General features: G+C 34.5%; 12 protein-coding genes, 1 long non-coding RNA gene, 1 other non-coding gene and 4 pseudogenes across 16 annotated transcripts; 7 read left to right on the forward strand and 11 right to left on the reverse strand.

The window, feature by feature from the left end:
• Positions 1-5,906: 5,906 nt before the first annotated feature.
• On the reverse strand, positions 5,907-16,529 carry LOC129870076 (uncharacterized). Its single transcript, XM_055944659.1, has 18 exons — positions 16,187-16,529; positions 15,376-15,445; positions 14,448-15,077; positions 14,156-14,347; positions 13,902-14,015; positions 11,881-11,939; positions 11,579-11,645; positions 11,368-11,419; positions 11,169-11,261; positions 10,907-10,990; positions 10,347-10,771; positions 9,095-9,156; positions 8,208-8,277; positions 7,558-7,638; positions 7,364-7,465; positions 7,032-7,156; positions 6,704-6,824; positions 5,907-6,189 (listed from the first exon to the last, which is right to left on the reverse strand). The coding sequence occupies exons 1-18, from the start codon at positions 16,249-16,251 to the stop codon at positions 6,091-6,093; spliced, it is 2,511 nt and encodes an 836-aa protein (XP_055800634.1). The 5' UTR covers positions 16,252-16,529; the 3' UTR covers positions 5,907-6,090.
• A 3,914-nt stretch (positions 16,530-20,443) lies between these two features.
• LOC129870897 (uncharacterized) lies at positions 20,444-22,317 on the reverse strand. Of its 2 annotated transcripts, none has more exons than XR_008762157.1 (3): positions 22,232-22,317; positions 21,450-21,487; positions 20,444-20,568 (listed from the first exon to the last, which is right to left on the reverse strand). It is a non-coding gene; the product is annotated as an uncharacterized LOC129870897 (long non-coding RNA). The 2 variants fall into 2 exon arrangements; XR_008762158.1 differs by lacking the exon at positions 20,444-20,568 and adding an exon at positions 20,596-20,639.
• Positions 22,318-23,299: 982 nt separating this feature from the next.
• On the forward strand, positions 23,300-27,060 carry LOC129870664 (CDP-diacylglycerol--glycerol-3-phosphate 3-phosphatidyltransferase 2-like). Its single transcript, XM_055945500.1, has 7 exons — positions 23,300-23,734; positions 24,592-24,689; positions 24,782-24,832; positions 24,997-25,110; positions 26,214-26,270; positions 26,355-26,440; positions 26,547-27,060. Exons 1-7 carry the CDS (start codon positions 23,332-23,334, stop codon positions 26,665-26,667), a joined length of 930 nt encoding a protein of 309 aa, XP_055801475.1. The 5' UTR covers positions 23,300-23,331; the 3' UTR covers positions 26,668-27,060.
• An 11,137-nt stretch (positions 27,061-38,197) lies between these two features.
• On the forward strand, positions 38,198-42,951 carry LOC129871374 (uncharacterized). Of its 2 annotated transcripts, none has more exons than XM_055946275.1 (3): positions 38,198-38,355; positions 40,066-41,078; positions 41,873-42,951. In XM_055946275.1, the coding sequence occupies exons 2-3, from the start codon at positions 40,086-40,088 to the stop codon at positions 42,410-42,412; spliced, it is 1,533 nt and encodes a 510-aa protein (XP_055802250.1). In that variant the 5' UTR covers positions 38,198-38,355; positions 40,066-40,085; the 3' UTR covers positions 42,413-42,951. The 2 variants fall into 2 exon arrangements, with proteins under 2 accessions (XP_055802250.1, XP_055802251.1); XM_055946276.1 differs by lacking the exon at positions 38,198-38,355 and adding an exon at positions 38,471-38,575.
• A 1,969-nt stretch (positions 42,952-44,920) lies between these two features.
• On the reverse strand, positions 44,921-46,760 carry LOC129870559 (uncharacterized). Its single transcript, XM_055945380.1, has one exon. It carries the CDS (start codon positions 46,198-46,200, stop codon positions 45,616-45,618), a length of 585 nt encoding a protein of 194 aa, XP_055801355.1. The 5' UTR covers positions 46,201-46,760; the 3' UTR covers positions 44,921-45,615.
• A 189-nt stretch (positions 46,761-46,949) lies between these two features.
• LOC129870122 (chorismate synthase 2, chloroplastic) lies at positions 46,950-62,333 on the reverse strand. Its single transcript, XM_055944732.1, has 13 exons — positions 62,065-62,333; positions 60,923-61,073; positions 60,606-60,682; positions 60,457-60,515; positions 59,713-59,796; positions 59,499-59,591; positions 58,675-58,755; positions 49,822-49,953; positions 49,607-49,709; positions 48,277-48,371; positions 48,115-48,180; positions 47,946-48,030; positions 46,950-47,667 (listed from the first exon to the last, which is right to left on the reverse strand). The coding sequence occupies exons 1-13, from the start codon at positions 62,195-62,197 to the stop codon at positions 47,519-47,521; spliced, it is 1,308 nt and encodes a 435-aa protein (XP_055800707.1). The 5' UTR covers positions 62,198-62,333; the 3' UTR covers positions 46,950-47,518.
• Positions 51,530-57,948, forward strand: LOC129870121 (SNF2 domain-containing protein CLASSY 4-like; annotated as a pseudogene).
• Positions 62,334-64,135: 1,802 nt separating the features above from the next.
• LOC129870163 (alpha-glucosidase) lies at positions 64,136-70,711 on the forward strand. The gene is made up of 5 exons (XM_055944801.1): positions 64,136-64,402; positions 65,491-66,200; positions 66,823-67,053; positions 67,699-68,345; positions 69,687-70,711. Exons 1-5 carry the CDS (start codon positions 64,155-64,157, stop codon positions 70,542-70,544), a joined length of 2,694 nt encoding a protein of 897 aa, XP_055800776.1. The 5' UTR covers positions 64,136-64,154; the 3' UTR covers positions 70,545-70,711.
• A 377-nt stretch (positions 70,712-71,088) lies between these two features.
• Positions 71,089-73,461, reverse strand: LOC129871256 (receptor kinase-like protein Xa21). The gene is made up of 2 exons (XM_055946162.1): positions 71,725-73,461; positions 71,089-71,603 (listed from the first exon to the last, which is right to left on the reverse strand). The coding sequence occupies exons 1-2, from the start codon at positions 73,316-73,318 to the stop codon at positions 71,257-71,259; spliced, it is 1,941 nt and encodes a 646-aa protein (XP_055802137.1). The 5' UTR covers positions 73,319-73,461; the 3' UTR covers positions 71,089-71,256.
• Positions 73,365-74,755, reverse strand: LOC129869925 (LRR receptor-like serine/threonine-protein kinase EFR). The gene is made up of 2 exons (XM_055944492.1): positions 73,485-74,755; positions 73,365-73,404 (listed from the first exon to the last, which is right to left on the reverse strand). The coding sequence occupies exons 1-2, from the start codon at positions 74,753-74,755 to the stop codon at positions 73,365-73,367; spliced, it is 1,311 nt and encodes a 436-aa protein (XP_055800467.1).
• Positions 74,756-77,630: 2,875 nt separating this feature from the next.
• Positions 77,631-79,655, reverse strand: LOC129871629 (diphosphomevalonate decarboxylase 1-like; annotated as a pseudogene).
• On the reverse strand, positions 79,368-84,664 carry LOC129871630 (diphosphomevalonate decarboxylase 2-like; annotated as a pseudogene).
• A 2,416-nt stretch (positions 84,665-87,080) lies between these two features.
• On the forward strand, positions 87,081-93,048 carry LOC129871205 (uncharacterized). The gene is made up of 2 exons (XM_055946088.1): positions 87,081-87,977; positions 92,631-93,048. Exons 1-2 carry the CDS (start codon positions 87,431-87,433, stop codon positions 92,849-92,851), a joined length of 768 nt encoding a protein of 255 aa, XP_055802063.1. The 5' UTR covers positions 87,081-87,430; the 3' UTR covers positions 92,852-93,048.
• Positions 93,049-96,125: 3,077 nt separating this feature from the next.
• On the forward strand, positions 96,126-105,200 carry LOC129870124 (pentatricopeptide repeat-containing protein At5g04810, chloroplastic-like). Its single transcript, XM_055944734.1, has 10 exons — positions 96,126-96,905; positions 98,482-98,609; positions 98,982-99,122; positions 100,309-100,395; positions 100,699-100,852; positions 101,613-101,672; positions 101,805-102,233; positions 103,221-103,516; positions 103,774-103,903; positions 104,471-105,200. Exons 1-10 carry the CDS (start codon positions 96,195-96,197, stop codon positions 104,990-104,992), a joined length of 2,658 nt encoding a protein of 885 aa, XP_055800709.1. The 5' UTR covers positions 96,126-96,194; the 3' UTR covers positions 104,993-105,200.
• Positions 105,201-105,376: 176 nt separating this feature from the next.
• On the reverse strand, positions 105,377-105,449 carry TRNAE-CUC (transfer RNA glutamic acid (anticodon CUC)). Its single transcript has one exon. It is a non-coding gene; the product is annotated as a tRNA-Glu (tRNA).
• Positions 105,450-106,543: 1,094 nt separating this feature from the next.
• On the reverse strand, positions 106,544-115,448 carry LOC129870552 (exocyst complex component EXO70A1-like). Its single transcript, XM_055945371.1, has 12 exons — positions 115,155-115,448; positions 113,924-114,019; positions 112,811-113,016; positions 112,034-112,282; positions 110,693-110,831; positions 110,409-110,621; positions 109,019-109,224; positions 108,418-108,618; positions 108,227-108,326; positions 107,626-107,735; positions 107,385-107,531; positions 106,544-107,005 (listed from the first exon to the last, which is right to left on the reverse strand). The coding sequence occupies exons 1-12, from the start codon at positions 115,341-115,343 to the stop codon at positions 106,888-106,890; spliced, it is 1,974 nt and encodes a 657-aa protein (XP_055801346.1). The 5' UTR covers positions 115,344-115,448; the 3' UTR covers positions 106,544-106,887.
• A 3,887-nt stretch (positions 115,449-119,335) lies between these two features.
• LOC129904952 (glycosyltransferase BC10-like) lies at positions 119,336-120,370 on the reverse strand. Its single transcript, XM_055980360.1, has one exon. It carries the CDS (start codon positions 120,368-120,370, stop codon positions 119,336-119,338), a length of 1,035 nt encoding a protein of 344 aa, XP_055836335.1.
• A 3,344-nt stretch (positions 120,371-123,714) lies between these two features.
• On the forward strand, positions 123,715-125,457 carry LOC129869926 (protein IQ-DOMAIN 12-like; annotated as a pseudogene).
• The last annotated feature ends 3,251 nt before the right edge of the window (positions 125,458-128,708 follow it).

Genomic DNA, 128,708 nt, shown 5'->3' on the forward strand with positions numbered 1-128,708 from the left:
ATGGACACACAAAAAATAAAAAAAATCATCTAATTCTACTTGTGCAGCTCTTAAATGCAATGAATATGTAATGGATAATGTCGAGGCTACACGTACTACTCCTCAGATATTTACAGAGGGTCCATAAAGATTTCAAAAAAAATTAAATCAAAATTCATATCATTAAAATATTCATGCGGTCCCTAAATGCAATACTTATGTCGTGGATCGTGCGAGTAGGGCTGTGCAAAAATTGAACCGATCGATAAATCGAATTGAAAAAAGTGTTATTAGTTTATTGCTCTTGATTTGTTGGATTAACGGTTATTTAATAATTTTATAAAAAATAATTATTGGGTTATCGGTTCGGTATTGGTTTTATAATATTGGGTAAACCGATAACCCATTAAGACTATAATAGTTTACTAATTTAATTTTTAATTTTTAATTTTTTACTCATACACAAATACAAAACAAAAAATATTAATATAAATATATAATCAATTAATCACTATATCATACTATTTAGTATTTACCCTTTAAGATTTGCCGCTTTAGGTTCAGCGGCAAGTGTTTGCAAGTTGCTACGATGGTGTCTCCAGAAATCATATATTTATTTTTAAAGTATTTTCTTGTTGGTTAAATCGAAAACTGAACCATTAAAGACCAAACACCGATAACAAATATCATATTGGTTCGGTTATCGGTTTAGCGTATTTAGAAACCAAAAATCAATAAACAGAACCGATAATACTTAAAATCAAATCGAACAGATAGATATACATCCCTAGTGCTGAGGCTACACATACTGCTCCCTCGGGTACTTACGGAGGGTACCATAAAGGTTTCGTAAAAAAATTGACTGAAAGACATATCACAAAAATATTGATGGATTAACACATATGAAAAATGTGAAAATTGTCTAATTCCACCTTTGCGGTCCCTAAATACTATGATTATGTCGTGGATCATGCCGAGGCTACACATACTGCTCCCTCGGGTATTTACGGATGGTACCATAAAGGTTTCGTAAAAAATTTGACCAAAATTCATAGCACTAAAATATACATGGGCTAACACACAAAAATGAGAAAATCACTTAATATCTCTTGTGATGCTCCTAAATGTTATGAATACGCCATGGATCTATCGAGTCTACACATAATGTTCCCCCGAGTACTTACGGAGGGTCCCATAAATGTTTCGAAAAAAAATTAAACGAAAGTCATATCTCCAAAATATTAATGGGCTAACACATATGAAGAATGAGAAAAAATTGTCTAATTCCACTTGTGCGGCCTCTAAATGCTATGAATATGCCGTGGATCGCGCCGAGACTACACATAGTTCTCTCCCGAGTACTTATGGAGAGTCTCATAAAGATTTTGAAAAAATATTCACCAAAAGGCATATCACCAAAATAAAATATTCATGGGTTAACACACACAAAAAATAAAAAAATCATCTAATTCTGCTTGTACGGTCCCTAAATGTTATGATTATGTCGTGGATCATGTCGAGGCTATATGTACTGCTCCCTTGAGTACTTACGGAGGGTTCCATAATGACTTCGTAAAAAAATTGATCAGAAGTCATATCACCTAAATATTCATGGGCTAACATACACGAAAAAAGAGAAAATCGCTTAATTTTGCTTGAGCGGCCCCTAATGCTATGAATATGTTGTGGATCGTGCAGAGGCTAAATGTACTTCTCCATCGAGTACTTAAAGAGGGTCACATAAAAGTTTTGGGAAAAATTGACCGAAAGTAATATCACTAAAATATTAATGGGCTAACACACATAAAATATGAGAAAGTTATCTAATTCTGCTTGTGCGGCCCCCAAATATTATGAATATGAAGTGGATCGTGTCGAGACTACATGTACTACTCCCCCAAGGTTCTTATAGAGAGTGCTATAAAGGTTTCAAAAAAAATTGACAGAAAGTCATATCACCAAAATATGCATGGGCTAACACACAGTAAGAGTGAGAAAACTGTCTAATCCCGCTTGTGCTACCCATAAATGTTATGAATACGCCGTGGATTGTGCCAAGGCTACACATAATTCTACCCCGGGTACTTACAGAGGGTCTCATAAAGTTTTCGAAAACAAATTAACCGAAATTCATATCACCAAACTATCAATGATTTAACATACATAAAAATGAGAAAATCGTGTAATTTTGCATGTACGGCCCCTAAATGCTATCTTCATGTGTGGCTTTCTTCGTCGTCTAACAGCATGATCCACGAGGAGCGGCTCAGATTCTCGGATTCACTAAACATAGTAGGCATGGAGTCTTCATCGCCTCCTATTAGCCCAAAATGATGCTCCATGTGAATGACAGTCGTGCTCGTCTTGGTCCCGGGCGTGCCCTTTCAAGAAGGACGAGCTATGTGATGTCAATGTCATTAATGAGTTCTACCATGTTTATCCTACCAGTAGTCATATGCTTGTCACAAAGATTAAGCCATGCATGCGTAAGTGTTAACAAAATCAAACTGTAAAACTGCGAATGACTCATTAAATCAGTTATAGTTTGTTTGTAGGTGTCTATTACTCAGATAATAGTAATTCTAAAGCCAATACATGCAACAAACCTCGACTTCTAGAAGGGCTGCATTTATTATATGAAAAGTCGATATAGACTATGTCCGTTGCTGCGATGATTCATGATAACTTGACGAATCCCACGGCCATCATGTCGGCGATACATCATTCAAATTTCTACAAACTCGATGCACCCTGGCACCCACGCACTTGGTGCATCCTGGCATCGTACATTGTCGCACTCCGACATCATGCACTGGCGCACCCAGGCGCCATGCATCATGCACGACTACTTCACGCGCAATGTACCAATACACATGTTGTGAAGTTGCCAACATGCGGATGCTCATGCCGTGCAAAAATCCAAATAGCGTAAACACGAGGCCATGCTTCATGCATAACAATGTCACATGCCTTTTGTTTGGCCACATCTCTTTGAGGTCAAAAAGTAGTAAAATGGATGGAGCTAAACCAACAAGCCAAATTGTCATGCCAGTATATAATGAACACTATTTATTATTTATATTGTTCACTAATGCTATGTACCTCGTTTTCTGCAATTGGTTATCCAATATTAAAACTGACATTCACATCCGCATTACTAAGGTATTTCGAACTCGAAAATCATTTTATTTCATCATATTTTCACTAAAAATGAATAAAAATCCTCTGCCAAATTGGGAAAAATTGGAATTGAATAGGATAAAGGAAGTTTTCCAAAAAATTGGCTGGACCAAAGAACCTTGCGGCAGTTTGTCGAGTTAGATCTCGATAAAATACACAAAATCAAAAAAATCACAACATGCGAGGCAAAAGGTTATGAATGTTTTAAGTTTCACCAATTTAAAACTAGTTTTCTAGTTCCACTCTTTAATTCGGTTTGCCTTTTTATCTTATTCAATTTTTATTTATATAGAATAGAGAAAAAAGACATAAACACACCATTGAAGTTGTCCCATTTTTTCAAAAAGAGATCTTAACTTTGCGGGCGTTCTATTACCCCACAAAACTATTGAAAACCTTTGTAAATGGACCATTTTAACCCATTTTGGCATCTGTAGAGACTATCCTTGAAATCTGCCAATAATTTTTAGGAGGGAATACACAATATTTTATACTAATCTTTCTCTTTTATGCGGAATATAGAATTTCCCTATTTTCTATTTTTAAAAAATTGATTTTCTTTATGAAATTTCATCTAATTTATTTTTTTTGTTATTATTAAGTTCACTTTTAATGAACGATTACTTGTAGTTATATTTTGAGGTGACTTCAAAACCTAAACACAAAATATATTTTGATTTCTCAAATTTAAAAGAAATTAAGAAAAAATTATACCTTTTCAGACAATAAATTACTTTTCAGACAATAAATTAAATCAAATTCTTGCCTTTTGAGCTGATTTCATTAGAGAGAGTACAAAAATGGCCTCATCGGCTCTTTTTAGAATTTGGGAAAGAAGAAGGTGTATTTAATAAACAAAAGGAATGAAATGTGGTGCTTTTTTATTGGTTTTGGGAAGAAAAAAAGAGAGCCTCGCGCGCGTTAGCCATGTGTTGACAGATGCCGGGCCAAAATGGGTCAAAATAGTTCATTTACAAAGGTTTTAAATAGTTTGTGGGGTAATAGGACGCCCGCAAAGTTAAGGTATCTTTTTGAAAAAAATGGGATAACTTCAGTGGTGTGTTTATGTCTTTTCTCTATAGAATAATAACGTCAAAGCTTCCATTATTTAGTTAATGCTTCAATTTTTTAAAAAAAAATCATCAATACTCAATAATGAATTTAAAATTTGGATATATTTTTCTATTTATATAAATAATAAAGATTGCATATATCTTATTAATAGTCGCATATTACAAGTTTAAATTCATATATAATTTGATATTTGAGCCGAGAGTAAAGTAGAGTTGGAAATATTTGATTGAAAGCCTCCACGAGTAAGTATACTTGTCAATTTATCCGTGTCTTCTAAAAAAAGTAAATTATGTAAAATATCAGCCTATAATTTGGGACTATTTAAAGGAGATTTTGAATTGATCGGGATTAAATAGACAGTGTATACTTTATGTATAGTTAAACTATATTTAGTTTTTTAAGTGTATCATAATGATAGTTAGTGTATAACTCATGTAGATATAGATGAGTGCTTTTAGTTCGAAGTATTGTAGGAATTTAACACTTAAATTAGGAGATGCTTTTAATTGAAGGTATTATAGAAATTTAACATTTAAGTTAGGAAGTTCATACTTTTAAGGTAAAATAGATGTAGATATTCACTTATTATATACGACTATACATATATTATAAATAAAGAGTGCGCTTGGAATTAAGAAAAAAAAATCATGTCAAGAGCATTTATATGTAATCTAGTAAAACAATATGAATTTTCGTAGATATAATGTTATATAATATTATATATTGAGATATGTAACGTAACATTATGTTGGACTGTATTTCTTTGAAAATTACCAATTTTGTTCATAAATCGCGTTCAGTGGATGCATTTTATGCCTTCTCATATATCTCTTCATTTTTGCTTCCTTTTTTTTTATACTTGAGCCGAGAGTAAAGTAGAGTTGGGAAAATTGGGTCAAAAACTTCCACTAGTAAACTTACTTGTCAATTTATCCGTGTCTTTTAAAAAAAGTAAATTATGCAAATTATGATCCTATAATTTGAGACTGTTTAGAGGAGATTTTGAATTGGTCGGAATACAATAGTCAGTGTATACTTCATGTATAGTTAAACTATATTTAGCTTTTCGAGTGTATCATAATGTATAGTCAGTGTATAGCTCATGTAGATATAGACGAGTGGTTTTAGGTTGGAGTATTATAGTAATTTAACATTTAAGTTAGAGAATGTTTTTAAATGAAGTTATTATAGTAATTTAACATTTAAATTAAAAGTTCATGCTTTTAAGATAAAATAGATGTAGACATTCACTTATTATATATGACTATATACATATTATACATAAAGAAAGAGCTTGGAATGAAGAAAAAAAATCATGTCAAGAGAATTTATATGTAATCTAGTAAAACAATATGAATTTTCGTAAATATAATGTTATATAATATCATATATTAAGATACATAACGTAATATTTATGTTGGACTGTATATCTTAAAAACTACAAATTTTGTTCATAAATCGTTTTCAATGAATGCTTTTTATGCCTTCTCATACATCTCTTATCATAGTGTATACAGAGGTCAAACCAGAAGGTTTCAACCTTTAAAAAAAAAATTGGATTTGACTTATTATATTTTTATAAATATGGATTCAGATTTAATATGTTTTGCAAATTGTGTGTGGGGGGGGGGGGGCGTCAAGAAATGCTTGGGCAGCTTGGGCAGCCAACAAAATATACATTTGAAGCTAGAATACATAAGATTGAGAATGGTTTTACAAATACAATAACGAAAAGCCCTTTTTTGCTTTACACCATTTTTACTGATCATGGTCTTACTTTAATGAATAAGCAACTGAATACAAAAATTATCACTTATATGATAGTTACCAATATTGTCATCATATGAATCTGCATCTTCAGGTCTCTTGTATTTTCTTTTCAAACTGTTGGCCATTCATTTCCTTATGCTCCTCATTCACAGTTTTGTTATCATTAACCTCCTCGGCCGGTTTACCCTGTTTCACTCAATTATTTTTATACCGGATATTAGAACCAACCGTAGTTTAGCTGTTAAGGAACAAAGAAACGAGAAGGCTTACGTATTTTTCAGACAGAAGCCATACTACATATTGTCTCATTGCTTTGTAGACTGTTATTTTATTGTCATATTATTATTGCAAGTATGGTTTGTTGAAACTTAGGGATAAGGTTTTCGTACATCATGCCCTCCCCAGACCCCACTTGTGGGATTACACTTGGTATGCTATTGTACAAAAGCCATACTACTACAACTTCAACCACCTATGAGAAATCTGTAGTTAAACTATCAAATGCTAATTCTTTAAAAGGGATAATTGCATCCCAATCTTTTGCACTTTGGAATTTTACATATATAGGAAAATATATGACGATTTCATTAGTATTTAGTTATTTATGTTACAAGTGCACATGTGATGTCTACAACTGCTAGAAAGGTGATACCCAATCAACTAGATTTCATCCCTAAATTGGAGAAATTTTAGGACATACCTTGCTGCTGTCACGCCAGCCAAGTCCAAACGGTCTGGAGAGCAAACTGATCTTTCTAGCAGGTATCTCTAGTGCTGATTCTTGGTTGCCCCCTACAGGAGATGAAACTTGCTGCGTAGATCTATAAAAGAACATATTCTTCCATGTTAGAGAAAATACAAGATATGCATTAATGAAGGTAGTATGTTTTTCTTATTACTACATAGTACATAGGCATGTATTGTCCTTTGGCAACCAATGAAGCAGTTGGAGTTAAGAACACCACAATCACCAGGGCATAGTGTTTAATAACGCGAAAAAATTAGAACATTTAAGCATGGGTATATACCTTGGAGAAGGTAGTACTTTATCTTGCCCAGATTGGTACTGCAAGGTAGCCTCCAACATCGATTCTGCCATAACCACCCTCTTTTCCATCTCAGCGAGGGAAGCAATGGATTCTTCATACTTTTCCTGCAAGTTGTTGCAATGACACGCAAGATGTTCAACATATCAACCAACAAACGTCATATTTGCAATTTAAATTCCACCATCACGCATGAAATAATGAACTAGATAAGTTTGAGTAGAAAATCACAAAGAATCCAGCTGAGTAAGAATTCCCAGATAAAGAACTAGAAATCAAAATGTTTCACCATGAAATTCGATCAAAGAAGAAACCTGTAGCAATTCAGAGGCATGTCTTTGAGCTTCTGCATCTTGTTCAGCAAATATACGAGCATCTTCTGTTACCCTCTGTTCTTGCTCCACCCTCATCAAAAGCTACAATAAATAGATAAACCCAAAATTGAAAGAAAGGGTGATTAGGAGATAATGTTACAATGCATCATCAAACAAGTGACTAAAATTGTCACCTGAAGCATGGCATTCTCTTGTTCTTGCTTAGCAACAAGGGCCTCTCGAAGCTCAGCAACATGTCTTTCTAATTGCTCAACCTGAGTCCAACAGAATTGTGATAAATTCATTTTTTTCAAGGAAAGGAGGGCGATATATGCCAAAAAGCAATCAACATATTATAGAGCAGAATATGAGGAAAAAAGACTATAAAGGAAATAAATATAAAAGCTCTAAATCCAAATATACAGCAGGTAATGGTGATGCAGTCTATTGTGCTAACGATCTAGAAATTCCTCTAGTCTTCTATCCATACTGAAAAGATGTATGGAAGCACATAGTTACACTCGAAGTAAGCCAAAAGGATTCATGGAACATTGTGTTATTTATCGATGAATGTGGTTCAGGTGTATATTCAGGAATGAAAGTTGTATTTACTGTCAAGAATCAAGTTCAATCTGGGATATCAATGTAAGCAGGAGCAAATTATAAATGTTAGACCAGCTCTATAACAGGAAAGGCACATAAAATGCAAGCTTGAGGAAATGGACTGGAAGCTGGGTTATTCTTTTTCCTTTGTTTTGGGGGGTTGGGAGGAGATGAGCTGGGGATATGACTTCCTACTCTGAAGAAAGAACATAATTCATTTATAAAGTAGCTTCTTAAGTACCCTTGCGCTCAACTGCCGCCTGTTATCCTGCTTGACCATCTCCATCAATGCAGTTTCCAACTCCTCAGATCTGTGGACATGGGAAAAAATGAAGAAAAGGATATCAGTCCCCTATCAATATGGGATCTAGTTCCCTTAGCTTCGTCTACACACAAAAAGGTAAAAGATTTCATCATTCTGAAAGCTCTCAAATTAGATTTGCAGCAGAAGTTGAGAAATATTCAACTTTAAAAAAACCTCCTACAGTTTAACAGGTTCCATAAATGGACAATTGAACTGCCACTCTGCAAACATCATGATTGTGGATAAGAGTTTTTGCGACTTTTTCAGTGAGCTTGAGGCTGGCAGGGATGAGATCAACTTGCCCTTTCAGAAGCTTCACTCGCCCTTAAGACAATTATAGCTGAACCTAATTACATTTTGAATATAAATTGCACCACCTTCCCATGTTATAATCTGGTCTCACTGCCCCAAACCTGAATATTGATGGTGCTGCGGGAAGAACAAGAATAAGGAGAAACGGTAGTAGAAAATCACAAGAGGCAGGATTTGGATGAGCAGAAAGGGGAGAGACATGGCCTCAGTTCTTTTTTCACCTCTGCCTTTCTCTTAAATTATGAAAAAGGGGGGTCACTGTCGATGCAGCCAAAGTACAACATTTGGCTTCAGATATAGGTTACAGCTTCATAGTAGCATAGATCATAAATTTTTGAAATTTTACCCAAAGGTATATTACTTAGCTGTTTCAAAATCAGCACATTCACAAGGAACACAAAGGAAAGAAGCTAACATGGAACTCCAACTCTCCCAGGACTAGTTTTGAGAAAAGTCAACCTGCACAATATTGCCTCACTAGATAAAGCAGCATGAATACACGAAATATGCACCTGAGTTCAGCAGATTTTTTCTCCTCCAGCAACTTGGACAACTCAACCTTCAGCCAGACCACCTGATAAAGGTCATGTAGTAATGTATGGAAAATAGATGGAAATCAGAATTGTGGATGACCAACTCAAACAATAGGTTATGATATTCAGATATTGGGGATATTACTTTGCGGATTTCCAGAACAACTGATCACTTACTTACACACACGTCTATAAACTCAGAATGAAATGATACAAAAAAGGATATTACGGAAAAAAATAGAGTTGGAAGTAGGAATATGAAGGATAACAAAGAAAGGGAGTGGAGGGAAATGAAAAAATTAAAAAAAGAAAGTAGGAGAAAACTGGTGCATGCTTTACCATTAGAAATTCAATCAACATTCATTTTCTTGGTGCAGCAAGCTACTTACACATTAGCAAGCTAGATCACTTTTAAGTAAAAAGGTCGCATATGTCCCCATCACTAAAACTCTATCAGTTATGAACCCCAATTTATCTGCTTTCTTTTTCAATTTCTTCCTATATCCCAACCTTAGGTACATATTGATTTGTAAATAAGCTTAAATCAATTTGATGTAAAGAAAAACTAAAGACCCTGCTTCAAGGACAGTCCTTAGTCCTTCTAATAAAAGTTCCTAACAGTAGAAGTTCACTTCAAAATGAGGCATCAAGCTCACTGCCCAGTCAAGTTCTGCTTTATCAGGCGATTCCTTCCAAGTTGCCCATTTAAAACAGTATTTACTTAAACAGAGTAGTATCTTGCTCCAAAATCTTACTTTGTTAATGACCATCCAAATTTCACCTATGAGCACATTTTCTATATGAATAGTTCGATAGTGCTAGAGCCCCCAGGGCCTAGCTCAAGTGGCAAAAGGTGGAGGATTTGTGGCTTAGGTCACAGGTTCAAGCCCCACACCATGCAAAGCAAAGCCTGATATTTAAGTGGAGAAGGGTATAGGGGCCGTCCCATCATCCACCGAGTTTAGAAGGCTATGGTTGGTCCAAAGGGAGGGCCACAGACGGATTTCTCAGTTATTAAAAAAAAAAATCTATAGTGCTGGAAAGAAGAACTAATTTCAGTGCATTCTACCATTCCAGATAATTGTATGAAACAAATTCTGAAGTCCCCATTTAAGCAACAAGAAGACAAAGCAGGTAAACCAGGAATTATAAAAGACGATCAGGGAAAGAGGTGCAAGTTGAAAAGACAGACTTAATTGGAGTATGTATGGGAAAATAGGAAGAAAGTCACCTGTTCTTGGAGATCTGGAGCAGAATGTATTTCCACATTACCATTAAGGTTCATGTGAAGTTCATCCACATTAGCAGATGCAGTATCTGGTCCAGACGCATCATCATTCATCACTTCATCAGTTTTTTTATCTGTTTCAGTGGTTCCAACAATTACAGATCCAGGATCATGCTCAAAACTGGAGAGTTTAGAAGCTAAACCCTGACAGTCCCTCCAAACTCGAAGTCCTTTGAACCTCTCTTCAACAGCAGCCTTCACAGCCGGTCGATGCTTATTTCTTAGTTCTTCTAATCGAGCTTCATTAACATTTTGATAGCCCATGCAGGCTGTCAGCACCAGTTGACTGCTATCGAATGTGGAGCCAGCAAGAGACTGCAACAGGGTCACTGCATCCCCTGCATCTTTTGTGGTAACTAATGCAGGTCCTGAATAACGAATATGTACATCACTTTTGAGCTCCACAAACAAGAGAATAGAACAACAATGGCAAAGAAGAAAAGAAGCTTGCTATAACACAATGTTTAGAAACTTTTTAAGTCTCATGAATTAAAAAAAATTACCATAAAGCTCCATCAAAGCAAGTGCGGTATGGAATAACATCACTCGGTTTCCTTCAAACAGAAGTACATCCCAGACTCTAAGGACTAAGACCAAAAAAGAAACATGAGAAAGGGTAAATAACCAGTAAGACAATTCAAGAGCCAAGAAGAAGGTTCAGGCAATTGACCTCAAACTGAATATCTCATCAACTTAAAACCTATAAATATGTAATATCAGCCACACTATGGATCAGAATTTTCAAGACAAGATAAACCAACTGACCACTTTCCCATGGAAGCATGTTCATAAATATGGAGAGGAACCATGGTCCAGTAACCCATGCTACCTGAACTCCCAGGTAATCAAGATGATTAACTGCACAGTTGCATCAATTGGGAAGTCAAAACATATGGCAATCAATATAATCAACAGAAATTTGGAAAAGGAGCTTGAATTAAGAAAGTGAGAACAAGAGACATACCCAATTTTGGAAATTTCTCCCGCACCAACACATCAAGAACAAGTTGGTCAACCTGATGAGAGACAGTGTAGCAAATAAAATTGTGATCTTTACATTTCGCACAATGCAATTTATGTGTTCAACAAATTGGGGGGGGGGGGGGAGTTGGGGAGTAATTGTATGCAGAAGAAATAGTGAACTGCAGCAAGTAGAAGCAAAACTTGTTTGTCACCTGACACTCTATCATCTCTTCTGAGTAATAGCCATCAAAATAATCATCTAGAATCCCCACTAGAGTCCTGTAAGTTTATCAACATTTTTATTCCACAGGAGTGAAACACATTTTGCACTTCAGACCAAATAAAACTCTTAAAGTGCAAGGTATTAAAGAACACAAAAGTTGCTCCAACTCTGAATTGCAATTATAACCTCTTGCTTTTGGAAGCGGAAAACTACTGAGAAGCACCTTTGTAGAACATAATTGAAGACATATCCATCTAGGAGAACAAGATGTAGATGAAGTTCAAAACATACCAAAATGCATTTTCCTCAGGCATTAGAAGCAATAGAAGACCAGCAAGAAAATTCATGGCCTGCATTATCAGAAGAGCAAAACTGAGCAATACCGAAGGGAAATGATGCGATCCTGAGAAAATCTAATCCACTTAGAAGAAGAACAGCTTGTGTAATGCCCAGACAGGTGAACCACAAGTTGAAAGAATCGGACCTTCATATGGAACTGGAAATGTATCATCATGTTTACGATCATGATATAAAGTTTCCCCCTTTATATCTTTTCATTCTATCTTACTCATAAGAAAATTTTCAAAAAAAGGTTCTCCCCTAGATCTTCTTTTACGATCTTTTGGTTCCCTGTTAGGTATTAGTGATAGGCATTCAAAAGAATGTGCAAAGCATTTCATTCAGGCTACAATTATTACTAACTCCCAGTAGCTCGAATTCGGGGTGGCTATCATTTGAAATTTTATCTGGTAACACTATTAAAAAAAAAACATTTATGTGGTGCTTGCCAAAACACATCTTAATTCTGCTTAAGTGAGTGCAAGAAGATTTCAAAGAAGAATATAAACGACACCATAAGACATAAATTTCGAACAGAAACTGGAAGTTGTGATGTAGCAACTGAAGATAAAGGATGCTTTGGGCAGTATTACAAACTTCAACAACAACAACAACAACAACCCACTGAAATCCCACAACATGGGGTCTGGGGAAGGTAAAGTGTACGCAAACCTTACTCCTACCAAGGTAGAACGGTTGTTTCCGAAAGACCCTCGGCTCAATAAAAGCATAAAAAGAGGTTAGATAAGGCTAAGAAGTTCAAAGCGATATGGGAAAGCAAATAACGAGAGCGAAACAGATAAAATAGAGTAATCAAAGTACAGAAAGTAATAGATAATAACAAAAATCAGAGCACAAGAAATTATATTGCGCTAATGCACCTACTAATAAGGGAGAATAACGAGACTATGTACTAGCCTTCTACCCTAATGTGGGTCCTCCACACCCTCCTATCTAAGGTCATGTCCTCGGTTAGTTGTAGCTGCGCCATGTCATGTCTAATCACCTCTCCCCAATATTTCTTCGGCCTAACCCTACCTCATCTGAAACCATCATGGTCAACCTCTCACACCTCCGCACTGGGGCATCTGTGTCTCTACTCTTCACATGCCCAAACTATCTCAGTCGCATTTCCCGCATCTTGTCTTCCACCTAGGCCACTCCTACCTTGTCCCGAATAGCCTCGTTTCTAATCATGTCGCTCCTGGTATGCCCACACATCTATCTCAACATTCTTATCTCGACAACTTTCATCTTTTGAACGTGAGAGACCTTAACTGGCCAACACTCCCCATATAACATAGGCGGTCTAACCACCACTTTGTCGAACTTGCCCTTAAGTTGTGGTGGCACCTTCTTGTCACATAGCACACAGGAAGCGAGCCTCCATTTCATCCACCCTGCCTCAATACGGTGTATGACATCATCGTCAATCTCCCCACTGCCTTGCATGATAGACCCAAGGTACTTGAAACTACTTTTCTTTTGGATGGCCTGGTCACCAAGCCTAACTTCCGCGCCAACCTCCTGAGGTGTCTCACTGAACTTGCACTCTAAGTACTCTGTCTTGATCCTACTCAGCTTAAACCCTTTAGACTCCAAGGTATGTTTCCAATCCTCCAGCTTAGCGTTAACTCCACTACGAGTCTCATCGATCAGACTATGTCATCCGCGAAAAGCATACACCATGGCACCTCACCTTGAATTTGTCGCGTCAATCCATCCATCACCAAGGCAAATAACTGTCGCACCAGTTATCAATCAAGAAAGAAAAATGTGGCACTAGTTATTTCTAGCTCTCCAATAAAGTGATAAATAAATACCAAAACTCAATCGATAACCAGTTTGTGATGTTTGATTTGCCAAGTCTTACGCCACATGGTCCATCCAAATGTCAAACATCAAAGCAAACATAATTAGTCCCCTACCACCACCCACAAAAAAGTGTAAGAGACCACTAGCAATAGAATTACCTGACAGTAGCCAACACAGGGATTATGCCGAGCATAGGCAGTAAGTAAACGCCTTAAAGCATTTCTTCCATCCTCGTCTAGAGCTGGATGTCCAGGAAATGTTCGGGGTAGATCCTGCATCAAAAAAGCAAGGCGAGATTGAAGCCAAAATGGATACTGACCCAACAGCTACATAAAATGTTGTGGTTACTGGAAAAGGGGGTCAATAAGTAGCATATTGGAAAGATAAAAAAAAGAGTAACATGTTCAGTGACCTTCTCAATTTGCCCTCTCCAATTTTCAGGAAGACATGCAGTATCTATGCTTGGGTCCACACAACTTCCATTACCCTTTGATACAGTGCTTTTATCCTCTGCATTATTACCAGATTTAGTGCCTAAAGCAAGCAAATCCTGGTAATAGGTCTCCACCCTGCGTGCCTTTACACCCACAAAGGCTTGCCAAAGCTGTGATGCAAGTATCAAAATTATACAAATAAAGCTGATGCATGAACTCAGATAACTCAAGGAGAAGCAGCATAAGAAGATTTTGAGCATTATATCTAACCTCTCCCCTGAGAGCCATGGGTACTCCACCTTGAACAAGACACTCCAGTTCTTCTTTCCAAGATGGTAAAGACTCGTGACATTTAGGAGCCAAATGACTAATATTTTCATTTAGATAAACATCTTGCATGGAACCCACTTCTAATTTGTCCATAGATTCTGATCTTTCTAAATCATAAAACTCATCTTCTGAGTCTTCTTCAGATTCACCTTTTGTGGCATTAGCCTCTTCAACTGCAAGAAGATGTTCCTGCAGACCACGTTCTTGCTCATTTTTGGCCAAATTTACCTTTTTTTTTACACGAATGCTCATCATATCCTCAATGGCATGTAGAGTTGGTCTGATCTCTGACCATATTTGGGCCTGCTGAGTTTTCCTCTCAACTGAGGTTGTTGTATCATCCTTCTCTATTGTACCTTCAAGATGACCCTCAGAACCACGCTTTTCAACAGTTTGATCATGGTCTTCATCTCCATTCTGTGAAAAGGAGCTTGCCTTCTGCAACAATGATCCAGTATCAGGTTTGCTGGAGTTGCCGTCTGCAGACACCCCATTTATGATCAATTGAGCAGGCTCTGCCTGCCGTTCCAAAAAGTCATTCCACCTATCTGACCTCTCTTCCTCTTCTTCCTAAAAAGAACGCAAATGGATTATGACAATCAGAAGAAGACTTTTTTCTTAAATCAAAGATCATCAAAGAAAGGTTTTTCATGGTTGCTGAGAACTGTGGTAGAAGTACAATGGACAGAAGCTTCTCCACATCATTCAGCTGGGGGTTTTATGCCTTCTTATGTAGCTAACTAGTTGGATGAAAATTCTTTTAGTTGAATCTTCTTCTTTCTTCTGTCCCTTCTCTCTTCTTTTCACAAACTGTCTCACCAATAAGCAGGACATTAAATAGTAAACCTGTAATCATGACAGATAGTACCTTGTAGATATTAGCATATTCACGATATCTTTGTACATGCTGAGGCCGTACAGAGAATCCATAAGCATCCCTGTTCATATTGATAGTCATTGGTCAAAAACTTCTAAGGAGAAAACTTTATTATAACAAAAATCTTGATGAGCAGAAGTTCCCAAAAATCACATTAAATTAGATATTTCTTCATGATTGAGCATTATTTTTTAAAAGGAATTTGTTATTTCAGAAGGTTCATGACAGCATTACAAAATTCAAAATATGACAATGCAAGCTAATTAAACACAATAATGTCCAAACAGCGCTCAGTAAATTAGCATCCACTGCTTCACCAAACACTCTAAGAACTGCTATTCAACACTTTCAAATCTCAGTCGGACTAATCAATACTCAATTTGAACTCATATATCAAAACAAAATTATAATAATCAAAAGGCATAATACATAAACATGTACTCAAACTAGCCTCAGCTAGCAAGTAAGCACTTCAACTTTGAATATACATATCTAGAGACCTCAACTAACAACTAAACACTCCAACTCGTGCCTCCTATATCTCGTGGACACACAATGCTCATAAATTTTAGAGGTATCTAAATGATCAATTTTGTAAGTTGGAGTGGCCAAGGCCAAATTTGAGCCTCTATTTATATATTATACCTAATCTAATAAGTTCATCTAAACACTAGAGCTACATATCATCACTTTTTTTTTCTTTATCCAGCAGCTTCAACCAATAGATCAAAACAGAGAGAAAACAATATACAAACAGAAATACAATGTAAAAAAAGGTAGAAAACGAACTGATTGTACATACCTATTGTGATCGAAAGAAATGATGCAAGGATTTAACAAAGATGTTTCTGCATTCTTCTTCATCATCAAACAAACAACAATTCTCCAAATCTTCACCGATAACTCTGATTCAAACTTCCTTCGCCCTTAAAATTCTCCGTAGAATTCGAAAAATGAGTCTATTTCTACTGAATTTCAAGGATTTTTTGCTAGCATTCTACTCAGATCCCTTCATATTCACATGGAAATAGCGAGTTTAGCGTCACGTTATTCTGACGGTATGTGCTGTGTGATTCCTTAGCACGGAGTTCAGAGTGAGAGTGAGGAAAAAGGGGAGAGATTTTCTGAGAGAGAGATCTCCGGGGTGTTGGATCAGGCTTATAAGGCCCCATTGGCTGGCCCATGACTTTTGTCCAAACTCAAAAAAAAAAAAAAAAAAAAAAATTGGTGGATACTTTTTAACAAAATAATTACTGATTTTAGGGATATTTTTTATTTATTACTATTTATAGTACTCTCTCCATTTCATATTAAATGAATTTATAAAGTAATGCACACATATTAAGAAAAAAATTCAAGGATATAATTTGAATCATAATTTTCACTATTGTCCTTTGTAAAATCATAAATATAACTTTGCAAGTATTGTGAGTTATCTCCTAAAAAATATAAAATTTTAATAAATGAAACGACAAATATGAAAAAAGTTTCAAACATTTATCTTGAACTTTGAACAATATAATTATTTTGAACAATGAAAAATCCCTCAAAAATTCACTTAATATGAAATAGAGGGAGTAATACATAGCAAAATTATGATGAATATGTTATGTATTAAAAGAAAATTATACTTGCAATATAAAATGTATTATAATCCATCCGTCCATACTTATCCAACATACTAAAAATAGATGTCTAACAATATTTGTCCAATTTATGAAATTAAGAGATAATTTACACTTAGTTCCTAATTTACCGTTATCATTAATTAGTAGTCATTTTTCTATTACATTTTTTAAGATATTGTATTTATTATATTCAAAGAGTGATATAATAAAACTACCCTTCTATTTATAGTTTCTTGAAAAATATTGTGCAAAGCCAATAATAAACAAGTAAAGATGGACGGAAGGAGTAAGTGTTTTAAAATATATTATGCTTGTTTGGTAAGAAATTGACACAATGTATTATAAGTGTATTAAAGTGTGCGATAAATGTATTATTTATAAATAAAATTCATATTATATGTGTTTTATAATTGTTATCTATGATATGTATTAAAATTGTATTATCAGAGTTCGATAAAAAATAAAAATGTTATTGTTATAGATAGTAAGCATTTTCTTAATATAGTATATCTATGTAAATTTCAAAAATAAGTGGGGGTTTTAGTTTGGATGCATGTATTCTTTAAAAAAAATATTTATTAAAATAAAGTTAATAGTGTTTTTTTTAATTTATCCATAATTAAATAAAAATTACTGCTTTATTTACTTTACTTATTTATTATTTTAAAATAGATTTTTATTTTTATTTATCTTTTTTAATATATCAAAAAAAGATAAATTTATTTTTCTTATTTTACTCTCAATATTAATTACTTATTCTTAAAATTATTTTTCAAGACATAAGCTTATATATCCATTAATATAGTTATTGTAATAAAATACTTATTAATCAATATTTTATAAGAAACGTGCAAACTTTAAAGTAAACAAATAAAAGTAACACATGGGAGTAATTAATGATTCTTGGTTATATAAACAAGAATAATGATTAATTTCTTCTTAAAATGTTTATTACCATTTGGAGAAGTAGTAGAGACCTTTCAACCGAAAGTACTTTTAGATCTAACTATTCCTTTTTCTCCTCCTTTTTTCTTTTAATCTTTTTAACTCTCTTTATTTTATGAAGAAAATTCGTGTTGATTTTACCGGATAGTCAATTTTGGGTAGACTTTTACAAACTTAGTTTTTAGTTTATATATTTATTTTATTATAAAAAACAATTATTTTTACAAGTAAAAGATCTAAAAATTACGATAGTTAATATTAATTGATCAGTGACGGCATGCCAAAAAAAACAAAAGGTCAAATTTTGACATGTCTAAATCATTTACAATAATCATGTACACTAATCAACATGCTCATTAATGTACCATGCTTTTGCTCATCTTAGGTGGCTAGTTGCTTCGATAGTAAATGTTCAATACTTTAAAAATAGATTTTTAATTTTATTTATCATTTTTAATATATAAAAAGATGTGTTTTATTATTAATATTAATTATTTATTCTTCAAATTATTTATTAAAATCTAAAATTATACGCCAATTAATATAGATATTGTGGTAAAAATATTCATATTAATCGTTATTTTTTTAGAGAAACGCAAAATTCAAAATGAAAAGAAAAAGTTTACTATAACTAAGAACCAACTTAAAGCCCCTTTTTAGCTTTTAGACATGTTTGCCTAATGTTAATTTTAAGCCATAAAGTTCTTAAAGCCAGTCAAAAATGAAAAGTTAGGATTTCTAACTTTTTTTTCCCAAGTGTTTAAAGTCATTTTGTTTGACCATGGAAATTATTTTTATATCCCTTATATTTTAACTAAATTCTCAAACTACCCTTTTTATTCTTTTAACCCTAAAATTCAAACACTTATTTTCAACATAAGCACTTTTATCCAAACACTCAACTGTTTATTTATAAAAATAACTTTCAGCACTTCAAAGTTCTAAAAACACTTTATACATAAAAAATAATTTTTTTAAGCCCATCCAAACGGGCTCTAACTTTGTGGGTGTAAACTTGCTCACATTACCGGTCCAAGCTTGAATAAAAGGAAAATTATGGTAAGCTGGCAGCCATGTGTTTCCTTTGTTCATTAACAAACAATATAGTTGCTAGTGAGCGGTGACAGACTTGTAACCATGGGGCTGCTTGACGTTCTTCTCCTTTTGGGTGAATTGAATTACACCGGCTCGAATGCCTTTGATCAAATAGACCAAAGAATCTGAGAGATTATGGTCATTACAAGAAGGTTCAGTTCAGGACAATTAGTATTTTGAAAGCTCCATAGTGACACAGTTTGTGAAAATAGCTCATTTTGCACAATACCAAAACTGGCAAAAGTATATTTAAAAGGATACATACACCAAAATGTTTATCATGTCATATACCACAAAGTGGCAACTAGTTAAGGGGCTAAAGAAACACTATAGTATATAGGGAGCCTAAATTAGTCATATGTTATGGAACAAAATTCGGAATGGAAGGTGGGATATTGCGCGGCGTCTGATGAGCATTTCAACAGATGAGTCAAATCTAATGCTTGTCGATGTCCTTCTGAGATATCTCCTTTGGCTTTGCTTTCTCCATTCCCCTACAAGATATCAATGGCATGTCATGTCCATCTCATACACAAATAAAGTGACGATTGGAACTAATAACCAAACAAGTAAAGGTGAAAAGCGTCAAGAATAAAATTCATAAAACAATTTTCTAGGGGTCTTAGGGCTTCTAACTATTAGAGTAAAACATATTGTTTCATGTTATTTATGCATTGAATTTAGCTATGATATTGCCAAACTTTTGTGGATAAAATATACAAGCTTCATGGTATGCCAGAAAACATCATCAGTGATAGAGATCCAATATTTACTAGCAAAATGTGGCAAGAACTTTTCTCTATGCTTGGAAACTAATTGGCCAGTTGTCGAGTCATACTAACAATAGCAAATGGGGCTTGATACTAATTGTACAAGTCGAATGACCAACTAGACCGAACCATTTTGAGACCTTTTGGCAGGTCTAATGTTGAAGAAGAAGATAAAACATTATGTTCCTCTCTTTCCTCCCTCTAATTTCCTTTCTTCTCTTCAACAAGGTACCTTTCTTTCTCCCCAACAGTATAATACATGAAAGACCAATAGCAGCATCAACAATAACAACATACCCAGTGAAATCTACTAAGTGGGGTTTGGGGAGGGTAGAGTGTACATAGACCTTACCACTACCTCGTGGAGGTAGTGAGGTTGTTTCTGAAAGAAAGACCGATAGCAGATGTGGCAAATTTTGAGTTATGGAGGAAATTAACAGGAAGAAAAGAACCAAAAACATTCTTAAAAGTAGACATATCTCTTACCATTCATCAACAGATAACTTTTGATGACTAAATACAAACTATAAGCTGAAGAATACTAACTACAACAAGATAACAAAATGAACAGACCAAATACTTGATTAGAAACAGGAAAGGGAAAGACGAGTAGATGACATACTTAGCAGCAGAAGCAGACTCTTCCTCGAGCCAGTGGCGAATTTGACGAACACTGCGCTTGAAGATGGAGGCAGACTGTTTAACGTCGCTCCTCATCAGTAAAACCACGGTGCTCACTCCCACAACTGTCAGTATAAAATTTGTGAATGTCATTCTGGAGATCAATCTGTTTCTTTGATTGTGAAATTGGTCGAACCTAGCGATTAATCAAGGGAAGATGAATATATGATTATAGTTTGCTTCAAAAGCATTACCCGAAAAAAAGAAAGAACACCATGATACAAATTACCATATCTGATTCCTAACATCATTTTGTTTACCAGATAAGCTACCATTGAATATCCATATTGATTAATTCAAGTCCCAATTTTTACTAGAGCTTCTCCATGGTAAAACTATTCTCTTTATTGGTTCCTTTAATCTTCCCATTTGAAAACACAAAATCGATATTAAGTTTACCTTTTTCTTGCAATGAACAAAAAGGTTTAGCCTTCTCTTTCCTAGATGTAATTTGACGAACAATGTTGCAGTCTTGAAAAATGCAACCAAGAGATCAAAGGGGATAAAAGCATAAGACAACTACACAGAAATAGCTGCATAAAGTTGCAAACCATGACATGAGACGACGACGACAACAACATATCTAGTGTAATCCCACGAGTGAGGTCAGGGAAGGGTAGAGTGTACACAGACCTTACCCTACCTCGTGGAGGTAGAGAGGATGTTTTCAAAGGACCCTCATGTCGAGACTGCAAATCAAAGTAGGTATGAAAAAGGAAAAACAACAATGAAGAAAGCATAACAACTATTAAGGAAACAGTAACAACAACAAAATATTGCGATAACTAAAACATAATAAACAACAAATGATGATAGAAATCAAAAGCAAGACACTATAAGAATAAGTTTAACATTACGACTAGCACCACCAAGCCTGAACATAATATATGATGTGAATTCGGCGGGTCGTCCTACAAATTCTGTCAAGTAGACATAAATATTGTACCTTTTGGATGGCTTATGCTGTCGGACAACTACAGAGACCTGTAAAAACGAACGAACAAACAAACATGCTAGTGTTCAGTTGTGAAGCATATGGTCAAGCACTTTGGCTGCATCGAAGTTCTCCTCTTTCTATCTCAACACAACCTCTGTTTAGATACAACTCAGAATGACCAGTGGAACTATACATTATACAATATTATACATAATGTGTCAACCTTGTATAAAGGTGCACAACTATTAAAGGTGCTTATACACAAATATGGGCTAAACAGGATATAATGTTTTTTTTTTCCACCGTTTGGAGCCGAAGCCCAACTAAATCCGGATCGCGCATGCAAGGCCCATTCAGGAGTAATATCCCAACAGAATTTTTTCGTTACTCAGGATTCGTCAGATTTGAAACCTCTGGTTAAGTGTGAGACTAACCCACCTTCCCAATACAACTTCTTTCTACTTCTGAATCTCGTAATAAAGGAAGAAAAGAAGAGTTTGATCTGCTCGACAACTCATGTCGGTAAAAACGAATTTAATGGTGTACTCCCTTTATGCCAATTATGTGACACAATTTATTTTTATGTTGCTCCTAAAAAAAAAGACATAGTAACAATTTAATTTTAAAATACACATTTAAAATTTATACGCAATACAAACATACTTATTTTAGATCAGACATCAAGTTAAACTATATCATAAATTGAATAGGAATTATGACATTTATTAAAGAATCTTAACATGACTTGTCCAATCAAGTTAAGAAATCACAAAAATAAAAGAAGAGATTACCGTGATTTAATGGGTAGCAGTTGAGATGAACGCCGTGAGTGAGAGAAGAGAACCGAGGTGTAATAGTTAGGGGTGTTTATCCTTTGGGTTGGTATTTGGTTAAAATGAAAATTAAATTAATTTATTGGTTTTTTAATTATTAATATTTAATTAATTAAATATAATTCATATTCATTAATTAATATAATTCGTAGTGGGATTTTACCTTATGTTGTTATTGTATAAATTAAATTACATTTTTGCAATGTTGAACTCCAGAAAAATACATTTGATTGTAAAATTTTTAAAAAAAAATCAAAAATAACTTTAATTTATATTGATGATCAAGTATAAGTCTAATTTTTAAATATCAATTTTTACTTTAAAAGCAAAAATTACTTATTTCAAGTTCTCATAATTTTCAGGGACAAACGTAGTAAAAAAAACATATCTCTTATAAAAAATATAAATTTTATTTTTTTAAAATGGTAAATTATCTATAAAATCATAACTTTATAAAATAAAAGACAAAGGCATAATAAAAATATGCATTTTAACTTGATTTCAGCTAAAATTTATTAACTCCAACTTTGTATACAACTATTTAAACTTGTCTAAAGTCAAATAATTAGACCTACATATTTTATGTGGCATAATACACATAAAACTCTCACGTAAAATGTCGCATCAGACATTAATTGTCATATAAAACACATGCAAAATTGAAAGGGCATATAGATCAAATTAAAAAACACATCAAATACATGCAAGCGCACACTTAAATTTATATAAAGTCAAATAATCAAACGCGCATGTATTATGTGGCATAATACATATAGAACCCTCAAGTAAAATACGGACATAAATTACCACTACAAAATTGAAAGACATAAAAAGGCAATCCGGTGCACTAAATCTCCCGCTATGTGCACGGTTTGGGGAAGGGCTCGATCACAAGGATCTATTATACGCAGTTTTACCTTATATTTCTGCCAAAGACTGTTTTTAAGGCTTGAACCCGTGACCACAGACTTGAAAGACATAAATATTAAATTAAAAAAATGCATTTATATTATCTGGGCTAACCTAAGCCTCGATGCGTATGATTACAAAATTTGACGATGCTCGTGGGGCTCAAACTCAAAGCTGTGGCCTCTATTTATGGCCACATGCCCTACAATTTGTATCGCACTTTCTCCTCCACCGTCGCCGCCGCGCCAACGATAAATTTTCCGGTGGTGTCGACACACATCTACCGTTGCCGGAGGATCTCAACTCCGGCCCCGTCGTCCGTGAAGGTCTCAGTTTTATTCTGTCAGGAAAAGGAGTATGCCCCTTTTTCAGTGAGGAATATTTCTACCACTGGCATGGGCTATACACCTGGTAACAAGGAGGATCACCATCGGGAGAAGACAGTGAGGTCGTCTTCGTCGTCATCAGCTCCATCAAAGTCTGCTAAACTGCTCACATTGCCTACAATTTTGACAATCGGACGTGTAGCCGCTATTCCGGTTCTGGTTACCAGTAAGTTTTTAGGGAATAATATTAGTTTTGTTTAACCCTAGCTTGATTGAGAGTGTGCAATGCGGTAAAGGTAGTTGTGATATCTGAAATTGGAGTGTAATTGGAGCTGATTTTCTCATTTTTGGTGAGTTTCAATGTTTGTTAAGTTGATTAGTAGAATTGATTGATGTATTTACTCTTCAAGAAAGTATCTATTCGTCTTGCATTGAAGTTACTCAATTTGACTAAAAAGTTACTCAATTTGGTGTGAGATGATGGTTACTAGAGTCTGGTCCTTGGTTTCGTAACTTATTTAGTGGTAGAGAGGACAGAGGCACTGATTTCCAGCCAAAATACCCCGAACTACGAAAAACTAGCGTGAAATAATTGTTTTGGAACTGGAATTAGGAAAAAAAGACTCTGCTTTTCATTTAGCTTTCCTTTGTTGAACTGCTAAATTGAGGAACATGGTGCATACTGATTAGAGACAAGAGACAGATGATACATTATGAGGAAATTGTCCTGGATCCTGATCTAAAGGCTCTATAGAACTTCTGAATATTTGAATAAAGGGAGTAAGTGTGTCAGACATCTGACCATTTAACATAGTTGTCTTGTTATTAGTCTATTGTATGCTTTTATATAAGCTTTTCTATGAGTGGCATATGAGTTTGCTGATCTATTTTATTTCTTAATCACAGAAATTCCTGGATTTTAGTTTCACTTGTTACACTTTACACAGCCATTACGACAAATCAGGATGGAAAGCAGAAGTTTATCAGAATTTCATAACATTCTCTGTTTTTTGGTTACATCATAATTTGTTTTCAGATGATACTCTGTAAAAGAAAACTGATTTTGTAGCCTTTTTAATATAGCATTCTATGTTGATAGCTGGTGGGGACCAACCGCTACAACAGGTATATTTATTGCCGCAGCAATAACTGATTGGCTTGATGGATATCTTGCTCGCAAGGTACATGCTTCTGCTGTTTAATAGAATCATTTCTTCTTGAATTATAATTGCTTATATCTCAACTTACAATTTGACTGGTTTGACACGTCCAGATGAACTTAGGAACTGCCTTTGGTGCATTTTTAGATCCAGTGGCTGATAAGGTATGTTTTCTCTTTATTCTTCAATTCACATGGATATTGCCTGGAATTATGACCAGTTTTCTAGCAAAATTGCTTCCATTATCCATAATGTTTGAGACGCTTGAGCATAATTGCTTGTAAGGAAGGAGCAGACATTTTTGATATAACTCTTTTGACTGCAACAGCTAATGGTCGCTGCCACCTTGATCTTGTTGTGCACCAAACCTTTGGAGGCTAGTGTGTTTGGACAATTGCCATGGCTACTAACTGTACCTTCAATTGCTATAATTGGCAGGGAGGTGAGTGATTTACTGTACTTCTGTTCATAATTGCATTTCCTTTCACATCGGCTGTGTTCCAAAGCGCCATAATGACATGCTTTGGAGCGTTATGGTTGCCAATCAGGATATTGTGGCATAACAAACTTCCTTGGATGACATTCTGAATAGCGAGGGAGGATTTAGTGAAGGAATAATGCTGCTTTATACTACTCCAATAAAGATTGAATCATAGCCCGCTGCACATTTCAGTTTTGATTTTACTTGTTTTTTCTGTTGATGGGGGGAGGTTGGGGCGGAGTTGCAGGGGTCTGGACGAACAAGAGGTAGTTTAGATAAAAAGTTCAAGGCAGATAGTAATTGGATCCATCATACATGTCAAATTTGATTAGCAATTTGAGCCTCTAGTATATTAGTAAGAAACTACAAATCTGTGTTATAAGGGAAAGGAAAATGATATTTATCTTGAGGCAAATTGTGTTATGCAGTTAATAGTACTTTTGTGAATTTGACTGAATTATTATCTTAATTCTCATGCGTAGATTTTCCACATATAAGTTTTTAGTTGTTTAAAAGATAATATCTTTGCTATAGTTTCCCACATAGTTTGGGATCACAATAGCAGTACTTTTTCTAGAGTTCCCTGAAGCTATTATTTATATTCTTCTGCTGAAATGAAATTTTAGTTGGAACTGTTCCTCTTCGAAGTATGAATATCTCAAGTAATGCCGGGAGTGATAAACTTCTCTGAAACACACAAGCACTGATCTGCTTAGATTGAAAAGAAAGAGGCATTTGAGAGCTCTTGAGGACATGGATTGGAACTGTGGGTACTCTTGATAAACCTTATTGTTAACTGGATGTTATTAAGTTTTGCATAGCATGCGATCTTTTTGATACTCTTTGAGATATCTTAGTCCATATCTAGCCTGGGAGTCGCTTTTGCTCAAGGTGCAATATCTGTTTTTCCAACATGATATTTATCATATGATGCTTTTTTATTGCCTTTTTAAAATGTACATCATATGATGCTCCTCCATGTTCCTTGAAAATCTTTACTGCATCTTTGGTTATTTTTTCATTGTGGATGAGTGATGAACATTGTTTTTTGTTTCTTTTTGTAGATAACAATGTCTGCAGTTAGAGAATGGGCGGCTTCTCAGGGTGGTAAACTTTCAGAGGTTCACAATCAACCTATATTATTTACTCTAGAGTAATCCACTTCATTATTTAGTTATCACAGTATTAAGTGATGAATTTTCCAGGCCGTTGCCGTGAATAACTTGGGGAAATGGAAAACAGCCACTCAGATGACTGCATTGACCATCCTTCTCCTCACCAGAGATAGCAGGTAACTCTTCTGTTATAAACTCATGCTAGTATTTGAAGGAAAAAGGGATGTTGATTGAGGATTCATGTGATTGTTTCTTTGACCTCTGTAACTATCCTCTCTGCAGTTTATCAGGGGCTGTAACTTTTGTAGCTTCTGGTGTGATCTTGCTATATGTTTCAGCATGGCTAGCTGTATGGTCTCTTCTCGTGTATATGAGAAAGATATCGAAAGTATTGTTGATGTAGAAATCGTGGCCAATGATCGCATTTTGGCTCATGCTACTAGCTGTTGAGAAGCAGGTTGTACACAAGCTGATCCATGATTCTGCAAACGGAAGCTGCCTTTTGCAGTTGCATCTCGACTATGAGTGAAGTTGCTAACTTAACTCTGACATCCCTCGCCCCATATTTATCCGGTGCACTTTGGTTGCGACAGAAAGAGAAACGAAAATGTTGGCTGTGTTCAACGTTTGCTTTTCCACTTCATTCTTTAACCATATTCTTTAACGAAACTGGAGGCTCAACAGGAATTATATCATCATACATGGAATTTGCTATATCTATTGTAATTGATTCTGACAAGAAAAATTTATAAGTCAAATATTATTCCGGTTGAACCGGACTGATTTATGGCTCCTTCGGATCAATATTGCTGATGTCGTAAAGCACGTTACACATGCAGTAACTGTATATCCTGCAATAGATTAAGGTGCATGGAGTCGTTTGAATTTTGATACCTCTCTCTGTTTAAGGTCGTTATTTGTTTTATCAGAGATGAAACATACGTGAAGAATTATCCGTCTGAGGTGAGCACCTGTTACAGTCTATGTTGCTAAAATCCTCTAAATAATGCACTAGGATCGTTTCACAGATTCATCAACATTTTTGAAGAATTTGAGCAAGGTTGAATGTCAACAAATCAGTGAGGGAAATGAATTGAAATGATAAAAAGCAACAACAACAATAACATATAACTGAAATCTAGAGAGACAGATGAAGTATATGTAGGCATTATCCTTATATCTTTTGCGGAGTTGTTTTCTATGGATTTGAGCTTTTTTTAAAAAAAGTAATTTTACAGAAGGAAAAAAAAAAAGAAGCAAGAACAAAAAGAGAGATGATGAAAATAGGAGTCATTGGTAGTTGGTTAGAATTATGTAGGTATTGGTGATGGGTATTAGAGATGCATGTATTAGTTATTCGAGCATTAGTTATTTCATCTTTTACATACAACAACAACAACCCAGTAAAATCTCACAACGTGGGGTCTGGGGAGGGTAAAGTGTACGCAGACCTGACTCCTACCAAGATAGGACGGTTGTTTCCGAAAGACCCTCGGCTCAGTAAAATCATAAAAAGAAGTTAGATAAGGATAAGAAGTACAAAGCGATATGGCAAAGTAAATAACGAAAGCAACCCAGATAAAATAGAGCAAATCAAAGTACATAAAGTAATAGATAATAACAGAAATCAGACCACAAGGAATTATAGTGCGCTAATACGCCTACTAAAAATGAAGAATAACGAGACTATGAACTAGCCTTCTACCCTAATGTGGGTCCTCCACACCCTCCTATCTAAGGTCATGTCCTCGGTAAGTTGTAACTACGTCATGTCCTATCTAATCACCTCTCCCCAATATTTCTTCGGCCTACCCCTACCTCTTCTGAAACCATCCATGGCCAACCTCTCACACCTCCGCACTAGGGCATCTGTGTCTCTCCTCTTCACGTGCCCAAACCATCTCAGTCGCATTTCCCGCATCTTGTCTTCCACCGAGACCATTCCTACCTTGTCCCGAATAGCCTAATTTCTAATCCTGTCGCTCCTGAAATGCCCACACATCCATCTCAACATTCTCATTTCAGCAACTTTCATCTTTTGAACGTGAGATACCTTAACTGGCCAACACTCCGCCCCATATAACATAGCCGGTCTAACCACCACTTTGTAGAACTTGTCCTTAAGTTGTGGTGGCACCTTCTTGTCACATAGAACAACGGAAGCGAGCCTCCATTTCATCCACCCTGCCCCAATACGATGTGTAATATCATCGTCAATCTCCCCGCTGCTTTGCACAATAGACCCAAGATACTTGAAACTACTTTTCTTTAGGATGGTCTGGTCACCAAGCCTAACTTCCGTGCCAACCTCCTGAGGTGTCTCACTGAGCTTGCACTCTAAGTATTTTGTCTTGGTCCTACTCAGCTTAAACCCTTTAGACTCTAAGGCCTGTCTCCAATCCTCCAGCTTAGCGTTAACTTCGCTACGAGTCTCATCGATCAAGAATATGTCGTCCGCAAAAAGCATACATTATGTCACCTCACCTTGAATTTATCGCGTCAATCCATCCATCACCAAGGCAAATAAAAACGGACTAAGAGTTGATTCTTGATGCAACCCCATCACAATTGGAAATTGCTCTAAGTCGCCTCCGACTGTCCTTACCCTGGTTTTGGCACCCTCATACATGTCCTTGATCACCCTAATGTATGCCACAAATACACCTTTAGCCTCCAAACATCTCCGTAGTATCTCTTGTGACACTTTATCGTAGGCCTTTTCTAGGTCAATGAATACCATATGCAAGTCTATCTTCCTCTCCCTATACTGTTCCACCAGTCTCCTCATAAGATGGATGGCTTCTGTAGTTGAGCGTCCCGGCACAAATCCGAACTGATTCTCTGAAATAAACACGCCTCTTCTTACCCTCATCTCCACCACTCTTTCCCACACTTTTATAGTATGGCTTAGAAGCTTGATACCTCTATAATTATTGCAACTCTGGATATCTCCCTTATTTTTGTATAGAGGGATCATTACGCTCGACCTCCATTCTTCGGGCATCGTTGTCGTCTTAAAGATGACATTAAATAACTTAATCAGTCATTCCAAACCTACCGAGATCGCGCTCTTCCAAAATTCCACAGGAACTTCGTCAGGTTCGTTCGCTCTTCCCTAGCACATCCTACGAATAACACCCGCAACACCCAAAATCGTGACGCCTCCCTGTATGTTCCAAATCTCCCAACACAATCTCTCTGTCCCCTTCTTCATTCAAGAGTTTATAAAAGTAGGACTGCCATCTCTGTTTAATAAGGGTTTCGTCTACTAATAGTTTTCATGCTCTTATTTCATCTTTTACATCATATAAAATAATATACTAATTTTTTCATAATTTATATCTAACCAACTCCTAAATATTGTAGACCTTATAAAAAAATTAATAAATAAATATGTTGTTTCTTTACTAGCTACCAAACGACCCGAGTAGGTACTGACATTGCATTGATAAAAAGGACAGGTAATAACAGAAAACTATATTTAGTCGCCGAGCCACCTAATAGTTAGGGGTTTATCCGAATTCTTTTCGATGGAAAATTATTACTATTTATATATAATTAAAATAATTTCTTATGTATATATATATAGTGAATGTCGAATCCCTTTTGGCAAATTCATGTTTCTACTTATTTAAATTTTGAACCCGTTTAGTTAAAATTTTGACTCCTCTATTGATAATTATGATGTGTCGTTTTATAGAGGAGAATTGCCAAGTAGCGAGCTGGTCGGTCCTTATGGGTTCTACCCGACAGCACGGCATATATTGTAGGGCACACATGATATGGGTATGATATTAAAAATTTTGCTTAGATAATTTTGATTTTTGATTTCTAAAATATATTATTATATTAAATTATGAGCTCTTCATATGAGATTTGTCTATTGCAGTTTATATCTTCTGTGTAGTTTGCAAGTTATTGCATAATAAGTAAGTTACTACAAAGTTCTCACTCGAATGACAGAGATTGTGGATTGTTCTGGGTTCCAAAAAATAAATAAATAAAATTAATATGGTTCGTATTCTTAAGTTTAGAGAATTATTTTTCACTTTTTCATGAAACTTTAATATAAATAATTTTCTTTGTTAATATATTACACAAAATATAATAATTAGTTTTGTACTATTATACTAGTTTATAAATTTATTAGTTATTTAATTATATTTCGATATGATGTTCAACATTTTGACATATATTGTTGTTATAAATATTGAATATCGTACCATTTTCACTTTTTTATAAAGTAAAAAAGAGAGTGGAATTTTGAGAAAGAGTTACAACAAAGATAGGAAATCAAATCTTTTTATCATCTTCACTTTTTATTTTTCAGGCATACTACTTTTCTATGAAAATAATGAGAATCTACTAAAATTATCAGCTGTTAGGAATATGGTACCAAACTTGGAGAGACAAGGAATATGATTCCCTTGCACTAAATCACTTATATTATAAGGTAAAATACACAAATAACTATATTTTTTAGACTATGTAATTGAAAATAGTTACTGGATAAAATTTCAAATTTCACATATGACATCCTACGATAATTTATGTTGCTTGTTTTTTTTTTAATATTGATTGGTGCTTGTCGGATTCTCCAAAAATAGCATATTTATAAAGGATTTGAAATATAGAGGTAACAATATTTTTGAAAAGTTCAAACAACATAGATGACAATAGTTTATTTTTTCTTCAAAAATAGATTAAAAAGTGAAAAGTGAAATCTTGAGGAAGTCTTATATTTGTCAATCTTCATAGACAATTTCATTTATATTAGCTATTCTATGAAATTCGAACTTAGACTTTATTTTCTATTTATAATACAATTGATTATTTGTATTAATTGGCTCTTTTTATTCACTTTTATTTCATTTCAGTATATTAGTTTATGTGTCAATTTTAAAAGGTATAATACATAAATATGTTTTTTAATTTAATTTTAGCTGACATCTATACCCTCAAATTTTGGATGTGCACAAATATACATTTAAACTTGTATAAAATTAAACAAGTAGACACACGCACCATATGTGGCATAATACACACCACGTAGGACGCAAATTAGCCATGTATGACGCCACATGCACATAGGACACATATGTTTATTTGTTCAACTTTATACAAGTTTAAGTGTCTAATTATGCAAACCCAAAGTTAAAGACTATAGATGCAAGTTAAAGTCAAATTAAGTGATATATTTATCTATTATGCCTTTTAAAAATATTCTCATTTATATATAGGTCGAGATCTACACCTATAAATTAAAAGGTCGTGAATTATCAATATATAAAATTATAATTATTACTACAAAGAAAATTAGTTTGAATTTTTCTCGTTAAAAAAGAAATAGGATTCATCATTTAGACCTTAATTTAATAATATAAAAAAGGGCAGTCCGGTGCACTAAAGCTCCCGCTATGCGCAGGATCCGGGGAAGGGCCCGACCACAAGGGTCTATTGTACGCAGCCTTACCTTACATTTCTGCCAGAGGCTGTTTCCAGGCTTGAACCCGTGACCTCCTGGTCACGTGGCAGCAACCTTAATTTAATAATATATACCGGTATATTAGTATTCCAACTTCTTGGAAAGTATCAATTAAGATCTCCAAGAACAAAAAAAATGAAATACATGTAAAAGAATTTAAATTTTATGCATTGATGATACAAAAACTATTTACTTAGTTATATTAAACAACTTTATTTAATAATTATTTTATTTTAATTTATGTGACATAATTTTTAAAACTGTTTTTAAAAATTGCCACACTTTTTAAATTTATAAATAATAACTTTATGCCTCGCATTTTACCATAAACTTATATAATTGTACAAATATTATAACTTATCTTAAATTACAATTTTCAAAATTATTAAATTTTATACCGATTTGAATTATATCACATAGCCTCGAATCTCCAATATAATAATAATATCTCACCAACAACCCAAAGATCTTGTTTGATTTCCGGGTCAGAATCGTCCATGCACGCACTCTTGTCTAGATTTTGTCTCCATTTGCAATTTTTTTTTAATTTCCTATTTGGTGTGTTCGAAAATCAAATTTCTAATTAAATTCGAATTGCGCATTGTATTTATACTTAATTAATCTAATTATATGTTGGAGTTTTTGTTAAGAATTTAAATTATATTTGTAATTAGTTTTTTTTTTCTTTTATAACTATTAAGTACTATATTTTTAACCTATAGTAGAGTAGGGGTTAGTTGAAGGGGAGTTTTAGAGTAACTGGTAAAGTTGCTGCCATGTGACAAGAATGTCACGGATTCAAACTTTAGAAAATAGGTTATGAATTAATTTTTACGAAAATATTGAAATTTTTTAAGAGTGCGGTGACTCAATCTCTTAGCTATAAGAAATATGTTGAAAAATTACACTATATAAATAAATAAAAAAATAGCTTTTTTTATTTAGAAAAAAATCGTGGATAAGTAAATATATACTAGTTAATTTATACATATAATATACAATATTTATTTGTATATCTGGCCTCTTTTGTACATATACAATTCGCTTCTCTCCACTCTCCGCCCTCTCTCCTCCCTCTCTCGTCTCGCTTGCCAAATTATCAAATACAAATTATACATATACAAATACAATATGTATTTAATTTGTATATCTGACCTCTTTTATACATATACAATTCGATATATCTAGCCTCTTTTATACATATACAATTCAACTTTCTCCACTCTCTGCCTCTTTTGCTCACCTCTCTCCTCCCCTCTCGATCTCGCTCGCATCTCTCCTCCCCTTTTTCAATCTCTCTCGCTAGATATACAAATATATATATGTATATCAATTACCATTATACAATTTTTTGACAAATATACATATACAATTCACCTCTCTCCACTCTCTGTCCTCTCTTGCTCGCCTCAATCTCCTCCCTCTCTCGATCTCGCTCGCCTCTCTCATCCCTCTAACATGTAGCTCCGAGTCGTAATTTAGCAAACTATAGCTATGAAACATAATTAAGATATTTTTAAATTGCTATATGTGAAAATTTCCCTTTTATTTATATATGTAAGCCGTTGAATCTTTTTGGCTTGACATAAGGTAAGATTTTAGTCAATTCTAGCAAAGAGGGTCCAAATATTATCTTAAGTCATAAACAATACATTATAACAAATATTTTTTTTTACGATAATAACATAATAGAGCAACAAAATTATAATATAAATATTTATAACCAACACTTAATTCGCTTACTTCAACAACTCTTGTTCGTACTCATTTTTTCATTATTCAATTTAAATTTTTAACACAGTATACGACATCTAAAACTAATGAATTTCGAATCCACTAAATTTAAACATTTCATTAATTAATGGTGAATTTGGCCCTTAATCACGTGATTCCTCCTTGAAACACTAAAGCTTAGTCAGTCAGTGTTGGTGAGCTGAGCTGTTAGCCACTAAAGAGTGTGCATGCTTTGGTAAATATCTAATTATTATATTAAAACTTTTGATACCACAATTTTAACGGACATGCGATTTCATCATGTGATTTAAAATTATGAGATGAAATTAACATTCGATCGCATGTTATAATTTTAAATCATTAGATGAAATTTTAAATTCTCCAAGAAGTTTGATTTGAGATTTTACCAATCAAATTTATAGTTGATATTATTACTTTTACCAATCTTTAAACTATTTATATCAGATATAATCATTACTCTCACCAATCAAATTTATAGTTAATATTATTACTATTATCAATGTTTAAATTATTTATATCGAGAAATGCACGGTCAACATGAAGAGATTGTCTATACAATATAAAATAATTATATTAAAAAATAGTACACTACAACTCATATTCTTTTTATTATTATTATTGAACTAAAGTTCGATTAATAAATAATCTTATTTACTATACCGTAATCGAGGACAGTAAAATTATGTAACTGATACTGCCATTTCTCTATTTATATATAGTGATATTGCCATTAGTCTTAAAGAATCACATATCACAAGTGTGAAAAAAAAATAACATAAGAAAAAATGGAGAGGAAAATTTCTGGTCTTTTGTTTCTCTTTCTCATTTTGTTCACTTCACGTAAGTTCTTTTTTGCCCTTTATATTTATGTGAATTAACATTTAGAATATATTTTTAGGTAAAATGGTCATATCTTTAACATTAAAATTTGTTCATTACAATTTTATTACTTATATTAGAATCAATTAATGTTATCTATTTGTTATTGATTCCCATAAAAGGAGTATTGATTATATATTTGTGGTACATTAAATCAGACAATTTGTTTTCTTTACTTGGCCCCTGGTGTGTTCGTTTCATACGAAGAAAAATATTTTCTTGAAAAAATATTTTTAAAAAATAAGTGCATTTTTTGTGTTTGATAAAAATATTTGTATATGATTGTTAAATTATGTCCTTGTCTAATTCACACCTCAAAAATAACTTAAAAGGCGAAGATTTGATAATAATTAATCTAGATAAATAATATGAGAGCTGGAGGTACGAGAATGAATATGAAGATGAAGCGTGTGCGCTGAAGGATGATGAGAACACAATCAAATACAGATTGTTGTTACTTGTGAAACTTGTTTTTCTTTTTTTTAAAAAAAAAAACTTCTTTTTTCGAGAAATATTTTTTTTTCTCCTAAAATTATGACCAGGTGAACATAAAAAATTTAGCGTCATTGCTAATAAGGAGTGGACCACTACGATGGTAGAGGCAGACCACAACTTTAATTTGGTATCAAACGTACACGTATAATAGTAGTATATATCTATACACAAGTTACATTATTTTTTTAATTTTCGAGTTCTAGTTATATGCACCGTAAACAACTTATATAAGTAATCATACTTATTAACGTTACAATTTTAATATCTTTATATATAATAACATGTTATAACCGATTAAATTAAAATTTTGGATGCAGAAATATCGATCCGAGGGGCGGAGGGAAGAGTGTGCATCTCACAAAGCCATGGGTACAAGGGTCCATGCGTGCGTGACCACAACTGCGCTCTCGTCTGCCGTAACGAATATTTCTCCGGTGGAGACTGCATTGGCTTTGGCTTTAATAGAAAGTGTTATTGCACTAAGACTTGTTAATCAATAGTTAATTAATTAATTAGTGTCATGAAAATGACATTTAATTAATTAATTAATTACTTCCTTAAATCTTTCTCTAGCTAGTTTTGTTTTAGGGAATAAAATGTAGTTGTTGTATTTATTTAAAGGGCATCACATCCTTTGGTTGCGGTCTTTTCACGGATGGATTCTGCGTGAATACGAGATGCTATGTGCACCGATTGAGCTGCGGTATTGTTAATGTATTTATGATGCTTGTAGTGTTTTTCATTTAGTAATTTCAAGGGTTCTTTTTTCTTCTTTGTTGCACTAATTGGTACTTGGTACATTCTCTACTTTCAAACAATCAAACAAATAATTAATAATTTTAGTTATTTTAAGTATATTTAATATTTTTCGTATAATATGTCGAATATGGAAATGTTATACAAAAAAGATTGATAAAAGAAAAGAAATTTGTGATGGATTTGCGATTGATATTTTTTTGTAGCTAAAATTAACATATAAATAAAATATTGCGACTTTCTTTCTTGGTCAACAACCAAGCACATTTTCAACCAGTGGCAGACCCAGGATGTGTTCAAGGGGTTCATCCGAACCCTCTTCGACAAAAAATTATACTATTTATACATAGTTAAAATATTTTTTTATATATAAATAGTAGATGTCGAACCTCCTTCGGCTAGTTCGTGTGTCTACTTTTTCAGATTTTGAATCCCCTTATTAAAAATTCTGATTCCGTCAAACAAGTCTTTCTTCTTTTTTTGAACTTGCTACAAATGATATTTATCACCCAAAATCAAGGCAGAAAAATGACTCAAAAAGAATTTCAACAAATTAGTGACAAAATATTTTGTTAGGAATTAAATCACCAACGAAATAATTTATGTATTTAGCATGAAGAAAGCTAGTCGTTAAATTTGACAACAAATTGCATTAAAGTTGTGCATCTCTTTTTTTTTTTCTTTCCATAGGGTTCGTACATAAGATAGATAAAAATATTTTATGAATTGAATATTCTATTATCAAATATAAACTAAAATAAATCCATAAAATATCGTAAAATTATTATCCTGATTTCATCGATCAGCAATTTCTTAATAAATTAATCAAATGACCCCTAATAATCGTTTGATACGCAAACAAAATTATAAGTTGAATAATAAAAAAACATGATTCCAAAATGTGCAATAAGTACCTCTTCCTAGCTTAACAATTCTGAACATGGATAGAACAGTTCAGACGATTTGATTTATGAATTTTGCTAAGATTTATGTATTTATATTAGAAAATTTATTAAATGACTATTCAATAGTTACGGTAATAAATAGCATACGTAATAACTATTAAAATCTAGTTATAAATTTAACCTAAATTTATATAAATCTCACTAGGTTTACGAGCTAATTATTTAGATTCAAGTCTAGTTTATTATATTACGTATCTTACCATATTTTGATGCGTCTAAATGTGTTAAGATACGTCCAAATATATTTATCTCAAGATACATGAGGTCAAAACTAAGTGTAACAAACTGGATTCGCATGTATCTGTGATATATAACAAATCTCGCTCACTTCCCTCGTCTCTCTCCAATCTCACTGGCCACTCTTTGATGTATTTGGTATCCCAAATACATGTGAATCACATCAGATACGTACAAATATATGTATCTAGTGTGTATGTAGTGTGATTCGCATATATCTGGAATACATAACAAATATAGCCCGCCTCTCTCGTTATTTTAGTGTATCCGATAACAAAAATACATGTATCTAAATGTAGGGGTGTATATAGGTCGGTTTGGTTTGTTTTTTCATTAAAAAATAACTAAACCAATTATGCTGGTTTATTAAACATGTAAACCAAATTAAACCAACCTAACGTTGATTTCGATTTTAGTAGGTTCTTTCAATTTTTTGATTTTTTTTACAATTACACCGTGATTATAAAATAGATCAAATTAAAGAAGTTGTTCCCTTGATCGTGTGATGTGATTCAGTTCTTAATGTCGCACTTGCAGTTCTTAATTGAAAGTTGTTCCCTTGATCGTGCAATATATTGCTTAATGACATCTTAAAGACACTTGAATAAATAAAATCGAAAAAATAAGATATACAATGACATCTTCAAGACATTATCTTAGAAAAACATATAAAAAAAACTCACAAAAAGACACAACACATGTCAATTTTTTTAGTCATATTACAAGCCCAAATATGAAATAATATATGTAAACATTGAAAGTTATAAACTAATTTAAAAAAATACTGACAAATAATATTATAATAAATATTTTTTTGTGTATAAAAGAATTAAAATTATGTATGTATTATGTTAGTTTGGTTCGGATTGGGTTTGGCTTTTTTTTTCTTCTTTTAATCTCAAACCAAACCAATAATGATCGATTTATTTTTTTCAATGCCAAACCAATCACATCAAACCAAACCACAAGTCGAATTGACTTGGTTCATGATTCATTTGACTTGTACACCCTTATCTAAATGTATCTTTTTCAATATATGATAGAAAACTCTAATTTTATTAATTAGTAATAACTTACATAATATTTTAAAAATATAAATAATAATAATATATATGATAGTGAAGTATCTCTAATTACATAGTTATAAGTTTTAAAAAAAATAAGTGCAGCCTAACTTATTTTTTTTTTGATTTATAATCCATTTTCAATTTATAAGCTCCTTAAAATAAGTCTATCTAAACAAACTCAATTATTTATTGAAACTTATTTTAACCACAAAATAACTTTAAATTATTCAATCAAACACTAAAAAATAATAATCTGAAAATAAGTAATTTTAAGCCAATGCAAATGCGCTCTTAGTCCAATTTCAATATGAATATCCAACAAAACAGGAAAATTTGTCTTTTGACGGTCAAAATTGCTTGTAATATACAACTCACACCTGAGATTATGGAGCTTTTCACCTTTTTCCGACCAAATTGGGCGGAGACAAAATAGGAACCCACAAGATTTGGAGGTATTCAGTTTTTATTCCTAAAATTTGTTCTTTTTTATTTCATACATTTCTGTCTGCATTTTAGCTTTTGATTCTCTTGCTATATATAAAGCTCATTTATCAAAGTAGTTTGTAGTTCATTTTTGGAATCTGGATTTTGATTATTTATACCTTTGATTTTGATTTGATGGGTTCCCAGATTTTCACTTTTTAGTACAATCTTAGTAACGAGAAGCTAGAGGTGATCTCTCTCTCTCTCTCTCTCTCTCTCTCTCTCTCTCTCTCTCTCTCTTCCTTAATTGTTCTTTGTTGATTTGACTTGATGTGTATGGGTTAGCAGAGGCGGATCCGAGATATGAAGCTTTCATTTGATCATAGATTTGAAATTTGAAACTTAAAAATATATGAATTTTTGAAGTTGGGTTTGAAATTTCGGGCTCACATACCCATTTTTGAGAACTTGAAAATATTTGAAAATGAGATTTTCAAAATCTGATTAAATTTCATGTCGAATTGGACAGTTAGAAGATAAAGTTTTGAAATTTAATTCAAAATCTATATGACTGAATGCTACCGAAGTTTATGGTTCTATCGGTTTCTTGCTTGCAACCAAACCCACAACTTGGCTTACAATGCCATTGCTAGAAGCCTGGATATGGGTTTGGCCGAATTCAGTAATTTTTGTTCAAATGGTGTAAATTTAGAATCCATTTATTATCGAATGAAGTGGTCATTTTAAAATCTAGAAACCGTAAAGATGCATTACTAGCTCTGCCTGTGTATGATGTTTGGTTCAAGGGATTATGTGGGTTTATTTCGGTATAAATTTTGGGATTAAATCTATCTCGTGTTTGGTTGGAGTTATTAGCTAAACTAGTATTATTTTTATACCAAATCTTGGTTTAACTCATCCCATATAAAAAAAGTGGATTGATTATCGACAAAATATATAATCCTAATTATAATCCCAGGATTATATCATCACATCTTAAAGATGTTGCAATTTATCTGATCTGATTTTTAAGGAAAAAATGGTTAAAGGGGAACACAAAAGCATTGACTTTGTAATGCCATTACTAGGCGTGGTAATCTTGCATTTTGTTTAAATCCCCTTGTCAGGATTTTTGGTTCCGGCACTGGGTTGGAGCCATATAAAAAGTGATTTGAGTTGTTCACACAAACACAAGAATCATGTTGTTTTAATTATGTTAGAGTTTAAAAATGATAATATTTTCTTTTGATTAGTATGTTTTATCTAGGAAATGACTTATGGTTCGTTACTCTTAGTTGCTTCTGTATTTGTTGTTTGGTGTCATATCTACCTCCACAAGGTAGGGGTAAGACACACTACCCTCCCCAAAACCCACTTGTAGGATTACGTTGGGTATGTTGTTCTTGCTGTATCGTATCTATATTATTGTTTTTATTTCTTTGGCGACAAAACAGCAGGAAAACCATGTTTCATCTTCTATCAAAAGTATGAAGCTAACCAAAGTGGAGGCAGTCATGGAAGTATTAGGCTGATGTAGCATTGGCACCAGTGCGGAGAAGAATATTTGCCGAGGATATTTTAACCTAAATTAGTTAAATGAATGAATCTGGAATTTTCTTTACTCCAGTGATATTCGTGTTTCTTTGCCAGTCATATTTACTGATGGTTATTTATTTTCTTTACTCCAGTGATATTCATTTTCATTATCGGCGGTACTAAACATAATATATCGTTTGCAGTTTTTGTTATCTCTTTGGACATGTCGGAAGCTACTTTGAACATGGGCCCCCCTACAGCTGAAGAGAAAATCAAAACAGCAGAACTTGAAGACGTGCAATTAGAGGAAGTGAAGGAAACTAAACCAGCAGCAATTGAGGAAGTTGAAGAGGACGATGCCCTCTTCCGCTGTGATCTATTTGATGCAGAAATGGTTCAAAAGGTAGCGGATGAATTCCTCCCAGGATTAGCCTCTGCCTGTATTGACAATACAACTGGTGGTTTGTTGAATAGCCCCGCTTCTGTGGCTGTTGATATTAGAAGAGAAATGGTGGACTATCTTGTCCAGAGAAGTGAGATGTTTGTTGCAGAATCTGTTGTCTTAGAAGGTGACTTGGTTATTGAAGTGTCAGACAATCCTCATGATGTTATATCGGATTTTATTGATGATTTTGCACAGTCTAAGAGGAACTTTTTCTGCAAAGTATCAGCATGGATGCTAAGTGAAAGGAGAGAGGAAAGGATAGATGATTTCGTACAAGAAATGGAAATGAATGGCTTTTGGTTGATGGCGAGGAGGGTAGCAGTAGCACAAACAACGATAAGAAATATCGACTTCAAGAACATATATCACTGCAGTATGAAGTTTAAATCTGAAGAAGAGCTTTCGAAACATGTCACCTCGTGTAGTTTCAGGGAACTGCACTGTGAAAATGAGGGATGTAATGCTCGATTTAGTGCAGCTCAGCTGGAACTGCATGATTCAACATGTCTATTCAAAATACTCCAATGCGAGCAGAAATGCCCAGAAACACTCATGAGGCGCGAAATGGACAGGCACTGTATAACTGTATGTCCAATGAAGCTTGCCAATTGCCCCTTCTATCCAGTAGGCTGTGTATCTACTATTCCTCAATGCAAAACAGACCAACACCGTCTCGAGTATCTTCAGTCTCACTTGACCCACATCTTAAAACTTATTCACAAGGAAGCATCTTTCGAGGCTTTGAAGAAAAGGGCTGAACAATTATTGGAGGTCAGTTATTAAATGGGCCCCCATTCTCTTTCTTTGGATATTGAATTTAAATTAGTGCTGCTTTTGTTTGGAATGTTTATCTCTCGACAACACATAAAAATGTTGAGAAAGAAAAAAAACGGTAGAAATAGAAAGACCAAAATGTGCACTTATATCTAACTAGCAGTGTTTCCTGTCCTGCCTCTATTTTCCTTACATTATCTTTCTTAACAGTCATATTCTACTATGTGATGCCGTTACCAAATTGAGGTGATATAGTAGGTGAAGAAAATTGGTACTCCCTCTGTATCAATTTGTTTTGTCTGGTTTTGACTTGTACAGAGTTAAAGAAAGTAATTAAGACTTTTGAATCTTGTGGTCTTAAACTAAAAATATGTTGAATGTATCAAAATGCCAATTAATCTTGTGGTCTTAAACACCCATCTGGAAAGTTAGAATTAAAGAGTTACCAAAAAAGGAAAGAACCATTCTTTTTGAAACGGAGTATAAAAGAAAGTAAGACGAACAAATTGAAACGGAGGGAGTAGTATTCAAATGGATATTTCAGATGAAAAATAACTATGTCGCATGTTGCCTTGGTTGGCCAGTTTTTTTTTTTTTTGATAAATGTTAGTTGCCTTGGCTGGCCTATTCACAGTCGAATCAAGACAAAACTGAATGTTAGAGCTATCTTTGCTAGAAGAGGATTAAAGTTGAGCAATGCCTGTGTAAAATGAAAGTAAAAAAGAAAAATTAAAGCTACTCTAACCATGAAAATTGTTGACGTGTTGATATCTTCTTTTCTTCACAAACAGGCATCATCACCTGGACGGCTGGCAGCTGCTCGTGATGCAAGATCGTTAACAGTTGCAATCAAGAGTATTGATGCAAAGCTTGGACCTTTGAAAGTTGAGGAAAATACAGAGGACAATGCAGAGGACACTGAGTTGAAAGATGAAAAAAAGGATAGCACTGATCTATCCACCAAAAAGGATTGTTCTATTGACTTGTCTCATAACGATGAACAATCTCCAGACATACTGAAGAGTCAGCATAATTCCACAACTTCACCGCACAAGATAGTCTCACCTGGCAAATCGGAGAATGTTGTGGAACCAACAGTTAAAACGGATTCAACAAATGAACACTCTGAGAAAGCAGACTCAAGAGATCTACCCCACAAAAAGGTCAGTTTGAAATCACCTGAAAAAAGTGAAGAGTCTCTGAGCACATCTGAGAAACATGAAGATCTCACAACTTCAGCACACAAACTGGAGTCACCCAAAAGTGAAGATCCTCCCAAGTCACCCGAGAAGCATCACAATTCAACAACTTCTGAAGACAAAAAGGAGTGAACTAAGAACTTCGAGGAACAAACGAATCTCTGACAGTGATCCACAAATCAGCACCTGACTAATGAAAATTTAACAGAATCACGATCAGAAAGGTAAAACAGCCAAAAACTCATCTATTAAAAGTAAATGCATGTGTAGCCACCAAATGGAAGTAGATTGCAAAATTTTGGAGGTTAAGTGTAAGAGAACACATATGGTCATTTTGTATATCGAAGACTGATCAGTACCTTCAAGAGTACCGATTCTCCAATTCTCAGGCTGGAAGATGGTTGACAAAAAGTAAGTACATAGTTTCAAGATTGTCTCTTTTTTCAAATCTGGACTGGAGCAAGGCTATCCACTGGAGATGGAAAAGAACTTTTTTTGCATGAAGTAGATAAAGTTGCATACTAGTTTTGATCTTCTTCAAAATGCACAGTTTTGTTTTAAATTCTTTTTTTTCACCTCCATACATTGACTTTACGACTTTGTCATCTTCTTAGCCTTTCTAAGTGTTACTTAATTGGCAGATATGAGCATTTTTCCTGTATAATTGATAACTAGCAAGTTTTCCCTTGCTTATTCATTTTTTCTTGCTTGTAGTTTCATTTTTTTTCCTTTGTACAAAACAGATTTATGTACGGTAGTGATTGATATTCATTTTGTTTTGACATCAATCAAATGCATACCCCTTTTTCACCCTAGTGAATTTTCTAACACTGCTAGTCTGCTATTGCCAATTGGTACATTTTAATTCTCATTCTGCTGAAAATGATTTGTCATCGTGACCTAAGCTCATGTCATGTATTGTCCGCTTTGGGCCTAGGCCCACACGAATTTGTGTTTGATCCACACTACATTGAGCCTCAAAAGTTTGCATACCATATAAACTTAAGTTATGCCTTAAGAGGGCTATCACGGGGGTGTAGTCATAAAAGAAGAAATGGAAAGGAGTATTGCCATTATGCGTTATTATTTAAATCTGAAAGTCAATTTTCCTAGCTTTGATATGAAGGTATGGGGGCAATCAAAAGGGGGTATGTTTGTCAAATAGAAGGCTCTCACCGGGACGTAGTCTACAACTTTAACCTTAAGCTAAGTTGTGCTATAGTTCTTGTATTGGGCGAATCCAAGCATTAAATAGCGTTGTGTAGTGGCTTGCAGGGAGTAGTTGTCTTGTTACTAGTAGGTGCGACTATGTGAATTGTTGACAATAATACATCAATCATCTTCATCAAAGTCCAATATCTTGATAGAACTGATATGATAACTCCAACAATTTGTCGTTTATAACGCCTCCTAGTTTTCTGATTTATCGTCATTTAAGGTTTACAATTGTTTGCTTCCGCATCACGTCTTATTATTTCAATCCCAACACTTGTTTTGCTTTGAGTTTGCATATTTTTGGTCGGGTTAAAATGTAGCTTGCTGCATGTCTCAAAGCTAGTCATCAATCAAAATCATTTGAAATTTTTATTAAGAATATAGAAGAAAATAAACTTTATATTGAGGAAAGACTATTTGATCCTCCTTTCCACTAAGTGAAGCAAAATGTCTCCATCTCCTATAATGTGAGAAATATCCATTTAAGTTTTATGCGCTGATGGTTTAAAAGTTTACATATTTAAGTTTTATGCACGGATGGTTTAAAAGTTTACGTAATAAAGTGATTATAAGTTAACTATAGGTAAATGTCTACTATAATTAATTGGCAATCTAATTAAAATGGTAATTAACCTATACTATAGTAGGTTAATCTACGTTGATAGCATATATATATTTTTAAATTATATTGCATTTATGGCCATTGTTCTACCCAGAATTTGGCAATTCAATTTGTCCAATAATTTATTTTTGCATGCCGCATGCCCTAAGTTAAATGTTCAAAGGAGGAAAATGATTTTCATCACAGTTGGAAACAAAAATCATTTTCACATATAAATACTTTTAGGTGTTCGTCAACTATGAAAGTCGTTGAACTTAGATTCGAGTGGAGAAAGAGGGCCACACTCTTATTTCACATTACTTTCTTTTTTTTATTTTCACTCAATGTTCATTTTGAGGTTTGACTCATTTAAATTCATACCGAAAAGTTTCACCTTCAAAGTTAAACCGCTCTATATAAAAGGTGAGTAAACAACATTTAAAGAGGATTAAAGGTAGTCATTTTAATTAGTTGTGTTAATGATACCAAATTCGCCACCAAGGAGCATGGTGACGACACATTTATTCGATTTTAACTAAGAAGTTTCGAATTCAAACTTTGAAATGAAGAAACTTCATATAGTGAGCACTAGCTACTTCAATAAGTTCTCACATAGCACAAATCTGAATTAGTCTAACTAGTGAGTTCCATACATGAGCAAAGGCGGAGACAAAGACAAAGACGTAATGAGTACATTTGAATCTCATTCTCCAAAAAGTTACTTTATATATATACTAGAACAAGATTAATTTTCACCTAGAATAGAATGTGGAATAACTAATATATGAATTACTAAACCCTGTATAACTAATACCTACGTTAAAAAATGAAGATTGAAAAAATTTCAATCAACCTCACAACTCACAAATAGTTAACAAGTTTGAATATGCATATATACAGAGATAAAGGCAGCTGGAAATACATATGAAACTTTCATTAAACTTAGATAATTCCTCTTCACAAGCAACAACAACAACATACCCAGTGTAATTCCACAAGGTGGGTCTGACGAGGGTAGAGTGTACACAAACCTACTTCTATCTCGGGAAGTAGAAAGGTTGTTTCCGAAAGACCCCAACTCAGGTAACGCATAATTCATCTTCATAAGCAGCAACAACAACAACAACAACAACATACCTAGTAAAATCCCACAATTGGGGTCTGGGGAGGGTAGAATGTACGCAGACCTTACTACTACCTCATTGAGATAGAGAGACTGTTTTTGAACCCTCGGCTCAAAATTATCATCATCATAAGCAGATTTTCCTAATTTAGTTGATCTGGTAAGTCCACTTATACTTCAATGTTGTCTTCAACTCAGCTCAATTTCGTCTAACAAAGTCTGAGAGAGCGGATTTACTCGAATTCAGCAAAGGTATACACCAAAGTTTTCGTTTTTATAGATCCTTCTGCGCCATCCCAATGCATCACGTACCGATAAAAGCTTCACAAGTTCTTCCCCATGTCAAAATGAGGTAACCTCAATAATTTCAGAAACCTCAGCTCAGCTCAACTCAACTCAATCATCCTCAGGTCGAACAGATTGCTCGAATTCTGAATCCATTATCACCCCATCCATAACATGTACAACAATCTTCCCTCTTCTCAGATCCACCATTTGCGAAGCAATTCTATTGACTATCAACATCCCATCTGAATCTTTCGATATATACATGGTGTATCCCGATACGGAATCATAATCAATCTCCTTTCCAAATTGTACATTATCCGCGTAAATCCTTCTTGGAACAGCTGAAAACCCGAGCACACGAGTTAATATCGCATACGTATCATTTTCATTCTCATTCTCACCAAATTTCAATCCTAAATCCCGCTCGAATGCTTTCTCAGATGGCAAAAATAATGTAAACCCCAAATCTTGAGGCAGCATTCCGATCACTATTTCCCCAAACTTCCCTATTCCTTCTACTGATCCTCCATCTATTCGATTTATCTTCAGTTTCAAACCAATCACATTTTCAGTTCTTTGTGGTACTTCGTTAAGTTTTAGTACTGAAAAACACAGCACGAAAGTACAAGCAATCGAGACTACAATACATAGAAATTTGATCGGATTCTTTGTGAAATGACCTCGTCGTTTCATTTTTTTTGGTTTGGTTACAGTTTTATAATAGCAAAGTCTTTGGGGCCTTTTATCAAACAGTTGGTGTGCAGTTTGCTAACGCGTTCATCCGGAACAGGAAAAGGAAATCAAAAGAGGAGATTTATCGATTACCTGAAGAAAGGGAAGCTTGAATCACTAGCAGATCTGGAATTACAAGTATGATTTTTGTAACTATGGAGGAAAATGGAGGAGGATTTGTGAACTTTTTTGAAGGAAAAACAAGACAAGTGAAGTTCAAAGGAAGGTATATATATGGTCAAAATAGTCGAGAAAATGACCAAAAAATAGCGCATATTAGACATAATACATAAGCGTACACTTTAACTTGATTTCAATATATTTATAATCTTTATGTATGTTGAGTTGGGGGTGGAGCTACGATAACGCTTGCCATTAAAAAAGTTAATCTGAAAGCAGGTAAGGTAAGTGAGTGATAGTACAATCAAGCTAACATGCGGGCGAGGTTGAAGGTGTCTTGTGCAGCCTTTGATCCCCTTCGTCGACAACCTTTCATTTGTTCGACTACTCATGGGACCTGCTACACTTGGGGCATAAGAAGCCCCACCTAGGAGCATGGAAAGCACGGAAACCTAATAACTTTCAGTTCAACTTTAACTTCAGAATCCACAAATTTTAAATTCAGAACTGATAAACTTCAAATCTTGAATCAATCTTTAGTGTATGTAATGCACATTCTTGTAAAGAATATAATGAATTTCAACACTTAATTGAAGTAAACAATTCATTGGTATCAATGAGGACTTGCTAGAGTAGCAAATAGCAATGTTGTTACTTGTACATTCATCGTTATATAGTCCCCCCCCCCAAAAAAAAAAGGCAAATTTATTTCACAAATTTAATAAAATCGTAAATGCTTATATTATACAGATTACACTGCTAACAATCTTATGTGAGTACAACATGAGTTTATGAAAATGTCACAATTTCGCGTATTTTTAAGATGCACCCAGCTCTCCATATATTGGTAAGCTATGCTGCTCGGACTCTCCAAAATATTGTCGTATCTGTGATGGATCCTTCAAAAATGCACTACTTTTGGAGGATACAAAAAACACAGCCAATGGCATTTTTGAAGTGTCCAAGCAACAAGCTGGAGATGGCTCCGGCAACAAAAGCTATAAGCATATCTCTGTTCAACAATATAACTCTTAAGGCGTCGAGGATAACTTCTTTTAACAAAAATTTACACTCTCCAGAAGTATTAGTATGACAGAAATGTGAGAAGCCATGTAGGGAGAAGTAGTTATGGGGGTACGCATGCGCTGCTCGGCTCCTTTTAAAGGGGAACCTGAGCTGACCCGGTTGTCGATGACTGCAAAGGTTCCTGTAGTGCCGGATTGACTGGGAACAGCATACATTGTGCATATTGAGTCATCAATTGATCCACCAGCACCAGAGCGACCATTGCTTCCACCATCGGAACAGCTGTTGCACCAAAACATCAAATGTCCATTTACTTTTCAAGTGTTGTTCATAAATTTAAGGAGAAAATGAAACAGAAAAAGGAATGTAATTGAAGAGCAAACGGCTAGCAGATTTTCTCTTGGTTATTTTATCAAAACAGCAGTTAAGAACAAGAACAGATTGAGCTAGTCTAACAGTCACGCCGCTATAGTGGCTTCGAAGAGTAAACATCCTAGTATGAAGAATCGAAGGGACTTAGCCAAATTCAGTAATAGTCAAACAAAGTCAGGCATACAAACCTCGTGGAACTACACAAGGATCATGGCGACCACGAGCAATGAGTTCGGTCTCATGTTTATCCCTACTAACAGTGTGTTGCTTCCTCTGCATAACAATTGAAATAAGACGTATTTCATACAGAGATAACTTGAAAAAGAAAGGGAATTTTTGACAAAGACTAGGACTCACTGCAATTGTAGAAGTTGGCTTGAAAGCTATTCTCATATTAATAATTTCTCCATTTGATATGCCTCCCTGTGAAATAAATGAAACAGATAACTAACTTGAAAACGACACGGAATTGTTTGTCCATTCCTAAAGACATATCCAAATGAATATGGCAGAGTGTACCTGGATACCGCCAGATCTATTGGTTTTTGTCCTGATTTGGTCATGTTCATCCATAAAGAACTCATCATTGTGCTCACTGCCAGTCATGAATGTACCTGTAGTTTTTCACCAGAAACAAAATGGAACATGAGATTTATCAAAGATATTAACATGTAAGAGCCTTCAATTTTTTTTGACATAGGACAATGACCCTTATTTTAATTCCGAGAAGCTGTCTAGACCTGTAATGAACGAAGTATGGCTCAAAACTGAATCGGCCAACTTCCTTACTATTCTAACCAACCATGCCGTAAAAGAAGTGTCGATGAATCAACTAAGATCCTTAGCACTACTTGTTTAATCCCCTTAAATAACCAGTCAAGTAACTAACACCCTCTGGGCCAGCCACAGCCTAGATCTAAACTCAATGAAGCACACTTGACCACCTAAAAACTTTTGGTAGCCCGAAGCCAGGTCTTTTTGTTATCTTTCCTATCTACTTCAAGCTGGAAGCATTAGCGTTTTATACTCTTCAACAATGTTAAACCCTGATAATTCAATGTCATCTAGACACCAACACAAACCGTATTAAGCATAGGGAGATACTAGAATGCAGCTTCGATCTAAAGACATATTAGGCTTTATTTGGGGAGATAATCTTGCAAATTCAGATTCCAGCAGATTAGCATCAAAATGTACGAGTGAATTTTAGGCTGCATGCTGGTATCATATTTGTCATGAGTGATACAATTTTGGAAAAAAATAGAAAGGGGATCATTATCTAAGTAACAAAAAGAGGGATTGAAAAGGGCACAAAAAGGCCAAGGCATTCAAGGAGGTTCTGTTATCCAGAGCTCCAAGCAGAAGCAAGTAGGTTGGGCAAAATTGTAAAGGATCAGGTTTTGTAAAGGAGAAAGAGATGAAATGGAACAGTTCAAAGTTGCACCTGGTAACAGAAAACGGATGCTTGGGTCGTCAGAGCTTCATCATCGGAGGTTGTGACACTGTCTTAAAATTGATTCTTCTTACATTTTATGCAATACTGAACTAGATTTGGACTATTGCTTTTTACACTTTACTCATGTTATTGAGTAATTTTTGCAATTAATTACCCAATAAGTAATTAAAACTATTTTTCTAATTTTATCCAAAGAAGTACAAGTAATTAAAACTATTTTTCTTAAGCATCGGGGACTTTAAATAGCCAACTTAAACAAAAAATCTGCATAATTCAAAATTTAAAAATCTAAAATATCTCAACAAACTAGAGCTAAGCAACTTATTATGCTAAAAATTACTGTAGTAACTAAAAGGAAATTTTAACAACTTCTATAGTATGAAGATTCTGTACCTGCAAAGCCACTTCCAAACTCAAAACCCTTTGTTGCCGGTAATGACATGCAAGCTTTAGCCAGCTCAGCTTCAAGTTTATCAAAGACTGGTGTACCAAGACCCTAGTAATTATCACCAAACTATCATGTGAAGGCCTCAGCAGCAACAAAGACATGCACGATAACTAACAGACGTACACACACACACACACAAAGAGAGAGAGAGAGAGCTTACTCGTGGAACATTTCTAACAATGCAAGTTACGACACCACCAACAGAATCCCCCCTCACTCGTACATAATCAATGGCAGTAATCATCTTTTCTGCATATTCAGGGTTCGGGCAACGAACAATATTGCTTTCAATCTGGCATCAAGTGATAATTACCACAGAAATCAAGTTCTTTTATGACCAGAAGGTCAAAAACTATCAGAGTAATACCAGAAGGCAATTGTTAATTAAGAGAACCACAAATATGCAGCATATCAACTATAATAGTCCACACACTCCATGCCTTAGAGAAGCGGCAATCCGTGTGCTGAGTGCAGTATAAATAGTCTCCTCCACTCCACAAGGGAATGCAACACAAAGGACACTGGATTGTTTCCTTTTTCTTTTTATGGTACATTTTATATTTGATATTTCCTTAATCTATCGGATGAGTTCAAGAAATTGATAGATCAAGTAACATGGTGTTTATATCCACTCTATAGATCAACTGCTAAAGTTGAGATCGCACATTGCAGATATTGAGAAAGAAACATCGCCATAGGCTCAAACATGTCCTCCTTGAAAGTTCTTTTCTATAATATTTCTAGCCTTGTTTATATACACTCTATTAGGCAAGTAATAAAGCTCATATATAGATCCTATAGTGCAGATTTGGAGAAACATTGCCTCGGAGTCAAATCTACCCTCCTTGAAAGCTCTTTTTTATAATTTTTTAAGCTTCTAATAGAAGTGGTATTACCTTCGTCTAAAACACACATCTAACTAGTTTGTCTGTTGCGGTAATAATTCTCATTGCATCTTCCTTCCTATAGGCTAGTCAACCTTAGGTCAATCCTCCAACAATCAGCATTATCTCATCCAGGATGAGTCGCCCTTTATACAAAATCAGCTTTATCCCATGCAGGATGAATCACCTTTCAGCCATACGCGAAGCAGGTTTCATCTAAGGAAAGGTGAATACATTGTGTGATTAAAGCTAATACCAATATATGGGCTTCTAAAAGTAGAAAAAGATCCAAGCCAAGCATATTTGGAAGAGAAATTATGATCTGAAACAGTGAAACACTCCTTAAATTATTTCCATTCTTCTTTCTTTTCTTGAGAAAGAAACCCACAAAGATGATGATCATATATAAGTAGAACAGGAAGTGGTTACTATAATCATAACACAGTCTAAGATGTAGAATGGATTACAGAGTGAACATGATATTAATTTAAAGCAGAAAGAGACTTGACATCAGAATCAAATTGGAAGCAAAATGAGTAACGAAACATTAGCATATTGCTCAGTGGCACAAGTAAATTGAAATTTGTTAAGTTCCAAATTGGTTGACGGAAAGGGTTGTGGTCTTTTATATGGTCTTAGTCAATCCTTCCTTGATGAGCTAACTTTTGGGTTTGAGCTAGGCCAAGGTCCATTTCTTTACATTAGAGGTAGACCCATCGATTTTCAGCCCCCATATTATGTTAACCACGCCCTCCTTATAGTCTTGGGTTATGAGCTAATTTTTTGGGTTGAGTTAGACCTAAGAGCCATTTATTTACATGGTATCAGAGTCAGACCATTGATCCATGTTGTTGTGTTTCTCTATATTGGGCCCTAATTTTGTGTTATCCACATTCCAGTTACAAGTTTTGGGTGCTTGGGAAGGAGGAATGTTAAGTCGCTTTTATTTAGTTTTGGATAATTCTCCCTTTATGAGATAGCTTATGGGATTAAGTTAGGTCCTAGCAGTTAATGAAGTGAGTTAATACCCATGAGATCTTAGGTTCAAATACTAGCGAAGGCAAAAAAATACTAATTCTCTCCCATTGGCCATTTGTCCATGCCTTGGTGGATAAGAGTTACCCAGTACCTGTTTTGGTGGGAGATAACAGGTGCCCTATGGCATCAGTTGACGTGCGAGCAAACTAGCCCAGATACCACAGTTATAAAAAACATATATATATCCATTTCTATACAAAAACTAACGAACATGCTTCTTTTCCTCCCAGAGTAACTTACCACTGATGTTCACCAAATAAGTTCAATTTTTTTGGATTCGTAACTTGCCACAGGTAATTTCAGTCCCACTTTGACATTTTGGTCACAATAGACTTTCACACTATTGGTCACCGACAGTCGCTATTCTTTGGGTGTGCTAGGGATAAATCTGTTTCTGTGCAATAACTTGCAAAATCACACCAGAGATGTGAATTGTATTAGATAAGTCTGGTGTGACGAACTTGACTGAGAAAGAGTTTACAGGGGAAAGCAATTTCTGACCTACCACCCGCTACATTAAGTCAATCACCTTTACGAGTTCTAAGAAAATTTGAACACCCTTTGTCACTAAGCTGCACTGAGCATTTCTTTTCAAAATAATTTTGTTGTTGTTAAAGAAGCGTCTAGACTGAGAGTAGGTTGTTGGAACATTGGGACGTTAACGGAAAAATCCATAGAGCTAGTTAAGATTCTAAAGAAGAGAAAGATTAATATAGCTTGTGTCCAAGAGACCAAATGGGTAGGTTCTAAAGCTAAGGAGGTAGACGGGTATAAGCTTTGGTTCTCTGGTAGATCGAAATATAGGAATAGAGTAGGCATTCTAGTAGACAGGGATTTAAGGGATCACGTGGTGGAGGTTAGGAGAGTCAATGATAGGATGATGTCGATTAAGGTGGTCGTTGAAGGGAGCACGTTGAACATTATTAGTGCTTATGCGCCACAAGCGGGCTTAAGCGAGGAGGATAAGAGGCGCTTTTGGAAGGATTTGGAAGAGTTAGTGAGAGGTATACCGCCTACTGAGAAGCTTTTCGTGGGAGGGAATTTCAATGGGCACATCGGGTCTATTTCGGGAGGGTATGATGATGTGCATGGGGGCTTTGGCTACGGGGACAGAAATGGAGGAGGAGTTTCACTTTTGAAATTCGCAAGAGCTTTTGGGTTGGTGATAGCCAATCGAGTTTCCCAAAGAAGGAAGACCACTTGGTAACCTTCTGTAGTTCGGTGGCTAAGACTCAGATAGACTTTTTACTCCTTAGGAAGGATGATAAAGGTCTGTGCAAAGACTGCAAGGTCATTCCGATAGACAACCTTACAACCCGACATAAGCTCTTGATGATGGATTTAGGGATTAAGATGATGAGGAAGAAGAGGGCCGGGGATGATCGACCTAGGATCAGATGGAGGAGTTTGACCACAGCTAAGGCCCAGGAGATGGGAGAGAAATTGAAGGTCCTGGAGGCCTAGGATAGTAGTGGGGATGCGACCAGTATGTGGGATAGGACGGCTAGTTGTATTAGGATTGTAGCAAGAGAAATGTTGGGAGTCTCGACAGGTAGTCGTAGTCGGCATCGAGGGGACTGGTGGTGGAATGGAGAAGTGCAAGGGAAGGTGGAAGCAAAGAAGATGACGTACGCGAAGTTGATAGAAAGCACGGATGAGGTGGAGAAGTGGACGAATAAGGAACTTTATAAGATAGCGAGGAAGGAGGAGAAGTCGGCGGTTTCGACGGCAAAAACGACAGCTTTTGAATGCCTTTATGCTGAACTAGAAGAGAAAGGTGGGGATAGAAAATTGTTCAGGCTAGCCAGGGTGCGGGAAAGAAGGGCACGCGATGTGGATCAAGTGAGTGCATTAAGCATGAAAAAGTATTGGTAGATGAGACCCTCATTAAACAGAGATGGCAGTCATACTTCCATAAACTCTTGAACGATGAAGGGGACAGAGACGTTGTGTTGGGAGATTTGGAACATACAGGGAGGCGTCACGATTTTGGGTATTGCAGGAGTATTAAGGTCGAGGAGGTTAGGAGTGCTGTTCGTAGGATGCGCTGAGGAAGAACAATCGGACCTAACAAGATTCCTGGGGAATTTTGGAAGCGCGCGAGCTCAGTAGGTTTGGAGTGGTTGACTAGGTTATTTAATGTCATCTTTAAAACGGCAATGATGCCCGAAGAATGGAGGTCGAACGTAATGATCCCTCTATACAAAAACAAAGGGGATATCCAGAGTTGCAACAACTATAGAGATATCAAGCTACTAAGCCATACTATGAAAGTGTGAAAAAAAGTGGTGGAGATGAGGGTGAGGAAAGGCGTGTCTATTTTAGAGAACTAGTTTAGATTTATGCCGGGACGCTCAACTACAGAAGCCATCCATCTTATGAGGAGACTGGTGGAGCAGCATAGGGAGAGGAAGAGGGACTTACATATGGTATTCATGACCTAGAAAAGACTTACGATAAAGTTCCAAGAGAAATACTATGGACATGTTTGGAGGCTAAAGGTGTACCTGTGGCATATATTAGGGTGATTAAGGACATATACGAGGGAGCCAAAACTATGGTAAGGACAGTAGGAGGGGACTCAGAGCACTTCCCAATGGTGATGGGGTTGCATCAATGATTAGCTCTTAGTCCGTTTTTATTTGCCTTGGTGATGGATGGATTGACGCGACAAATTCAAGGTGAGGTGCTATGGTGTATGCTTTTCGCGGATGACATAATCCTGATCGATGAGACTCGTAGCGGAGTTAACGCTAAGCTGGAGGATTGGAGACATACCTTGGAGTCTAAAGGGTTTAAGCTGAGTAGGACCAAGACAGAATACTTAGAGTGCAAGTTCAGTGAGACACCTCAGGAGGTTGGCGTGGAAGTTAGGCTTGGTGACCAGGCCATCCAAAAGAGAAGTAGTTGCAAGTATCTTGGGTCTATCATGCAAGGCAGCGGGGAGATTGACGATGATGTCACACATCGTATTGGGGTAGGTGGATGAAATGGAGGCTCGCTTCCGGAGTGCTATGTGACAAGAAGGTGCCACCAAAACTTAATAACAAGTTCTACAAAGTGGTGGTTAGACCGTCTATGCTGTATGGGGCAGAGTGTTGGCTAGTTAAGACTTCTCACGTTCAAAAGATGAAAGTTGCTGAGATGAGAATGTTGAGATGGATGTGTGGGCATACCAGGAGCGACAGAATTAGAAATGAGGCTATTCGGGATAAAGTGGGAGTGGCCTTGGTGGAAGACAAGATGCGGGAAATGCGACTGAGATGGTTTGGGCATGTGAAGAGGAGAGACACAGATGCCCCGGTGCGAAGGTGTGAGAGGCTGGCCATGGATGGTTACAGAAGAGGTAGGGGTAGGCCGAAGAAGTATTAGGGAGAGGTGATTAGATAGGACATGGCACAGTTACAGCTTATCGAGGACATGACCTTAGATAGGAGGGTGTGGAGGAACCACATTAGGGTAGAAGGCTAGTACATAGCCTTATTATTCTTCCCTATTCGTAGGCGCATTAGCGCATTACAATTTCGTGTGCTCTGATTTCTGTTATTTCTGTTATTATTTATTACTCTCTATACTTTAATTACTCTATTTTATCTGTGATGCTTTCGTTATTTATTTTTCCCATATCACTTTTAATTTTTTAGCCTTATCTGACATCTTTTTATGCTTTTATTGAGCCGAGGGTCTCCAGGAAACAGCCGTCCTACCTTGGTAGGAGTAAGGTCTGCGTACACTCTACCCTCCCAGACCCCACGTTGTGGGATTTTACTGGGTTGTTATTATTGTTGTAATTAGTTTTCCTAGGTTGTAAACAAACCCAAAACCTTTCGGATCAGTGTTCTATAACCTCCCAAAAATGATTAAGCTACTCTGTAACCTACCAACTATGATTTAAGACTTTATTACTAATTTGGGTTTTTATTGTTTTGGAGATTGTTAATAAATTCACCTCCCATTATTATAAAACGAAATTACAGCTGTAACACAATAAATATTTTTCCATTAAAATGACCAAAAGAACATACGCCAATCCCCTTTCAGTATACTTACCTTAAAACTCTATTTCAGTATTTAACTCTGAATTTCTGTGACACGAAATTTCAAAATTTAAATTTCTAATTTTTTACTGTAAATTTGTGTGACACAGTTGTAAGATTCTAATCTGTCACAAAATGCACACACCTGACAGAAGTATTTTGTTTTCCCTCTCTTTTCTCGTTTTCTCTCACACAAAAAAGGCTTATCTAAGTCACGTTTCTTTTGTTCTGTTTCTCTATCTCATTCTATTTATTAGTGTGTCTATGCATTCAATTTTTTCAAAGTCATCAGTCCCGATTACTCTGTTTTTACCGTTTCAAGAATTCAAAAACTTTCGATTCTTGATTTTCCGGCAGTGAGAAGTTTTCTTTATTTAGGTTATTGTTTGTAAAAAGAGTTAAGTCTTTAAGATACATTTATGCTTGTGCATTTTGATTGATAAAGAAAATTGTGTATTTTGATGCAGGTGCGGAAGATGGATTCAGGGGATGGCTCTGTTTCAAAGAGGAGGACTAGACAACAATCTTTAAAATATATGGTAGAGATAATTGACAAGAGGAACAAGTTGAGCCAAAGTGGTAATCCTACAAATGCGATTATTGGAGAGGATGTTAGTTGTGGAAGGAAAACAAAACCGATGGAGCCTTCTGGAGGTGACAAGAGAAATGCGGAAAACAATGGGAGGAAGAAGTTCAGTCCAGGAACTTGTGAAACAAAACTGATGGAGCCTTCTGAAGGCGAGAAGAGAAATGCGGAAAACAATGGGAGGACGAAGTTAAGTCCAGGAACTTGTGAAACAAAACTGATGGAGCCTTCTGGAGGTGACAAGAGAAATGCGGAAAACAATGGGAGGAGGAATTTCAGTCCAGGAACTTGTGAGTCCTTCACGAATCAGCCTTTCGTCGAGGAAATATCTGATGATGATAATTCGTCGGAGGAGGAGAGTGAACCTGATGTTGTTATCAAGGAAATATCTGATGCTGATGATTCGTCGGAGGAGGAGAGTGATCCTGATGTTGTTATCGAGGAAATATCTGATGATGATGATTCATTGGAGGAGGAGAGTGATCCTGATATTGTTATCATTGAGGAGGAGGCTTGCTCCATTGTTGGGTTAAGGAGTCCTATATTGAATGCAACAGATGAGGTTGTTTCATCTACATACACATTGGAAGAGTTTACTGATACAACCTCATCTGAGTCGGAAACCGAAGCTTCAACTGATGAAGATGATGATGACCCTGAAGATAAGAACTATTGAATTATCAAATTCTGATGATATAACAAGTGATTTTGATAATGAGGAATCAGAACATGATGATCTGAATTCTGAGCTGTCCTAAAAACAATGAAGGAAAAAATGATTCGAATCAGGGGCTAGTACCTCAGCTTGTTGTTGAGGGTGAAAAGCACAACAATGGCCGAGCATATCTTCTCCGGCCATGCTCACTTTCCAAGTCCAAAAAGAAAAATGAAAATTGTAGTAGCCCCATCCTGCTTATTGATAATGAGGAGTCTGATGACGAGGAGTCTAAATCCTCGTCTGAAGAGGACTGCGAGGTTGATGACTCGGTGAAAATTGTTGTTCAAAAGGATGGTCTTCAAAAGACTGGGGAGAAGATTCTTGAAGAGTCTGAATTTCTGAAGTTTGTTGTTGATTCGATAACAAATGTTGATGATTATAACAACACTCTTCCTGAAGAGAAGGAACAGGTTCCTGTCAAAGAAACACTTCCTTTAATATTCCTATTTGAAGACGAGGAACCTCTTCCCCCGGAGAAAGAAGAATGGGAAAAGGAAATTGACAATCTTTTTGTTGAAATGGACATGTGTGTCTTAGAATCACATATTGGCTTTACAAATCCATCTGATTCGCCAATGCAGAGTGGACAAATAAGTGTCTGTCAGATGGGGAACCACCATTTGTTCTAGATGAACAAATTGGACTCATTTGTTCAGTTTGTTCACATGTCCATTTGGAGAGCAAGTATATCTTCCCTCCTTTTGTAATTATACGAGTTTGGTCCTATCAAGCATTTTTCTTTTCAATTTGGAACTCCATTTACAAGATCTGTTGTTATTACTTTAATAGATTCCGTGTTTTATCTTAATGACTGTGTGTAGTAGCTTTTGCTAAAACATTTATTTTGTTCTGTTGCACATATTTGATTTTATGAACTCTTGCTCTCCAATTTATTTCTGGTTCACTCTTAAATTCATGAACTTCTGTCATATCCAGGCGCAGAGAATTCGAGGGAAGTATGAAAGAAAATATTTTGGAGAGTCGCCATCACTCTTGGATGTAAACGGCTTCACATTTTCTGATTCTTCTGCAGCCCAGGATTCTCCTATTTGTGGAGAAGCAACCGTGTGGGATTTAGTTCCCCAAAGTGCCAAAGCGACAATGTATCCTCATCAATGATGAGGATTTGAGTTCATGTGAAACAATATTGCTGGAGATATAACTCTTGAGAGGCTGAGAGAGCCCCTATCTGATAGTAAGGGAGGATGCATTATCTTACACCCATCTGGCACCGGGTAACTCAAATGAGGAAATTATGCGCCTGAAAATCTAGTTCAAAGTTCACCAATTGAAATTCCCCTTTTTTAGTTGTCAAAGAATATAACACTCAAAGTGGCTTCTCTAATAGGATGCTCAGCATGTGAATAGAAGCTTCATTATTTTCCTCAAAACAAAAGAAGCTATAAGCATCTTTGAACTGCAACATGCAGGAAAAGATGCACAGAACTGAAATAGTGTTTTAACTATATATTACTTTCTCCAATAAGGCTCAACAAGATTGGCCAGTGATCTCTACCAGGATAAGTTAGAAATTTTTTTAAAAAGAATTGGCAAGTGATATATCAATTCCTTCCAGCAAGCCCCAACATTATCATAAACCTGCCCCAATCTACATGAGAATCTCTCTATATTTATTTTCTATCAATCCCGTGCCCTTTTTTTGGGCCACACAGCTGCTTATTTTGCCCGGACACCACAGTTATGATTTTTTTTTTGAGATATAGATATATAGTTCTTATGTGAAACATACCTGCTCTAGTGTCACAGTCTGGTTATCAACCAAATCCTCTGGAAGTACAACATTATGAACTTGTGAAACATAAGCAAGGATCTGCATTACAGAATATTAGAGCTAAAAGCTACATTTCTTTAGAAAAAGCCAAAAAAAGAAAAAGAAGTAGAAGAAGCCTCCACAATAATGTGACAAACAATAAAGATATATGTATATGCAACTACTGTAATAGATTCTCTAGCAACAAGACTCAGACCAGAAATACATAAGATTACGTTTTTATTTTTTGCAATACACAGAAGTTTCAGGTTCTTCGGAACAAGAAGTATGTGTCTTCCATTAAGTATGCAGATGGGTGCTTCTGAAATCTTACAAGAGAAGACAAAATACAGGAACTACGCTTATCGGGCCTACCAAAAAGCCTCTACCAAATCACAACCATATGATAGTAAACCCACCTCAGTTCTTCATAATTAACGTAGAAATCCAATTTACATTCTCCAGATGTTTAGGCTGTATATTCATCTAGAACATAACATAACTCTACTGAACATGACAGTTGATTTTATTTCTTCAAAATGAGGTCCAACTTGTTATGAAGGCATTGATGATGATTAATGGGTCAATAATCCCCCAAAAAGAAAGTGGATCTACAGTTTTTACTATTTAGTGTTTAGTTCGTGAATAAAAACTGGGATAGGGGATGTATTTGGAAAATGGGTATGCCTTTAACATCCATGTAACACTTCAGGGGATCTCTTTTCAGTAACAATTTATCTAATGATATGCAGGATATCATTCAGAAATGACACTAGAAAACCTGTAATAATAAAGTACCTCACCTCAGTTCCAGAATAAAGTTTGAGAATTTTCTTGGCAACAGCTCCAGCAGCGACTCTCCCGATGGTTTCTCTTGCTGAAGATCTACCACCCCCCTGCATATCCCACTAACACTAGTAAGGACACAAGAAATAGTAGGAGCCATAACTACAGAGAATTCCTTATCAACAATCAGCAAAGCTTTCTTAAAATAAATGAGCTCCTCTTTGACAATACCTGCACTGATCTAACTCCATACTTGAAGTCATAAGTTGCATCAGCATGAGATGGCCTATAAGCAAGGGACATTTCACTATAGTCCTGCAATCCAACAGGAAATGAAGAAATCTGTCAAGTACCAGGAGACCACAGATTTTGACATAAAAAAGAAAAGAACACATTCTAAACATAACATCTTTAATCACGAGTCTCAGATTAGGCTGAAATGTTTCTCCTTTTCACTTCAAAGCTATTCGTTAATTATCAGGATGTAATGCTCTGAATAGCTCATTTCACTTGTTTTGAGTTTGAAAATACGCATGGTTCATAAAAGCACAAGCACCGTTCACCAACTTTTAGAGGACTCATTTCAAAGTCTCATGCATGCAGACTTTCAACCTCTGAAAGAATGATGAATGATACTAATCCTCACAGTTAATAATGGTAAGAATGTCACTATTCCATGCCCTTAAAGACAACAAAATTGACATGCCATGGATGTGAAGTCATCATGTTCTTGGAAACACTCAACTTAACTAACCTTAAATTAACTTTCTATGCACAATAGCACAAGGTTAGCATACTTGATTTTTCTCAGACAGATTAGATATCGTGTACCTTAGCACCAAGCTAGTAAAACAAGTTCGTCCTGTTGTGTGCAGTAAGTGCAAAGTCGAGTGACAAAACATATAGATCATTGGCAAAAGTAAATTGTTGTTTCACTTCCTCTCCTGTATTTCAGAACAATCATAGCATACTTACATTTCCTCTCTGGTCAGTGTTGGGTACTTCAACTTTGATTGGAGATCCCGTAGTCAAACCTATAAATCAAGCACAGATAGAAGCTGAATCTTTAAAAGTAAGTCAAAGGAAGTGGCACAGGCCAGAAGAGACTTTAACAGAGGACTAACCATCGGCAGTGCCAGATGATATTTTGCAAGTATCAGTTTCTTTTCTTGGTGTGGTAATTCGGCTTTGACCTGGCCTCCTGAATGGAAAAGTTTTGCATGAAATTCAAATTTGGCCAAAATAAAATCCAAAGTATCCTAATGAATTACTCCATCAATTATCTGAGATGGGGGTGTCATGAATGGGCAATACTTGAAACAGTCACTAGAAATGATAGAAGACCAAGAATTTTGAAGGACTTCAATCTATTAGTACACAACATCTTCACCGATGCTCGTCATGTCAACCCAAAAAAGGAAATCTAAGAACAAGTAAAAACCTCCTGTCAAGTTCCACTTGCATATCTGACTCTGAGAGTGGGAGTCGAGGGGGACATCCATCAATTATACAACCAACACCACCACCGTGAGATTCTCCAAAAGTTGTGACGCGGAAATGATTTCCAAATGTACTACCAGCAGCCTGTATTTCTGTGAGTACAAAAGCAGATAAAGAAGTTGTCAATCCATTCTGGCAACTAGAGAATAAACCCTTAAGATCGACAAGGAAACATTTTTTTAGTTCACTTTCAAGAGTCAACGGTACTTATTTCCACTTGAAACTTGTAACTTTTTGTTCCCAAATTGCTTGGCAACACTTTTTTATTTTAAAAGTACAGTATTTTGTAGAGAATGGAAACAAATACTCCCTCCATTTCGATTTGTTTGTTTGATTTTGACTTGGCACGGAGTTTAAGAAAGTAAGAAGACTTTTGAATCTTGTGGTCTTAAACTAAAAATAATCTTGTGATCTTAAACATGTCACATGGAAAGTTGGAACTAAAGAGTTGTCAAAAAAGGAAAAAGACGTTCTTTTTGAAACATCCTCAAAAGAAAAGTAAAACAAACAAATTGAAACAAGAAATAGTATTTGAAAACATTGACAGAACCAGATAACAGATAGTGAAGGCTAAATGAAAATCACAGGCGACCACCGTTATTTCCGACAAACGCAAAAAAAAAGGTGGTGATGTCATACATGGTGGAATGATCACAGATACAAAAAAACAGTACAAAAGAGACATCAACTTCAAAGACTTAGGGAATCTTAGTAAGTTCAACTATGAGCTTTTTAACTACAACAACTTAAACATAGCTATTGGAGCTGGAATTACCGCGGCTACTAGCACCAGACTTGCCTCCAATGGTTCCTCGTTAAGGGATTTAGATTATACTCATTCCAATTATCACACTCATGGTTCGATTACCCATCTTATAATCTCCTCGACCATTTTCCCTTCCCCTACCCCAATTTAAAAAATAAATAAATTCCAAGACTACTTTTTTTTCCCATTTTAATGATTATTTTCTAATTAGGATTAAAACCCAATTCCTCAATTCACACAAAAAGCAGAATAAAAGCGGGAAACACTCAAGTTCATTCAGATATTTCAACAAACAGATGGATGGCAGAAAGTTTCACCTAGTCGTTTGGGCTGTGATCGGTGAGTTGGGATATAGAGATTGGAAGAGGAGAGCTTAGATGGTAGCTGGACGGATCCGACGCTTGAAAACGGAGCTCCGACGAACTGTTTGGTAAGTAGAGACGACGCCATTTCCTTCCTTCCTCTTTAGACCTTCTTTCTTGAATTTGGTTGGTGAGTTTGTTGTTTAGGTACAGACACACAACTTACCCACCTTCCTTCTCTTTAGACCTTCTTTCTTGAATTTGGTTGGTGAGTTTGTTGTTGGTATTGTTTAAATTCATTTTAGGTAACAATGAAAATACATATTTTGTGTAATAGTTGATTTGGTATTATCATGTCGTTATGTTAATATTTGTTTTTCATTTTGTCTTTATTTATTATTTAATTATTTTATTTTATCATTTATCCTATTTTTTTTGTAGTAGCTTTACTGTATATCCTACAATTTTTTGTAGGTTTATCATTCAAATTATGGATGTGTGACATTATATAACGATGAAAAATAATACAATCTATCTAGACATCATATTTGCTAAAATAATATAATACGATACAATACAATACATTATGAAACAATACGTAATAACCATCCAAACAAAGTATCAAAGGTTTTTAGTACATTGATCACACTTTGTATGGATGGTTGTTAGATATTATTTCATAATGTATCATATTATATTTTATTTATTTTATGATTATGGTGTTCAAACCAATTTTCACGTAGCTTGAATACATGTTATTTTCCACCGCTAAGATATTGGATAACTCTATCCATCAAATTTAGGACAAAATGAAAAGAATCACATTTTGTTTTTTTTGTCTATGCTAGACTTTGAACCTGAAACCTCATTACATAATGATCAACAATTTAAAGAATAAATCACCAAAAAAGAAACCTAGAATACGAGATAAAGTTACCATAAAAATGTAGATAAAGATAGAATGAGAAGAAAAAAATTAAAGTAACGACGCAATCACACCAAATCGATTGTTACGTAAAATGAATTTCCATCGTTACTTAAAGATAGATTTAACAATACGAGACAACAAAAATTAAGTAACAATCAAAATAAATATTTGTATGTAAACTAATAATATAATAGGTAACAAACATCCAAACAAGATGTGAGACACTTAGGGATCATTTGATAGCTGATTATAATTATGCCGCTACTAGTAATATGTATATTAGTTATTTCATTTTTTTACTTCGTTTCTTCATGATTTATATATGTATTAGTTATGTGATCTTCTAAATTGCAAATCAAATATAGCATTAATTTTATATATTACTTTCTCTATTCCATATTAACTAAATTTCTAGAGTTTTTTCATTGTTCAAAATAGGTGAATTATTCAAAGTTCAAATGAAATGTTTGAAACTTTTTTCATGTTTACCTTTTGCATTAATGAAGTTTTGTAATTTTCTAGGAGTTAAACTACACTACTTACAAAGTTATACTTCAATAAAGAACTATTTGTATTTATGATTTGACATTTAATCTTCTTTATGATGTTGACTAAACAAAAGGATAATAGAGAAAAATATAGTTTAATTTTTGTCCTTAAATGATTTCCGTAATATGTGTGCATTACCTTAGAAATTCAACTAATATGGAATAAAGGGAGTAATAACTTAGTTTTTAACCAACTGATAAATATTATACTCATTTCGTTTATTTTTACTTGTCTACTTTGAAATTTGCATGCCGCACGATGAAATAGTGATTGATATAAAATAATTTGGAGATTAATTAATTAATGATAAGGGTAAAACATGAAAACAAAATATATTTTTTATAAATTAAAAATGACAAATAAAAGTAAAAATACATTTTTAAAAGAATGGACAAGTAAAAATAAATTGTTATATTTTAATACTTTATTAGTAAAAATTTTGATTCCGCCGCAGGTGAAGTGAAGCCTAACAATTTATTGGTAATTTTAAATGTCATTCACTATGGTTGGACCATTGAAGGATAATTTAATATCTTCCAAATTCCAAGGACCAATCATTTTATTATTCATTTCCCATATAAATACCACACAACAAAATTGGATATTATTATATTCTCTCTTCATCACAATGAACAAATGCACTACTGATAAATCTTGTACTATTAGTATTATTCTCTCTAAATATTTTCTCTTTTTCTTCATTTTTTTGGCTCCATCATTAGCACTTATAACAAAATCTGAACAAGTTGGATATGGATATATTGTTAGATCAGTAAGCGTTGACTCTTCTGGAAGGACGTTGACTTCTCATCTTCAACTCATCACAAGTTCCTCTGTTTTTGGAACTGACATTCAAAATCTCACCCTTACTGCTTGGTTTGTAACTGATTTCTTTTACATTACATACTTATTTATTGAAATTTTATCAATTTTTAAGTTGACATTTGGATATGAATTTAGTGATATTTGAAGATAATTTGAAAAAGGGGTATTTGGAATTTGAAGTTGTGTTGAATATGCATTTCATCATGAAAATATTGAAGTTTTGTGAAGAAATATACTCCCTCTTTAATTTGTCTGTCTATTTATCTCAACGAGTTAGTGATAAGGTATGCCTACGTGCTACCTCCCCAGACCCCACTTGTGGGATTTTAGTGGGTTGGGTATGTTGTTGTTGTTGTCTAGTTTCGACTTGACATAGTTTAGAAAGTAAGAAATTTTTTCAATCTTGTGATGCTAAAGTACCAAAATACCCTTTACTGTTGTGATTTCAGATGTGCCACGTGGATAGTTGAAATTAACCAAAAAGAAAAGGGGCATTCTTTTTGAAATTGAGTTAAAAAGAAAAGGTAAGACAAACAAATTGAAACGGTTTATGGATATGAGAATGTACAATATGGAAAAAATCATGGATTTTGATGGGAAATGACTACAGAAAAGTCATAAAAGAAGATGACTATAATACGTACATAGGAGGATATGGAGGTCGAGGATTAGGAAAAAAGGTTAGTAGGCAAGCGTTGTCTAGTTTCCCCTATCAATATTGTTATTATTACTCGGTTGATATCTTATTCTTTGATTTTATTATCTGTTGTTTCCTTTGCTTCAGTTATCGCATTGTTTGTTGTTGCGATTGTTCTCTTCTTCTTTATTTTTATCATGTCTTCTTCACTACTATATTTCCTTACGATACTTGATTCTCGAGGGTCAATTGGAAACAATCTCTCTACCTTCACAAGGTAAGAGCAGGGGGTAAGACTGTGTTCACACCACCCTCCCAGACCCCACTTGTGGGATTACACTGGGTATGTTGTTGTTGCTTACTACATAAAATAGTTGAGAGACCATTTGAACAACAAACTCCTCTTTTATAGTGTCAAACGATCTTTTTAATTTGATTAGGAAGTTGTTTATAAATGGACTGATCAGCCTTTTCTTGTTTTACATGTTGATGGATTCTGCAGCTTTGAGACAAAAGATCGTTTAAGAGTCAGAATCACGGATGCTGATAGTGAAAGATGGGAAGTTCCTCAAGAATTTATCCCCCGCGAAACTCATTCACCCCCCCGAAGCTCCCTCTTGGAAAAACGTTCTTCTACCTCACTTTCATTTTCAGAAGACACACATTACTTCCATACAGACACCGTTTCAGACCTTAGTTTTACTCTCTACAACACCACCCCTTTTGGCTTTACTATCATGCGTCGCTCCTCAGGTGATGTTCTTTTTGACACCACACCTGAAAATGACTCTCCGGACACGTTCCTTATCTTCAAGGATCAGTACCTTCAACTGTCCTCTTCATTGCCAGCCAATAGGTCATCTATCTATGGCCTCGGGGAGCATACCAAGAGAAATTTTAAGCTCAAGCATAATCAGACATTGACTCTTTGGAATGCTGATATTGGTAGTGCCAACGTTGATCTCAACTTGTATGGTTCCCACCCTTTTTACATGGATGTCAGGTCTCATCCTGGTGCGGGGACTAGTCACGGAGTCTTGCTGTTCAATAGCAATGGCATGGACATTGTATATGCTGGTGACAGAATTACCTACAAGTTGATTGGAGGGGTCATTGACTTGTACTTCTTTGCTGGTCCTGTGCCAGAGTTGGTCATGGAGCAGTACACAGAGCTCATTGGCCGCCCAGCGCCCATGCCATACTGGTCTTTTGGTGCGTAATTATACTAGCGAATTTCCTATTGTTTCATAGTGTTTATTCTGCTTACTAATTTCATATGACCTTAACTTTTGAATTGTGTATAGTACTTCCCACTTAATTTCCTCAAATTGTTTGATTCACGTGCTTCTTCATGATGTTAAAATATTACTCCCTCCGTTTCAATTTGTTTGTCTTACTTTCCTTTTCAGTCTGTTTCTTCCTTTTTGGCAACTCTTTAGCTCTAACTTTCTAGATGACATGTTTAAGACTACAAGATTACAATGCATTCTGGTACATTCTACATATCTTTAGTTTAAGACCACAAGATTCAATAGTCTTTTTTACTTTCTTAAAATACTATGCCCAGTCAAAAGCAAACAAACAAATTGAAATGAAAGAGTACTTATAAATGTTCACAATTTCTTGTTGTGTCAAGTACTCGTTAGTGCAGAGCTTGGTTATATAACATTTCGTGACCCTACCATTTTCAGTACTCATAATGGGATGTGTAGGGATTTTGCTAGTTGTGAATATGAGGATTGAGTTTTCTTTCTACAATATATACATGTATGATTTGAGAAAGATAGATGCACACATTGTTTTCATCCAAGCTATTGCAAATTGTTGGCGACAGGATTTCACCAATGCCGTTATGGTTATAAAGACATTACTGAAGTTAGGAATGTGGTTGCTGGCTATGCAAAGGCCCAGATCCCTCTTGAGGTCATGTGGACAGATATTGATCATATGGATGGTTATAAGGATTTTACGCTTGATCCTATTAACTTCCCACTTGACCAGATGAAGAAATTTGTCGATACACTTCATCACAATGGCCAGAAATTTGTTCTTATATTGGATCCAGGTGAGTTATGAGTTATAACATATTCAATTTCTTGCTTCTGTTGATATTTATACGTCTGTGGAATTAGGGTCAGGTAAGCTACCTACATCGCACCCCTTCTTTTCGAGCTGCTCTTTTTTTGTTGATATTTATGCTAAAGTTGATGTAGAAGTTGAGAAATTGCGAACATATTGGGTTAAGGGAAAGGGGGCATATATATCCACGATATAGCCATAAAGATGCACGTCTTAGTGGGGAAAAGATTTTGCCCCCGGTGTAGCTCGACGAACTCTCAATTTGATCAGGAGAGCCTAGAGAGCTCTCTATCTTTCCCCAAAGTCTGACTAGAGCCCTCCCAGCTCAAAGGAAAATGCCCCTTAACTTTGCGATTTAGAGTGGATGCACACTTCGTTAATAAAGCAGTGCATATATACCCCTGCCGTCGAACAAATAGTGAAAAGGGTAAATATGCACCATTTGTTAGACATTGAGGGTATATATGCATCATTTGTTAGACGGCAAGGGTATATATGCACCACTAACGAAGGGTATATGCCCTCTAAATCCCAAACTTGAGGAGTATATTTGCCCCTTTTCCCTTGGGTTAAATGACTTAATCAAAGCACTAGTCTTGTTTCTTTTATGATCTCAATGATTTGTTCACAGGGATCAGCATAAATAGCTCATATGCGACATACAAGAGAGGGATGCAAGCAGATGTTTTCATCAAACGCGATGGTGTCCCTTATCTTGGTGAAGTTTGGCCTGGAAAAGTCTACTATCCTGATTTCATGAATCCCCGAGGCAGAGTCTTCTGGAGTAATGAAATCAAGATTTTCCATGAACTTCTCCCCGTCGATGGTATCTGGCTTGACATGAACGAGTTATCTAACTTCATTTCTTCTCCTCCGAGCCCGTCTTCTACCCTTGACAACCCTCCTTATAAGATCAATAACTCCGGAAGCTTACGTCCAATAAATGAGAAGACTGTCCCAGCAACATCAGTACATTTCGGGAATGCCTTAGAGTACAATGTTCATAACCTCTATGGATTCCTGGAAGCTAAAACGACCAATGCGGCTTTAATCGATGTTACTGGTAAAAGGCCGTTTATACTTAGCAGATCTACCTTTGTGGGTGCTGGCAAGTACACGGCACATTGGACCGGAGACAATGCAGCCACATGGGATGACTTGGCTTATAGTATTCCTAGCATTTTGAGTTCTGGATTGTTTGGTATTCCCATGGTTGGAGCTGATATATGTGGCTTTGGTAGAAATACCACTGAAGAATTATGTCGCCGTTGGATTCAGGTACCAGTTCTTTTGTCTTTAAAGAAGTACTTTGCTCCATCTATACATTGAAAGTTGATGATTTCGGTCCAGAAGTTCAAAAGTGGCCTATATGATGGTTCTTCTTTTACTATTTAAATGTGAAACTTAAATGAAAAAACATCGAATTGGGAGGGCGATCCTGTTCTAAATTCTGTATCAGATATACGAATACCCTATCCTTGAGCCGAGGGTCTACTGGAAATAGCCTCTCTACCTCCAAGGGTAGGGGTAAGGTGTGCGTACACTCTACCCTCTCCAGACCCCACGTGTGGGATTACACAAGGTACGTTGTTGTTGTTGTATATACTAATACCCTACCTCGTTCATCTGGAAATCTTCGTTCAAACTCTTTGCTACGCCTTGGAGCAACTTGAATTGTCCACGATTAAAGAACAAAAAGATCGTTTGGCCGAACAAATTAGCCCCATGATTGAATCAGAGAAGGCACAACTAGTTAGAAGTGCCTGGTTTTATTATATGTCTAAGCTAAACTGGGTGATCTATTGAATATCGATACTCGTTATATGGTCGTTTATTATTGCATATCAACTTGTGGTTACTGTACAAAACCAAGAATCCTTACCTCATTAAATATAAATCCTAGATCCGCCTTTGGCACCCATGACCTTAGAATTATGAGTGCACCATTGGTCCAGGCTGCTAACAGTACTCGCAGTATTAGTCTTGTAGTTTCTTGTTATTCTATTTCTGTTTATTTAATGTTCTTGCACTTGGATTATCGTATTATTTTGTTGTAGTTACTTTCCTTTTATAGTATGCTCTGTCATGCTTTATTTAGTACTTTATCTTGGTTTCTTCACTCCCATTGTTTTTTTTTCCGAACTCCCGCTGAGCCAAGGTCTATCAAAAATAACCTCTCTACCTCCCACTGCATACACACTACCCTCCACAGTCTACCCTATTTGTGAGATTACACTGTGTATGTTGTTGTTGTAGTGTTATCAAGTTAATGAACAATGCTTTGCAATAGGTTGGTTGTAATGCTTTCCTTAAAATACTCATACAGAAGATGAAGTCCATATGTTAATTAGAGACTTTGTTTACGGATTTTTGAGTAGAATACAATTGTGAAAGTGCATTAGAAAAGAAGGTCTGTATGACTTAAACATGTCACGTGGAGATATCTATAATATCCGTCTTTCTTCTCTTTTATTATTCTATTGTCATTCTATGTTCTATTCAGGGCAACGCAGGCTGTGCTCTATGAAAACGAAATTATAATTTTCTATTCAATTCAAAATTCAAATCGAATTATGATACTTTTCTGATATCTTATAATCAACATCTTGTCGAATGTAGCTAGGTGCATTTTATCCCTTTGCAAGGGATCACTCTGAGAAGTTTAGTATCCATCAAGAGCTATATATCTGGGATTCAGTAGCTGCAACAGCCAGTAAGGTACTCGGACTACGGTATAGGCTGTTACCATACTTCTACACGTTAATGTTCGAGGCACATACCAAAGGTGTCCCAATAGCGCGTCCTCTCTTCTTTTCATTTCCCGAGGACACAAACACTTACACCATCGACACTCAGTTTCTCATCGGTAAGGGGTTAATGATATCACCAGTACTGACATCTGGAGCAGTTTCAGTAAACGCATATTTTCCATCTGGTACTTGGTTCAACCTCTTCAACTATTCAAACTACGTGAACATGAAGTCCGGTAACTACATCAGTCTAGATGCGCCTCCTGATCATATCAACGTGCATCTCCGAGAGGGAAACATTGTGGTGATGCAAGGAGAAGCAATGACAACAAGGGAAGCCCGTGATACTCCGTTTGAACTTGTTGTCGCCATCAACAACAGGGGAAATAGTTCAGGGGAAGTATTCTTGGACGATGGCGAAGACGTTGAAATGGGAGGAGAGGGAGGAAAATGGAGCCTAGTGAAATTTCACACTAATGTTGTGAATAAGAAGTTATACCTAAGATCAAAGGTTATGAATGAAGATTTTGCTTTGAGTAAGAATTGGAGTATACACAAAGTGACTTTTCTTGGACTGAAAAAAAGGGTGAGTAAAATAAGTGCATATAATTTGACTTCTAAAATTAAAACAAAAATTGATAGAAGTGCATCTGGTGTTTTGGAGATGACAGACTTATCAGTTCTTATTGGAAAAGAATTCACTATTGAGCTAACACTTGAAAAATAATTATCGGAAACAACTTCTTTATCCTATAAAGGTAGGGGTAAGGTCTGTGTACACCCATCAAACCCCACCTTTCTACGACTCCACTTGCGGGACTATATTGGATACATTGTTGCAAAGGTTATTGCCGTGTTATAATAAATATACTAGTTGCATTATTGTTTGTCAAATATTTGCCTTTTTAGAAGTTAGAGCTATAAGTCTATAATTTGGAGAGAGTTCATATACCCTCACCGTCTAACAAATAGAGCACATTTGCCTTTTTTGCTGACGAAACCTATTTACCAAATTATTTTAAAAAAATCATTTAACTTGTTTTTAATTAAAATAATGCCACGTGGCTTTGAAAAATAAGTCTACTCATATATTAGATGCATCTCTTAGTAGTAACATATCTAAAAATATAATTATTCAAACGTTAATGTATTAGGATCTTGAACATGATGATCAAAACTCTATTAAAGCATCATAAATTAGGTATATGATGTGGAAGAATAATGATATCGTTGTAAATAGAAGAGTAATAATGCCCTTTAATCTTCTGGTATTAAACATATCACATGAAAAGTTGAAATTAAAGAGTTGCCAAAACATAATAAAGACATTCTTTTTTAAATGGACTAAAAAGGAAAGTAGGACAAATAGATTAAAATGGAAGGAGTACTAACTTGCAGCTTATCAGGAAAAAAACATCAAAAGAGATTCTAATCAACTTCTATGTTTCCAAAAATGTGTTCTTAATTTTGTTGAGCCTCTTGACTACATCTTTCATGGTTATTCTTGATTCCGCCATTGCCTTTGTGCAATCTAAAGCCAGTTCTATCATGGAAATTATGCAGAGTTCACTTTTGGAAGTGATTTTTTCTTCCTCAAGAAAAATATCGGTGTCCACAACTTCCATCATAGTGCTTGGAAATGCTCGCGTTATCCACTCCCTCAAGCCAAGATTTTCATTGAATATCTCTTCACCTGTTGGCCTTCTTTTCGCCAAAACCTCCATCAACATGATGCCATAACTGTAAACATCACCACGAGTGGACACTATTCCCTCCGAGCCATATTCTTAAAACAACGAAAATGAAAAAAAGTATTACTCATCTGATATAACAATAGTTATGATTTTGGTGAAAATAAAAAAAAAAGGTCTTCGATATATAACAGAAATAGAAAGAAACTAGTATACCTGGTGCAATATATCCAAGAGTGCCCAACGTCTTTGTATGTGCCATGGACATGCTTACAGCTAAAATCTTTGAGATGCCAAAATCACCAACATGCGCCACCATATCTTCATCCAAAAGAACGTTGGCTGGCTTTAGGTCACAATGAACTATTGGTGTGTCAATACCATGATGTAGATATTCAATCGCCATGGCTACATCAAGCATTATGGTGACTCTTTGAAGAAGGTTTAAGTGGCGATCTTCTTTGTACAACCAATTATCAAGACTTCCGTTGGGCATATATTGCAGAACGAAGGCTCTTATGTGTTCACTAGAACACGTACTGATCACCGAAACAAGATTTTTGTGTCTAACATTTCTTATCACTTCACATTCAGTATCAAACCTTTTGCATACTTCCTCATTTTGCAAATTCAGAACCTTTATTGCAATCACAATTCCACTAGGTAATGTGCCTTTGTACACAGAGCCAGAACTTCCCACGCCAATTATATTGGATCCATCAAAATTATTTGTTGCTCGTTGAATCTCATGATAAGAAATCAATTGATAAGTCCTTATCTCCGGAACCTTCTCAACATCTTTGGACTTATCTTTCTTCTTTCGTTTCATTATCCAAATTGAAACAACCAATAAGAATATCAGAAAGAATGAAATAACCACCGGAATGACAATTTTTAGCACAAGCTTCTTCGATTTTGATTGTTGTTGTTCAGGAGTAGTGATGGCACAAGCAGGAACCTCCAATTTGTGCCTTCCACATAGACCTTTGTTCCCAAGAAATGATCGCAGAGTGGAATTTGCAAACACACCACCACTAGGTATTTCACCTTCTAATTCATTAAACGAGACATTGATGCTTTGAAGGTACAAGAGCTTTTCGAAAGACTTGGGAATAGTACCTGACAAGTCATTCAAAGACAAATCCAAGACTTCCAAGCTTATCAAGTTTGAAAAGGATGATGGAATTGGGCCTGAAAACGAATTGTTCGATAAGGAAAGTAACTTCAAGTTTTGAAGTTCCCCCAAATTACTTGGTATCATCCCAGAAAAGTGGTTACCAGAAATATCGATTGCTACAATAGCTTTAAGTTCTCCGATATCTGATGGAACTTCTCCCTCTATAGAATTTCGCGACATGTTTGCATAGAGAAGACTACTCATCTTCCAAATGCTTAAAGGAAGCTTTCCTTCAAACTTGTTAGAACCCAAAAAAAGTTGTTGTAGCATGCTAAGACTCCCTAGACATTCCGGAATCACCCCAGAGAGCTCATTTTCAGACAGAACTAATCGAACCAAATTCGATAAATCACATACTACCTCTGTAATATCCCCCTGTAGTTTATTGTTAATTAGAAATAGACCTTGGAGTTGTTTAAGATTACCAATTTCACGAGGAATATTTCCCGTCAAATTGTTATCTTGAAAAACTAGAGTTGTAAGACCACTCATATTGCCTGTACTAGTGGGAATGAATCCACTGATTTGTGCATTTCCAACATGAAAATATTCAACAGTAGATGAAAGATTTCCAATACTACTTGGTAAAACACCATTCAACGGATTCGATCCCACTTGTAAATATCTCAACATCCTACATTTCACCAAAGAATCGAAGAATCCCAACTCAGTAAGTTGATTATGATGTAGGAACAGTTCTTGCAGCTCGCGAAGATTTCCTAAATTATTAGGAATACTGCCTGTGAGAAGGTTTTCTGATAGTTCCAATAGCTCAAGCTTGGTAGCATTTGTGATGTACCGAGGAATTTCACCTTCGAGCTTATTGTTTGACAAGAGAAGTTGTATAAGGTTTGGAAGATGAAGAAGATTTGAAATTCTACCAGAGAGAGAGTTGAAACTGAGATCAATGAATTCCAAAGAAGATATGTTGAAAATAGCATTTGGAATTTCACCTATAAGATTATAATTTTCTTTGAAATCGATTTGGTTTAAATTTGATAGCTTCCCTAATTCCGGAGGAAGTTCCCCTACCATACGATTGTTTCCACAATGAAGTTTTTGCAGAGTGGAAATATTGCCTAATGAAGTAGGAATTGTCCCATTTATTAGATTATAACCAGTATAAAACTCTTCGAGCTTGGCTAAACAATCAATATTTCTCGGTATTTCTCCAGTTATGTTGTTGAAAGATATGGACAAAACTTTGAGAGCATTGAGTTGGCAGATGTTGGAAGGAATGTGTCCAGAGATTTGATTGTATGATACACCTAAATGCTCAAGATTCGATGAAAGAATATTACGTTGATCATCAAGCAAGAGAGGACCAGAAAGGCTATTGAATGCCAGAGACACGACGAGAAGGGAGGAGACATTAAACAATGTTGAGGGAATAGAACCTGTTAATTGATTACGCGACAAGGACAACTCAACAAGTTGGCTTAGATTACCGATCTCCTTTGGTATGTTACCGTTGATTCTATTACCATTCAGACTGATGTTCATCAATTTTGTGGCATTTCCAATAGAAGGAGGGATTATACCTATTAGTGTATTATTCCTGAGATTTAAGACTCTGAGTTCTGGTACATACCATGTACCTTTCCACATTTCACCACTGAGTTTATTGAAAGCTAATGAAATGATTTGAACTCTCCTATTTTGGAATAGACTTATCGGTATACTTCCTTGGAGCTGATTGTTCTGAATATCAATCACTCGCAAACGAGGCAATTGGCCAATGCCATAAGGGATGTCACCATGGAAGTTGTTGTTCTCGAGATTTAGCTCTATGAGAAAGGACAAATTCGCCAAATACGGCGAAATTGTGCCTTGAAGTTGCAAATTAGGAAGAGTTAAGGCTACTACCCTTTGCCTTTTTGGACTGCAAGTGACACCAAACCAAGAGCAAAATGAAGTATTTTTGGTCCAATTATTGGCCAAAAAATGACTAGGATCATTTGTGATAAGATTTTGAAAAGCTAACAGAGATTGTTGGTCAGTCTCATTTGAGTAACTAGAGTGAAATTGAACTAGGAAGACAAGTATCAATAAGAAAATGTGTTTCTCCATGCTGTTACTAATGCACTGAAAACACAATGCTATCAAGAGAAAAAAAAAAAGACAACAACACAAGAACACAGATGAATTTATGTAAGGAAATTGATTGAGTAAAGCCTGTCAACTTGCATTATTAAGAAAGAAGAAAAAGAGTATATTTTTGTATGGTCCAGAATCAGGTCAATGGGAAAACAATATTTATATGGTCCAGAATCAACTCAATGGGAAAACAAGAAGCAAAAGGAAAAAAGAATCTGACCACTACCCTTGATAGTTCACACTACTTGGATTTTTTTTTGTTTTCCCACTTGGATTCATTATGCTCATTAGAACCCGATTAATCTAAATTTGCGGATCGCAGGACCTATTTTGGGGGCAGTGTACCCAACGAGGTTTTCTTCATATCCAGAATTTAAACCTGAAACTTCTGATTAAAAGCAAAGAAATCCTAATCATTGAACCACAACACGACACTACTTGGGTTGTGTTTGACAAATCATATATTACTAAAAGTGGGAACAAAAAAAGTTGAAATACCAAAATACCCCTATAAACTTGAGTTATTACAATAATACCATTAATATATATATATATATATATATATATATATATATTATTATTATTATTATTAAATAGTAAATTTAAGCTGCATTTTAATTTCAACATTGAATGTTATTTCAGTTAATGTAATTATTGGTTAAACAATGAAAGAATAATAAACTGAATTTTTTTTGATTTTCTTCCGTTACCAATTTAGCTAGATAATGAATCATCTTAGTTGTTATCTTAAATTTTCCTCACTAATCAACTTATTATAAATGGCATAATCAATCTACCATATGTATAACCTCTTCCTGGCTCCTCATTAGAAGAAATAGTAGAGACAAGTTGAAGATTTCTACAAAGGTATGTTCATTTTATTTGGTTATTTTCTGTAAATGTTTATGAAATTATATATTCTTTTTTCGTATATTTTTTTATGCACTATCTTGTAATGTAATTGTCCAGTGAGAATAGAGACACTGAATTCTGGCCACAGTAGAGATTTTTTTATTACTTATTAATACAATCAAACAGTTCAAATTGAATTGATGTAGTATATTATGCTACTCTATGTAGATCACTTTATGTTTGGAAACGTTTTGGCCATAATTTGTGACATTATGTATTGCAAGTACATCTCAAAATTGGCCTATGCCAATTCACTTCTACAGAAGAGTAATTATTCTTTTATTGTGCTTCTTTATTTTTGTCAAATAATTATAATAGGTTTAATCTCTGTGATGAAGAACCTCAAAAATCATTGCCAAGGATCCTTGCTTCTATATAATCTTTCGGGGGTTCCAGATGAATCTATATGTTTGTACCTAATAATATCAAAATGTAACTCATTTTACACTTTAACTACCTAACCAATTTTTGTTGTTTGATTTTATAGGTTTTTCTCTATTTTTTTTATATGTTTTGATTTTTATTTTATAGCACAGAGAAAATTCAAGTATCATTAAAAATATAAATTTTATATTAATATTTGAAGATAAACGTGCAACGCACGTCCCAAATACTAGTGGAATAAAAGTCAGCTAACTCATAATAGAAAGAAGAAATTAACATTGCTATCTATTTTCTTTCTATTGTTAAGAGCCAAGTCAATGGGAGTCGATATTTTAAGTAGAACATCGATCAAAATATCCTCAAACGTATTTGGTACTGAGGCATAGTTGTTGACCGACAAAAACACCATAAAGTTGACCAACTAGATATGGAAAAGTTGAGAAATGTTTTTTCCCTATATCGAATACACCCTTAATTCTTGCTTAAATGAATTCTTAACTCAACCAATGCCAATTTGCAATGAGTGTATAATAGGTCACTTTTCGAATAATGTAAGTGTTCAATAGGAACAAATCTTAAATAAAGTGTCAAAATGAAAGATACGAACAATTTAAGAGTCCCCTTGTGACTTTAACTTTTTTCTTACATATAAACCGTTATTCAAAATCTTAGTGAAACACTGATTTTTTTTATCTCAGACGCTTTTCTTGAAAAATACCAATTGAAGTGGTACCACAAGAATAGTCTAACATCACAACACAATGCACTAACTCATTAACATCAATTTAGAAGACTATTAGCTAACTAAGATGGAGAACTTCACATTTTTTCATAAAATGGATGTATATTTCAACTTTTTTTGTTGTGGCTTCCATCATATCAAGGAATTGTTTGGTGGTGAACAAGTTGTATAGAAATTATAATAGAAGGTAGTGGTTGAGTTAGTTTGTAATACTTAGAGATCTTTAATTGAACACACATTTCTGTAAACTCATCTCTCGAGTTCTAAATATAAGGACTCTTCTGATTAAGTAGTGTAAGAATCATAGGATTTGGAAGAAAACTTCACTCTACAAAAAAAAAATGGAGCAGGAATTAGCTACAAAATGTCTCTAATCGGTCGATAAATAGCTCATAACTAACAATATTTTTTATAATCGATCGTTAAGTAGTATTACCGATAATTTTTATAATAATATCATAATCCTGAAATTGCTTATACCACATCTAGAGAAGTTCAATCAAACTCGGAATAAAATAATCCCATTATATTATTCCAAAACTATCATCTCTTATCCTTGTGGGCAAACGAGCCCTAAGAGTTAAAAGTTATATAAATGAAAGTCCATTTGCTTAGGAATCAATAACTTATTGTCTTTCACTAGTAGTCATGGTGATGAACAAAGTTATACATAGTTGCCATGTTTATATATGGTGCTTTTGGCCTTTGGTATTTCAGGCTATTCTTCCCATACATTTGTCTTTACTGTTATAGTGAATAAAGTTCGGTGACCATACTTGAAATTAACGCGAAAAATAAGATCACTATGAAAGAAGCAAAATTGAGGACAAGTAAAAACAAGTACACAAGAATTCCCATTGAGGAATAATACAGGAAAACTAAACTACAAATAACAGCTTTTGAATTCAAAGTTCATCTGAACTAAAACCATTTTTGAAAATGGTAGCCTCCAATCTTTTTTTCTCAAGGGCTGTAATACTTAGAATTCAAGACTATGTAAACAAAAGGTCGCCGCTTACTTGGGCAACCCAGTGTCAGGGTGGAGGAGAGCTTGGCTATTGTCACTTATCAAAACTGGACCTCTACAAGGTCGTGTGCAAATGAAGTAGCTAACTTTGACTTTGTATTTCTGAGCTGGAACTGTCCTTGATTTCTGGAGGCGGGGCCAATGCTTCGATGTCCTTTATATCCTGAATTCCGGCATCCTTTAGAATTGATTTATCACCTATGACGTAGCTGGACAGAGGAAGAAGCAGTCAGTATGATCGCCTATTGATACGATATGGTCCAGAACAATTCATCCTATAGAAAAACTACGAAAAATATGATAGTGAATGTACCTGTTTAGATCAGTTTCTGAATTTGGAGGGAAGTGGAAGAGCAGCGTCTGAAGCAGAAGTGCAGCGGATGTTCTGTTACGTGCAATTAGGACTGAATTTGGCCATGCGTCGAAAGTGTATGCAACCTGGCAACATTTTTTTTATACTCGGTGATAAGGCCAAATAAATTTACTAATGCTACCGAAAACCTATTTAAGAAGTTGAATAGCAGGGCAATAGTTCTTAGTCAAACACTCAATTGTCAATCAGAACCGAGAAAAGGCTTGAAATGGATAGATTTTCTTGCTTCGCTTGATATGGGGTCTAGATCTCAGTGATAACAGATATTATGACATAACCGGAAAGCGGTAATCGTAAAACCAGCTCAAGAGGGGGGAGGGGGTTCAGTTAGAACATAATCTAGTTTGCAGACTCTTCAAACAGGAAGGTAGACAGATTTAAGGAGATAGATGCAATACATATTTAAAAATGAAACAAAAAAGTCCAGTTCGGAAGGATAATCACTATTCTCTTTCAAATATCTAATATCTAAAATTCTAGCTCAAGTATCGAATTCTATGACAGATTTCTCGGGCATAATACATAAAAGGTAGCAACTCTTGGAGTAGTGTTCTTTTACATTGTTAATAGAGATGATCAAAATCAAGCAAGTATGCATTAGAAAAAGGTTATGGTTTAGTATAAAAACCTGTGGAGTTCCTTCTGAACGGTTCCATTTCTCAACACAGCTGATTATCCTGAAAATTAAACACACCATCAGGAATTATTTTTCTTATCTCGATATTAGTAAACAATCATCAAGTTCAGTACTTCTCTTAAGAATAAGAAGTTCCGCACACTTCATTTAACTTGAAGTTAAGAGAACTTGCCTATGAGATGTGTCATTCATGTAGGCTATAGGAGGGCTAGTATCCAGGCAGACTGCATGAAACTGATTGCTGTCTGCACAAGTCAATTGAGTGAAAGTTGCAAAATCACGTTTTTGTATGGCGTCTTCCATCTGAATTATTCGCTTTGGCACTACTTCCTGAAAAATAGAATACAAGAATGAAAGCCATACTTCTAATACAACTCTCTCACTAATCCAACAGAGGCTAGATAACGACCAAGTGAAAATGTGCTGGAAGATTTTGAGGAAATTAATTGAAGATGCAGAATCCAAATGTACCTTTACCCTGTGTTCTATAAGTGCACTGGTTTCAACAGTCTCACGCATTCCGGAAGTGCTACTTGTTTCCTTCTGCCGTGAGCACAACTGAATATACAGCCATTCAAAAAGAATCAAATCCTGTTGATACACGTGTTTTGTGAAAACATGCGTACGTGTCCCAATGGTCAGCATTTGTGTGATTGGCTCGGGTAAAAGTACATGATTAGATTATACGAATTGGTGAACCTCATAGTTTAAGCATTAGTTGTCATGAAAATAAGAGCAGAATACTAGCACGATTTGCTCAATCTTTTGGAGAAACAGTGATAATGTGGATAAATAAGTACATACCACGGCAATGATGATAACAAGTTCATCTCAGTGCTTCTCATCAACCAGTGGAACAGCAATGCTATCACTTCCATACAGTGATAATGTGGATAAATAAGTACATACCACGGCAATGATGATAACAAGTTCATCTCAGTGCTTCTCATTAATCAGTGGAACAGCAATGCTATCACGTCCATTTTCCTCCTACAAAGTACCCAGGGAAATGAATTATAACAACACTGAGAAGATAAGATATTTGCTAACAGAAGCACAAGATAAGAACACATGAAGAGGACGTACTTTTGCCATTACCCACTTGACAAATCCTCCATACAAGCTTCGACAAGCACTTCTTGAACCTTGCCTGAAGTGAATAAACAAAGTTGTCATTTTGACTATTTATCTGACCTATTGAACCTCAATTATCATTGGGTAGCCTAATAACAAGACCAACGAAATACATACCAACAAGCTAAAGGAATTACTTACGACTGATGATTTACCTTGCTATTGCAGAAAGCCTCCCGTTGTCCTCTTGCACATTCATTAACTTCGCAAGAGAATAAACTACAAAGATGAACATAAATTAGTTGTACTCTTTTTTGAAGTCTCAGAAAAAAAAGACTAGAGAAAAACATAGATTCATAAAAGAGGAGTGAACTAGGTCCAGCAAGCAAATGAAAACAAAGCTCAAGGAAAAAACTAATTCAATGAGTAGTGTATTAATGTGTGAGATACGTTTAAATGGAGTAACATGGTTAGCGAATTTATAGCGGACCTCAACTTGTTCGGGGCTGAGGCATACTGTTATAGTGTAGTATAATATACACTTATCAACACAAAAATCATAAGATGCGCTCACTTAGATACATTGTTTACTCATTGTCATCGAAATTTCATTATATATTTAAACAATGATTTAAAATGACATTATGCTAACAACAGATCAATGGAATATGACAAATATTTACCTACTTGTGGACACAAAATATGTAGCATAGATGGAAACTGAGGAATCTATTACCACTAACTCATTCAATCCATGAATTAGAAAGGAGGTTGTAACCCAAAGAAGCTCAAATGCACAGATAGAATGCAGTACTTTATCACAGAGCTATAGAATTTATAAGTACACAAAGTATTCTATTAGAAATAAGTAGGTACTTCTATAGTTCCACTAGCAGGTCCATTCTTTAATGACCACTTACCAAGATATGTCAGCTAAAATAATGAGTTTACAGAAAAAATTAGTTGCAGGAGAAAGGAAAATAGTAAAAGGAAGCTCTGATCGATTTGAGTTTGCAACAGGGAAGCTTACAGTTACAGTACTTGATTAAATTGTACTCCCTCCTTTCCAATTTGTTTGTCCTACTTTCCTATTTAGTCTGTTTCAAAAAGAATGTCTCTTTCCTTCTTTAGCAACTCTTTAATTCTAACTTTCCACATGACATGTTTAAGACCACAACATTAAAGGGAATTTTGGTACATTTGACATATCTTCTATTTAAGACCACACAAGATTCAAAAGTCTAAACTCCGGGCCAAGTCAAAATAGGACAAGCAAATTTTAAAGGAGGGAGTACTATATATGGAGTTGAGAAACTTAGAAAAACATAAAGCATTACATAAGTAACCAGAAAAGATAAGTGTGGAACTTGAAAAATGATAGAAAATGTTATATCCTATATGCATTGTTTACAAGCTAGAGAAAGTACTTAAAACTTTCTGGAACACTCTAGAAAGATACAACGAATCACGTTTTGTTTGCTTTGAAGTCAAATCACAGATAAGATACAGGCAAGCCCTAAAAAGATTTATTTCATATGTTGTGAACTCCAATTACAGCCCATATTATAACGAGGTAAAATCAGAAAATTCAAAAAGCTTCACAGGCACAAGTTGTAAATGAGCAATATTATACAAATGCTCGTCAAAGAAGGTTAATATTTGCATCTCCTGTGGCCATTAGGAGGACTCAACTTAACAGCCACTAGAAGATCAAACAAACGAAATACTAAAGCGACAAACAAATTCAGAATTCAAGTAACAAAGAAATAGTTAGCAGTACCTAGGCAGGCAAAACCAGCAGCTGAGGAAGCCAATCCCGCATCAGTAGGAAAATTATTATAAGAAGCAATATGCACGCGCAGGTTCTCTCAATCCTTTTTCGCGATCTTGATACCCCTCTTCTCATCCTCAACATCATTAGCGCGAGCTCGAATTTCCCTAAGACAGTTCTGGTATCTGCCTCCAGAGAGGGATATTTCCTAAGAGAACCAACAAAAAAAAATAGAAAGGATAAAAGAATAACTCAAAATAAAATTGGCGCAATGATAAGTTCCAATAAGCTTAGACTTCTAAAATCATGTAAAATCGTCCAAGTAGGAATCACACTTTCTAGGATCTCATTTTACTTCACTGCTATGTTTGTTGTTTTGAGGCAAAAACAGAGAAGATGATCAAAGATTTGAGTGATGATGGAATTAAAAGAGGCATATAGGATCACTAAAGTTGAGAATAGGTATAAGAATATTCACACATTCTCCCTCAACCCCAAAGGGGAAAAACGAGCAAATTAACTAAATTCCCATAAGAATAAAGATTTATTCTCATAGGAGTACAAAATGGAGAGCCCGGTTGCCTATTCCTTATTTAGAACTCCTTCATAAGTTCATTCTACTACACACATCTAAAAGACACTCAGAATGTTCACTTTACAGCATAACAGCCTAAAGTCTCGCAGGTAGCAGCTAAAACTAAAACCCAAATCCAGACGAATATTTACATTCTTATAGAACTAGTCTTTTCCTATATAACAGTATTAATAAATCAACACTAAAATTGCATATTGGATTACTAAAGCTGCACATAGTAAAAGAACAATCTCGAACTCTCTCTCAACCCCAAAACGGGAAAAAAGGTTATTAGCTAATAAATTCTAGCAAAAAATGAAGACTTATTATGAAATGGAGAGTCCAATTCCCTATTCTTTATTCTACTACATGTATAGCAGGTTTGGCCAAGCTCCTCGGAAATCAGATTTCTTAAGACAGGTACTTATGTTATAGATTTGAAGCATTTGCCCAAAGTTATAGGGAAATATAAGTGTTTGAGTTGTAGCAGAAGCTGAAAAGGTAGCTTCTCCCCCGAAGCTCTTTTGAAAGCTTGGCCAAGTAAAAACTGTTACTCTAATATTAGCAAAAGCGCTTTTCAAATTGATTTAGATACACAAACCATTACTCTTCAAAAGTACTTTTTCGAAACACTTCTAAAACTACTTTCTAAAATAAGAAGATTTTAAAATCCTAGCCAAACACGGTAGTATTCGCATACAGCTCAATGACACTCAGAATGTTGCACTATTAAATCATAACAGCCTACAATCTTGAAGGTAGCAGCTAACACTAAAACCCAAATCTCAGACAAATATTTACACTCTTAAAGAGCTAGCTTTTCCAATTCACAAAAATTAATCAATCCACAGTAAAAGGCATATTTGATTACTAAAGCAGCACATAGTAAAAGAACAATCATGCACTCTATCTCAGCCCTAAAATGGGAAAAAGGTAATTTAGCTCCTTTCTCTGTCCCAATTTATGTGATACAAATTCCTTTGTGGTCAGTCCAAAAAGAAAGAAGTCTTTCTGTATTTATTTTTTTATTTTAATTTTTTGGTTTTCCATCCGGTATCTGCACTCCCTAACAGAATTTTTTCCACACCCAGGGGTTCGACCCCAAGACTTCTGGCTAAGAGTGAAAGGACCCTATCCATTCCACCACAACCCTTGTTGGTTCGTCTTTCCCTATTAGTACTTCCTCCGTTTCAATTTATTTGTCTTACTTTCCTTTTTAGTTCGTTTAAAAAAGAATGTCTCTTTCCATTTTTTACAACTCTTTAATTCTAACTTTCAACCTTATATATTTAAGACCACATTAAAGGGCATTTGGTACATTCTACATATCTTTAGTTTAAAATCAAGATTAAAAAGTCTTCTTTTACTTTCTTAAACTTCATGCCAAGACAAAACCAAACAAGCAAGTTGAAATGGACGGAGTGACAATTTAACTTTACACTTATTTTTACTCTTAAAAAGATGATTTGTATCCACAAAAACTTTCGATTTGTTTTAAACCACAAGTTTCTTCTTTCTCTTAAACTCGATGCTATATCAAATAACTTCACATAAATTGAGACGGAAGGAGTAAAAAATTCCAGCAAAAATGAAGACTTTTGGTATAAAATGGATGAGCCCAATTCCCTATTCCTTATTTAAACCTCCTTCATTTTACTACAAGTAGTCACATACACCTAAAAGACACTCAGAATCAAGGAAGGAGCCCGTAAGGGTCCAGGTGATCATCCAACCCCCTTCCGAGGATAATCACACTGTTTATATATGATTAAATTTTTCTTTTATGTATATATACTAGATGTTGAACCCCTTTGACTTCATTCTTCATATTTTGAACCCTTAATGAAAATCCTAACTCGTCAACTTAGAATGTTGCACTATTAAAGCATATCAGCTTACAATCTTGCAAGTAGCAGCTAAAACATTTACACTCATAAAAAACTATTTTTTTTTCCAATATCACAAAAATTAATCAAACCCCATTAACAAACAGTAATCAAAATCTTAAAATCACACTTAAAAATTCAAAAAATAAAATAATTCTTTTTTACCTTGACATTAAGCCACATTCAATCTTGATTAAACACAGGGCTGACAGAAACAGTAGTAGTAGTACAAAGATGTGCAGGATCAAGAGTTACACTAATACTATCATTAATAGCAAGAATTAGGTTTTCATCCCTTTTTCCCCAATATTTTATCACCGCAATGTTGGTGGGTGTTTGTGCTGTTACCATCAAAACCCATTTTTTTTATTCATCCGCCATGGCCAAGAAAATGAAGAAATTGAACAAAGAAAGAAAGAAAGTTTCTGGGATTTGGATCAATTTGTGAAATTTGTTTGATCTTTTTCTCTATTTTTGCTACATATTTATACATTTTACAGAATATTCATATGTATGTCTGCTTATAGAATATAATAACCTCCTTCGTTGAATGAAAATATTATTTGTTTTATTGGCGGCGACACATTGGATTTATGTATTATAAGTTAGATAATTCAAAATATTTGTAAAAATTATATATAGAAAAGTTATAGTAAAAAATAGATTTGTGTCAATCTAAAAATCTAAAATGTGCCACATAAAATTGAGATAGAGTGAAAATGAATTATTAATTTTTTTACGAGTTTTATATCTTAATTATCAACTGTTTGTAGTATTATTTATCTAAACTATCATGAAGTCTATTTATTTATAGCCAAAAAGGGTGCGAACTCAACTGTTCAGAAAAGTCTCATCAGTTCAGAACATGCATGAGGTCTTTTGGGAAAAGAAATATTTGTTCGAAAGGAACAGGTCCTTTTCGAATCTGTGAATTTTAAATTAATTCCGCTCCGCGAATTAACTAGTTAATTTCGTTAATTAATTATGTGATTTAATTAATTCAAATTAATTCACGAATTAATTAATTAATTAACAACTCTGAATTAATATTGAATTAGTATTCAGAAAAATGAAATTAATTAATGAGATTAATAAATAAATTTTGTCTTAGTCCTAGCCGTAAACGATGGATACTAGGCGCTGTGCGTATCGACCCGTGCAGTGCTGTAGCTAACGCGTTAAGTATCCCGCCTAGGGAGTACGTTCGCAAGAATGAAACTCAAAGGAATTGACGGGGGCCCGCACAAGAGGTGGAGCATGTGGTTTAATTCGATGCAAAGCGAAGAACCTTACCAGGGTGGTACGTGGATCTTCAAGGGCCCAGGCTCCCCGTCCCAGCCAATCCCCTTCCGGATCAAGGACGGCCATTCTTCTGACAATATCGACCTTGACCTCGACGCCACCTTAAGCGGAATGGAGCAAGGAGTTATCCACTAAATGATAGAAAGGCTACCTTCTTAAGGAGGAAGACTTCTTTCAATATAAAGCAAGGTGTAAGCAAGTTTCTTTCCGACCAGACTGACCTGGCAATTATCTTCCTATAGATAGCTCCTTGCTTATAAAAAGATTTCTAATGAGAATCAGCTGAAGCTTATTCAGGATTGATCTTTCTTATCCGAGAGTCTTATCAAACTCTCTGCCACTGTAGGTGCGACACAGGTAGTAGTGACTGAAAGAGTTGATGCGGCATGATCACGATTATAAGCGTCCTTAAAAAATTATCAATCAATCACATCATTTGCCAAAGCCAAAATTGAAGTTGAAGCCGAGAGAGCGACGACGACGACGGCTTGAGGGAGCATCCTCTACTTAAACTTGTAAGAGTTAAAGAAAGTGTTTTCTAATATAAAGACAAAAAATTTTCTTCTATCAATGAGGGAGAAATAACTTTTTGTTTTCCGTTCACTTAGCTCTCTCAATTTCCCAATTCTTATTTCGCATTCACACCCCACTAAAATCCAACAATAGGTCTACAAGAAAGAAACAATAATAACAACAAAATAATGTGATATTCGAAACACAATAAACAAGAAATGGCAAGAACTATAAGAACACGAGTAGTACTATGATAGACCCTAATAAGCCTAAGCCTTCGAAAGGCAAGAAAACACTATACCCCTACTAACCTTCTATCCGTATACGTGACATCTACTATTTTCTATCTAGAGTCATGTCCTCGGTAATATGAAGCTGAGTCATATTATGTCTAATTACCTCTCTTCAATACTTTTTCAGTCAATTTCTATCTCTTCGCATACTTTCTACAACCAACCTCTCGCACCTCCTCACTGGGGCGTCATCGCACCTCCTCATTGGAGCGTCACCACACCTTCTCACATGTCTAAACCATCTGAGTCTCACTTTCCTCATCTTGTCCATCACATAAATTACTCCACCTTCTTTTGAATAACCTCATTCTTAATTTTGTCGCTCCTACTATGCCAACACATCTATTTCAACATCCTCATCTCCACGATATTCCACGATATGCATTTTTTGAACACACGAATTCTTGACTGGAGTTCTTGATTAGCCCGTACTCCACTCCATACAACAAAAATGGTCTAACCACTATTTTGTAGAACGTACTTTTAAGTTTAGGTGATATCTTCTTATCACACAAGACTCAAGAGGAAAACCTCTATTTCAATTATGCCCCCCAATGCGATATGTGACCAATGAAAAGAGTCCACGTGGAGATGTAGTTAATGATGTTAGCTAATATTTCTACAGCCTCCAGGTCCATACAGACTCGTCCACGGCTCCACGCACGTGAGTCTCCTGATACCTTTGTCTCCCTTTGTTTTTTTTCGACTACATTACCAGCGTTTTAATCCTCCTTTCCTTTTAGTGTGCTTTCATTTTTCCTTTCTCAAAAATAATTTAACACCATACAGTTTTCTCACATGGTAAAGACAATTTAAATAATTGAGAAAAAAGAAAGAAAAAAAAGAAGAAGCCTCTTGGTTTTACAATTAACTCATTTGCAAAGTGAGTTCTTAATGTTGTGATTAGTTATTCCTAACTCCAACCAAACAACTCGCTAAAGTAAAAAGTAAAAGTTCCTTCCCCTCTCATCAAGCGATTTGCGTCTTTGTCTTCTTGATTTTCCCTCTTTCTCTCCATTAGATTCTCAATTTCCTTTTGGGTATTTGCCTTGAGATTTTCCCTTCTTGTATTTTCTTGAATTGGGTATAACCCATTAGAATTTTCGACTTTGTATTTGATTTTTTGGCTCAAAAATTGATTCTTTTGGTCAAGAAAAGAAATGGGTGTTGGAATTTCTGTGCTTATAGGCCTAAAGGCAGCAACTTTATTCATATTATTTACAACTCTCAAGAATTATGGGCACCCATTATTGTCAATTCCTTGTTTATATGCATCATTGGTATCTTTCTTGGTAGCATTAGCTGCTAACCCTTCAATTAATCTTCCAATTCTGTTGGGGAAAAATTCAGATGGGACATTTCCAATTTGGTCACTTGTTATGTTTAGTCCTTACTTGTATTTTGTTAGAGGGTTTTCAGCATTAAGAAGAATGAAAAGTGGGGAACCTCCATATAGTGAGATTTCTGAAGGGTTATATGTTGGAGGTTGGCCTTGTTTACCTGATAAATTGCCACCTGGTAATCCTGCTATTATTGATTGTACTTGTGAGATGCCTAGGATGTTGGAGTTTACTGGAAATCATGCATTTTTGTGTATTCCAACTTGGGATACTAGGTCACCTCAGCCAGCTGATATAGAGGCTGCTGTCAAGTGGGCTTGTAGAAAAAGAGCTCAGAATATACCTGTTTTCATCCATTGTGCATATGGTATGATTGTGAACTTAAAAACTTTTCTTTCAGATAAATGTATTTGTAGCAGATCATTCCATTATTTTGTTTTTTGTTACTGTTCTTACTCCTTTCTCCTGTTTGTTGTGTAACACTCTCCATTTCGCATTAATTTGTTGTTGTTATTGCTCCCATATCTCTATCCCCGTTTTCAAACTATTTGGCAGGCTTATTTAAGCTAAGGGTATTCTATCTTTATGAGAAGGGGTAATGCCTGCATACACTGTATGCTCCCACAACCCATCGTTGTTAAGTTGGGTCATGTTTTGATATGTCGTTTAGATGTTACTACCTATGTCCCGATTTAAGTGTGTTAGTTTGACTGGGCACGGAGTTTAATAAATAAAGGGAGACTTATGAATCTTGTGGTCTTAAAATTAAAGATGTGTGTAGTCCTTTAAATCTTGTTGTCTTAAACTTGCCACATTAAATGTTGGAATTGAAAAACTTACTATATATAGAAGGAGACTTTTTTAGGATAGACTAAAAAAGGAAGTAAGACACTAAAACGGGACGGAGGGAGTAAAAGTTTCAGTTGTTGCTAGTTTGTCTGCCCTTCATTAGTGTGTGATGGTGGTATAGTGGATACATTGCTTAAATTGCTTCCTTTGGGTTCATCTTTGTGGTTCTCCTATTGTATTTATTACTGCAAATTGTAGGACTTCTCAACTGATATTTCATAGGAGAAAGCTAGCAGTCTATTAGCTATTTTCCATTAGAAAGCATGAGTTGTCTCGGGCTGAATTGATTAATCTATATGGTGGCGTATCCATATATGAGAGCTCCTGGTGTGATTTACGAATGTTAGGCTTGGTTTAGCAATATCCAAAACAAATGTAAAAATTGTCCATATGCTTTTGGTTTTTTCCCAAGATCAAAACATAAGGTAGTCATGAGGTGACCATTTTTTATAATGTCCAAGTCTTAGAAAATACTGTTGTTACTAACTTGCTTAAAAATTTTAAACTGCTTCCATATATACATAAATGATATACTACTTCGAGGTACTTGTGCAAAATGCACCATATATTTTGTGAGCGAAAATTGAGAACTTTTGTGATATGTCAGTGAATAATGTGCTAGTTAGGTGTGTCTGTACAATTAAGTCGCTCTAGGTCAGGTTTCTTGCATCAAAAATATTATTTTCTGTGTAAGGAAATGATTGTGGTTTAGACTTAATCTTATACTCTTCTATTCTGGTTTTATAGTTTATGTGATATACTGTGATGTGAAACCTGTGGAACAGTAATTGTTGCTCAATTGAGCGTAAAAAATTGCATAAGCCTATATAATAATGTCATCTATTCAAGAAATTCAAAGTATGATGCCCTTCACAAGGCTTTTCAGTTCGTTTGACAATCACTCTATTTCAAGTTTGTAGTCAAAAGTCAATCCATACATGCTTCCTTCAAAGACAGACCATGTTCTTCCTGATGATATATGTATGGTGTGTGTTGGGAGAAGGGTAGTGACTTTTGGAATTCGGTCTCATCTCTTCATCACGTTACTTAACTACTTAAGGTCATAATTTATTTCCTTCGGTTCTTGGGTGTTGGTGTTCTGTGCTCCTACCATTGTAACTAAATGATATTAGCTCTAAAGCTACACTGTTGTTGTGTCTGGCCATGGACAAAGAAATGGCGATACAAACATGATAGAAGAAATGAAGTATTCTTGGAAAAGGATTGGGTACATGGTGAGAGTTAATGAGGATTCTAGAATATATAAACAAAACCAATAGCATTTGAGAGTGTACCATGATCGTAAAGACTTTGAGGAGAAAGCTATGGGTAAGTCTCAAATGTGTGAGTGTTAAATGAGGATTCTAGAATATATAGCATTTGAGAGTTTACCATGATCAGGAAAAATAGATTCTCCACTGGTAGGAGAAAGCTATTTGAGACTTAACCATGGTCGTAAAGACTTTGATATTATGTGAAAAATAACAAACTTCTTGTTAACTTGATTGAATAACAATGTACAATACGACCTCCTTACGTAGAAGTCTTAGGTGACATGAATATGGTAAAAGCCATTCTATTGTCCATATAATGTAAGATCATATCCGATAATAAAGTATAAAATATCCTCCTTGCCCTTCCTAAAAAAGAAGGCATAAAATATCTTAAGGTATTGTACAAAATATTCTATTAGTATTTTTCCTTATTCAAAACTCAATGATTTTAGACGTGTGTGTGTAGACACAATCTCTTAACAATAAACCTTTAGGCTTGATTGAATTCTTTTCTGGCAATCGTTTGCTGACAGTGACCAGATCAGCTGTTGAATAATTTAAAACTATAACAACAAGCTCAATGTTGTGTCATGTCACTGTTGATGCACTCATAGGCTTAGTCTTTAAATCTTAACTTGGTTTCCAATGTATAACTTCTATCGAGTATGAGGAAGGCCAGAGGTGATACCATGAGCTTCAGTAAGAGGATGGAATCTGATCATATTTTTACAGTTTATTAAATCACTGGAATGCGATAAAAGGATAGCGAAGACGGTGGAAGAGGAAATCCCAAGATACTAATTCTTGAACAGACTTAAGAGATGATACTTATACCAAGACAAAAACTTCATTGCATGTTGCTATTGAAGTCCACCAATAAATTTGTGCTCTTCCATTTTCCCTTTTCTTTTCATATACACCAGTATTGTGCCATTGGAGTTGGTAAGGTGCTTAGTATTGTCATTTTCCTACAGAATGGAGGTAAACAAAATAATGGATGAATGGATCGGACTGATATGCCGTTGATACAACACATAGAACATATGCAATTTTTTGCTTTTTACTTCTAGTTTTTGGATATATAAGAATATCTGAAAAAAATCATTTAAGAAGGCCTATAGTTTGTCTTATCTCTTATTGATATATAGCTTTCCTAATGGTATATAGGATACAACACTACTTTATCAAAAGTAAAAGGTAAATAGGATACAACACAAAACAGTGATGGTTAAATGGCATGTATTGTTCAAACTATTAATGAAACACTTACTTTTGCTAATATGCTACGGTGTTGATACTATCAGGTTTGGGTTCCTGTTGAACTTATCACTTCAAACGTATACACAACTAGGAAAAATATTTATTCTGTAGAAAGCTAGCATTTTGTTTGTATAGTAGGCAAAGTTGAATTGCATGAAGGTGTTTTGTAGATATGTCATGAGCGGAAGTCATTACAGGCGTTTAAAAATAGGACAAAATGAAGTGTTAAACCTCAGATGATCCATCCCAAATCCCAATAGCTGGAACGACAGGAAACTAGTATACCATGCTAAACTTGTGATTGATTTGACTACACTGGGAAATTTTGGCTACTTATTAGCAGCAAGTGTTTTTTCTGAGGTCCTTAAAGACAATCCCATATTTTATTTATTTATTTAATAACCGCGATGTACGGGCCAGCTTGTGCAGCTCAATTAATTCCAGGGGATACATGTCACCTCCCACCAGCAATAGGTACCAGGTAACTGTGTCCACCAAGGCCAGAACAGATGTGAAGAAATCACCTAGTGTTTTGTCTCTACGGGAATTTGAACCTGCTACCTCATGGTGCTCAACCCACTTCATTGACCACTATGCCACACCCTTGGTGTAAAGACAATCCCATATTATTACACATTTTACATTTAGCTATTGTGTTACACTTTGATTTTGTCTATATGCATTTCTGTAAATAGATAATCTATACGACTTGTGTTTTTTTTAAATTTAGAAAAGGCAACAGAAAATTGATTGAAATCTGTGACTGGTAGTATGCGTTATGAAAGCTAGTATTGGTTATGAAAGCACAGTTCCTTAGGCTAGAGTTTGATCGATTATGAATACCAATCAACCTTGCAAACAGGTTAATGTGCAGAGCCTTATTAAAATACTCTTCACTGCCAAATGATGTGATGAATTGATTAAGGACCTCTATTAAAACAAATCTGCTGGCTTCTCTGTGGTTTTATTTTAGAGTTTTAGACGCTGCTTTTAGAAGTCTGACCATTGATCCAACGTGCAGGCCCGTAGTTAAAGCTATGAAACCTTTAAAAGTCTTTTGGGGAAGTCATCATTTTATGATAAAGATTCTATAAGGAAATGTGTTCTCTTGCATGTACTGACAACTTACATACTCCCTCCATTTCAGTTTGTTTGTCTTACTTTCCTTTTTAGTCTGTTTTTCAAAAAGAATGCTTCTTTTCCTTTTTGGCAACTTTTAAATTTCCAATTTTCACATGGCAAGTTTAAGACTACAAGATTAAAGGACATTTTGGTACATTATACATATATTTAGTTTACGACCAGAAGATTCAAAAGTCTTCATTTACTTCCTTAAATTCCGTGTCAAGTCCAAACCAGACAAACAGATTGAAACGGAGGGAGTACTTAAACTGCATCAATAAACAGCAATGCCTGCGGAAAACTGTATTGAAGAGCTTAACTTCTTTATAGGTTCCTTTGGTGCTTCAATAGATTATTGCAACAACAACAACAACAACAACGAACCCAGTGTGATCCCACCATGTGGGGTCTGGGGAGGGTAGAGTGTACGCAGACCTAACCCCCACCTTAAATTGCAATGAACATAAAACTTGTCACTGGTATTTCATTGTAAATTCTTGAATTGTTTCCTCTAGGTCATGGAAGGAGTGTTGCAGTCATGTGTGCACTATTAGTAGCTCTTGGTCTGGCAGAAGACTGGAAAAATGCTGAGAAGTTGATCAAAGAAAAACGACCATACATACAAATGAATGCTCTACACCGTAAAGCCTTAGAGGAATGGTCGAAGAATCGACTCTCTTCTCCTAAAGTTGGAGTTAGTTCTGTCATTCTGTCGAGTGCTAACGATCGTTCCTGATCGATTGACTGCAGCTGCAAGAACAATTAACTATAGATGCTTGGCTGTTTGTCTTAACCTTTGTTTACACATCATACTATTTGTTTGAGTTTTTTTGGTTCTTTTTATTAAGTAAAAGCTTGCTTTCCTGATATACTCTTATAATAGAATGTTTGATATTGTGTTGACAAAAAAATTTAAACTATTTTAAAGCCTAAGCATGTAGAGAATTTTTTTTTGTTGTTGTTGTGTATCAAGATTCTCTTATTCTTTTTTTTAAAAAAAAACGTTTATCTTTGTGTAGCAGTAAAATAAAAAGGCAGTTTGATGTATTAAACTTGTGGTATTTGTGGGATCTTGAAAAGGGTCGGACTACATTGAGTCTATTAAGTATTAATTACATGACTAAATACTAAAAAAAATTAAAATTAGGTTATATATTTTAATTGTCTAAATCAATGTAAATTAAAGAACAAATATTCAATATTATTGTAATTCTTAGTGTTTTGAATAATTTTTTTTGTTAGTATTAATATTGATTTGATTTTGATTTGAGTTTAATTAGAGTTAGTAATGTCTATGGACTATAACATACCACTTAAAATTCTAAGTTTCAAACTTGAAATAACTATATAACTATATATATATATATATATATAATGTCGGGTTGATTTAGTTTCGGATTGACTTTTTTAATTTAAACCAAATCAACTCAAGTATAGTCGAGTTTTTTCTTCCAATACCAAATCACTAATCAAGTTTTTTTTCTCAATTTGACTCAATTTATGATTTGATTCGATTTTCAGTTCGATTTTGTACATCCTGCTACGGACCCCACTTATATTACAATAGCTTTTTTTTTATTTGCTTTGCTTCTTTGCCACTTCAACAGATAAGTGAATGCGTTCTTTTATTTTTAATTTTTTTTAATTTTTAATATTAGAATTGAGGCTTTATATAAACTTTAGTGTATCTAGAAGAGTGTCACTGAACAGAAATTATCTTCACAGGTTCATATCTTTTCAACTCATCAATTATATTTTTTGAGTTTTTGTCTATGGTATCAAGTATTTAATTTTTCTCTTGCTAATTAATTATTTGCTTTGATTAATTGAAGTTAGCTAGACTTAGAATTGTAGTATCCTTAATATGATTATAGTACTATCACTACTAAAAAAACCACTATTTTCCTATTAAAATTTCTCACTGAAAAGTATTATATGGTTATTTCTACAGATATTTTAATTAAATCAGTGAGAAAAGAATAAATATTCAATAATTATTTTCAATATTTCAATGAGAATTTATTTTTTACTATGCGATTAATTGAGAAAATCATGCATATCTTATGACATAAATTTTTCATTAAATCTTGATTTGGTTTGAAGATTCTACTATATATCTTTGTTTATAATGCTAAGAGATTAATTTAGTCTAATTATTCAAATCATTTCATGTTTTATAGGTGTAACATAACTATTAGCATTCCTTCATCTTGCTTGTTCAAAGGTTTACCATCAATAAAATCCTCAGCCTTTACCAAAAAGCCTCCATGTACTCTAGGTGAGTTAATTTCACGTATCGTCACTGAATTTTAGAAGATTATTTGTCGTCATATTAAAGTAATAGTATCGTCACAAAACTATATTTTATTTTAATCTAGTGACTTAATGTGACAAGAATTAATTTTTTCATTTTAGTATTATAGTCGATAAAGTTTAGTGACTATACGTTAAATTACTATTGTTCTAGGTTCTTTGAAGAGTATTTCCAAAGCATTTGGGTTGAATTGTTTATCCAATTCCAAAGTCTCAACAATGACAATATACAAGGTGAAATTGATAGATCCTGATGATATGGAGAACGAGATTGAAGTACCCGATGATTGATACATTCTAGATACTGCAGAAGATGCAGGAATGGAACTTCCATACTCATGCAGGACGGGTACTTGTGGAACTTGTATAGGACAATTGAGTTCAGGATCAGTAGATCAATCCGAAGGTACGCTCCTCAACTTGCATTTCATACTCGATGGCAGATAATTGTGTTGTGTCTATACACACAAGCAAGATGAACTCATGAATTGAAGAAACGTTTGATGTGTAAAAGGTTCTCCACGAAGGAGGATTGTTTGCAATAAACTCAGGGGTAAACGATGTATTAAGTCTTTTACATTTTATATCATATTAATGCATAATAAATCCATGTTTTGAATTATTGAGAGGAAATACAGTACTATGAGGGCCAAGATTGTTCTAAAAAACAACCTTATTGTTCTCCAAGTTATTGGCATTACAACAAGTGCATATATAACACCAGTGTTGTTTGGACTTTTTAAAATTATTGATGGGCATTTTTGGAGGATCGTGTGGCAACCAAAAGTGGATCTAGGATTATGGACGGAGCCAACTATGTATTTATGTGTTACAAAATCATTTGATATGTATAAATAATATATTTAGATTTCAGTAAGCAAAAGATAATGATTTAGAATTATAAACTAAATATCTTGGCTTCATCTTTTTTCGGGATTTAAAGTTTATGGTTCTTACGATAACCTCAAGTTAATTAATATATAACAATAATTGAGTCCATGTGAACCCATAAATTACAAGCTAATTCTGTCATGACTGGGAGCTAACATTTTCAATTAATTTGAGCAACACAGACCTTTAGCTTAAATTCAAGATTCTATTACCCCTAAACTTAATTTTCTTCGTATTATTTAAAACCCAGAATTATTATGATCCAATTTTTATTGTTGTCTAACTGTAGATTTGATCTAGTTTTATTGCAGTTTTTGGTGAATATTTTTGTCTAGTTTTGTTTGCAATTTTTATCCTGTTATGATTCAATGACATGAACAAAAATAATAACTTGCAAGCTTTTTACAGCAAATAAATGGAGTGTGAACCTACCAACTTTAAAAGTATGAAATCTTCAACGAAATTTGTGCAAAATATTAAAAATAATTTTGTTGATATCAAAACGAATAATGCAACTTCAGGGATGTAAAAATTAGTGCATAATTATGCAATAACATCATCTTGGTAGATATAACAAGTTAAAACACGAAAATTAATGCAATTTTGACAATTAAGTTCACGTGTAATAAGACTTTTGCATAATTCATGATTAATAGAATTTTCACATAATTTAAATTTAGAGATAATAAGACTCATCATAATTTACGTGTGTATCGTCCTAGTTCACATAATTCTAAGTATATCATTTATTAGTGTATAATTAACCCAGTTTGAATTTTGAGAGATAATACCAAATTTGCCCCTCATGCACCAGTCGAGATTATCCCCTTTGAAAATTGTCCTCTCTTCATTGTCTTCTCTGTTAATTGATAATAATGGATACCATCTTCTCCCTCTCTCCATCTACGCCACCCTTCTCCGCCGCCATTCTCACAGGAAACCACCACTCCGACACCGTATTATCCTCCCTCAGAAAATCCTCCTCCAACTCACCTGAAAAAAAACCTCCTCCTAAATTTACCAAAAAACCCCTCAAACATCTACCTAATTCCACCCCACCACTTATCCTCAGTAACAAGCTATGGTTATCCAAGAAACTGTCACCACCCCCACCCCCACCCCCACCCCCACCCCTTACCCCTCCACCACTATTAGCAAAAAATGAGGAAATGAAAAAAAGAGTTGAAAATAAGGAAAAAGGAAGAATCTTTGTGGGGAATTTGCCATTATGGATTAAAGAGAAGGAGGTTGCTGAGTTCTTTAGGCAATTTGGGGCTATAAAGAATGTAATTTTGATAAAGGGTAATAGTGGGAATGAAAAGATTTTGGGTTTTGGGTTTGTGATATATGAGGGTCCAATTGCTGGGAATGCAGCTATGAAGGCAGTGGAGTTTGATGGTGTTGAATTTCATGGAAGGATATTGACTGTGAAATTGGATGATGGGAGGAGATTGAAAGAGAGAATAGAGGAGAGGAACACTTGGCACGAGGCGGGGGAGGGGTCCGGGAGAGATTTCAGGAAGGTTCTAGAAACACAGCCGGAGAATTGGCAGGCGGTTGTTCGGGCTTTTGACAGAATCAAGAAGGTGTTACGCTTACTGGAATACACTTCAGTACTCTGCTTGCAGTGCTGTAGTCCCTTAAAATGTATGATTGGAAGTGTTTAGATACTTAAGTTTAGTACATTTGTTACTTATTACAAACAAAAAACATGATAAGGTTTTGGAATTGGATAAATTAAGTTGGTTCATTATGTGTTATTTGCTTAAATAATGTGGTAATACCTTTGGTGCTAAATGGGGTGTGAGCAAATGTTGATGAGCTATTTGCTTTAGTAATGAGAAAGTGATATGTGTACTTATCAGCTATCAATATTTCCTTTTTCTGAGATTCCTATGTCTTGCTTCTTTGTGGCTCTAGAGCAAGAGAGGTCTTAGGAAAAGGTAACTGAAAAAAAGCAACATGTCCAGCTTACTGAGGACATGACCCTAGATAGGAAGGTATGGAGGTGGAGGATTAGGTTATAAGGTTAGTAGGTAGTTGGGTGTTGTCGCACTTTATGTGGAAGAGTAGGGGGCTAGCCTCCTCATTTTCCTCTTCTCATTATTGGTAGTACCTAGTAGTTAGTAATTGTGTAGTCTCCTATTCTTCTATGTGTGGTACTATTTATTGCTTTATTTGTGCTATTTGGTTGTTATATTTTTCTTGCAATCCTGCTTTGATAAATTCCTTTTGAGCTAAGGGTTTTTCAGAAACAACCTCACTACCCCACAAACGTAGGGTTAAGGTCTACATACATCTACTCTCCCTAGACCCCACTCGTGGGATTATACTGGGTATGTTGTTGTAATAATTCTTATTAGTTACTCCTTCATCCTTAATTGTTCATTCCCTTCTCCGTTGACCCAAGAAACGAAAAATCTTCATTCATGGTTTACCCCTAATTCTATAAGATTATGTGTCATATATGTAAGGATAAGATGAAGTGCTAGCGAAGTTATGTTGTTCCTTGGCTTGTAACTAGCAGCAACAATGTGTACTTTTGATGATTTCAAGTCCTAGAAGAATTTGGCTTGTGGGTGTGCTGTACTTGCATGTAAATACATTTGTATTCTACCATATACTTCTTATTATTACTACTATCAGTGATGTGACTTTCTGTTCACAGCTATAGTTATCCAGAATTTGTACAATTAAACTCTCAATTGTATAAATTCATAATTTGTTTGTATAAATTCATAATTTGTTTGTGTAAATTCAGAATTTCCTAATTGAATAAATTCAGAATTTGTATATGCTTACCTTAGCATGTATATGCTTGTAATATTGATACATTTGATTTGTATAAGTTCTGAAAAATTCCTAAAATGTATAAATATAGAATTTGTATATACTTACCCTGTTTGTATATTCGCAGCGAATTATACAAACGGATATGCAAATTATACAAACAGTGGCTATAGCTATAGTTACGGAATGTAATTACCTAAACTGTAGCTATTTCGGCCTATTAAGTTTTAGGACTAAGCTATTTATGAATATTCCACATATTTATTTATGGTATACCTTACGTTCATTTTAGTCTCATGTAAAGTTGTGCATCAGACTTTTAAGAAACTCTTGATCAATTCTTTCAGATAAAATAATTCCTTCTATTTTTAGCCATCCAGGAAAGAATTTGGCTTAATGGTGAACTACTATGCAAGGAGGGGTGACATGCATCGTGCACGTGAAACCTTTGAGAAGATGTGTGCTCGAGGAATAGAGCCAACCTCTCATGTATATACCAAGTTAGTTCGCCTTTATTAACTGTTGCTTCAGTTCTATCTATCCATTTCCATCGTTAGACAACTCTTCCAGTAAATCGCCCCATAACTAAGGATGGATATGATTCAAGGGTGATCTTGGCTACATATTTGCTCATTCTTCAGTTCGGCAATTCTTCTTTTTTGAAGTGTAGCACGAACCTGTCAAAAAAAAAAAACTTAACACTCACGGGAACTGGTTATTATTGTAACTACTTAATTGCTTTGCTTATTTCCTCAGAAATATATAACATTGCTACTTCTGAATATTGGTACCTAGTTATATGCTAGTCCTGAAAATGAAAATGAATACTGTACTATCTGTATTGCTTCAACAAAAGTGTTTTGCATTTGCAGCCTTATTCATGCTTATGCAGTGGGTAGAGACATGGAAGAAGCACTATGTTGTGTGAGGAAAATGAAAGATGAAGGAATTGAATTGAGTCTTGTAACTTACAGCATTCTTGTTGGAGGATTTGCCAGAGTGGGCAATATAGAGTGAGCAATTCAACCACTTTTAAGTGTTGTTATTCATTTATCATTATGTTGTTTTTAACATTTACTTTAGCTTTGTTAAGTTTGATTAATTTGAAAATGTTGACCTCTCCTTTTTTCACCTTTGTTTAATAAAGGACCTCGGAGATGTTTGATGAAACTGAAAACAATATTAGAGAACAAAAATTGAGACTTGATTAGACTATCTTTGACTATGTCTCTTTAACAATTTATGATTATTAATAGGCTGAATGTATTGAGCACATGTTTTCTTATAACACCATATGCAAGTCACAATTCTCCAGTATACAGGTGAATACTTTTGTTAACCTCAATAATTATTACATATTTTCTGATATATAACATCAGATGCAAGTCATGATTCTCCAGTATACAGACAAGTATTTTTGTTAACCCCAATAATTTAAACATGTCGCATTTTCACATGCAAAGTTCTAGGCATTGAAATCTCTATCAACTATCATCTGATATTGATCATCTTTTTCAAAAAGTCATCTGATATTCATCATTCTTAGATTTGAGTTGTTCGCACCTAAACTTTCGTATAGCATTTCAATGACAAGCAGATCTCTAAAGTGATTTTCACTTTACCTTATCAAACATACTTAATGGCCAAGTCTAATAACTTAGCAGCCAACTGGTACTGAATTGGGTATTCAACCCCATTTAGGCTTTAACCTTTGCTCAGTGCCTTACACTGGGGAGTATCAGTACTCTTCTATTCATTTATTTCTTTTCTTTATAGTGTAACCCCTATGGCATCTAAACAACTTAGTCCTATTGCATGATAGAAAATAAGAATACTGATTTTCCTTATATGGTAAATGTGTATATGATAATGTACTTTCTTGAGCTAAGGGTCTATCGGAAACAACCTCTCTACCTCCCAAGGTAGGGGTAAGGTCTGCATACACGCTACCCTCCCTAGACCCCACTTTTGCGACTGGGTATGTTGTTGTATATATGGTAATGTCTTTTATGCATAGAAGAACTGTCAGCATTTAGTTTTGTCTTCACTTAACTCATCTCTTTGGTAATCTAGTTTTCTGAGTTCTGTCAACTTGTTTTTGATCAAGATTTCTCTCTACTTTTCTGAGTTTCAACTTTTATTCGGGATATCTGATGAGAACTTTTCCTGATATGTCATTTCTCTTTCTGTTTCTTGAAGAGCTGCTGAGCGATGGTTCGAGGAAGCCAAAAAGAGGGATATGACATTAAATGCAATCATATATGGGAATATCATCTATGCTAACTGGTGTGTTCTCATTGAATTTGATCCTTTTTGTTTTTTCTCTTTTGCATTAGAGTTCGTTCGGTCTTGTGTATGCAGTTTTAGTGTAAACAATTGCTGTTACTGGAAAAATGCTAATTGCTGCTGCACTATTCTTTCTCTGCTGTTTTCTCATATTATTTTTATAGGATATTATTACGAGTTAATGTTTGCCAAATGCTAATTCCTGCAGTAGTATTCTCTCTTCAGCCTTCTCATAGTAAATTCTTCTCTTAAAGATATTATTACGAGTTAATGTTGTCTGTTGGTTTTATTATCAAATGCCAGCCAAACATTCAATATGGATCGAGCCGAAGAATTGGTCAGGGAGATGGAGGAGGAGGGTATCGATGTTCCAGTTGATATTTATCATACCATGATGGATGGTTATACTATGATAGGAAATGAAGAAAAATGTCTCATTGTATTTGATAGACTTAAGGTAAAAGTTTATTCAGTGTGACTTCACAGTTTTGGATTGATGAGTGGAAGTCATTATGAATTGGTGAAACTTGAATGTATCTCTACGTGTTTAACATGGCATTTTTCTCATTCTTGTTTTTTTTATTTTGGTCAGATATTGTAGTTTCTTTATTGAGAAAAAGGAGGTGAGAAATTTTGTCGAATGAAAAGTGAACATTGTATTGAAACATTTGCTTTCCCTTTTTCCTTTATCCTTCTGAGAGACCTCTACTCTTCCTGTGTCATTACCTTAATAGAAAAGATTGTTTTAGGTCAAACATGCATTAGTTATCCAAGTTTATTTATTTTGGGGCATCTTACTGCTGTATTCATTTATGACATAATTTTGTCTAGTAATATAACTTTTAGATAGAAAGGATTTTAGCAGGTTGTAAGATTTTTCTATGAAGTGGTGTTCGTAAGAAGAGAGATGGTTGGCATTTACTTTCTCAAAAAATAAAAAAAATGGCTGGCATTTTCGCCGACAGGGACTGGGGCAGCCTCCGGGCTTTACCTGAGACATTTTTCTATGAAGTGTTCTAAGCATCATCAAGTGTTTTCCGTAAGTGAAGAAAACTTTTCATACAGAAACGGAGAAAGTAGAAAACCTGAACAGTTCAAAATTAGCACAGCCTTTCTGAACAGCTCTTTAAAGATGAATGGGCAGCTGTATCATGTGCATTGAATCTCAAACGTCACTGATGATTGGTCTAACGAGGAACTGTAATTATTTATCGCAGGAGTGTGGATTTACACCTTCTGTTGTCAGCTATGGATGTTTGATGAACCTCTATATCAAGGTGGGTTATTCTGCTTGCTGTTAGATCATTCAAAACCTTTCTTGTGTTTAACTTGTTAAATTGCTTACTCAAGTCATATTACAACTTCTTTCGTTCATCTGAATTTTGTAAAATTGGTGTTAACCATTGCAGATTGGTAAGGTATCCAAAGCTTTTAAGGTCAGTGAAATGATGAAATTGTCTGGCATAAAGCATAACATGAAGACATATTCCATGTTGATGAATGGATTCATAAATTTGAAAGATTGGGCTAATGCTTTTGCAATTTTTGAGGATGTAATAAGAGATGGTTTGAAGCCAGATGTGGTACTTTATAATAACATTATCAGAGCATTTTGTGGCATGGGTAACTTGGATCGCGCCCTATGCATTGTCGAGGAAATGAAAAAGGAGAGGCATATGCCAAACTCGCGGACATTTATGCCAATCATTCATGCTTTTGCAAAAGCTGGAGAAGTAAGAAGAGCACTAGATGTTTTTGATATGATGAGGAGGGGTGGATGCATCCCAAGTGTCCACACTTTCAATGCTTTAGTTCTTAGCCTTGTTGAGAAGCGTCAGGTAAATGACTGAACCATTTAGGTAGACTTAAAAGGAGCTTCACGTTTTAGCTTCTGACCTATCATGTCAAATGCTATCGGAGCAGGGGACATGCATGTCAGCATGATCTATTTAAATATAATCAAAAATTCCAAACTGCAGCCAAATTGTTGATTCTACATGCAGACGCGTTATAATGGTAAACTAGCACTGCTGCCTCCTAATGTAGAAGGTTTCCATTCGAGGATATTCTTTTATACCTTAGGAAAATGTAGCAAACCAGTGAGTGCCATATTGATGTATCTGTGATCTCTCTCTATACATATATATTGTCAATTTTCAATATTGGCTAATAGACCAATTCTAAACCACCAAACACAAAATTTGATAGAAAATTCTTGATCCCGCTTGCAAATGCAATCTCTTGGACAACTTGCATTGTTGACTCCATGTAAAAAAAGGCTAATGCCCTTAACTGCCACAGCCATCCCCTCAGAGTGCTCAAAGAAAGGGAAAAAAGAGGGAAAGAACTTCTTTGATTTCCATCAAATAGAATTCATTTTATAGCTTGCAAATGCATAGTATAGTTGGAAGAAGGGCATATGGATGTCGTAGATCAGCAAATTTTCTTGGTAATTCTCTAGAACCGTGCTCAAGAGTTTACCAAAATATGCCAAAATTAGTACTCCCTGTATATTTTAGGTCTTCTTTGAATTTGCTAGATGGCCTTTAAATGCTAAATTTTAGTGTAGATGGAGTTTATAAAATCGCCATTTCCTTCCATATCCCTCATTGTCCTCCTCTTTTTAGTGAGAGAAGGGTTGGAACAGGGAGTCTCTTCATTATAATAGCTGTTTACATAATCTAGTTTTATGAGTCAACAGTCCTTTTCTTTTGGCTTATACTCTCTACTGGTATCCGCAATATCATTTCTGGAAAATTTTCATGCCTAAGCAACTGCTTTTTCTTAGCTATTTATTTTTCCACTTAATCTTTAACTTGATACAGATGGAGAAGGCTGTACAAATTTTGGACGATATGCTGCTTGCAGGCATTATTCCAAATGAGTACACATATACAACCATCATGCATGGTTATGCATCTGTTGGTGATATTGGAAAAGCTTGTGAATATTTTTCAAAAGTTAAAAATGAGGGTTTGGAGCTTGACATATATACATATGAGGCATTACTCAAGGCATGCTGTAAATCAGGCCGGATGCAAAGTGCTTTGATGGTTACAAAAGAAATGAGTGCCAAAAGCATCCCCAGGAATACCTTTGTTTATAACATATTAATTGATGGGTATGGTTAGTTTTACAGTTGATGTGTACCTGTTCATCATAATGCTTTTGTTAGGAATTAGGATCATAGCTTACATTTTATACTTTGATAAACCTAGGACCATCATCCAATGGAACAAAAGGAGGAGGAAAAAATGTTGATTAGAATAATTTAAATTTTCACTTTCCCTACTCTCAGTAGGTTCTTCTGCTCGGGTTTGCGTTTCTTGTTGCTAGACCATGATTCTCCTCCTCCTTCTGTATTTCTTGTTGATGCAGATGGGCTCGACGAGGTGATGTCTGGGAGGCTGCTGACCTGATGCAACAGATGAGACAAGAAGGAGTTCCACCTGACATCCATACATACACGTCATTCATAAATGCTTGTTGTAAAGCTGGAGACATGCAAGTATGTACTTGATGATCTATATACAACTTTGCCTGTATTTATATTGTTAATTTTAGTTTGTTTGTTTTTTCTAAAATTGGGGGAAGGGGAAACAGGGGAGGGGATTACGATGTGGGGAATCGAACTCGCACCAACAAGATGAAAGTCCAGATAGCCAACCAACTGAGCTACTAAGATCCCCTTGTTGATTTTTTGTTGTTTTAATGCCTGCCGATGAATATGTTGAAATCATTTCTTAGTTGGTATGCTGATCAATAGTTCTTATTACGCATTTTGAAAAGGAGCAACTATTATGTAGTGAAACAACAACTACTACTACGCCCAAGTTATTTGAGATATATTTCATCCACATGACATTGAGTTAGCAACTTTATGGTCCAAATAATACTTGGCCTGCAAGGTTTATTTGCATCAGATGCTTTCAGTAATTTGATTTTAGTTGCTTTTTCGTTGTCTTAATTGGTCTTTAAATCGTGGCTTTTCTTGGCAAAAAAAATTATGTTCTATCTTATTTTTTTAAGAGTAATAACCAAAAGATTCTGATCAACATTTTCTTGTGGTTTACAGAGAGCAATGATAGCAATTGAAGAGATGGAAACTGTTGGGATCAAACCTAATGTAAAAACCTATACCACTCTTATACATGGCTGGGCACGGGCATCTCTTCCGGAGAAAGGTCTGAAATGTTTTGAACAGATGAAGCAATCTGGTCTGAAACCAGACAAAGCTGTATATCACTGTTTAATGACATCATTGTTGTCAAGGGAGACAGTTGCTGATCAAGATTACATTATAACGGGAATCCAACACGTTTGTGGTGAGATGGTGGAGTTTGGATTAACTGTTGATATGGGAACTGCAGTTCATTGGTCCAAGTGCTTGAGAAAAATTGAGAGAACTGGTGGTGATATAACAAAAGCCCTTCAAAAGACTTTCCCGCCTGATTGGAGTTCTCACCGAACCCTTAATGCAGCTTCAAATGACAATGAGAATAAGGAAGGTTCAGATGATAGTGACAATGATCGTAGTTCTTTCTATGAGATCAAGAGTGATGCTAACGATGATTCAGATTTATATAGGAGGCAGTAGCGTAGTCTTTATCAGCCTAGCTGCTGCTTGTGTTGTGCCCAAGAGCCCTAGGTGTATATGAAATTTTGACACTATTTTGGCTTGATCAAGATTTTGCAATTTATTCTATGTTCTTGAATTGTAAATGTCTTCTTTTATGGTTTTGACTTTAAGCAGATAAAGTGACTTCTTTTGGATGTACAAATATGTATTAAATCTCTTACTTGTAGTCAAATGCTCACTATGTTCTTGCAATTTTCATTTTTTCTTGTAATCAGATTTGATGTATCACGAATCAGGATAAAGTAATGCACATAAAACTGATAGCATAGTTACTTGTCTGTTATAATTAGAGGTCTCAAGTTTGAACTTATTGCCCGAGTCAGTTAAAATGAAAAAAGAGAATTCCGTTGCCGGGACTTGAACCCGGGTCTCTCGGGTGAGAGCCGAGTATCCTAACCAACTAGACTACAACGGAATTGTTATTTACACATGGACTATTAAAATCCAAAGACTACTACAAAACAAACTATAAGTTCAATAAAATTATTATTTTTTCTGATATTTCATGATTGTCATATGGATATGGACACTTGTAAGTTGTGGTGGAGAATGATTTTTACGGAGGAGTTCAACATCTATTATTTATGTATAATAAAGAATTTTGACTTTGTATACTGCGATTTTTTCAACGAATAAGATTTACTCTCTAGCACTACCCCTGCATATAAAAAATGTTGTGGATACATGTCAGGGGTGGGACTTAAAGTGTTGGTTACGAGTTTACAAGAACCTAGTAATTTTTGTTTAGACCTTACATATATATTAAGAAATTTACTAGATATTTGACTATGAACTCCTCAACTATTATTACAATATTATTATTTTAAAATTATCGTAAAAATTCATAAGCTTCATATTATAAAAGCGCAACTATAAATTGAAACCTCAAAGTTGTCATTAACACGCAATGTAGTTAAATAATAAAACATTGTTTTCGTTGTTGAATAAAAAACTAATTATAATGATCTCTTTAAGCATAGAATCAATGTAAATTGAAAATTTAAATGCTCATTTGGAAATATAATTTGGACTTAAACTTTCCTAACCCAAACTTAATGAGCTTTTTCCACCAATGTTATATAGTCCCTCCGTCTCAAAATATTTATCTCATTTTTTATTTACATGCCCCTTCAAAAAATATTAAGTAGAAGGAGTGTTTGACCATTTTATTTAAGTATAATATTTTTGTCATTGAATATTTACGTTATTTATGTGTCATTCAATATGTTTATAGTCTTCAAGGACAATTACTACTAAAGGTAAAATGGAAAAAAAACTGTCTCAAACATCTAAAATGACATGTATTTTGAGACAAATTACTTAAGGACATAAGTATTTTGAGACGAAGCAAGTACTTCCTCGTGTTATTTTTATTTGTCGTTTAAAATTTTGACACATGTATATAAACCATATGATGTACTTTATTGAATTACCCTTTCTACTTCCTCAAATAAATAATTAATTACTATACACATCGTTGGAGTAGAATTTAAAAAATTCATGCCACCCTTTGTTTTTAAAGTAATAAAAAAATATTAAAAGGTTTTGCTATACAAAAACATACAGGATATGTTGACTACTAGACAATCTTTAATACAAGCACCACATTTTTGGACAAGAGATGAAAGAACTATAATACTGGGACAAATTCCATAGTTATATACTAGTTAATTGCTCTATACAGTTTGCTCTTTTCATTTTTTTTGGTGACTTTTATTGCATCTTGTAGATTCTGAACATATCGATAATGAACGGAGACGAACCAGAAGGCTGCCATCAACTAGGTGTAGGAACTCAATCATGTAGCAACTGTATCAGCAATGGCAGAGGAGAGGATAGTGCATAGGTGAGGTTCACCGTTTGGGCTCATTCAACGACTTACCCTCAAAGAATTCACTGAGCATACGGTCAAGATCTTCAGCTGAATATCTGACGTACTTTTGGGCGTTTCTACCACTCTCAACCAAAGGCCTGTCAAACAGGAAAAGAAGGCATTTTACATCATCTCAACTTTCCTAAGGAAAGCACTCCTTACGTTTCATTTTAACTGATAACTATTTCGGGAGTTAAAACAGTTTAAACGATTTCTTCATCCATCTTTTACGCATTTTCTGATCATAACATTCGTGATCTATATTACTCTATGTACTTTCTATGTAAATTATATCTGGGAAAGCCTAAAGAATGGATTTTTACCGGAAATTAGAAGGTTATATTCTTCTACTAATGCAACTTACTTGAAGAATGAAAACATGTCAAATGACCGAACAACTTTCTAGCTACATCATGTTGGAGTTCACAAAAAACAAGCATGTAAGAGAGAAACGAAGCAAAATCAAATTAAACATACCCAAAGCGTTTAATGAAGGATCTGTATGCAGGCAGCAAAACTTCAGCGACTGCAAGCCTCAATGACTCTCGCAACTCAGTATCTGGAACAGCCCATTGAGTTTGCCTTTGATGAAGCTCTTCAAACTGTGCATTGAATATCTTCAACCTGATAATGAGAAACAAGAAGTTTTCAGACCAGAAACAAGATTTGATCATGACTGTCAACAGAAATTCATAAAATAAGAAACCTGAGATCCTACCTATCTCTTACAGTCGATCTTGAAACTCCACTACTATTTTGTCCATCTACACCACTAGAGTTGCTGCCTCCAGATGATGTTAGCCCTTGAATCGATAGACATTGAAGGATCTACTCAAGAATAAAGCAAGGTGTTGATTAGGACAATCATATGTGAATTCCATATTTTATGTAAACTGTGATCATGTTCATGGCATCACATAATTCCATCATCTGGAAAAAATTAGGCAGTTCAAAAAAAGCAGGAAATTTGCACAAAATTTAGTTTAAAGAGGCAACTCTAATTTCTTTAACAAGTGAAAGCAATGCAATCATCACTCTAACTGAGACCATAGTCATAGACAAGTAATGAAGCAGTGAAAAACAGCATAATCAGAAAGATTAATGCCCATTATCACCAGAAAAAACAATCCTTTATGGTACTGAAATTAACTTGACCTGACTTGGAGAAGCTCTAATATGTTTAACTTGGTTCAAAAAAATCAGATTTGAATTGGTCTCCTCCCTTCCTTAACCCCTCCTCTACCCCCACCCCCTACACACAATTTTTTCCCATTTTTTTGAGGCAGAGAATCAGGAGGGCAAAGCGAGATGATAAATACCTTCGCCCAAGCAATTCTTTTATATTGATTTGCATGTTGCTGTACAACTCTCCGGTGTCTTTGCACCCAGTCATCCCCTAATAAATCTTTGGCTTCAGACCTAGAAGCAACAAAGGATAAGCACCCCACCATAAAGCAATGCATACAACAACCTTTGAATCTTCACCCCGATGTATATTAGTTCAACAAACCTGCGCACAGATCTGACCATATAGTGAATATTGTTCATAAGGAACAAGTGAGTCAGAGCAGAATCTTTGTACTGCTTAGATTTCCCATCCAAATTGGTCTGAAGAGCCTGCATTATGTGCATTGTAACAGCAGCTAGCTGAGAATTTGAATCTCCTCCATTTTCAAATTCTTGGAATAGTTGTTTCAATGTTGATTGATAGCTGGGAAAAAAAAGTGCAACTCGTCAAGGCAATTATATCAACAAAGACTGATAGCTAATCTACAGGGTGTTCCTTTCCACAAAAAGAGAATATAGAGGGTTTCAATTGTTGATTCCAACTGATTTATCCACCCTCGAAGCTGAAAAAAACAAAGAAATCCAGAGCTTATCCAGAAACCATCACAATTAGAGTCAACTTTATCTACTGTGCTGCTAGCACGAATGTTCATATTATGGCACATTAAAGAGTCCTTGGGACACCCCGCTTGGAAGGTACTCATACTAGTGAGGAAGACGTGCTAAACCAGTAATATCCCCCTGGAAGAAGGAAGCTATTATCTGAATTTGCTTTCATGCATACAAGGAAGAAAAGAACACATTATATAGTTGAGTTTACTTACTCAAACAGGAACTTCACATAATTAATCACATAGCTAGTCAAGGGATGAACAGTTCCATCTGAGACAGCAGTTTTGGTTGCATCTTTCTCAACTGCTTCTTCAAAATCACCAAAGGTTTCTTGGGCTGTCTGGGCAAGCTGCTTTGTCAAACCAAAGGCAGATTCCCTAATTTCATTGCAAGCTTTACCTCTGAAAAGTGATTCAATCTGCAGAAGACGCAATATCTTCATCTTATATGTACATATGCAGACCAGAAGACTAGAGAAAGATTCTAACGTCAACAACAAAAGAGTAGAGTCATGAAAGATTCAAGGATGGACTAAGATATTTAAGGAGATTTGGATGGGGAAAAAAAGACATAGGATATGGTGGGGTAGACTCGCACAGGGAGGCTATCTATGTAAAAGTTTAAAACTTAATTTTGGAACTTGTCGATGGTACTCATAAAAAATTATGAGTTATGATAGATCATTAAAGATTGTTGGTTGTATAACCGTAGATCTATAATAACTCACAGTTAGTATGCCAAAGAACAAGTGGCAAAGAGAGCCTGCATAGACATTATATCTAGGTCGAAGTAAAACCATATGCATATTAAGATTCTACAATATTTTACCTATGTTCTTCTTTTAATTGACTGATATTTCTAAAAAAATTTTTTTTTGAGATAAAGATATTTCTAAATGTTTACATGTCCTTGTTAACATATAGTAACAAATTTCCCTTGATAGGTACTGAACCGTGACTGCAATTTTAGTTACAGAGAAACAAAGTGGTAAAAAACCTTCTTCCAACTATGGAGAAAATTTCACCATGTTTTGTCCATACCTTTTGAAACTTAAATGTCTGAGATAATATTTTCTCTCGATAAAAAATAAATTTTCCACTAGTAGCAGACAAAGACGATGTCAAAACTCTGTATGTGATGATATTATTCTTATGATGTCTATTTGATAATCGGGGTCTTTAAGTATAAACAAACTAACTTGAGATTAGCAGATTACACATTGACCAGCTTGCTAGATAGCAGCTTTAAAAGTCTGTAGAAATAATTAGTCAAACTTGGATAATGATTTTAAGATAGCACAAAGCTTATTAGTAGCTAATAAAGAACCAGATCAAATTTGGTATATCTATGTCAAAAGACGTCTCCATGTGATATACAACATAACTGATTCCTCAATTAACAAGCATCATCCAGGATCTAAGAACTCCTTAGTTTTGCTTTTTTTGGTAGGTTCTACAAAATCTTGGTTGTAGAGCTCAAATTATACATTGTTAGTATATACACCATGAAATTTGTGCAACGGTCGACTGTGTGCTCTTGTCCTGTATTCCATGTAAGCATAATATAATGAATCAAATGCTTGTTTGCTAGTATGTCTCATACCTCTGAATGAAGTTCCCGCATTATTTCATACATATCTAGAAGCACAAATAACTTCTCAGGTGATCTTTTGCTCTTTGCAATTGCATCACCAAAACTAAGCAACACCGCAACACTCGCGGTAGTAACTTCAGCAAAACATTGGTCATTGAGTGAATCAAATCCTTCAAGAATTTGATCACACACCTTACGTTCCCCAGCAAATAACAGTTTGACCTGTTCAATTAACCATAAGAAAGTCAAAGGCAACCTTTTATCTACTTCCAGGGGAATTAGAGAAAACTTACAGCAATTCGCATAAAATGAATCCAATTTCCAATTTTAGCTTCCAGAACTTCCCATTGAAGCTTCTGAACATCATCTTTGCTAAGTTTTTCCACTCCCAAATTGCGAAGACTTTCTTCCAGTACGGGAGAACGTGTATCCCTAGTGAGACATTTATAAATCAAAAAAATAAGAAAAGGAATGAAATGAGGAAAGGAATCTATAAGTTCAAAACATATTGTTGCAATGTGCGTGTAAAAATTACCAAGAAACTACTACTTATGCTAAACAATAAGAGCACAGCCAAGAAACTTGTCCTGAAGTCACAGCTTTAAACTCCTCACCTTGGTCTCTCTATATGTAAATAAAAGAGTTCATTGAATGAAAAGGTACTTAAACCCAACTACTTATTTCCTTCTACTCTTCTATTTCCAGGCGGGTTTCAATATGAACAAAGTTGAAGCAACTAAAAGGTCTCCCATCTAGACAGAAAAGGGCATTATAGTTTTCACCTTTGAACTCCAAGTTAAAGGTGGAATGTGTTCTATTATAAAAAATTGAGATCGTAACTACACAGATTTACCAACTAGACTATATTATTGGAGGTTTTGAACAAGACTGAAGATTAGAGTTCTCTTTCTCTCTCACACACGATTGTTTTCAGTCAGCTTTTCTCCTTTTACTCCAGCCCTCCTCATAAACCAAAAGTGAGCTTCCCGGAGACTCCACCACCACCCATGTATGCACTATTGCGTTTGCTTTCTGTTGAGTTCTATAGAGTATTTAGATGTCCATTAGTAACTGAATCTTCAACCTGGAAATAGTTTTCATCTCATACCTAAGAATGAAATGGGCCATTTTCTTGGGACTGTAAAAGTTCAAGGCTTGAGTTTAGCAGTTTCTAGCCATGTCCAGGATTATTTGGCTTTGACAAGACAGTGCACAGCCCTAAAATATCCCCAATAGGAATGAGATGAAAAAATACATATATCTACATGGTATTATATTCTACATATAAAAAAAGAGCATCTTTACTGCTCTTGTTCTTGTTACTCCGGCATAAGAATATAAAAAGCCAGAATAACCATATTGATGTGCAACCCATATTTACCGCATTGGACATTTAAACTTCTCCAACAAGCAGAAACTGTATCAACTATTTATGAGTTCAACTCCAAACATTGCCAAAGCATGTAAGAAAGTTATCTCATCTTAAGCGTCACCTATTTTCTCTGCATGAACTGCTTAATCAAGAGAACACTTCAGCTTTTAGGCCAGTAGATTGATCTTTTCTCCAGGATATTATACAACGAGTATAACATTGTATAAGATCACATAGTTCATAGTTAAAAATAGAAATTTACCTGTATATTTTTACAAATTGCTGTTGGTGACCAGCTTGAACCATCTGTTGGGCTAAATCATGTAGTAAAGGCAGGATCCTTGGAGGTATAAGAGTTGGCGGTGTGTAGACAGTGTTTTCTGCACCATTCTGCTCAGCATTACTATTGGACAAATGACTCTTACCACTAGAGTCCTGGTGTCCAGGTGATGATGGTGGTCGCATTGAATTTGGGAGACACTCAAACAGAAGATCAGGTTCAACGGGTTTACTGAAAAATGTTAAATTCAGATTTAGTCAAAAAGCTCCATTGGAAGGTCAGGTAGCAGTATTTTGAAGCCTCCATTGGAGTACTGAAGGTTAAGAACATCGGCAAGACATAGGATTTTAGAACTTATAGCAGAACAAGGACATTCCTCACAAAAAGTGCCTCAAATGTCAAACCCAAAAATAGTACTACAGCATAATCACAATCTACAACCCAAATAAAGGTTAATTTCAAGAGTACTGAAACAACCATTTTAAATTCCTTGTAGGATTTTTATTTATTAATAAGGATTCAATTATTTGATGGTTATACGTCACCAATCTTTACATGAAAGATAGGAGAAAACTACAATTCCAATCAATGTTGATACTTGAATCTCAAATCAATCATAAATCTACAAATAGGTTTCCACGGAATTCCTGCCGTGAATGAATTTACATAAAAAAAAAACAAGAAACAAGATACGAATGAACTATAGAACTATAGAACTACACGTAGAATATGATGAAAACAGTAAAAATGTCAGCAAACCTATAAGATAACAAGAGCTGCTTAAACTCCTCTTCGAGCTTTGAAATAGCCTTGGTCAGCAAACTATTGGCATGATTGAGCACTCCATCGCTACTCTTGAAGCTTTTGTTGTTGCTGAAGAAGCGAATATTGTTTCTCAGCTGCTCAATTGCTTGAAGATAACTTTCTAGGTCCTCATGTGGCCCTTTAAGTATTTTAATTTCCACCTAAAACGAAGGTACCATTAATTAAGAAGTTCTAATTAAAGCAAGGTGCATTTAAGAGAGACCAACTTAACTGATAAAAATATCACAAAGAAAACAAGGATTCTTTGTACCTGATAAAGACAAAAAAGGACTACAATTTTGCAATGGATTTTTTTTTCACTTTCTCCAGCGAATTCAAATTCAGGTCCGGTCACTTCTCCGGCGAATTCAAATTCAAAAACAATTTGTCAATGGGAGAATTCAAATTCAAACCCTTGTGCTACCAATGTCTTTGGTTGGGTGGTCTAGTGTCTCTACCTATTGACTGTCCTCTTCTTCTAAAGAAGTTTACAAGTTGTTCCCCTTGAACCTTAAGATTTTGGGACTACAAATGCCATTGTACGGGTGTGGTTGTCCAATTTGCTCATCATTGTCCTCTCTCATCTCAAAGCTTTTTAAAGCATTTACAAACGGTGTGAATGTAGGGAAAAGAAGTTTCCATAACATCACAATGAGACTAAACTCTAATACCATGAAGAAATTCAAAAAGGAAATGGATACTGAAAACCAGGCTTTTCTTTCCTCTCCTGCATTCATGTACAAGGTGTATAATTATGCACTACACAAATATTATCCCTGTCAGCCTTCCAGGAAGATTATACTCATCTTATAACTTTGTATACATCAGAAACATATCACATAGATATTGGAGGAGAGTTTCTGTTTATCTTGAAGACAAGTCACACGTGAAGAGCCATCAGGTGGATTGGAGTCTTTACCTCTAACAAAGATCACCAAAACTCCTTTTCTACTAAATACAAGTACTCTTTGCTACTAAGTTCATGTTCAATTAAGGAAACTAAAAGGAGTATCTCTATCAGATCTAAGCAAATCAATGACATAACAAACATAAGAGGCTAAAGCAAACCTGACGAGAAATATCAAATTGGGACAGTATAACCTCAGCAGCCTTTAAAGTCTTGTCAATGTTTCCATGAGCCGTCCTAATAGCATGAGTTCTTATCTACAAAAGCAGATTGAGTACCAGTCAAGAAATGAACCAAAAATGAAATGATAAAAAATGTACTGCAATAAATTAAAAGTACTGCCCAAAATTAGATCAGGAAAAATAATACTATTGAAAAGGAATGAGTATGCCTAAAATGGAAACAAGAAATTAAACAAAACCAAGAATTGAATCACTTCAACATTCAGATCCGGTCCAACAAAAATCACCTATTTTTGTCAATTGTTCCTTTTTTCTCTAATAAGCTCTTTAAATTCAAAATAAAATGACCCCTTCCTTCCCTTTCTCTTTCCTCCTACATTTATCCTAAACCGACGCAAAACCAGGATTTAAAATTTATGGATTCAAAATACCACAATTTACTGAACATTTAAGTTATTGGATTAAAAACATAATATTTGATCATATACAGGGTTTGAGGCAAAACAACTAGGTTAGGCCGAACCCATAACTTCTATTGTGCATCCATCCCTAATGCTAACATAGTGTATGAGCTAATATTTGTGGATGGAACTCCACCCACTGTAAAAGTAACACAAGCAGAAGAACTGTGATTCGCACAAGCGCACACTCAGTAGATTTCATAACATATATATATATATATATATATAAAGAAATAAAAATGGCAGCCCGGTGCACTAAACTCCCCCTATGCACCTGCACAGAGTCCAAGAAAGGAACTGACCACAACGGTAGCCATCCCTGCATTTCTTCAAGAGACAAAACAATTGGGTTAGGCCAAACCCATAACTTCTTAAAAGCGCAGCTCAATGCACTAAGTGCGGCGGTCCATGAAAGAAACAGACTACAAGGGTCTATTATTCGCAGCATTTCTGCAGGAGGCAAAACAATTCGGTTAGGCCGAACCCATAACTTCTTCTACATTGCATCCACCCCTAATGCTAACAAGTAACACGGTATCCAAACTAGCTTGCTCCCACCTCAACTCAGAATAATCTATCAAACAATCTATTGCTACAATGCCAGGTAAACCTATAAGTGGGATCCAAAACCCCAAGATCTTTCACGTTGTTACTCTACAACAAACCAAATTCTTGATAGATCAAAATTTTCACAACATGGGTTATCATCCATTTGATACAAAATCAGAACTTTAAGTAAAAATCAGAACCTGGGTGGGACGCATAGCAGTTTCAAGAGCAGAAAGACGATGATCAAATGAACCCAAAATGTTCACTACATTGTCTGTAATGGACTGACTCTTCTGCAATGAATCTCTCATCATTCTTGCTCTTTCACTCAGTATATCAACACCAATCACTACCCCTCCAACCCCACCTGAGTTTCTTGGAATACCCATCTTCCACAATTGAGTTTTGTTGCAGGGAAGAAGGAAGATTTGGAGAAAAAATGATGGAAAATGAGGGGTTTTTTAGAGGGGGCGGGGGGGGGGGGGGTGGATGATGAAAGGGGTCCAATATTAGTTGAAAATGGTGGACTGATGTTTTATTTATTTTTTACTCAAAAGTGCATCTTTTTCTTTGGTTTTTCTAACAATGGTCAATTTGAAAAGGAAAAAAATATTATTGGGAATGTTTCTCTTTTTTTTTTCTTGTGTTAATATTATATATATATATATATATATATGATTGAATGTGTATCGAAAATAGTTATTTGTGTATACTTCACTCTTTTCATATTTTACATGTGAACTATATTGTTATATTATTGTCAGGGATAGATCCACGTATAGAGTATCGCGTGCTCAAGCACCTACTAATTCCAACGAAAACTTGGTATATGTTTATAAAAAATACTGATAAATCAATATAACCTATTTGCGAGCACCTATAAACCAAATAGTTTGATGGGTGCTTCACTGCTATTTGCTTCATTTTTTTCTTTATTATTTTTCCACTTTTCTATTTTTAGTATTAGATTTACTATCTAAACTATAAAAATATTAGTAAGCTTCTAGAAAGAAACACTTTTTAGTTAGTAATTTTACGTTAAAGAAAGTGAGCACCCATAACCTTCAAAGTTTGAATCCGTCTGATCTTCAAATCTTGAATTCGTCACTCGTTGTTGTTGTTTGTTATAATATGTGTTGTTATACTTCACTTATACCTATTTTGGGCTAATTCAATGTGATTTTGCTTTAGATTTGATATTTTAGCTTTAGGTCATCATTCCAATACATGCTATATAGATAGATTTTATAATGTATTTTTAAACATACTTTTGACAGATGAAGATCATTAAGAGTATTGTGTAACGGAAATTAATACAATTTTTTTTTTTTAATGTCGTTTGTATCTTTGATTACATGACACTCACATATTTTACGTATAACAGAGATTAATAAAGAGTAAGAAAAATTAGGCATGTTTCTTAAATCATTCTTAGTTTGTTTTATTTGTTCTTAATTATGCCCTTTATTTAAGTACTTAAGAGAAGTGTTTGATAAATAATGACATCTTAAACTTACTAATTATTATCCTCCATATCTTTCTTCTAAAGTTGGAATTATTTCACATTGATTATCCTTTACCTGATCAAAAGGATTTCCTAAATCTTTTTGGATTTTCCCCCACTTAATCTAGTATAAATTCACACAATATATATATATATAATTTCAATTTATCAATTTGCCTTTTTGTCTAGAATAAATTCTTTAGTATTTATGTCCGATGAGTTTTTTTCCCTCTATTTTATGAATTTATATCGGGTAAAGTTCACAAATAGCTATTCTTTTAGCCTTTTAAACTAAAAATAGCAATTGTCATAAAGTTCTGAATTTATTAGTGAAATTTTTAAAAAAATTCAAAGAAAAATAACAAAACAAAACTTGTTTCGCTTGTAGAGAAACTATCTCTTTCGTTTATTTGTTCGACCTTTTCATACCAAACTAAAATAATAACCATTATAAAGAATCATTTGGTGTAAAGTATAAGGTATAATAATCTTGAGATAAAATGTAGAATTATTTTATTCAGTGTTTAGTTAGGAGGTATTAGGTAGTTCTTGGATTATTTATCTCATTATTTATATTATGATGGTATAACTTATCCTGAAATAACTTGTTACTAACCAAACGATCCCTAAAAAAATGAAATTAGCTACGAATTTCATGGCGAAATTGCTTGTAACAAATATAATTTTTTTTTTAATTTATCAAAAAATTAAACAGCAAATTTTACTTTAACTACATAATTTATTCATCGTCAATTTCTAATATTTTTAAAGAAATAGTGAACGTTCACATTTTAAAATTTTAACACCAAACTAAATCAACTAATAAAAACACATCAATTTTTAAATCGACTCGACTCTTGAGTAAAATTTTAATTCTAGACATTAAATAGGGACATTACTTAAACACGTTTATTAGCATGAAGTATTAAATAAATGCAACTAATGAATAATAATCGATAAAAACTCTAAAATAAAATAAGGTAATTTAATTTTGTCCTACCAAATATTTTTTTTAAAAAAAAACAACTCCGAATGGCAATATCATCACTAGATGGAAAACTAAAATAAAATAAGGTCATTTCATTATACCAAACAAAAAATAAAATTATATTGACAGGAGGAGCAAAATATTTTACTTATAGATTACAAAATACATTTTTGTAACACAAATATAAAAAGAGAAAATTCATATAATATTATAAAATTATGAGTGATATATGATTTGTTACTACAATTCGAAACACTAGAGAAAATAGTTGTTTGCGGGGGAGGGGGGGGGGGCATCAATGGCAAAATCATTTAATAATAAAAAACTAAAATAAAATAAGGCAATTTTGTTACATCAAATAGATGTATAAAAAATAAAACTAACACACGAGCGAAAATTTATCTAGTAATTAAAAAAATAACTAAAAACAAGGCAATTTTGTTACACCAAAATAAACTTAAAAAAATAAGATTTGACACTTGAGGATCAAAATCTTCTACTTCTAGATTAAATAATACAATCCTATTACACAAATATAAATATAAGAGGTTTGTATAATATAGTATGAAATTACAAGGAATATATATAAATTACAAGTTGAAACCTCAGAGAATAAATTATGTGTAAAAGGAAAGGCGAACAAGGAGACAAACTTTGTTCCGCGCTACATTTTGCTTATCCTTTGCACCAAATCCTTTCTCTAACTCCATTCTAAGCCCATAAAAAGCACCAATTTTGTGACCATCACACCATTTTTTTCTCACTTTGTATATAAAACACAACCAATAAGAAAGCCATAGGCATGGTTCTCTAACTTTTATGTACAAGAGAGACCACCAAATAGCAACAATATTTGTTTATTGTGAGAGGGCTTTGGCATGGGCCTTAGCCTCTTCCTGCTCCAGCCTTTAAGTTTTTAGTTCCTACAATAACCTAAAAACAGTATTTTCGAACTCACCTGTAGAATTAAATATAAACAGCACATTAGTCGCATTATGAAAATCATTTAATATTATGAAAAATGAACTAGATAATAAATCGTGTAGTGACAGATTTAGAATTTTTAAATATATGGCAAACATGGTAGCTCAAGTGATCTATTTGTATGCATTACTAATTTCTTATCTAAGAAGTAATATTTGGATTGCAAAATAAAAGGGTGTTTGAGCATCAAATAGAGTGAATGTAGGTTCGTTCTTGATCGATTGATTCGATCGAAGTATGAAGGGGTTGATTGAAATTTGAGATCAGTCCAAGATTAAGGCCGAGCAACTAGCTGTTGTGTGACCTAATAGTCAATGAATTGAATTGTGAATCGCGAGGTTTAGTATTCAAATTATAGTGAAGGTAAAAGATGATTTATTCTCATCTGTTATAGCCTTAATGGACATAGCTACCGACACTTATAATGATTAGAGGTAGCAAATACTCGTGATTTAAATTGCAGTCCAAATGCATATAAGCTAACTTAGACAATTATTGTTACCCATATATATACAAGGTCATTGAACAAAGAAAGTCCATGAATTAAATACCTTTACATTAATCCATTCAAACATTTTGTTTTTCAATTCAAAACTCTTCCACAAATACATTTTCAAGACTTTCTTCAAAAAAAAAAACATTGTTAAAAGGTTGTCTTAATTACTAATAATATATAATTTACACCTTTCAATTAAACTGAGAAAAAAAAAGTAGTAGGGTTGTGAATGGTAATTTTGGTGATTCATAAAAAATTAGAAGAAAAATTTAATCCAATGAACTCAAAAATCATAAATAATTGATATGAAATAATACTAGTATTGAATCATCACCAAACAATAAGTAGATATTTTTGTTGCAATTTTAAGACAAATATTTTTATTTTCATTTTTTTAAAAAAAATACCTTTAATCCCTGAAAATGACCTTGTCCGCGATATCCATCAAAGGTTTCAGACAATCCGGTGAGAATTTTCTTGCAAACATGTGAGAATATGTAGAATTTGATTCCCGGAGCTTATAAATAAGGTCCGACGAAATCTCTGCCGGAAAATAAGTACGTGGGTGTCCATCGACACTCTCTGTCCAATTGACACGTGTCAAAGTATATTGTGTGCAGCCTTTAGGATCCTCCATAGACAAAAGTGTAGGAAAATAATGTTCCTCTGGGTAACATGAATCCTCATTCAAACAAGTCATTCTAAATTTCCTCCATAATCTCCTATCCCTAATCACCACTAATGCATGTCTTCTTGTGAGGACAAAGAATTGTGACCCGAACCGGAACCGATCGAACGGTACCTCGGGTAGCATTGCACTCTGGCCTCGTGCAACGTAACGATCCCACATGTACGACTCATTGGATAGTATTTGAATGAAGCTACGATATTCAGGAAATTGAGATCGAAAGAGAGAATTGTAAATAAAGTTGAATGAATGTAAAGGGATGCAATGTTGTGATACGAGGGAAAAATAGGAATTTAATGGGTCGTCTAAGAGGGCAGTCGCCATAAGACGTCGAGCTGCAGATATTAAGGTCGGGGAGGCACGTCGGGTTCGCTTGGATGCGATGAAGCGGCCTTTGAAGATGCGTCCGCTAGGTGGAGAAATCTTGGCTGAGGGATCTGCATGGATGTAAATGTTGAAAAGATCATCATGATTGGCGAAAAAACGGTCCCAGAGAGGGGCAAAATGAAGATCGGTGTTGGTGAGGAAGAGAAACGCGATCTTCATACGGGGATGGGTGGTGCCAAGTCGTGAGATGGCACCACCGCTTCCGTCAATTGAAGCTAGGGTTGCACGACGAAACAAGGCAAGATCATCAAGTTCATCAGGAATCGAGATCTCGACGTGTTTAGGTGGAAAGATTTGTGGCGCGAATAGAAAAAGGAGAGGGAATGATAACAAAAGTGCAAAGGATATAACAAAGGGTGTGTTAAACATAGCCACCCTTTATGTAAAACATAAGAATTATAAGGGAAAGCAACAACAACAATAACAAAGAGGAAAAGATAGATAGATAGATATAAGAAGATGATTAATTGAATGTGTTATTTACAATGTGATGAAGGATTTTGGTCACAAGGAGGAATTGGAAATGTTATTACTAAATTCTAAAGGGAACAAAGAGGAGGAAGGAATTAGAAGCCAAAAAAGGTTGGAATTTTTTGGATAATGAAGAAGAAAATTAGAGAATGGTGCCATGATAATTCACGAAAAGGAAAGGTAATGGTATTATCAAGGTAGTTGGGATTTTAATTTGTCTCAGCTTCCTATTCTTTAGGTGGACATGGTAGGATGTGAGTTATTTTAGGAAACAAACACACTCTAGAATTTTTTTTACTAAAGTCAAAACTTTGGTTCAATAAATAACAACTCTTAATTTTTGCACTTAAAAGATTTAAATGCCAGGAGCAGCTATTGCTTGTACTGGACTCTCTTCCTAGTTACTTCCGCTTTTTTCGAAAGATCAACGTATGGAGTGAAGAAGCTCGCTCTTGCTTTCCACATGCCAGCCCGGTTGATTCTTTTTTAAAAAAAGAAAAATCATCTCATAGCTGATTAGTGGTATAGCGTGAAGGATGGTCAATTAAATCGAATATTCTTTATAAAAAATTATACTAAATTTATAAAAATAACACTATATATATAATAGATTACACACGCAATTATCTGAGTGACCTGATTGTATACTATTTCTTTTAACAACCGATAATATAATGAACTTAAAATCTAGGATGAATAATATTGTTAGTCCCTCAGTTATTGATAATTATGATTTTAGTTCTTATAATATCAGATTAATTATATTTAACCTTCAATTAAGTGAAACATATACGTTTTGTCTCTTTGCTTGTTAAAATTCACAAATTTATCATAATTACCAATTGTTTAATCACTTAATTACCTTACATTAAGCTTGTACAAGTATAATTTTACAAGTGCAGTTTGGATAGTATAAAATGTATGTAATTTTTATCCTTATCTTTGTGAGGTAGAGAGGTTGTTTCCAATAGATCCTCGACTCAAAAGAAAAAATATTCATCACATGATTGTATGAAAACGTTAAGCTTGTATTATTACTTCATATTTAACAACAATATAATTGTAAAAATAGTTCAAATAAAAAAATATATATATATATATATAAATAAAAAAAATTACTTCAATTAATTCGAGGTTAAATATGCCTTGTCAAATATCATAAGGACTAAAATCAAAATTTACCAATAATTAAGAGAGCCAAAATACTATTATCCCTAATTTCTATATCAAATATTTCAACGTCTGAGAATATATATGTTTATGATTTATTTTATTTTACAATTTTAAAGAATTCACAATGATGGTCTCCACAGGAATAGGACTGCAATATCAAAGGTTTGACCAAGTTAATTGGACTAAATTTTGAATAGCTATTTTTTCTTTTGCGTTTTATTATTCTGAATTCTCTTGTAATAGACTCTCATCAGACACTTTTTTTTTATTAAATTTCTTTTATTTCAAAGCTTTTAACTCAAATTTTTTTGTTAAAGTTGATTTTTTTTTATTCATTTCATTATAATTCTCGATGATACAATATTACGTAAATATATAAATTTATAACTATTTGTGATCCTTAACATAATGTTTGGTTAATATAATTAAGCTTGTTCAGCAACATTTAGCCTTTAAAATTGTGATTAAACCAAATTTAAATTTAAGTATTTTGTTCAAAGAGTCATATTTTTGGGGGGTAATTAAGTTGGTTTAAGCTCGTGATGGATCCAACAGCCTATTTTGAATCATAAGGATTAATTTTTAGGTAAAATTACTTAATTGACTGTGTTTTAAAAAATATTTACCATTTTTAAATATACTTTTATTTTATTACCATTTTTAACAATTAATAGCAATATTTTAATTAAAGAAACATTATATTTTCTTTTTATTTAAGGAAGAGGAAAGGGTTTTCTCTCTCTAAGGTTTCTGCGTCTCTCTCTTCTTCCTTCATCTCTTCTTCATTCTTCCATTATTCCTTCATCTTCTTGTTTATTTCAGACGGAATTTATAGGTTTTAGGTGCACAATTGTAATGGAAGGTCAGAAATCTCCTAGAAGAAGCCCAAGAATTCGAATTGTTGATTCAACTGGCAGCACAATTGTAATGGAAGGTCAGAAATCTCCTAGAAGAAGCCCAAGAATTCGAATTGTTGATTCAACTGGCAGTGGTGAAGTGAATGTCGGTTCAAATTTTAGTTTGGGAATTTCTGCAAATCAATCTCCAAAAGAAGCTGGTAGTGAGGTTAATCAAAATTTCCAAGCATTGCATGTGAAGAAAAAGGGCGGTAGAAGTAAGAAAAAACCAATGAATTGAGTTCTAAATCAAAAAGAAAATGAGTTGATGTTGCATCGGCATCTAAGAAATTTGTTGACAGTGATGATGATTTTGAGGATTTACCTCCTCAATTTCAGTCAAAGAAAGTGAAACCTATAGTTGCTCAGGAGAAGAATCCAAAAATTCGAAATCGATTGTGCAAAAATACGGTTCTATCGGAGAGTTTATATCCGGTATGTCATTCTACCAACACATTATTTAACTGATAGCATTTTTAATCTGTTTATGTGTATTTTCTTAGTTTGTTGTTATTTTGAACTTGTGTGCTAGATGCTGAAGAAATTTTTTGTGTATTTGATACTTTTATTATAGTCTAAATTTATTTGCTCAAGTTTATTATATCAGTGATTGTTGGGAGTTTTTCCATGAATTGTTAGATCTTTTGTGTTGCAATTTGTTTATTTTTTAAAATAAATAAATAAAAATGAATTAAACTTTGAACTAAAATGTATTACACATGCATTAAAGTTGAATTAGAAGAGAATTATAGATGAATGAAATCTGTAGTTAATTGAAATTTTTTTTAGTGATCTGTACTCCACAAAAATGAATTAAACTTTGAACGAAATTGTGTATTACACACACATATTAAAGTTTATAATGCAATACATAACTTTGAGCTATTAGTCCACGCTCTAGTGGATTAGAGTTTCATGTTAGTCGGGGAATGGACTGATGGTTTTCTTATACAGACTTAGGTAATCCTCCCCTCATGCTCCAATTTTCTTATATATTACGCGAGATGCTTTGTGCATCGAGTTATCCTATTGAGCCAATTCTTGTTTTCATATTGTAGCTTTGCAGCATTTTGTTATATCCTCTAAAACACTTCTCTCAATCTTTCAGAAAACAGAAGGTGGCATGTGTTTGATAAATCTGTTTGTTTGCTGAAGGACTCATGAATTTCTAAAATGGGAAAGAGAAGAAACTGGTTTACCTTTGCCAAGAGACTTTCCATTCCTAAAACAGAACCAATAGCTGATCAAAAGGTTTGAATTTCAAGATTTTGTTACTTACCGGTGAGTAATCTTTGGGTATCTAAACTAGAAATTATGAAAAATCTTTCAGAAACCAAAGAGATGAAAATGCTGCTTTTTGAAAAAGTTCAAGTTGAGGAAATGTCCTGCCATAACATCAGCTCCTCAGCAAACATTAACTGAGGCGAAAGAACAGCAAAGGAAACATGATTTTGCAGTTGCTGCCAATGCTGCTGCTGATGTTATCGTTTTGATATAAGATTTTATCTTGTTTCCATTTTATTTATTATTCCTGATCCGAATGCTCCAAATGAATTAAAAAGGAAACACAAACAAATTGTCATTAAAATTCAAAGTGCTTATCGTGCTCACCTGGTAAGACATCCTCACCGGGGGTTCTTGAGTTTTCCATAATGCATAGTGTATCTAGTGTTTTCACTCATATAATTTCATTGTGAACTTGTCGCAGACATGCATTTGAATGCAGAAGGATGAAAATTAGTTAGTAATTCACCACAAACTTAAAAGGGTAATAAGGAAAACACTGCAGTCATTGCAATAACAGTCTTGAAGATCTTCATACCATCTATTGATAAATTAATTAAACTAATTATTTTCAAGATTATTCAAACATATAGTTTAGAACTTAAGTAGTATCTTGTAACTAAAGGGTGAAGTCCCTTACACAAGTTTAAGGTCAAAGAGTCATCTTTGAAGGTTACTATGGATCCTTGTTAATAGTATTAGAGTGTAAGGTAGGCTAGTGCTCTACCAACTGAGCTACACAACCTAAATGAGATAATGTAGTAACTAAAGATTGATATGGAAATGAGGCTGGTCTCTTTCTTCCTATCATATTAAAGGAGCACAACTATGTATGAAGCTCGTAATGCATAGCAAGCAGAAGAATTCCCAAGGGTAGGTAGTCTTCACCTTGGTTGGGGAGAAAAGCTTTTTGGTTGTCGGAAAACCCTCCGCTTATTAAACTCTTCTCTTATATAGCTAGGCATATTTTTAAGAAGTTATGTTGGTGTTTATGGCTACTTACTATCTTCATTTTTCTAAAAAAAATCTGACATTTGCTGAAATGGACTGGTGCCTAATCTCTGACATTGTGAAATGTAGTGCAGGCCAAGAAAGCATTAAGTGCTATAAAGGGTCTTGTGAAGCTTCAAGCAGTGATTAGAGGTGAAATTGTCAGAAAAAGACTTATTGCCAAATTGAAGTTCATGTCGTCACTTCATCAAAAGCCAAACACAAGAGTTCATCAAATTAAACTCCCTACTTTAGAAGATTATCATGACAATAATGACAAGAAACTCATCAATAGTCCAAGGGAAATTATGAAATCTAAAGAACTAAAGGTAAAAGCAATCATTCAGCCTTTGTCTAATTAATTTTTCAAACATTGGTTCAACTATAAAAGACACCTACTAACATATCTTATTTTGACTTTTATGGTTTGAACCTCCAAATAAAAATTAAACTTGTTTATTGTTTTTATAACTGTAATATGGTTTTGTTTTTTGGCAGCTAAAATGCAAGAGCCTTAAGGCTTCGAATTTCAACTTGGCTTCAGAACAAGACAGTGAAGCCTTGTGGTCAAGAAGAGAAGAAGCCATTGACAAACGAGAGCATTTGATGAAATACTTGTTTTCACTCAAGACAAAATCCTAGATTTGCAGCATTACTTCTGGACATGAAAACAATCAGAAAATGAAGCTATAATTGAAGCTTCAAACTTCTTGAATAATCTATCTACAGTTGATTGATGAAAGCAGTGCACATCTTTTATTACTGATTTTAACACTTTCATAGACTTGCCACAATGTGTATATATATATATTATCAGCATAATAATAGTATTTTTTCGTGATTTTAGTAGAACTGCATCTCTCCGTGCATTTGTTGATGATTTGAACTTGTCCCATTTTTTTATCAAAGCTAGTCATAGTGATGTTTTCAAATTCTTGTCATTTAGTATTATTAGAATTAATTTTAAATGAGGACATGTTTGATGACACGTTAATGTTAAAGTGTTTCAGTAGTGTTATCAAACTGAAACCTGCATTATGAATTAAACTTGAATGAAAAATAAATTGCATACATATTAAAGTTTATAGTGCAATACATAGCTATCTTTTTAAAGATGATTTTTGTTTATGTAAAATACACTTTTAATATAGTTTTTTGTTCATGTAAAATATATCTTTTTTTTTATAATGCGAATACATAGTTGCGTTAATGAAAAAGTGTTTCAGTAGTGTTATCAAACTGAAACCTGCATTATGAATTAAACTTGAATGAAAAATGAATTAAACTTGAATGAAAAATGAATTGCATACATATTAAAGTTGATAATGCAATACATAGCTATCTTTTTTAAGATGATTTTTGTTCATGTAAAATACACTTTTAATATAGTTTTTTGTTCATGTAAAATATATCTTCTTCTTTTTTTATAATGCGAATACATAGCTACGTTAATGAAAAAGTGTTTCAGTAGTGTTATCAAACTGAAACCTGCATTATGAATTAAACTTGAATGAAAAATGAATTAAACTTGAATGAAAAATGAATTAAAGTTGAATTAGAAGAAAATTCGACACGAATGAAAAGTGTAGCTACTGAAAAAGCCTTTAGTGATCTACACAAACACAAAATTGATATTAAACTTGAACTTAAAATGAATTACACACACGCTAAAGTTGAATTAGAAGAGAATTAGACACGAATGAAAAATATAGTTATTGAAAAAGCCTCAATAATCCATAGAACACAAAAATGAATTAGACTTGAACTAAAAATGAATTACATACACACTAAAATTGAATTAGAAGAGAATTAGACACGAATGAAAATTATAGCTAATGAAAAAACCTTCAGTGATATATAGACCACAAAAAATTAATTAAACTTGTATCTTCTCCAAGATTGTGTTAGGTCCCTCTCATATTTGATTGTCTCTGGATACAATGCTTCTATGGCTCCTCAAAGTAGCATGTATCAAGACTGGGAGGCCTCAGATTGCAAGGCGTGCCATTGAACTTGTTGAACAACGATTGTCGAAGGATGGGTGGCCTGAATATTATGATGGAAAACTTGGCTGATTCATAGACAAGCAAGATCGTAAATACCAAACATTGTCAATTAGTGGTTATTTGGTAGCAAAGATGATGCTTGAAAACCCATCTCATTTGGGAATGATTTCACTTGAGGAGGACAAACAGCTGAAACCTGTCTTGAAATGATCAGCTTCGTTTTGATTTGATATATCTCACCTCTGACATTCAGAAGTTGTTTCTAGCCTAACATATTGTCATATATCCCAGAATGTGGAAATACAATTGAAGCCCCCAGGTCAAGCAAGAGAGAAGTAAAAAAAACAGAGTAGAACTAACAAGGGCTTGTCAGAATTAGTATAGAATGTGTAGTCAGATTTGGTTAGGCTGATTCTTTCATGTTTACCTGAAATTGCTATTAAAGTTGAATTAAAAGAGAATTCGACACGAATGAATTTGAATCGGAGGAGACCTTTCATCAATCTTATATCTGATCTCAACTTTACTTGTTGATGTGTCTATTAAGAATTGAGCAGTAGTCACAGAAACGAGGCTAGCAAATGTTGAATCCGTATTTATCAACACACCATCTGCCAAGAAATTAATATATTTGTTGCTAGAATTCCATCGGCCATTGAAGTAAAGCAGTATAGCCAGATTAGCCATATTTTTCTCTTGCATATTTTTTTGTTGAATTAGAAGAGAATTAGAGAATTAGACACGAATAATTAAACTTGAACAATAAATATATTACACACACATTAAACTTGAATTAGAAGATAATTAGATACGAATAAAATCTATACTAATGAAATCAGCCTTCAGTGATCTATAGGCTACATAAATGAATTAAACTTGAACAACAAAGGTATTACACACACATTAAACTTGAATTAGAAGAGAATTAGACACGAATGAAACATGTAGCTAACAAAACCAACCTTCAGTGATCTGTAGGCCACAAAAATGAATTAAACTTGAACAACAAATGTATTACATACACATTAAACTTGAATTAGAAGAGAATTAGACATGAATGAAATTTGTATCTAATGAAACCAACCTTTAGTGATTTGTAGGCCACAAAAAATGAATTAAATTTGAACAAAAACTACATTACACACACATTAAACAATATTATTTATAACTAATTCTATCATTGACTCCCTCTTCTCTTGATTATCTTTCATGGTGAATGGTCCATTCATCTTTAAGCAAAGCTAGAGACATTATAACCATATAAAACTTAAATCGTCAAAGACAAAACATCAACATAGACAAACTATTGTCAAAACCCAAAATAAACTTTTGTATAGAAAACACATTTCTTCTATTAGGTTTTTTTGGATGTGTATGTGGATCTGACAAAAAATTTAGCACAAAAAGTGCAATAACCAAAATTAATTGAAGAAACGACTTGCCAAAAGAACAAACATTAGAGAATAAAAGCAACAACACCAAATGAAATCGGAACATTAGAAAATGTGAACTAGCAACTCACAGAGAAACAAACAGGAAAAGAAAAAGAAGACGTTTGCGAGTATTTAATTAATGTTTCCTTAGTTTAAAAGTTATCTATACCAAAGTAACAAAGAACGAGTTCTAAGCTTGGTAGTTCATACCATGTTTAACTTTCATATTGAATCACAACCGAATACAAATCGTGTATAGCTAATGAATTAGGTATGTAATCTAATTCAAACCTTCAAACAATTAAACATCCAACCATTCAAACTTTTAAGTAATCACAGATCTATACTCAGAAATCACAATATTCTTCAACTGATTCAAATCTGCATTCACCTAAATTTTACCATTCTTCTGCAATAACCACCGAATACACATCACTTAATTCCAAAATTGGAG

This window comes from Solanum dulcamara, chromosome 10, assembly GCF_947179165.1.
Source record: "Solanum dulcamara chromosome 10, daSolDulc1.2, whole genome shotgun sequence".
Taxonomy (NCBI): Eukaryota; Viridiplantae; Streptophyta; class Magnoliopsida; order Solanales; family Solanaceae; genus Solanum; species Solanum dulcamara.

Excerpts from the sequence above, each read along its gene's own strand:
- LOC129870559 (XM_055945380.1), bottom strand. The coding sequence starts at position 46,200 with ATGAAACGACGAGGTCATTTCACAAAGAATCCGATCAAATTTCTATGT.
- LOC129870124 (XM_055944734.1), top strand. The coding sequence starts at position 96,195 with ATGGATACCATCTTCTCCCTCTCTCCATCTACGCCACCCTTCTCCGCC. Across the intron at positions 103,517-103,773 it reads TATAACATATTAATTGATGG|ATGGGCTCGACGAGGTGATG; the intron begins GTATGGTTAGTT and ends TTGTTGATGCAG. Across the intron at positions 103,904-104,470 it reads GTAAAGCTGGAGACATGCAA|AGAGCAATGATAGCAATTGA; the intron begins GTATGTACTTGA and ends TGTGGTTTACAG.
- LOC129869925 (XM_055944492.1), bottom strand. The coding sequence starts at position 74,755 with ATGGAGAAACACATTTTCTTATTGATACTTGTCTTCCTAGTTCAATTT. Across the intron at positions 73,405-73,484 it reads CTCGAAGGTGAAATTCCTCG|GAAATCTTCGCGAGCTGCAA; the intron begins GTACATCACAAA and ends CTAATAATTTAG.
- LOC129870552 (XM_055945371.1), bottom strand. The coding sequence starts at position 115,343 with ATGGGTATTCCAAGAAACTCAGGTGGGGTTGGAGGGGTAGTGATTGGT. Across the intron at positions 110,622-110,692 it reads TTCATTTTATGCGAATTGCT|GTCAAACTGTTATTTGCTGG; the intron begins GTAAGTTTTCTC and ends TTAATTGAACAG. Across the intron at positions 107,532-107,625 it reads AGATCGACTGTAAGAGATAG|GTTGAAGATATTCAATGCAC; the intron begins GTAGGATCTCAG and ends TCTCATTATCAG.
- LOC129870163 (XM_055944801.1), top strand. The coding sequence starts at position 64,155 with ATGAACAAATGCACTACTGATAAATCTTGTACTATTAGTATTATTCTC. Across the intron at positions 66,201-66,822 it reads CATGCCATACTGGTCTTTTG|GATTTCACCAATGCCGTTAT; the intron begins GTGCGTAATTAT and ends TGTTGGCGACAG. Across the intron at positions 67,054-67,698 it reads TGTTCTTATATTGGATCCAG|GGATCAGCATAAATAGCTCA; the intron begins GTGAGTTATGAG and ends ATTTGTTCACAG.
- LOC129871374 (XM_055946275.1), top strand. The coding sequence starts at position 40,086 with ATGTCGGAAGCTACTTTGAACATGGGCCCCCCTACAGCTGAAGAGAAA. Across the intron at positions 41,079-41,872 it reads GGGCTGAACAATTATTGGAG|GCATCATCACCTGGACGGCT; the intron begins GTCAGTTATTAA and ends CTTCACAAACAG.
- LOC129871205 (XM_055946088.1), top strand. The coding sequence starts at position 87,431 with ATGGGTGTTGGAATTTCTGTGCTTATAGGCCTAAAGGCAGCAACTTTA. Across the intron at positions 87,978-92,630 it reads TTTCATCCATTGTGCATATG|GTCATGGAAGGAGTGTTGCA; the intron begins GTATGATTGTGA and ends TGTTTCCTCTAG.
- LOC129870664 (XM_055945500.1), top strand. The coding sequence starts at position 23,332 with ATGCTCGTGGGGCTCAAACTCAAAGCTGTGGCCTCTATTTATGGCCAC. Across the intron at positions 24,690-24,781 it reads ATGGATATCTTGCTCGCAAG|ATGAACTTAGGAACTGCCTT; the intron begins GTACATGCTTCT and ends TGACACGTCCAG. Across the intron at positions 25,111-26,213 it reads TTGCTATAATTGGCAGGGAG|ATAACAATGTCTGCAGTTAG; the intron begins GTGAGTGATTTA and ends TTCTTTTTGTAG.
- LOC129870122 (XM_055944732.1), bottom strand. The coding sequence starts at position 62,197 with ATGGCGTCGTCTCTACTTACCAAACAGTTCGTCGGAGCTCCGTTTTCA. Across the intron at positions 60,516-60,605 it reads ATCATCTGGCACTGCCGATG|GTTTGACTACGGGATCTCCA; the intron begins GTTAGTCCTCTG and ends CTTGATTTATAG. Across the intron at positions 58,756-59,498 it reads AACTTTATTCTGGAACTGAG|ATCCTTGCTTATGTTTCACA; the intron begins GTGAGGTACTTT and ends TCTGTAATGCAG.
- LOC129871256 (XM_055946162.1), bottom strand. The coding sequence starts at position 73,318 with ATGTTGAGATATTTACAAGTGGGATCGAATCCGTTGAATGGTGTTTTA. Across the intron at positions 71,604-71,724 it reads TCTTGGATATATTGCACCAG|AATATGGCTCGGAGGGAATA; the intron begins GTATACTAGTTT and ends CGTTGTTTTAAG.
- LOC129870076 (XM_055944659.1), bottom strand. The coding sequence starts at position 16,251 with ATGATGAAGAAGAATGCAGAAACATCTTTGTTAAATCCTTGCATCATT. Across the intron at positions 7,466-7,557 it reads AAGAGAATGCCATGCTTCAG|CTTTTGATGAGGGTGGAGCA; the intron begins GTGACAATTTTA and ends TATTTATTGTAG. Across the intron at positions 6,825-7,031 it reads AAAGTACTACCTTCTCCAAG|ATCTACGCAGCAAGTTTCAT; the intron begins GTATATACCCAT and ends GTTCTTTTATAG.
- LOC129904952 (XM_055980360.1), bottom strand. The coding sequence starts at position 120,370 with ATGTTTAACACACCCTTTGTTATATCCTTTGCACTTTTGTTATCATTC.